General features: G+C 43.6%; 4 protein-coding genes across 6 annotated transcripts in view; all 4 read left to right on the plus strand.

Annotated features, from left to right (window-relative positions):
- The first annotated feature begins 14233 nt into the window (after positions 1 to 14233).
- ERGIC1 (endoplasmic reticulum-golgi intermediate compartment 1) lies at positions 14234 to 104650 on the plus strand. 2 transcript variants are annotated; one of them, XM_066615888.1, is made up of 10 exons: positions 14234 to 14407; positions 41947 to 42008; positions 54038 to 54110; positions 71606 to 71700; positions 73984 to 74108; positions 80168 to 80272; positions 85577 to 85637; positions 89143 to 89243; positions 92317 to 92439; positions 101321 to 104650. In XM_066615888.1, exons 1-10 carry the CDS (start codon positions 14388 to 14390, stop codon positions 101426 to 101428), a joined length of 873 nt encoding a protein of 290 aa, XP_066471985.1. In that variant the 5' UTR covers positions 14234 to 14387; the 3' UTR covers positions 101429 to 104650. The 2 variants fall into 2 exon arrangements, with proteins under 2 accessions (XP_066471985.1, XP_066471986.1); XM_066615889.1 differs by lacking the exon at positions 80168 to 80272.
- Positions 104651 to 109213: 4563 nt separating this feature from the next.
- On the plus strand, positions 109214 to 120671 carry RPL26L1 (ribosomal protein L26 like 1). The gene is made up of 4 exons (XM_066616491.1): positions 109214 to 109306; positions 110984 to 111156; positions 112311 to 112451; positions 120501 to 120671. Exons 2-4 carry the CDS (start codon positions 110989 to 110991, stop codon positions 120627 to 120629), a joined length of 438 nt encoding a protein of 145 aa, XP_066472588.1. The 5' UTR covers positions 109214 to 109306; positions 110984 to 110988; the 3' UTR covers positions 120630 to 120671.
- A 3074-nt stretch (positions 120672 to 123745) lies between these two features.
- ATP6V0E1 (ATPase H+ transporting V0 subunit e1) lies at positions 123746 to 135514 on the plus strand. The gene is made up of 4 exons (XM_066616633.1): positions 123746 to 123930; positions 126824 to 126871; positions 133114 to 133240; positions 135105 to 135514. Exons 1-3 carry the CDS (start codon positions 123827 to 123829, stop codon positions 133205 to 133207), a joined length of 246 nt encoding a protein of 81 aa, XP_066472730.1. The 5' UTR covers positions 123746 to 123826; the 3' UTR covers positions 133208 to 133240; positions 135105 to 135514.
- A 2486-nt stretch (positions 135515 to 138000) lies between these two features.
- CREBRF (CREB3 regulatory factor) overlaps positions 138001 to 143788 on the plus strand; it is a 35702-nt gene continuing 29914 nt past the window's right edge. For both annotated transcript variants that reach the window (XM_066614200.1, XM_066614201.1), the window contains exon 1: positions 138001 to 138109. The gene's annotated coding sequence lies outside the window, so the exon portion shown is untranslated. The remainder of the gene's footprint in view (positions 138110 to 143788) is intronic.

The following is a 143788-nucleotide window of genomic DNA, read 5'->3' on the forward strand; positions in this document are numbered from 1 at the left end:
CCACATAATTCTGAATGTCAATTCTAACACCAACTGGTAAATCAAATGCTTGAATTATGGGGGAACCTAGAGGGGGTCCAACCCACTTACCTTTGGTGATGGCCCCCACAGCTACTAGTGTTTGAAGGCTACAGGGGGATATTATTTACTTAACCTGATGAAAGTCAGGTGGAAGGCACTTGTAGATTTTGTTTAGGGTTCCTCTACAATTATCCCCAAAGTATTGGGTATGTCTCAATAAGTTTACCTGATACCACATTTTTTTCAGTTTACCGGTATGTTGTTTATCTGCAATAGCATGGACAATGTTCAGAATTATTTGGACCTTTTCTAATCTGTTTTGGCAAATATACTCATTTAGTGGTAAATCACAGGAAAAAATGTCATGGCCAAGGACACTTAGCAGTTCTTGAGACTTACAATAAATATTAGGATTTTAAAATGTTTTAACATATTAAGATATTGCAAAGACCAAAATAGTTTTTAAAGAACCTGGTAAATGCCAACTTGTACAGATTTTCTAACTGTACTATAACTTATTTTTAATGGTCAAAATATGCACCTTGGAAATTAATTTGGTTGGACTGTGAAGCAAATGCCCCCTGGTTTTGTCCTCTTGCTATGAGATAGAGGTAACAGGTGGGTGTTTGTGTGTGGAGACCTCCTGGAGCAGAATACCTACAATAAGAATTCTGAGAAGATAAGTATTAACCAACTATCTGCGATACATGTTGTTAGGGACAAGAAGTTGTTTGTGCAAAGTATTGCCTCTGTGCTCCAAATGTCTTTTTACCATGGTTCCCATCAACACAGTTCCCCTTTGAGACTAGGGGCGCAACGCTATCAAAGCCAAGAGGCTTGCACTATATCCAGCGCAGGATAAGGGCCATAAGCAGCTCAGCCAGAAGCAAGGGGAAACATTTCCCTTTACCTCTGGGTAAGGGTCGTTGGCCCCTATGGGTCTCCTCAGACTTGCGTCATCTCTTGAGGTGGCGCAAGTCTGAGGAGAGCAGAGTGGCTTGGAGCCACTCCATTCTCCCCAGGAACAGGGGTTGGGATCCAGCATAACTGCTGGATTCCAGTCCCACCTCCTGCTCCCCGCCAGCCTGCCCTGGGGCCGCCCACCGCCCACCCTCCCCCTGCCCAGGAACGCCTCCCTCCTGCCTCCTCCCTACCCCCGCCTACCTCAGAGCCTTGTGTCAGAGCCGAGGAAGGAAGCCTTATGTCAGAGCCTTGTGTCAGAGCTTGGAGGAAGCTGGCGCGGAGGCTTCCTTCAGCCTCTGCAGGCCGGCACTTCTCTGAGTGCCGGCCTGGCTTCCTCCCGAGGCACATTTGCAACGCTCCTGGGTTGGCACAAGAGACTTGCACCAGCCCAAGTCAAGGGCTGGATTGTGCCCTAGAAAAGTTTAGCCCCATACCATACATCTGATAACCTGAGATGTAGCCTTCCCGGCAGGGGCTTTAGTACTGGGTGCAGTGTGATTGGCTCCCACATGCAGTTTGTAACCTATGCTCTGTTGTAGGAAAGCAGGCAAGGCGGGGGAGGGGGAGGGGACGGGACAGAATTTTCCAGGGATGTGCCAGAGTCACTTTGCCTGAGTCTCGAGTTGAGTCTCGGGTCAGCAACCCTATGACTCAACTTGTCCATGAGTCGTAGTACGCGCCTGTTGTGACTCACCATGAGACACTTACTGAATAATTTTGACCTAAGCCTAAGTCATTTTGAGAAACGAGTCACAAAAGTGGCAAAAAAGCAAGCAAGCACAAACACACAAAACAAAGTCGCAGGTCCAAAAGTGAGTCTTGACTCAAGTCTCTTGGAGTCACAACTCTTTTGCAAGTCACTGCCACGAGTCATGAGTCAGCCCTGAGTCATTGGCACATGTGACTCGAGTTAGCCATGAGTCATGAAAAACCCATTTTTTCACAACTCTTAATCTCCATCTCTGGAATTTTCTGCTCTTTTCCTGATTCCCATTATTTGTCCTACTTATGCTAGCTCCATCAATAGTATTTTTTCTGGTATCAAGGGCGAGTCTGATTAGGTTAGGAGTGCTGATACTCCTTGTCTCTCCCATGTCACACTCCAATCTTCTCCTTGTTTTTGGTCCCTCTGCTGGTGGAGTTGTGCTGAAATCTGAGTGACATCCAAGCCACATCAGCGCAGTGTTTTCCTGATGTTGGGTTGGTGTCAACTGCATGTCTGTTCGCAGGCAGGCTTCTACATTGTCATTGTGCCTGCAGGCGTGAAGACACACTGACTTATCTTGAGGACAGAAATGGGCCTTTAATCTAAAAACATGAGTTATTACATAGTTTGTGACAGTTATATTTTGAGGAGCTTTATTGTGCCAAAATATGCAAAATAGTGATAGTATTTCCATTCTGCTGCATCTGGAGTATTTCTTCGTAAGCTTTCTTACAGTTTGATGCTACCTGAGAAATTCCAGAGAGAAGAGTTTAAGGAAGAAAGGAAGGACATTCTCCTAATTTCCCACAAAAGGAGGCAGAGTAGTTTGAGGGGTTTGTTTCATCTGGAAAGTTTAACCAGGTTTAACAAGTGGACTTAGGTAGTACTATAGGGCAAGTATTGCATCTGAGAGCCTGGGAGTAACCAGGAAGTGAGGAAGCTGTAGGAGTCAGCTTCCGCGATGATAAAGGACAGTAAGTCTGTGCCGGCTGAGGTCGGTTGGTGTTGGCGCGGGGGACTGGAGGGGCATGGGGAGGGTGGGGAGGAGGCATTTTGAGGCAGGGGGGAGGGCGAACGGCAGGCAGGTCAATGGGCAGGCAGGTCAATGGGCAGACAGGGAGCGGGAGGCAGGGCCAGGATCCGGCAGTTATGCCAGATCCGAGCCCTGTTTCTGAGCAGCATGGAGAGTCTCCAGGCTGCTCTATTCTGTGCCACCTCTTTAGGTGGCACAGATCTGAGTAGACCCATTGGAGCTGTTGCGGCTTTACTCGGGGTAAGGGGAATTTTTTCCCCTTGCCTTTGTCCAAGCTTCAGTCAGCCTTAAACTTGCACTGGATACAGCACAAACCCACTGACCTGTCCCACAAGTTAGGATTGCACTGTTAAGTGGTTTTGGAACATTCAGAGCCCAAACCTATACCTGAGATCTGCTTTCCAACAGGCAAAAACTGTGATCTGGAAGTGTCAGTGGCTGTGTGGTTCTGGACCTCTGCCAGAAAGGCTGCAGAGGCCTCATATGCGGTGGCTAGAAGAGGAAGGTTCACCAACAGATATAAGGTGCGGAGGTGGACGAAATGGAAGGACGGCCATGGGCATGTCAGGGGTGGGAGGGGGTGGCAGCGGATGCTATCCCCTCCAGTGCCAACCAACACACCCCCTTTGCCTCCTCCTTTGCCAGCTAAAGAGGTGGTGAAAGTTTAAGGAGAGCCATCTTATGGATGGATAATATTTTCCCTTTCCCCTCCCACGGCTCTTGACCCCCCCCCCCCCCACATAGCATGCAGCACACAGTTTTGGCACATCTGTATGCTATAGCAGGGAAAACTCTAGGATTCGGCTGTAAGCTTAACTACTTGCCCAAAAATAATTAAACTGCAATGCCTTAGGTGCTGAACCATCCAACTTGTACTTTATTTCTGTTATCAGTTAAGAATAAATAAATGTAATATGTGTTTATGCCAACACCAGAGAGGTGTTGCTTAAACATGTTTACAGTCATTGGTTGTATACATCCATGAATACATTGATTCATGTTTGTTCTAAAATCCACATACAGCCTATCTCTTTTGATCTGTTTTCTTCTAATGATTCATTACCCATGTAGTATACATGTCATTGAGGATGTGACAGTGCAATGTATGCATTATTGAATGATTGCTCCATTTCCTGATGTTCATTTTACACCCCATTGGCATGACTGTGTATTAAATATTTAATACATCATTAAATATTCCTTCATTCACTTCCATCTCAGATGTATTTAGCTACACAAAGGATAAATTCTGAACCTCTAAGGGCGCAATTCTATCTTGCGCTGAAACAGGCAAGCCAGGAGGCTTGTGCTGTATCCAGCACAAGATAGAGCTCCACAGTAGCTCAGCTGAAGTAGCTCAGCCGAACTCTTCCCTTTACCCCTGGGTAAACCACTGCAGCCCTTATGGGTCTCCTCAGACTTGTGCCATCTCCTGAGGTGGCCAAAAATGTGAACCTGTCAGGGCCAAAAATGCAAAGACATGAACCTCAGATCATACATCTGAGAAAATCAAATGCACCTCTTCCTCTCAGGGGATATTTTACACAAGCTGAGTTCAGAATTGCTTGGGGTTGTTGTTGTTTACACAAGCAAGGATTTATTTTATTTTTTTTAAGGCAGAAAGAGGCTATGGCCCTCTTGATTCAATTACACATCATTGTGACTGGTTTTGCATGGTATGTGGAAGAGTCAAAAGAGAGAAAGAATAATGATTTCAGAGGGGGAATCTAGTCCCATTGGGATAACTGACTCACATAACTCATCATCAGTTTGCAAAGGTGAGTATGCCTGATTTTACATTTTGGTTCACAGACTTTAATTTTTTTTCCTAGAATGTAATTGTCGTGAAATACAGACTGCGGTGGTGTACCGAATGCAATGCAAGAAGTGAACCAACACATCTGCAAAGCAGTGTGATCACTTAAAGATCTCCTGGACAATATTCCCTGCCTGGCACACAACTTTCAAGTCAAAACAGTGCTGTTAAGAAAGCTGCAAAAGAAGATTAAGTGGTACATGTCTGGCAAATGAGTCAATGCATGCTCTAGTTCTTCTGGAGTGGGATGTGCGCAGTGTCAAATCCGCCCACACCCACTCTCAGAAATGTTGCTTCTCCTCTCCCCTGCGTTGGGGCACATTCATTCGCCTGTGAACAAAACCAAACTGATGTACAGCGTAGGGTTGCCATAAAACAATGGGGAAATCTTCATCACTGAGAGCTGCGCTGCATATTCATTGGGGACTGTCCCTGTTTTCTGGTACCACAGGAAGCTGGCTTGTCAGGTCAGACTGATAGTCTACCTACGTCAGTATTGTCTGCTGTGCTATGAAGACTGGCAACAGCTCACTAAGGTTTCAGAGGTGTGTGTGTGTTTCCTTACCCTATGTGGAGATTCCAGGAACTGAACATGGGATCATCTCATGCAGAGCCTGTGTTCAACTATCAAACACATGCACTACAGCTTCAGTTTTGCGAGGGGAAACTTCATTAGCAGTTCTTGTTGTGAAGATTTATTTGTTATAAGTGCACAAGTCTCTCTACTTTTATCTGTGAAATGCTGAAGGGTAGGCTGGTGTGGTATAGTGGCCAACAGTACAATCCCTGGCATATCTACTCAGAAGTAAGCCCCATTGCATTACATGGCACTTACTCCCAGGAAACTATGCATAGAATAGGATTGCAGCCAAAGTATGGGAGCTGTGAGTCAAGAAGGCTCCAGCTGAAAGCTTAACTTTGCCACAAACTCACTAGGGCAGGGGTGGTGAATCTATGGCACGCTTGCACACGGTGGCATATGGAAAAATTTCACTGGCATGTGGCGGTGCTACTCACTAAATGTAAGCAGGAATTGGATCATCCTCTTCCCTCCCTGTTGCTCCGTTCTTGCACAGGGTTTAAAGTTAAAAGGAAACATGCCCGTTTAAACTTTAAATGCTGAGCAGAGAAGGGGCACTTCACTACCTTTGCTCCACACTTGCACAGCATTTACAGTTTAAAGAAATAGGTTCCCTTTTAATTTCAAATCCCTTGTGAGGACAGAGCACAGTGAGGAGGTAAGGCCCCCCCCCCATTCTTCCAATATTGCAAGAAAGGAGGGGAGTCTGCTGTGTTCCAGTTCATGTCTCCCAGCCTACAAATAGATAGGGACAGGCAATTTGGAGCACACCCCCTTCCGTTTAATTTTTCCATGAGGAATATGATCTGAGGCCTGCCTGGTCTGTGTCACTTCTGTTTGATATCAGCATTAGCAGAGCAGGCTGGGAGCCCAAACTGCACCACTTCCATTTCAAATGGAAGTAGCATGAAGCAGGCAAGCTGCAGATCACTCTCCTAGTATGTAAAAGGATGGGAGTGTGTAAATGTTATATTAAGCACGCTTTCAAGCATTTTGTTCTTTCTCAATTAAAAAGTTGCAAAATACAAATATAATAATAAAAGTTGATAATCTGCTGCCCAAAATTACCATTCGCATTTGAATTTTTTTATCGCCAATTGGGCACATACTCTCAAAATGGTCTGCCATCCCTGTGCTAGGGGGACTTAAAGAAGCCAAGGTCTCTCATCCTTAGAACCCCATCTCCAAGTTGGGGCGTAATCCAGAGTGCCCCTTGGGTCAACACAAGTCCCTTGTGCTGGCCCATGACTGTCACAAAACTGCTGTTAAGCACTTTCATGCTGTCTCTGGAAGAGGGAGGTCGACATGAGCCCCGCTTGGCCAGCCTGAAACGTAAACCTGCGCTGGCTGAGCTCAGCTAGTGTGGGGGTCAGGGGGCATGGGGAGGGTGGGAGGGAGGCATATTAGGGCAGGGAGAGAGCAGGCAGTGGGCAGGCACATGGGCAGGCGGGGGGGGGTAAGCGGAGGCGGGGCCAGGTTCCCAGGCAGCCCAGGGCAGCTTGGATCTGTGCCACTTCTTTAGGTGGCACAGATCTGAGTAGCCCCATTGGGGCTGTTGCAGCAAGACATGGGGTAAGGGGAACAATTCTCCTTGCCCCAGGCTGTGTTACTTTTAGCCCCAATCCTTTCTTGGATGCAGAGCAGAACCACTGGGTTGCCTGGAATAATAAAAGGCAAATTTGTAGGGTGTGCTAAATGACAATACAGTAACAACCCCTCCAAACACAGTGTGGGCGCAGTCCTAACCCCTTATGTCAGTGCTTTCCAGCACTGACATAAGGGCAATGAAGCTCCGAGGTAAGGGAGTAAGCATTCCCTTACTTTGAGGAGGCCTCTGTGAGTGACACCCAAAATGAAAGTCTGTGAAGCAAAATGTAAAATCAGGATGCAGGACGCAGCACATGTCCCATTGGCACTGCTATGCCAGTGCTGGAAAGCACTGACATAAGGGGTTAGGATTGCACCCTATATCTATTAATCTGTTGCTGCTGTTTTTCCATTGCTCATCACAGCTTCTTAAACCTGTCTTCCATTTCTTCCTTTATAACACACCCATACCATGTGCTGTCTTTTTGATCCCCCAATTTTTTCTCAAGGTTAGTATATGATGATAATGATGAAAGATATATGAAATAGCTGCCATCAAATAGTCATGAGAAAAAGAGAACTTCATAAAATTATTATGGCCCAATGGGACATGCTAAATTGGATAGGATTGGGCCATGAGGTAATAGAATTTAGGACTCTACCACCCCAGATGGGCTATGATTTGTCAGTGTTCTTCCACTTGAAAAGCAACTATCACTACCAGCTGGCAAGTAGAAAACCAGCTCATAAAGGGAAGAATTTTCTCTCCAAAATGTTCATTTGCTACATGCAGGGAGCTGGTCATATGAGGGAGCATTTAAAAATGCAGCAACCCCCATCTGCAATCTAACATCCATAATTAGATCACCTAATTCTGTGTAATCTATAGATCAGTTATAACGTTCTGAATGCTTGATTGAGTAAGAGGAAAGTAACAGGAAATAAATAAAGCCAGTGCCTTGAGAGTAGAGAAGGTAGTAATTGGACCTTAGTCATACATATTAGCTTATGGTATTTCTGAGTCTTTCAAACATGAGACATACGTTCAGAATCTACGCATAGTCACCAATCATCTAGTATTTAAATTTAGAAAGTGATCAGGAATGTGAAGTGCTGTTTTTCATGAAAGGATGAGAAAAATACAAGGAAACTCCTCATAACTAATCATCATTTTGAAACTTTGCCCCTTAGTGTCTTAGGATGATTCACTTCACTTGCCTGCCTTATAGTCTCCATCTGTTAAATGACACTTTCAAAGTCACATTCTGAGAGTCTTTGGATAATATGGTTTGAACAGACTCTTCTGTGTTACTGATTACTGCCTGCAGTATATTGTGTTACTTAAAAGTGAAAAATGTGTACTTGATTTCCACTTCAATCTTCATAAAGTCATTCACAACATACAGTACTGACTGTTACATTCACCTCGTTTAAACTCTTGCTTTGAGTTCTCATTCTGGAACACTCTGTAATGATCTAAGGAACTGCACCCAATTGGAATGCAGTCAAATTCCTGTTTCTTATCTCATACTTTCTAGAAGACTCATGTTTTTAAACAATGTCATGGAGGGTCACATCTCAGGATATTAACATCTTAATGCTTTGACAAGATAAAATGTCCACCAGGGTAGTGTTCCGGAAGCCCTTTTGTGAGTTCCTGTTTTGGGAGCCTGTGAGCTTTTTCATAATTCTTTTACAAAAAAAAATAATGTATCACTGATCACTCAACATATGGGTATAATTAATTTAGGTCACAGCCCAACCACTAGTAAGAACTTTCAAGTATTATTGATTGAAAATGGGAGATATTACAGGACAATCCTATCATTAAATTAAGCATCAACCTAGCTACGCTGCCTTAATTGTAGTCTATATCTTAAACTAGTCCACAGTAATGGGGGGGACGGACGACACGAACAAAGAAGGGTTTAAAATATTCCAGAGAGGTGCAGCTTTCCCAAGTACACCACTAACATGTACCAATTACAGGGAGACATGTCAATATCCACGTGGGGGTGTGTGCACAGAAGAAGCACAGCAACAGAGAGACACCCCCATCATATCAGCACAGTCCACCTGACAAACGTGTTAGCAGATGTGATATGTGGAACATGTGCACATGGGGGCACTCTATTGCATGTGCAAAGATCCAATGTAGTATCCAATGGCACAACTCAGTGAAACAGTATACAAGAACAAGGGAGATGATATTAAAGATGTAACAATATATACATTTTATTGTGGGGATAGTACAATAATGAGGAGGCGGAATGAATAACAAAAGGTAATGCAATTTATTCAGGAAACATACATCTAACCCTAAATGTAAGTCATTTCTAGGTAAAAAGGAGAACACAGACTAATGCCCCAATCCTATGGGCCTGTTATCACAGCAGATGTTCCCTTCCACTGTCATAACTGCAGCAGTGACACTGCAAAATGTGCGCTGCAGCAGGGAGCCCTGGAACTGATAGCAGAAACTGCCAGCTTCTCCCAGCACTCACCAACACATTGTTGGGACCCTACCAAGGTAAAAACAATGGTGGGGGGCTCAATGGGCATGGAGGGGGCATTCCTGGGTGGACTGGGGGGAGGAAAGGATGTGTGTTGGGGAGGAAGGAATGGTGGGAAGAAGAGAAACAGGGAAATCAGTCACTCCACCACAATGGAGGGTTTGTCCTCCAGTCCATTTAAATAGGATGTTTTCTGAGCTCAAAGAAGCATACATATAGATGAAGAAAGATATATGAAATAGCTGCCATCAAATAGTCATGAGAAAAAGAGAACTTCATAAAAAAGGGGTAGACTTGGAGCCTGACAGATCTCATGTATCAGGGAATTCCACATTCTAGAGGTTATCACAGGCAAGATATGCAGTAGGCTGTCTCTAGCCAATCTTAATTAGCAGGCAGGTTCACGTCTGGGGAGATGGTTGTTAAGCAGATTGTGGTTTAATGGTTAGCCATCAAAGCTTGGGGATAAAACTCCACAGATACATAGGGGTGTGTGTGTGTGTGTGGCTGCAATCCTATTCATGCTTTCCTGAGAGTAAGCCTCATTGGCTATAATGGGACTTACTTCTGAGAAGACATGCATAGGATTGAACTCTGTGTGTGTGTGTGTGTGTATGTAAAAATTAGTTTATGAATTGGGATATAAATTGGGGTGAAAGGTCTCTCTCTGGGAATCTGATGTGGGGTGATGAATCTAGTGCCTCATAGGAGTATCTCTTTATCTCCATTTATGCTTTACCTGTATATCTGCAAGCAAAGCAAATATTACAAAGATGCTTCAGTGCTATCTCATTAAATGGAAACCAAAATTTGGTAGCACTGTCCCCAAACATCTCACTGCTTAGGGAAAGACCCAGTGTTGGGAACTGGGAACTGAGTCAGGTGACTTGGACTTGAGTCATGAAAATGCATGATTTTTGCTGACTCAGTGACTCATAAATCATGTGGGTGGAAGACTGAAAAAGACTCAGGGCCCCCCTGACTCGTCACTTGTCCCCATGCATGCTGACTCGAGTCTGCCTGTGTCTGGGCATACTTGCTTACTCTTTTCGCCATGTGGAAAACCTTTTGGGGCCAGCATTCCGATGGCAAGCAGCAGGGAGGTTCTAGCTGGGAGGCAGGGAAGGGTTAATGAATCAAGCAGGAGGAGGGAGGCAGGAGTGAGCTCTTTTTCCCCCCATCTCTGATAGGAAGGAAAGAATGGATGATCATTGGACAAAGGATGGGCATTCAGATATTTTTATTGACTGAGGGAGAGAAGGAGGAGGAGCCCAAGGGGTTTCTTGTCTTACAATTGGCTGCAAAAGCCCAAGGAGGTGGGAGAAAACTCATTTGTTCTATGCTGTTTTCCAGATTTATGGCTTCTCTTGGCTATGTTTTTACTTGGGGAAGTCAGCCCCACTGAATGACTGGCTACAGTGGGACTACTTCTGAGTAGGGCTGCAAAGGACGGAGTCATCCTGGTAAGCCTCCCAACTGCTGCTCATGACCATCCTCCCTCTTGCAGCTTCTGTCCCAGCTCTCACTCAGTCCCTCCCACCTCTCCTGTCTTGTTTATACATGGGTGGGGGGGAGTAAGTAAAGAGAACTCTGGCACACACACACACACTCGTGGGCAGCAGCCCTGTTTTTTCCACAGTGGGCTTTTTAAAGTTGAGGGGAGGGCAACTTGAGTCCATTGGAAAGGGGGAGACTTGGAAAGTGCCCCTGTTATGACTCTTTTCGAGTTGAGTCACAGGGGGGTGGGGCAATAACTCGGTGACTGGACTCAAGTCAAGCCCTGCTAGGTTTTTCCAACACTAGAAGGAACACCTAACAATAGCATACTTTTCCTTTTTCCTGTTTGCAGCCTACAGTTAATTCTGCACCTATTTTTGGTGCAGTGGACCTGGTAAAGGGGAAACACCAACACACATAGTACCCACATGATCTGGCCTACCCATATGATATATTGCAAACATGCCTACATTATTGGTGCAACATGGGAACAAACCGCAAGAGAGTGAGGGCCCAATCCTATCTAATTTTTCAGTGCCAGTGCAGCCGTGCCAATGGGGCATGCACTGCATCCTTTGGTGGGGAGGCAGTCATAGAGGCCTCCTTAAGGTATGGGAACATTTGTTGCCTTACCTTGCAGCAGCATTGTGGCTGCACTGGTGCTGGAAAGTTTGATAGGATTGGGCCCTGGCTTTTTTTACATATGAATTGACCTTGATCAATTGACTTATATTCAGTAACAGAAGTGTTGTTGAAAAGATGTTTCTTTTGACTGTGTGATTGCAAGGTCTTATCATAAATTTTAACTATTCATATGGTTGACTGATTATAGACAGTTCCTTTTTGCATGCCCTGTTCCTAACTTGTTTCTGCAAGTGTATTTCCTCTTATGATGACCTATGGTCAAATGAAATAAAGAATTATATAACCTTATTATAGGGTGAAGTAGGGCCACACAATGTAATACACAATGTATTTCGATGCTGGTGAATATCTCCCACTGTGATCCAGTCCATTATTGGATATTCCATTGTGTTCCAGTCAATGCATTGATTATTAGTGTGTACGTGAGTGAAGCAGACCCCAGTTGAAATCTCACCTCAGCCCAAATGTGTGGTAGCAGCCCAAATTGATTATGTGCAGGATTTTAGGCTGAGTGGTCTTACCAACTCTCAGACTTTCCATTCACAATATGGGGATAATAACACTGATACATTACAGAACTATTGTAAAGACTAGGATAATGCATGTATAGTATTTTGAGAGTTCTAACGGTAATAATAAAAATTTATTTATGTATTTATTTGAGACATTTATATCCTGCCTTTCCCATGCTGAAGCAAATGCCCAAGGTGGCTTACAAAGCTCCATAATAAGTGTACAATGTATCACAACAATAAGAAAAAACCCAAAACGCATCAAAACAAAGCATTAAAACATTAATTTTAGCATTAAACACTAAAACATAAAAACATAAAAAACAAATCAAGAACCCAACACACATTGTTGAATCTTTGGGGGGGGGGGAAATAAAACAATCTAGGGAAGCAGTCAATCCACAGCACTACTGTAGAGGTTCAAAGGGCAAACACCCACCCATCAACCAAATGTCAGCCAAAACAGGTATGTTTTGACACCTCACTGAAAAGCCATGAGGGAGTACTTAATTCCCCTGGAAGGGCATTCCATAAGTGTGGTGCCACTACAGAGAAGGCTTGCCCCTGAGCTGCCACCCCTCTCACTTGGGAAAGAGATGGTACTTAACCCCTTTCAGATGATCAAAGAGGGCATGCTGGAGTGTATGGGAGAAGGTGGTCCCTCCGATAGCCTGGACCCAAATCATGAAGGGCCTTAGAGGTCAGTACCAGTATCTTGGACCATCTTGAATCAGGACGAATGGAAAAATAATATATAGTGTAGTGATTCAGGGCCCAAACCTATTCAACTTTCCAGCTCTGATGTAGCCACAATATAGCCCCATGGCAAAGGAACACATGTTCCCATACCTTGAGAAGGCCCCAGTGACTGTCCCTTCACCACAGGATGCAGCACAAACCCCACTGGTACACCTGCAGCAGCACTGGAAAATTGGATAGGATTGGTCCCTTAGCCATAGGGCAAGTTTCCTTGGTTACACCTAAATATAGTGGTTTACCTCAAGCCTAGTGATGTACACAGCCTACCAGGGTAGTAAAGAGAGGTAAAAAGGAAGTATTCCCCCCCCCATTCTCTTAGTACATACATTTAGATGTGTATGTGTGTAGGAGCTGTGATTAACCATTCCAGATTAACCTACAGAGGCTGGATAGCCATCTGGTCAGGGATGCTGTAGCAGTCATCTGCACTGAGCAGCGGCCAGACTACATGAGCTTCCAACTCTAACTTTCTATGATCCGATGTCACTAAAGCTGCAATCCTGTACCCACTTATCTGGGAGTAAGGCTGCAATCCTATGCTCACTTACCTGAGAGAAAGTCTTGTTGAGCAGAATGGTTCTTACTTCTGAGTAATCATGCATAAGATTGTTCTGTGTGGCCCCATTCAACTTCTTGAGTTCTACTTCTGAGTAAACATGCATGGGATTTATGCTGTTAATGTGCATCCCAAGCCTGTGCATATTGTCTGGAAAGCAAATCCCACTGAGTTCAGTACACTGGGCATACTCCAGTTCCAAGAACTGTGTCTAGGACACATACACATTATTGCCCTCTACAGACGCAGCCATCAGTTAAAAGACAACTTTCCATAACAGTATCACGCATACAGACCTGTGTGGGTGCACATACACAAGGGATATAGGGCCCCATCCTATCCAATTTTCTAGCTCCAGTGCAGCCATGCCAATGGGGTGTGTGCTGCATCCTTCGGTGGGGAGGAAGTCACAGAGGCCTCCCCATGGTTAGGAAACATTTGCTCCCTTACCTCGGAACAAGGTAAGGGAGGTAACCTTGTGCATTGTGGCTGCACCGGTGCTGGAAAGTTGGATAGGATTGGGCCCTAAGGCTACAATCTCATCCACCCTTTCCTGGGAGTAAGCCCCACTGACTATAATGAGACTGACTTCTGAGTAGACATGCACAGACTTGGGCAATTGGAGCCCAATTTATGCTTGTCTGTCTACTCAGAAGATAGCCCCACTGAGGTCAATGGCGCTGACTCCCAAGAAAGCACGCACAGCATTGCAACCTAAGAGTCCAAGCCTATGCAGGTCTACTCAGAAGTCAGTTCTAGTGTGATCAGTGCGGCTTACTCCCAGGAAAGTGTCCATAGGTTTGCAGGCTGCAAAGGCTGCATTCCTATGCACGCTTTCCTGGGAGTAAGCCCCACTGGACACACTAGGACTGACTTCTGAGTAGACGTGCAGACGCTCGTGCCTGGGACAGCTCTGCAGTTCCTCTCCCTGGCCAAGCCCCCGCGCAACCCGCTGCCCCTTCGCCGCCGCTCCCTCCTCCTCCCGGCTGCTCCCCTCCCGCGCCCGCCGGCCTGTCCCCTTTAACTCGGCGGCGGAAGCGGCGCGGCGGCCGGTCTGCGGCGCCCAATCGCTGGGTGCTGCGCGCCTCCTGGCCTGGCCGGACTCGGCCCGTCATTTCCTGCCCCGGTCGCCGGCACGAGAGAGGCTGACGGAGCCCGGGGGCGGGGGTGGGAAGCTGCTGCGTCCGCCCGCCACCAACATGCCCTTTGATTTCAGGAGGTGAGTGGGGGGGAGGAGACTTCGCTGTGGTGGGGGTCCTGGCAGAGGCGGGGGGGATGTTGGGCTTAGCGTGAGGGGCTGCCACCCATCAGTGTGTTGGGGATGGGGGCAAGCAGCACATCGCCTCGGTGCAGCCTTCCCCCTCTGCAGGGGACTGTGCAAAGGCAGCTGTGGGGTACCAGCCATCAGTGTGTGGGAGGAGCAGCACATCCCCTGAATGCAACCTGCAGGGGCCTGTGGCAAAGAAGTGGGCGAGCAAAGTAGCTTATGGGTAAAGGCAGGTGGTTTTATTGTAGCTCCTAAGGCACGAAAGACACAGGCACAGCTTGTAAGGGGGAGCCCCCATTTTGGGTTTGTTTCTGTTTTTACATCTTCCTAATGAATGGTGGTTTCCCTTCCTGCAGTACTTCTCATGAGATAGGAGTCAGCAGCTGTCAGTGGATGACTCAAAATCTGGCCATAAGAAGAGTGCCGCCTGGATCCCAGTTGCCAACCTAGATATTAAAAAAGGATGTGTAGGGAAGCAGCAGTGCCTGTGGAAGAAAAGGATGGGGCTTGGCTACTTTTGGAACTGTAAGGGGTGGTACATCATTCTTCATCTCAAAGTTGCTCTTTAACAAAACTAGTTTTGCTGACAGGGGTCATATAAAGAATGTGCTGAGAGAAGCAACAGTACAATCCTATGCATCTGTTCAGAAGTAAGTCCTGTTTAGTGTAATGGAACTTACTGTATACTATGATTGCTGTCAGAATTATTGAAAAATAAGAAAAGTGAAAGGAAATGTGGGGAGGGAAGCTTCTTTGAAGATAGATGTATACTGGCTCAAGGGGGAAGTGCTCAGGTAGGACATATCTGATAAGGCTGAAGAAGGAAATGAGAAGGTTAAGAGCAAGTCTAGTGAGAGCACCACACCTTTTTGGGATGGAAGCTAGAATAAGGGCACATGAATGCCCACAATAAGCCCTATGAATGACATGCTGACATCCCAGCCCAAATGGTCCTTGCTGTTGTACCTGCTGCTCTACACTGGTATAACACCTGTGATACTGAAGGGGTGCTAGCTACATATGTTTTGGCCCTATTTCGTCATTCTTGTCCCCAAAGAGTGATATGTTGTTTCAGTCTTTTCTGTATCTGTCTTTTTGTCCTTGTTCCATTTTATCTTTTACATGCAGCTTTGCCATGTCTTTGTATTTTTAAATACTGGTTGGAGGCCAGGAAGCAGAGAGTGGGTGTCAATGGGCAATTTTCACAATGGAGAGAGGTGAAAAGCGGTGTGCCCCAAGGATCTGTCCTGGGACCGGTGCTTTTCAACCTCTTCATAAATGACCTGGAGACAGGGTTGAGCAGTGAAGTGGCTAAGTTTGCAGACGACACCAAACTTTTCCGAGTGGTGAAGACCAGAAGTGATTGTGAGGAGCTCCAGAAGGATCTCTCCAAACTGGCAGAATGGGCAGCAAAATGGCAGATGCGCTTCAATGTCAGTAAGTGTAAAGTCATACACATTGGGGCAAAAAATCAAAACTTTAGATATAGGCTGATGGGTTCTGAGCTGTCTGTGACAGATCAGGAGAGAGATCTTGGGGTGGTGGTGGACAGGTCGATGAAAGTGTCGACCCAATGTGCGGCGGCAGTGAAGAAGGCCAATTCTATGCTTGGGATCATTAGGAAGGGTATTGAGAACAAAACGGCTAGTATTATAATGCCGTTGTACAAATCTATGGTAAGGCCACACCTGGAGTATTGTGCCCAGTTCTGGTCGCCGCATCTCAAAAAAGACATAGTGAAAATGGAAAAGGTGCAAAAGAGAGCGACTAAGATGATTACGGGGCTGGGACACCTTCCTTATGAGGAAAGGCTACAGCGTTTGGGCCTTTTCAGCCTAGAAAAGAGACGCCTGAGGGGGGACATGATTGAGACATACAAAATTATGCAGGGGATGGACAGAGTGGATAGGGAGATGCTCTTTACACTCTCACATAATACCAGAACCAGGGGACATCCACTAAAATTGAGTGTTGGGCAGGTTAGGACAGACAAAAGAAAATATTTCTTTACTCAGCGTGTGGTCGGTCTGTGGAACTCCTTGCCACAGGATGTGGTGATGGCGTCTAGCCTAGACGCCTTTAAAAGGGGATTGGACAAGTTTCTGGAGGAAAAATCCATTATGGGGTACAAGCCATAATGTGTATGCACAACCTCCTGATTTTAGAAATGGGTTATGTCAGAATGCCAGATGCAAGGGAGGGCACCAGGATGAGGTCTCTTGTTATCTGGTGTGCTCCCTGGGGCATTTGGTGGGCTGCTGTGAGATACAGGAAGCTGGACTAGATGGGCCTATGGCCTGATCCAGTGGGGCTGTTCTTATGTTCTTATGTTCTTACTATTGTATATTTTCTGTCATTTCCTGTGTTCCTTCTTCCTCTCTTCATCTCATACATTTTGTAATGCATGAAATACTTGCAGTTTTTTTTTTTTTTACTGATTATGGCTAAAAAGCATTTTCTTTCACTATCATTTTTCAGTGGTTGGTCCATTTTCTGAGCAAGCTGTGTAGGGTCCTTAGCTTTTTGCTTGGGCAGAATTGTTATTCATAGCATTGGGTCCATTTCTGGTATATGGTTATTGTCCTAAGATTATGTATTAAGGGCAGAAATGGTTGGCGCTTATCAGATTCCTAGCAAAAGCAGGACCATCTCAAAGAAAAGTAGTTGTTATGTTCTTGGAGGTCTCCCTAGCTATGCAGAAGTATGAACATTTGTAAATTAAAAGAAAAACTTGTCGTCGTCCCCAGTTGAGCAGATTCAGTGGCCCCCTGAAGCCCTGGAATGTTGAGGTGACCAAGGAGGCCCAAAACACAGCAAAACCTGAGGAGTGGCTTGGAGAACTTGCCCATTAAACCTAAGCAGGCCATCAGAGTTGGAGAGTTGGTATATTTTGTTGTATAGTCTTCTTATATTCATGAGTAGTGAACTCAAGTGGTTGAGTGGTTATCATTTATGCAGAATGGGGCCATTCGAAGACAAGTTGGTGGTTTCTTGGGAGGAGGGTAGACACTTACCCAGGAGTTGATAAATTTGTAAATGTAAACACCCCTCCCAGCAATCTGATGCAGCCTGAGCATGCTCGGCAACTCACTGCAACCACTGAATGTTGAGGTGTCCGTTGGGGAAAAAAAATAACAGGATCAACAGGGGGATGGGACAGGCAGAAGAAATTGCCCTATTTCAACCAAATGGTAAATTAAATTTAGGAAGATGAACTATTTTGTTCCAGGTTCCACCTGCTCAGTTTCTGCCTAGTGAAACGAAAGGGACTCAGGTTCCCTGAATGTTCCAGTGATAGTCGGTTTTACGTACATAAAAAGCGCTCCAGTGAATCAGAGGTGAACCAAAGGCCTATTTTTTTAAAAGTGTATGTCTCTTCTTTCCTCTTAATTTTAAGGTGCCCACTGTGGCTAACAATACAATTTTACTGACTACATTTTTATTATTAATAAAATACAATAAAGATGACAGGAGCATGCGCATCATAAAAGTATTTTTTAAATGCCTATGTAGTCCAGCATCATGGTTCCCCACAGTCACTAACCAGATGCCTCTGAGAAACCCTGGACCAAGCAGAAGATGTAGATGGTATCCCTTTTCTTGCTGTTGCTCCACAGCAAAGAGTGGTTTCTGACTACCTCTCTCATAACTGCTTACTGCAAAAGGTTCCACAGCCAAGCTCTGAAACCTCATTGCCCTTCTGTCATTAGACAGTCCAATGAACTTGCACTGTGTGGGTTTGCTTGGGGTGTTGGTCTCTCTCCCTGAGGGAGGAAAACCCAGATGGGGATGTTGTCCTCATGAAAGAAAACATGCTGCTATTATTATATAACACCTTGGATGTACCTGGTGCCCTGTGAGGTCTCTGCCCCAGGAGTTTATGACATAACTTGCATCAAAGTGAACCCACAAGTAACAGGCCTAGAGGGAGGGTGTGGTTGACTGGCTAGTGAATGGGGGGTGGTGGCATAGAAGGTGTAGTTTTGGAGGAGCGGGTAGGTGTGTAGAAATTCACAACCCTTCCAGACCTATAATTAGGATTATATAATATTCTCCATCCAATACTTGAGGGTGTTTGGGTGTGTTGGGGAAGGAAATTGGAAGGTTCAGTTTAATAATGCATGTCACCTTAAATAAATTGGAGAGGAGAGAACACTGCATTCTTTTTTTACAAGACAAACAATTACAAGGAGAAACTGGATAATAGGAGGAGGTGTGCTTTTCTTCTCAATTGGCAGAAAATTGCACAATGTATAGTGTCTGCATCATTTGCTCACCAAATACTTATTTAGCCGGCTGTCCATATACAGTATGCCCATGTGTTGCTTATGAAGTGTAGTAGCTGTGGTTTTGCAGTTTCCTTTGAGCAGGAAGCAGTGTTGAGTGATCTGAATTTTTTTGTTGCTCTTGTAAAACAGGTACACTAGGGAGCATCCCTGTGGAACATGATTACATTATATTCAGTTTAAAGGTGCATTATTTTGAAACTGATGGGCAGCTAGGATTGTAGATGTAATTTTATTGCTTTTTCTGAACATGCAACAACTCCTGAAACTCAAATCATCCCAACAGAGTCATGGGTAGCAAATGTGAGAGTATCCGCCTTCACTGGTATGATTCTTACTTAGAAGTCTTCTGAGTTGGATCTAGAAGCTAACGAATAATCCATGCAGTTACAGCAGTACCAGTTCCAATATAAAGCTGGTAATGCCACTCAACTCCTGACATTGCAGTGTGTGAGACTTCGAAGTACTATTTAAGCCAGGGGTTCCCAAACTGTGTGCCACAGCACCACAGGGCTCCATGGTTCACAAACAGGGGCACAACACAGCTTCTTGCTTCAGCTCACCAGGCCGAGATTGTGTGACAATCAGATGAGAATTGTTTGGTGGCATTGCCATGAAGGTACTATGGGCGAAGGGTGCCACAGTAGTTGGGAACCACTGGAAGGGCTTTTGCTTCCCTATGAGAAGTATATTGCAGTCATGAAGCACATTAGGTTGTTTACATAGGCAGCTTGCCTCTTAAACCATTTTTGGTGCTGGGCTAAAGAGGGATAAAAATTAGTTGATTTTTTTTTCCTGCACCAGTCTTGTTCATGTTATCAATATTTGTATAATCTCTTTTAGAAAGAGGTTTTTGTTTTCTTGCTTAAATACACCTTTTCAGGTCACAAAAGGAAGCCTTTCTGTTCTCAGCTACATGGTATGTTAAGCTATCGCAGAGATCCTGTTGCTGTGTTTTTTGTCCGGTGTTGCCTCGGATGATAAAAACTAGCAACTGCCTGACTTTCTTTTAAGTCAACCTTTTGAAACTGGTAATATAATAATCTATGAAATTTTAAGAGACAAGGAGGAAGAAGAAATGTGGAGGGGAGGAAAGTGCTGATCTAAAACATTGGTGAGGGGAAGGAACAGAGTCTGGTGCATATTTGGGGTAAGGGGGACAGCATTTGGCATGCCTTCTCAGGAGGTCTTGGACCTGCTCTGAGCAATTATGAGAAAGAGAGCACCAAACTAGAGAGGAAGACTACAGCTGACTGTTTGAGTACAGCAGGGCTTTTCAAACTGGGGCGTTGTGACGCCCCAGCCTATGGACCCTGGCCTCTGCCCCATTAAGGGGCGGGGGCAACCAAGAGGCAGGGAGGAGGCAGCGGTATGATCCCCAGGATCGCACCACTCAGGGTGCTGCAAGAGCTTGGGTGCACTTACCAGAGCCTCCTGCAGCCTCCCGGGGGTGTGGGGAGCCCAGCGTGACCATCTGCAGGGCTCCCTGATAGTTTAGAAGTGAAAGTGGAGCGATTGTGCTCCACTTTCGCTAAACTGGAAGTGGAGCGCAATCGCTCTACTTTTGCAGCTTAGGGAAGCCCTGCAGACAGTGGGGACAGAGCCCTGAGGATTGTGCTGCTGCCGCCTTCCCCTGCCCCCACTGCCTCCCCCCTGCCAGGACTTACAGCGGTTTTCAAACTCCCTGAGAGTTTGAAAACTGCTGGAGTACGGAATAGCAGAGAAGCTCAGGCACCTAGTCCCCAAACATCTCGGGGGGGGGGGTGTGAGTGGGAGACGGGCAGGGAGGCAGGAGACAGTCATTTTGGTGCTGATTAGCAGAGATGCTGCCTAGTTCTGAAACAATCCCCTGCTTCCTGCCCCCCTGTTCCATGAGGGTGAGCATCATTTCTGCAGCTGTTCTGGGTTTTCACTGTTCTCTGAAATCCAGTGCAAGTTCATCCATGCCCCTTTCTGACTCCAAATTTGACTTTACCTGACTTACACTGTGTTTCCATGTGAGGTCAGTGGCTCAGGCTATGATCTTGTATCATACTTACTTGGATGTTAGTTCCATTAAACATCAGGACTTACTTCCAAGTAAACAAAATTTTGGTTTGGCTAAGGACAGCCAAAATGTACAGGCTCCTGCCTATAATATAAATTGCACATATGTTCTACAGCAACAAGATAGACAATGAGCATGCAATATAGACTTCTTACATATAGGCCACGATCCTATCCTATCCCATCCATCCCTCGTACACTCTTCAATCCGCATATGTCAAGTAAAGCTGCTTTGGGGTGACATATGTTGGGGTGATATAAATCTGTGCACGAAGTAATATGAAATAAAGGGACTTGCTTCACAAACATGAGGAATAGTCTGTACACGGACAACATAGCAGCAAAGATATGAATCATAAGTTCTACATGGGTGATGACCCATGTAGAACTTATGATTCATTTCTTTGTGCTTGTGCTTGCAGTTGCTATATTCTTCAAATGCATATACAGAAGTTTCCCTTCCTACCGATTATTAATATAAGTTGGTGACGGTAGATTCCAGGGAGACCATGTTTAAAAATACTCATGTAGTTGTGTGTGCTAGTTATCTGGATCCGAGTCAAAACTTTTCTTACCCAGACTTTCTTATGCCTGGCATTTCTTATCTGCAAGAATAGATTGGAGCAGAATAATCTGTCAATGCATTTAGAACTTATATTAATGGCTAATGGAAAAATACATATTTGAAAGAAGGTTTGACTTCAAATATAAGACCTTTTGTGGAGAACTGAATGTGTCTGCCAGATTGGTACGTTGGTACAGCACAAGTTATTGGTTTGTTCTTTCCTTGTTTTTTTCATTGGCCACATTAATGCAGGAATAGTTAGCTTTTGCTAATGATGTATTAAAACTGATTGTACAAATGAGCTCTTGGAGAAATGCAGAGCATTTTTATGCAGAGCATTAATGATGGGCCTGAGGCTAGGTGGCAGTGGGTTTGGCTTTTGAGGCAAAACAGCCAGTACTAACTTTTCTGACATAGTCTTGCTTATCAGTTGAGATTAGTTGTACTTAATTCTTTGCTGTAGTATTGTCTAATTAAGCTATTTCAGCATATATGCAACAGGGATCAAATGTGTACACCTTTGGGCTGGGAAGAAATGGGTTAATGCTGCTTACAGATTCCCTTCAAACTCAGCAATATTTGCCAGACATCTTTCCTTTAGAAACTGACAGACCTTGGTGTGGCTTTTCCCATCTCAAAAAAGGGTACTGTAGAATTAGAAAAGGGCAGCCACAAACATCAAGAAGTTGATTCCTTACAAGGAAAGACTAAAGCTGGGGTGGGGTGGGGGATTTGGTTGGAGAAAGATGACCAAAGAGAGGGACATGGTAGAAGTTTATAAAATTAAGCATGTTGTAAAAGAGGTAAACAATAACTTCCAATAACATTACAGCTTGGAGTTGCCCAATGAAATGGATAGACTTTAGATTCAGGACAGACAAGAAATATTTCTTACATCATACATTTAAGTTCACTGCCATAAGATGTGGTGATGTCTATTGGGTAAGGTAACTTTAAAAGGGAATTAGACAAATTCATGGAGGAAGAGAGGACTGTCTGATCATGATGACTGTATGGAACCTCTGGTTCTAAATGTACTATACCCATGAATGCCAGATGTGTGTGAGGAGCAACAGTGGCAGAGGTTGCTGCCTTCATGCTTTGCTCATGGACTTCCTAGAAGCCTCTGTGGAAATAGGATGCTGGACTTGATTTCCTTTAATATGTCCCAGAAATTCTTCCCATATGTTCTTGTAAGCATTTTGCTTACTCTCTGCATTGAATTTATATCTGTGTAGGTATCAGTTCTGTACCATTGTTCAGACCCAGCACAAGCCCCTTGCTACTTGAGGCAGAGTAAAGATTTGTTGTCCCACCATTTCACCCCCCCCAATAACAGAGCATGTTGTGGGCTATTGTTTCAGCAGTTTCTTCCTCCCCCCACCCCCCACAGCTTTCCTTCACCCTACCCCATCCACCCATGGGGATGTACCCCCTTATCCCCTTCTTGCTCTCTTCACTACCACCACCACCACCACAACTACTTCTTTGTTGCTGCTCCTCCTCCACGTTAGCAACATTCCACGTTGCTGCTCCACATTTAGCAACACGTTCCATGTTGCTGCTCCTCCAGTAGCTGCTTTGTTTGATGCTGCCACTTTTGAGAAGAGTAGCAGTGATATTAACAGTGGTGGAGTGCCACTTCTATGTCCACTACTGGAGGCAGCTGCCTCATTGTGGAGTTTCACCCTGCCATTGTTCCATAATTGGCTGGAGAAAATAGTTGTGTATTCATGTACTAAGGAAATGATGACTGATCATATGAAGTTGTGGTGTAATGGTGGGAACTGTATGAACATCTTATAAAATTACAATTGCATCTCCACTGAAATTATTATTAAGAATATTTAAATGCTGCTTTTCAACAAAATCAGTGAAATAAGACTCATATTCACTAATGCATATCACTGTATAGGGCAGTGGTTCCCAAAGTGTGGGTTGCAGCCCATCATTGGGAATAAAATCTGGGCCATTCTGAGATCAGAATGGAACTCATTGCAGCTGGAGCCCCTGGGAGGCTGCAGGACACTGCAGGACAGGCTGCAGGACACCAGGTATGTGGGAATGTCCAAGGGTCCTCACAACATCGCGACTGCTGTGATGCTGTTGGGGCCACCCTCCTGCTCTCACCCTGCCCCACAAGTACTCACAGCAGTCCCAACGTCTGAGTAGGACTTTGGGAACCGCTGGTATAGGACTAATTTGGAGGATGCTTCAATGTTCAGCCCCTCTTTGCGCATGTATGAAGTGTGTGCATAGAATTTAAATTGGGTGTGTGTAGAGCATGTGGTTTGCTCATGGAAAAAAGCAAAATGTCAAATGACTATTAATGATGATATTATCCAATGTGTTGTAATGCATTAGGATCATGTTGCAGTGACTACCCTGCTAATTTTATTTTGCTTCTAAAATAGTTTTCTCAGTGCAGGCGTTCCCCTATTTATGAACATGTGAGATTCCAGGATCCGTTCATAAGTCATTTTATTTGAAAGTAAACCAATACCCTTGTCTTTGTTGCTGTGGTTGTCATTTTCACTAGAGATACTATCAGTTTCACTTGAAGTGTTGTTGGGTTTACTGCGGAGCCTTTGGAAAGCTCCCGAGCAGGTTTCGAACTCAGCACGATCAGCTACAAATCTAAAATCAGGTTTGAAAGTGTTGTTCATAAGTTGAATGTTCTTAAGTTGGGGAGCTTCTTAGTCACTTTGTGGTTGGTGACCAGTACTGATAAATTGGTGAGCAAGCTGGTGACCCAAGAGAGTTTGTCTGTAAAATACATAATTTCTTTACGTAGGTATCTATTTGAATGACAACATGATGAATCTTTGTTTAATCTGATTGTACTGTTACTGAACTGTACACAGAAAGGTTTCTTAAATTAAGTACATGCTAAAAAAAAAGACAGGAAGTAGTGTAATAGATGATAAACTTATTTGACTCTATGATTAGATTCCCTAATTGCTTATATATTTGTGTTCGCCTAACAGAGTTGCCGTCACTCATAACAAATAGTGCCCTTCTCATAGTTTGTCTCTGTTTGCTTAAAAAAGAAACCCTTATTAGATCTTTTGATGTTCTCTTTCCCATAAGGCCCAAGAGAGCTCTTTTGACTTTAGATTTAGATACCCCTGATAAAGTGTTTAATTGAGGAGTATAACTATGATGTTAACCGTGTTTCATGAACAGCCTTAATTTTTAGGACCTGATTCTCTGCTTGGGCTGATATAAATTTGGTAGAAACCTCTGTTCAGAGTACAGAAATCCAGATTCGGTAAGGGAGGTTTTAGCATTTGTTCTTATTAGTTGGCAAAGACTGAAAAGTGTAGCTGTCTCCACTCTACTGGCTCAACAAAATATTGTTGATGCCACCTTGAAAAATGGGGGCATAGCGGTTCGCAAACTCTCTGGGAGGTTGGGAACTTCTGTAAGTCTTGACAGGGGTGTGGGATGGCGGATGTGATTGCCACAATCATGCAGCCACTAGAGACAGAATTGTTTGTATGTTTGTTTTAAATTTATCACAGCCGGCATTGGTCTTGGGAGGGGGGTTGCTAAAAAATAGCAATCACCACCCACTTCCGGTTTGCGATCATGAAACTGGAAGAAGGTCGCGATAGTTATTTTTCGCTTTTCTGAGGCGCAGGGAGGCCTGCAGAGGGGTCTGCTGGTCTCTCTGCACTCCTTGAAAGCCAGTGCTGACTGTGATAAGTAAAAAAAAAAAAAAAGCACCCTTCTGTTCCTGGTTGTGGCACAAACATGGCAATTGCATTGCTGCCATCTCCTTCCCTGCCCTGTCTCTTAAGGGGGGAGAGTCAGGGCTTCTCTGGCTGGGGTGTCTCCCCAGTTTGCGAACCCCTGACCCAAGGTATGTATGTAAGATATTTAAGGCTATCAGTTCTCCAATCACATACCATAGGAACTACATTAGTGCTGGTACTGATTGTGCAATGTACATAGGTAGCATAATGCTTTAACTCAGTGTTTCTCAAACTGTGGGTTGGGACCCAATCCAACCGATGGGACTAGGATAATTAGAAAAGGTATTAAGAACAAAACGGCTAATATAATGCCATTGTACAAATTAATGGTAATGCCACACCTGGAGTATTGTGTCCAGTTCCGGTCACCATACCTCAAAAAGGACATAGTGGAAATGGAAAAGGTGCAAAAGAGAGCGACTAAGTTGATTACTGGGCTGGGGCACCTTCCTTATGAGGAAAGGCTACAGTGTTTGGGCCTCTTCAGCCTGGAAAAGAAGCACCCGAGGGGGGACATGATTGAGACATACAAAATTATGCATGGGAAGGATAGAGTGGATAAAGAGATGCTCTTTATACTCTCACATAACACCAGAACCAGGGGACAGCCACTGCAGACAAAAGAAAATATTTCTTTACTCAGCGCATCGGTAAAGCAGCTACCACGTTTTCCAGACTCACAAAGAGAGTCTGGTCCAACAAGAAGCTGACGGAACATACCAAGATCCAGGTCTACAGAGCTTGCGTCCTGAGTACACTTCTGTACTGCAGCAAGTCATGGACTCTTCGCTTACAACAGGAGAGGAAAATTAACGCTTTCCACATGTGCTGCCTCCGATGCATCCTCGGCATCACCTGGCAGGACAAAGTTCCAAACAACACAGTCCTGGAACGAGCTGGAATCCCTAGCACGTATGCACTGCTGAAACAGAGACGCCTGCGTTGGCTCAGTCATGTTGTGAGAATGGATGATGGCCGGATCTCAAAGGATCTCCTCTATGGAGAACTCGTGCAAGAAAAGCGCCCTACAGGTAGACCACAGCTGCGATACAAGGACATCTGCAAGAGGGATCTGAAGGCCTTAGGACCTCAACAGGTGGGAAACCCTGGCCTCTGAGCGGCCCGCTTGGAGGCAGGCTGTGCAGCATGGCCTTTCCCAGTTTGAAGAGACACTTGGCCAACAGACTGAGGCAAAGAGGCAAAGAAGGAAGGCCCATAGCCAGGGAGACAGACCAGGGACAGACTGCACTTGCTCCCGGTGTGGAAGGGACTGTCGCTCCCGAATTGGCCTTTTCAGCCACACTAGACGCTGTTCCAGAACCACCTTTCAGAGCGCGATACCATAGTCTTTCGAGACTGAAGGTTGCCAACATGATGTAAGAATGCCAGATGCAGGGGAGGGCACCAGGATGCAGGTCTCTTGTGGTCTTTCTTGTGTGCTCCCTGGGGCTTTTGATGGGCCAGTGTGAGATACAGGAAGCTGGATTAGAAGGGCCTATGGCCTGATCCAGCGGGGCTGTTCCTATGTTCTTAGGTGGGTCACAAGCCAATGCAGGTGGATCCTCATTCATTTCAATGTGTATTTTATTTTTAATAGACTTGATGCTACCATGAGGTGTGACTGCATTGGGGTAAATGTTATAGATCTGTACTTTTAACCAGTTACTATGTATATGCTTTTAACAATGATAATCAATGGGGTGTACTACAGGGTAAGTGTGGATAGGATTGCAGCCTTTGGGATGTTTGGGGAATTTTTTTAACAGATCAGCATCTGCTTGGGAAGGTTAGGAGGGTTCTTCTGTATTCTAAATAAATTTTTAAATTTATACTTATTGTAAACTTTTAATTTACTTACCTACTTATTTGATTTAACTTCATTGTATGGGGTGTGTTAAAAATTTCCCTACTTGATAATGTCGCTTCTGGCGTGACATTACCTCCAGGTTAATGGCATCACTTCTGGTGGATCCTGGCAGATTTTCATTCTAAAAAGTGAGTCCCAGTGCTAAAAGGTTTGAGAACCTTCTTTAACTAGATCTTTTGAGAAACATCTGCCCGTGATATAGAGTTAGAATGTTTGTATATCTGTTCTTTCTCCTTTGGTATATCAAAGAATTCTATTGTGTTATTTAGAATTCCTCAGTTATCCTATCCTTACTACATAAGAACATAAGAACATAAGAACAGCCCCACTGGATCAGGCCATAGGCCCATCCAGTCCAGCTTCCCGTATCTCACAGCGGCCCACCAAATGCCCCAGGGAGCACACCAGACAACAAGAGACCCCATCCCGGTGCCCTCCCCTACATCTGGCACTCTGACTTAACCCATTCCCAAAATCAGGAGGTTGCGCATACACATCATGGCTTGTACCCCATAATGGATTTTTCCTCCAGAAACTTGTCCAATCCCCTTTTAAAGGCGTCTAGGCTAGACGCCAGCACCACATCCTGTGGCAAGGAGTTCCACAGACTGACCACGCGCTGAGTAAAGAAATATTTTCTTTTGTCTGTCCTAACCCGCCCAACACTCAATTTTAGTGGATGTCCCCTGGTTCTGGTATTATGTGAGAGTGTAAAGAGCATCTCCCTATCCACTCTGTCCATCCCCTGCATAATTTTGTATGTCTCAATCATGTCCCCCCTCAAGCGTCTCTTTTCTAGGCTGAAGAGGCCCAAACGCCGTAGCCTTTCCTCATAAGGAAGGTGCCCCAGCCCCGTAATCATCTTAGTCACTCTCTTTTGCACCTTTTCCATTTCCACTATGTCTTTTTTGAGATGCGGCGACCAGAACTGGACACAATACTCCAGGTGTGGCCTTACCATCGATTTGTACAACGGCATTATAATACTAACCGTTTTGTTCTCAATACCCTTCCTAATGATCCCAAGCATAGAATTGGCCTTCTTCACTGCCGCCGCACATTGGGTCGACACTTTCATCGACCTGTCCACCACCACCCCAAGATCTCTCTCCTGATCTGTCACAGACAGCTCAGAACCCATCAGCCTATATCTAAAGTTTTGATTTTTTGCCCCAATGTGCATGACTTTACACTTACTGACATTGAAGCGCATCTGCCATTTTGCTGCCCATTCTGCCAGTCTGGAGAGATCCTTCTGGAGCTCCTCACAATCACTTCTGGTCTTTACCACTCGGAAAAGTTTGGTGTCGTCTGCAAACTTAGCCACTTCACTGCTCAACCCTGTCTCCAGGTCATTTATGAAGAGGTTGAAAAGCACCGGTCCCAGGACAGATCCTTGGGGCACACCGCTTTTCACCTCTCTCCATTGTGAAAATTGCCCATTGACACCCACTCTCTGCTTCCTGGCCTCCAACCAGTTCTCAATCCATGAGAGGACCTGTCCTCTAATTCCCTGACTGTGGAGTTTTTTCAGTAGCCTTTGGTGAGGGACCGTGTCAAACGCCTTCTGAAAGTCCAGATATATAATGTCCACGGGTTCTCCCGCATCCACATGCCTGTTGACCTTTTCAAAGAATTCTATAAGGTTCGTGAGGCAAGACTTACCCTTACAGAAGCCATGCTGACTCTCCCTCAGCAAGGCCTGTTCGTCTATGTGTTTTGAGATCCTATCTTTGATGAGGCATTCCACCATCTTACCCGGTATGGATGTTAGGCTGACCGGCCTATAGTTTCCCGGGTCCCCCCTCTTTCCCTTTTTAAAAATAGGCGTGACATTTGCTATTCTCCAATCTTCTGGTACCGTGGCCGTTTTGAGGGACAAGTTGCATACCTTAGTCAAGAGATCTGCAACTTCATTCTTCAATTCCTTAATAACCCTTGGGTGGATGCCATCAGGGCCCGGTGACTTATTGATCTTAAATTTATCAATGAGGTCTGAAACATCTTCTCTTTTAACCTCTATCTGACTTAACTCCTCGGTTAGGAGGGGCCGTTCGGGCAGTGGTATCTGCCCGAGGTCTTCTGCCGTGAAGACAGATGCAAAGAACTCATTTAATTTCTCTGCCATCTCTAAGTCTCCTTTTATCTCCCCTTTCCCTCCCTCACCATCCAGAGGGCCAACCGCTTCTCTGGCAGGTTTCCTGCTTCTAACATATTTGAAGAAGCTTTTATTATTCCCCTTAATGTTGCTGGCCATGCGTTCCTCATAGTCTCGCTTGGCCTCCCCTATCACCTTCTTACATTTCTTTTGCCACAGTTTATGTTCCTTTTTATACTAGAATATACACAGTGCTAAATTTCTGAAGAAATACCACTTTAAGCGTTAATTGTATCCATATATGGAAGAGGAAATGTCATAGTTAGAGGAAATGTCAGTTGCAATATACAGTTGCAGTATTTTAATTGTGTTAGTAAGCATGCTCCTTCCAGGAAATGTATGACTTACTAAATGGTAATTTAATTAAATCTTTCCTTTTTTCTAGCACTTTTGCCTTTATTGTGGCTCCTCTTCTGTAGTAGAGCTTTTGTCTTGAAATAGATTTTGGAAATATCCTAGTATATAATCAAGTAACTGTTGTCTTTCCACATCCCTTGCTGCCCTCAAGCAATACTAGAGGTATAGTACATCTTATACGCTATAGTTACAACCTAGTGGTTCTCAAACTGGGGTGTTGCAACGCCCCAGCCAGAGAGCCCTGGCCTCTTCTCCCTTAAGGGATGGGGAGAGAGGCAGCTATGCGATCGCCAGGATTGTGTTGCTTTGTGTTTGCAATTGTGAAACCAGAAGTGGTTTGCGATCGTTATTTTTACGGTATTTTAAATGTATTTTAAAATTATTTTTATGTATTTTATGTTTATTATAGTTGTTTATTGTTCTTTCTTCAATGTAAATGTGTCATGTTTGACAAACTAAATAAAAAAAGAAAGAGAACTGTCTAGAAACCACTTCAAACATAGTATTTGCACTTAAATTATATTATCCCACTGGAAAAATAGACATCCCTGGAAAGTGGTTTGTTTATTACTTCCATTTATTGTATAAAACTCTGAGAGAGCATCCTTGCAAAGCTTCTCGTGGTCGTATATTCTGTGGCATACCTGATAGGGGGAAAAGGGGCCAAATGCCCCAGGCGCCAGGCTTGAGGGGTGGCACTGTGCCACCATCCACTCCCCGTGACACTTAGTCGACTGATGCATGGATCTCAGGGCCACCCTGGATGCGACCTCCCTGACCCTCCAAAGTCCTTGTAAAGCCCTCGGAGGGCCCCAAAAAAATCACTCGTGTTTTCACGGAGGGAAATGGAAGTGTCATTTTTATGCCCTTAGAAGACCTTTTGAGGACCAGGACTCACCTTGTCCTGAGCAGTGCTTACCATTCTGCTGCACCACCACATTTCTTTTAAGCTGAACTGGGCACAGGGATGCAAAATGGTAAGTGTGATTTGTGGGGGGAGGAGGCCTTTTTCCAAACCATGGATCCTTCCCATGGGCCAGGGTTTGGAGAACCCTGCTTTAGAGGGAGTTATTTTGCCCCACCATAACCCTACTTGCCTTGGGTATCCTCTGTGCTTCCCTACCTGCACTTTGAAACATTTCTGGGCTGGGCTCTAGGATTTTGGGCAGCCTGAAGGTGGTTGAGGTTGCCCTTGGCCAGGGTCTAAGCCACAGTCTTTTAGCCCAAGGATCAGCTGTAGCCTAGCAGGAACTCTTTCTCCTGCACCACTTCCCTCCTCACCTTTTCAGGTAACTTCATCCCACTGACCCTTGTCTCTTCCTCTCCTTGTTTGGCTTGCCCCGTTGGCACCCTCCTTGCTCCCTACTCTCTTGTCACCTTCTGTCATCTCCACTGTTTCCTTTTGCTAGCCCTCCTGGTTTTCAGTGGCATCACTTTTCCTTGCCCTCTCTTCTTCCTCTCGTTGGCCCACCTCTTTCTCCTTGCTCCTCCTCTCTGCCTCTTTCAGGTATCTTGCTCTTTCATTGTAGCCCCTTCTCATCTCTTCATTCCATTTGCCCTTCCTCCACCTCTCTCTCTGCTGCCTTCTTTCTCCCCTAAATCCCCTGAATTGTAAATAATTTAATATTTTCTTTGTAACCATTAACAAGAAATGTTGTGTGTCTGTGGGGGGGGGGGAGGTGACATGACTCTAGGCTCCCTCACTTCTTTCTATGGGAGGCAGTGGCCTATTATCACACAGAGTTTTGGCAGCAGGCATGTTAGAACAGTGATAAAAACAAATGGCATCATGGCTTTAAGCAACCACACAGGGAAATAGCTCCTGGAGCCCCCAAGCAAATGTGAGCTTGATTCACAACCTGTTCAGTGACATGTGTCATTGCTGCACATCTGGCCTAAATCAGGTTTGGCCTCCTCAGTCCCAAGACGAAATAAGATTTAAATTGATCCCAGTTACTCAAAGGGATGTTCTGAGCCTTGAAAAACCTGGCAGCTGGTTTTTACAGCTACAGGTAAACCTGCATGCAGTACATACAGCTGGTTTTTACAGCTACAGGTAAACCTGCATGCAGTACATACAGCTGGTTTTTACAGCTACAGGTAAACCTGTATGCAGTACATACAGCCACATAGGGAGCTGGTGGTTTGTAGCATCCAGTTGTGTGAGGAAGCAAGTCTTACGATGGAGTTTCATACTTCACGCTATAAGTGTACCAGCAGCTGCCACATAAGCAAGGGCTTACGTATTCCTGTTCTTAGAATAGCAAAGATCAGGTAGTTACAGTAGTGTGCATGAAGGACCATTTATTAGTTTTGTGTTAAGCCTGGGTGATCTAAGCTGTTTCCTTGATAGAACATGGTGGTCATGTTAAACCCTTGATAGTTTCTGACTGCCCTGACTGTTCAGGATTTGATTGCTGTTGACCCAGCATCACTAGGAAAGCAAAGACAAACTGTTTCAGAGCCAGAGCAATGATCCAAGAAAAAGTTGGAGCTTGTTGGTTATTAAATAAACTGCTTCTCAGTTTGCTTGATGTGATGTGTGATTAAATATTCTCCTTTCCTGAAGCTACTGAAAGGTTCTTAAGGCTTAATGTGTGCAACCCTGGAACTTGTTAGTATCAGAGTATCAGTGGCGCGCACACTGGGCCTCTGAGCATGTGCAGAAGGTCTTTCCAGTCTGTTAGAATGATACAGGCTGTCGCTCTCTTATTTGGGATTAAGGGGAAAGGCTTGCAGATCAGAAAGCATGTATAGGCCATCTAATGTTTTAGAAATAAGCATTTGTGCATGTTCCATATCATCTTCATAACCCTAGTGTGTAGATTTATCTCCCTTTCCAGTGGATTTTTGTGCTTGTCAAAATAGACAGCAGTGAGGCCTAACACACAAGACATTTGGCATTTATGTGTATTCTGTGGGGTTTTACACCCTGACAACTTTATTTTGCTGTCTCTTATAGCTAAATACATTGGCAGAAGAAAGTTTGCAAGTACCTCCCAATATCAGTCTTCCAAGAGCAATGACACCAGGACAAGTGTCTCTTTTGAAGGAATTTTGAAATTGGGGCAAAGCATTTGCCTTTTGCTGACAAAAGATAGTTCTGTAATATGGCTATAGCCTCTTTGCTGTGTTGTGTTTGTCTTTGTGCCTTATCTGTTGTGAAAAATGAGTGTAGAGCTTCAGTTTTAGCATGTTTGATTTGCCTTTCAGTGATTTTTCTTTGTTAGCTTAAATTAACCATTTTTGAAAGGCTCTCATACAAAATAGAAAGCTTCAAACTGGAAATGTCCAAAAATCACGCTACCACCCATGGAGGGCACAACAGAGGGCCACTCGCCCAACATCTTCCTCTGTATCAGCCCACACAATCCGGACCACATTCACTGCAGAGTAGGTGTGCTGTTGAAAGGTATCTGCAGAGCAAATAGCTCTGGGTGACTCAGCTCCTGTGTCTGACTCAGGAGCTGACAAAACTGTATTTTTTTCCTGAAGCAAAGCTTGGCGTGTGTTAAATATTACCATGCCAATTGTTCAGGGAGCAGAAAAACAGACATAAATAACTGTGTTCTACATTTTTAATAAGCCATTTAAAAATAGCAAATCAATCTGTTTTGTGCTCATGTAGCACGATCTACTGTGATATTTTGAGGCTCTGCACGAGTCTAGCACCGTCCCTGACAGCTGTTTCCCAGCACACTTGGAACAAACGTAGCTCTGTTTGTTGTGGACAAAGGCCTGTAGCCAAACCTGCAGTTCTGAACAACCTTTTAACCAATATATGCCCCTTGCTCCCACCACACTAGCAGGAGAAACATGTTTGACTGAAACTGAAAAGTCTCTGAAAGTCACCATTGTGACTTTGGTGCACATTTTGAAGCATTTCACTTAAACATGCAGTAATAACTGATTTGCCAAGCTTTACAATTGGGCTTTCTGTGTATCTAACTAGCTTTAATATTATGGTCAGCCTTTTCTGGAAATGCAGTTGTCTTATAGTCTCTACCATCCAGCTGCTTGTGAGTGAACTGCTTCTCCCTCAAAGGCGGCACTCCTGCCAGAAGAGCACATTAAGGCATGCAAGAGGAGACCATACGCAAGGTTTCCCTCCCCCCTTTTCTTCCATCAAGGCAAGGACTTTTTGCATTGGGGGGGGGGGTCAACTTCTGCTGAGCATGCAAAATTCATTGTTTTGGCTGTTGCCCTCCCATGCTTACAGCTGTCAGTTACATGATGGTGTGCGGGAGGAATGACATCTGTGCCCACTGGACAACATGTTAAGTTGAAGCTGCCCTCTCAGGCTGTTTTGCCCCTACCATACTGCTGTCTGCACATCCCTGACTTCCTCTGTTAGACCTGGCCAACCCCCAGCTTTGGATTGCTGAGGAGCAGCAGCAACAGGCGTGTTCTGTGATACTGGCTATGCAGATGCCAGATACTGGCTACGCAGGACCAGCAAGGAGACTGGGGAGCATTCAGAAAATGGGAAGGAAAATATTATCCAATAGATGGAGAGAAGGGGGAGGAATGGAAGATGATGATGATGATTATTATTAACAGTATTTATATACCGCTTTTCAACTAAAAGTTCACAAAGCAGTTTACAGAGAAAAATCAAATAACTAAATGGCTCCCTGTCCCAAAAGGGCTCACAATCTAAAAAGATGCAAAGGAATACCAGCAGACAGCCACTAGAACAGACAGTGCTGGGGTGAGGTGGGCCAGTTACTCTCCCCCTGCTAAAAAAAGGAGCACCCACTTGAAAAAGTGCCTCTTACCCAATTAGCAGGGCCTGCTAATTGGCCCTGCATGAGCCAATTCACTGCATGATTCACTGCATGAGCCCTCTCTTTTTTGCTTCTAGCCCTCAGCAGCATTTTGTTGCAGGTCCCACTTTTCTTTACATAATAGACACTGCAAAAAAGGGGGGGAAATAAAGCTTTTCTTTAGCAAAAATGCTTGAGGCCAGAGCTCTGACTCTATATTGAAAAGCTCGGTTGGATCAGATTGTAATGGCTTTCAAGTGTGTAAGCTTTGGTATTTCTCTCTTGGTTCCTTTTCATCTACACGTAACAATGCAAAGAGGCTTTCAGTTTTTCACCAGTCTCTGTTCTTCAGTGAATTTTCTCCCAAGTTCAAACATAAGTTTTCTGACCAGATCTCCAAATACTCCCAGATCTTCCAAGTATTTCCATACTTCTGCCAGAGACAGTGTACAGTTTTAAAGTTCTGCCTTATTCTGACTGCCCCATTTTTATAGTTTTTATCTTGCCTTCCCATGCTAAAACAAGCACAACGCAGCATACATTGAGCAAATGCTAAAATTCAGGATAAAAAAACACAATAAAACTAATATAAAAGCTGCATCAGGATCAATATTTTATTTTTTCTTGGTGTCAGACAACCTTTCTCTTAGTAATAACCCCTTATGAAGCAGTCATCTGACTATGAAAAGGTCTCTAGTGTCTAATTCATTCAAGGTGGGATGGATATTCCTGATATGAGCAGCATGGAATGGATCAGGATCCTCTTGGTGTGTCAGCTGTACTGCTACATGACTAATTTCTTTACTGGGCTTAGTGAGTTTGCCTTGGAAATGGTGAATGCAGACTTCATAATATCAAAGTCAAATGTGAGACGACTGACTTTGGTATGTGTGAAGGGGCAGGATGAGTTAGGTACTTTATGGTGGCCTATTAATTTACCATGTTGAAAACATATAAATGACAAAAAGCCCAATATTGCATAACTTGACATTTTTGTAATAAATGTATACTTTGAACACCTATTTTGAACTCCTGTGGAGGTCAAGCTTGTGGCACATGCCCCTGTTGTCTCACTCCTATTATGGTTCACTTACTAAGAACATAGGATGCCAATGGTTTAAGGCTAGTTGTGGCTCTCCATGATCTTCCTTCCAATTGCAGTTTAAGATGCTGGTGTTGGCCCTGAGCAACCTGCGCCCTATGTACTCAGAAACCTGCCACTGGCGCTATGGATGCTTCAGAATTTGTCTTTCTACAACTTGTTCTGTATGACTGGCATGCAGACATGCCAGGGGCCTGAAAGCCAAGCATCAATTCTGCTGACTTCTGTGCTGATTGCTGCTAGTGGGTGATGTGCGTGGGCAACTATTATAAGAAAAACAGGGATAATTGCTTCAAATCTGCTCTAATGTATGAGAGTTCTATTTAGCTTTTTCCGTCTCTGTGGCTACAGTATCTCTGGGGTGTTTATCTGAAAGTAGTCTAGGTGTCAGAGGTTGTCCTTGCATTTACTATGCAATTTACTACAGTTGGGGACATGACTGAGTGTTCTTCCATGCAGAAGAATTCCCTGAACACAGAAAAGTAGATGTCTGGCACAAGAGTACTAGCCTGGCCTACTTCTGGCCCTTCTACCCTCTTTGTGTAGGGATATTTTTTTTGGGAGGAACTTCAGTCAAGGTTGACCATGTCATCTGCTGAGAGCTATGCCCTAGTGACAGATGGTAGATGGGTACTGGCTATTGATGTATCTGTGTGTACTTTTTCTGTTTTGGCATTGTACCCTCAGCTTGGGTATACAATTTTACTGCTACTTCATCTTGCAGGTATGTATTGTACTGAGGTAGCTCTGTGGTAGAGCACATGCTTTTCATACAGAAGGTCCCGGGTTCAATTCCCGGCATCTCCAAGTGGGGCAGAGGAAAAGAAAGAAAGGGATAAAGGTGAAACTGAGGCTTAAGATAAGTTCTGTCTTCCTTCCCTCCAAATGAAGCTTATGGAAAAATGAACCCAAAGTTTGAATTCTTAACTTTTTTCTGTGGTTCAAAGCAAAATGGGTGCAAATTGTTCTGCCTCTTTTCATCTTTTTGGCATAGTGTTTGCTGGTGCTTAAAGGTTTTCTTGATACTTTGTAACAAAAAACCCAAATACAAAATTTAAAAAAAACAAAACTGCACATACATGTACTATGAGATACAAGGTGGGGAAAAACTGTGGGCTCAAAACAGGAGTCTTCTTAACTTATTCCATTGAACAATCTTTTTCTCCCCTCCCCCACAATGCATCAAACAAGAGCACATTTCTGTAGACGTGTGTTTAAAACCTTTCCTGCCTCCCCGTCCACCACACATGCACCTCAGTTTTGTCTGAGATCTTGCTGAGTGTAGGTGGCTAAGGAATTCCATGTCTCCGCAATGACTGACTAGGATGATTCAGTTGAATGTAGAGAGAAAAAATGACTCTGAGAGGCAGTGAAGTGCTGTGTTGTGTTCAGAATGCTTACTCCACGTCCTTTAATTCCTGAAAGCTGCTGCTAACCCTTGCTCACCTTCTTGCACAACTCCACTTTGAGATGGAGGGAGGTCCCAGCAAGCAGGCTATAAAGTTACACTACTGCATTCATCAACAGGAGGAGGTCAAAGACGCGAAATGGATGATGGAGAGTAAACTGTGGAAGTATTTGTTCTTAGCCCAGCCCAGGCTTGAGGACCCTGTTCTTCACTGTCATCAGCTAAGGGCGCAATCCTGGATTGCATTTGGGCTTGTGCAATTACCTTGCGTCAGCTTGGGAGCTAGGCATGTTGCGCTAAGGTATGTTTGTGCCTCCTTGAGAGTCAGGGAGGCCAGTGCAAAGACTTGTGCCAGCCTCCCTGCACTGCTTTCCTGGAGTTGTTGTAAAGCAGTATATAAATACTGTTAATAATAGCCACTGAGAGATATGCAATGTTGGCATGATTAGAAATAGTTGCTTTCCCTCTGCTAAATATAAAAGAGCCACTTTAAAAGGTGCCTCTTTGCCCATTTAGCAAAATTTTAAGATAAACAGTTATGACCAGCAGATAAATACTATAAATCCGCTAGTTGTGTGCCCTACTTTTTTTGGTGCTTATCTTTTTTTTTTTTAAATAGCCCTTTCTGTGTAAATAGTTTATCATGTGCACGTCTGTACTTTTTTCATTGGAACCAGTTGGTTTCCCAATGGCATTCCACAGATGCTAGCCATCAGATGATTTAAGTGAAAAGAAACCGTTGTGTTCCCAGAGAAGGAGTCATCTTTCTTTTTAAACCAGCCCATCTCTCCCCTCCACTCTTATTTCCTAATGTTGATGGCATATTTAAAAGTCTTGCAATGGGTTGTCTTGCCCTCCAAGAACACACTTCCTTTTATAGTATCCACATGGTGTTATTTTTACTGCTTTCAGCTTAGTGCTATTTCCTGTTTCCAATTATTTAGTTACATGCCAAAGCCCCTCTTTTTCTCCTCCTTGCTTCCTTACTAGTTTTGCCAAGGCATTATTGTCATTTCAGTGGGACGCTGCCAGTGCTGAGGTTTTAATGGGCTGTGAGCAGGAAGTTTAGCTATTTCCTCTGCCTGTGAGGCCATGATGTCATAAGCTGCTATGGGCCTCTTTATCATATGCTGCTGTTGCTGAGGTCTATGTGGAAAGAATGTAAACAGTGCTTTCCAGATGTTCCCAGGGAAGCTGCGGGTCCATAAATGGGCCATTTTGTTCAGTAACATTATTATAAATTTGTGTGGGGTGGAAAATGAATCAGACTGTAAAAAAACATATAGCTCGGAGAACATCAAGTGCTACAGTCTTGGTTGGAGTGGTACAATTTTCATGCAAGGATCTCAGGGTTTTTTGTGTGTGATTTGTTTGTAAGCACCCCTGCATGAAAACTGTACCACATCGAAGGCTGAAAGCTAGCTTTCTCTTGGATCTGTAAGGTCTTCCTTCACACAGAGGGGATTTTGAATGCTGAACTCTTTACATCTTGGAAAGGGGTCCTGTGTTTGAAACCACCTTCTGTGAAAAGCTTCAAGTTGTCATCCTAATTATGTGTTTCTGTGATAACTGTGAATGGCCTCCGGGCATCTTATTGTACATCATAAACTGGGAAATTCTCTAAAACTATTCACTCTGCTTCCGTATTGTCTGCCTGCGATATTTATAGGTTGCCTGTCCCCAGATTCAGAGCAGCTTGCAGTGGATAGAATACCACTAAAACAAGGGGTGTAAAACTCATTTAATACAAATTAGCATTCATGATGCCTACTAAGGACTGGAAGTGATGTCATTAAGCAGGTCATGGCCAGAAATAAGCACTTTTTTATCACTTAGGAACTCATATGCTGCAAATGACAGAAGAGAAAATATAAAATCTTGACTGTATTTTCAAGACATGGGACAGCCCAATTATCAAGCAGGATGCCCATTTAGCAGTGACAGCACAGCTCAGCAGCTGAGAGCAGCTGACAGTGGTGCCTGGAGAGTGTGAGGGCTGGATAGAGAACTTACGGAGACAGCATCTGACCCCTGGGCCTTATGTTTGACATCCCTGATTTAAAAAGTATAACAGACACTAAAAACATACACAGCCTATTAGTCAGTCAGAATAGCAGCATCTTTCACCTCTTCCTAAAATCAACCAAAGAGCTGGACCTTCATGCTTTCCTGGGAGGGGAAGATTCCATATACTGAATAAGATGTGATCTCAGTGATCCGAGCTAAGCATGGGTACTGACTTAGTAAGAGACTGTCTCTGAGGGGTGTGGATCCCAGTGGTAGCCAGTGCAGATAATGTAACACAGGTTCATATCTCTCAGTACATATAAAGAGGTGAGCAGCTGTATTTTAAACTTGCTAAAATGTCTAGGTTACATTGGAGGACATTAGCATAGTCAAAATTTATCATTGCAAAAACATGAGTCAGTATAGCAAGATCACTTCTGTACAAGAAAGAGTAGTTCCTTCCTACACAATAAATGCATTATAAAGCACCTCTGTCTGCCACAACCACTTGCTTATCAAAATGTTGTGCTGGGTCTAGAACTGCACACCAGTTCAAGTAGGAACATATCAACCCTATCAGTCATAGACAAGCCAGCCCCCTTCTTAGTCCTGCAGGTGACTCACAGAATCCCCTTTGGTGTCTGAATTGAGCTTCAGCCTGTTTGCCTTGAGATCGTCGGCTCTTATTTGGGAAAGAAGTAGCAGCCCCGGGATGTGTATAAAACCAGCTGCCATCCGCATACCGATGACCCCTCCTAGAAAATACTGATGACACTGCACTCCAAAGCTATAGATTGTCTTTCCCAGTGGCTTCATATAGATATTAAATAGCATTTGTGGTAGCACCAGTGCATGCTACTTCTCCTGTCACTAATTTCCCCAAGGATCTACTTGTGTGGGTCCTTGGGCAGGAACGAATTGGAGAACCAGTTCCAATACCCTAATGCAGTGGTTCTGAAACTTACCACCCTTTGTCCACTGTGCCCTGTTGTGGCGGTGCCATTGTGCAAGTCGTTGCACAATCTCAGCCTAGTACACCAGGAAGACGAGACAAGACAAGGCCAAGGTGTCCTGAAGTACCACAGTGCAGTCTGGGAACCACTGCCCTAAGCAGATGGTCAAAACAAGTTCTAAGAGTTGTGTCATCCACTGTATTAAAAGTCATGGGAGTGGGTAAGGTGGTTGATTTTTTTTTTCTCTTTATCCATCTCCTTTGTCTGCTCATGCCTGGCCTTTGGGGCTGCTTTGTACATTAGTTTTCCTTCACAGTGATGAAGATGCCCTGCTCACCTTAACCAACCTCCTAGGAAAAAAAACCCTCAAAAAACTGCTGTGTGAGAGTTGATCTCCTTTGACATGGAATGTCTGGGTCACTAATATCTGCAGGTACCAGCTTTTCCCACATTATATTAACATCACAAAATGCAGAGCGATTATGTTTCTGTAGTAGTTAAGGACATGAAAAAAGCAATGATGTGAGATTGCTGAAGATGGAATTTCTGAATTGTTTATGTGATGATGATCATAGCATACTACATAGTAAACCAAAATTACAGTGATGATTCTCTGTGATCTGTTCATATGCTAACTTTTTTTCCTGAAACCATCTTCTTTTGATTAACCCTATTTCATAAAGAGAGTCCCCTGCAGTAATATGGGAGGTAAAAAGTTAAAAAGTAGGATGTAGTAGATCTTTAAGCTAAGCGAAGGTACAGTACTCTGTATGAAGAACAGTTACATTTTAAAACCACCTTGCAAAGAACAATTCTGGGGTTGTTCCCATGTTAGTGGGCTGACCTGCCCTCCTGTGCACTTCTTTCAGCACTGCCCCCCTTGTGTCAAGAGGCAAGGAGGGAAGGAACTGAGATATGTGTCATTAGTGTTGCAGCTGCTGTTCTCTGTGCTCTGGAGGATTCACTTGGAACGCTTTCTTTCCAAACTTGGATCTATGAGTTCTAAGTCTAGAAAAATAGCAATCTCTTATGTGGCTTCCGGTTCACAGTTTAAAAGGATGTTATGGAGAACTTCATTCTTCCACTCACCTTTGGAGGCGGTAGCTCTGAAAGGAAAGAGAATTTTCATGTTCATAGTTTGGTCCCTAGGTCTGCTTTCCAGAGGCAGCATGTGGCTGTTTGCTTCCCCTTCCAGGAAGGAGGAGAGAAGTAGCTTGTTACGTAGCTTTCCAAATCTGTCTTTGTATTCAGCAGAGTGTGTCAGAGGCTGTCTTAGTACCCCTTTTTGGAAGAAGGAAGAGGCCATCAGCTGAGTGTCATCTTTGCATGCCATAGGTGACTGACCAGTGGCCACCCACAATCCTGGTTCAGAAGGGCTGCTGATGGTGGTGGAGCTCAGTTTAGCACCTGTGTTAAAATTGCAAGATTTGCAAGGTTTTTTCTGGCCTGGAAAAAACCCCCAAACTTACTTGTTTCATGACTGGTAGTCTTCCATTTTTTTAAAAAGTAACTGCAGCTGCTCCTTAAGGACACATTGGTCACCTTTTTATAAAGATCTTATCTGGAATAGAGTGAGCTCTGTTTTTTTAAGTGAACAACTTGACCTAATAAATGAAATGATGCCTTTTCTGCTGCAATATTTAACAACCTTCTAGGACCCTGACAAGCTGGTCTTCTGTTTACAGAGAATTCTTTAGTTTGGGGGGGGGGGCGGCGTGATTTGTCATGTGAACTGCTCGCATGCAGTCTTAAAGTGGTACAACCGAGACACAGGCTTGCCTCTTCATGTATTGCTTGGGAAAGCCAGCTATCAGAAATGGGATCCAAGTTGAGACTGTGCAGATGGAAGCTAAGTTTGCATTGGTTCCTATTGAATTATGTGAAGTAAAGAGAATGAATGTCCATCTTGAGCAGGGTTACAAGGGATCAGGTCTGTTTCATGAGTGGGAATTAGAGATAGGAGAAAAAGCTAGAATCCTCCATCCCTCCATTTTCTTTCCCCTGCCCCACCAATCAGACTTTACTGACCTTTAGCTAGTAGTAATCATAAAAAGTAGTTCACTTATATAACTGTATAAAGAGAATTATTTTGTACTCCAGTGTAAAATGAAAAATGATGTTTTTGGAAATCTTAATGGAAAATTTCTCAGCATTATTTAGCACTCTGTTCTCAGAATACGTCACATGTTTTATAGCATTTGTTCTTGTTTTCTTTCAGGTTTGACATCTACAGAAAGGTGCCAAAAGACCTTACACAACCTACCTTTACAGGTGCCATTAGTAAGTACCTATCTGTATCTCTGTGTATCTCAATCTAAAGTTAGAATTCCAGCATTTAAAATGGCATGATTCCTATCCCAGAGGGCAATGAACTTTGCAATTTGTAGCACTAACAGCTTGCTGTGGCTTTGTACTGAATGGCTCTCCCAGTTAGCTTGCAGGCCAATGTGAGCAATCAGGTAGCACATGGAATTAAGATCTAAGAGACCTTGCTAAGTTATGAAAACTGGATAGCCGGTGGCAAGTCTTTTCTTGCAGGTGAGTGGCACTGGATTCTTGGCTGAAAGCAAAGAAGCTGCTCCCCGGAGATTAAACTGAAGGAAGAAGATAGCTTAATATGATCATTTTGCCACGCTTTCTTTTTTTTTTTTCTGAAAAGTGACTATCACTGGCCATCTCTTTCCCCAGTTTACTTTGTTGGCACATGGTTTTGTATTAACATCATCTTCTCACTTGTGACCTCATCTCTCTTCCTTCCTTCTGAACAAGATTGAAACATCTTGGCTGAGTAATGTAATTTCACACCATAATGACAAGTGACTGTGCTGCACAGTGTGGTAAACCCACATCAGTTTGATTCTGCCAAGTCCGTAATTAGATGCCTGCAGTTGCTCTACTGTCTTGTTGTACATCTGTTTTCTTGATCAAGTAACTGTGCCCCAGTTCACTTGCTCTTATAATTTGGGTTACTGGTCCTATACATCCTTGCTCATGCAAACAGTATCTCATCCCTTGGTGGTTATAGGTAAATAGAACTAAGTCAGTGATGCTGAATCGTACAGGGCACAATATGAAGTAACAGCAAAGAAACATTTGACCACATCTGAGATGCCTTACCACAGATTTCGTGGTGGTAAGCCATTTCACTTAAGAATATCAGTGCCTACTCCCTTTCTTCACTTTGCTCATCTAGCCATTAAATTACTGTTTTCACTATACTGTAACTGTTCATATTGGTTCTGAGCAGTAGGGACTACTTCCCTTTTCAACTGTCCATTCTGTGGTTTTGAAAGCAAACGCAAGAACAATTGTCTGAATCTTTGTGCCAGTTTCAGATTAATTGATGAGGAAATCCTCCAGATGTATTAGATCAGTAGTTCTCAAATTGTGAATCTGTGTCCCAGTGAGTTGCAATTCAATTTTTGGTGGTTCATAAAACTAACAGGGTAGATTAGGCTATGTGCATAAAGCGTTAGACAACTTGATACTTGGGAGGGAGCACTACTGCCCAATCACTGTTATAGCAACAGAGGCTTGAGTGACTGGTAAAGTGAAACTTTATATGGGTCTCGATGCTAAAGAGTTTGAGAACTACTGTACCTGTATTAGATTGTTCTGAGTTTTTTTTGGGGGGGAGGGGGAAGCAATTCCCTATATTTCTCCATGATGTTAGGGAATTCTGCAGAACCTTTTAGACTCATCTGACTGGTATTTCACAAAGAGCGCCAAGCCTTATACTGTTGAGAAAGTTTTAGAAATTGTGTGGCCGTTGTGAACTTCTGTAGGAAAGATTGGCAAGAGATGCAGTGATATTCAGCAATATCTTGGGTATGGAGGTGGTCAGGATTCTGGATGAGAGTGTAGACAAATTTTGAGTTTGATAGAAATGGGAAGGTAGTGCTAGGACTCTAAAGGATAGACTAATCATTCAAAATTCAAAAGAACTAGGGAGATTTTTTTTTTTTTTTTGCAGTCAACAAGGGCAAATGTGAATTATTGCACCTAGGAAACAAGTGCAAAGGTATAAGATTCAGGGGCAGAGATTTGACTAAGAAGCAGAGCTTGCTCAAGAGGCTTATAGGGTTTGCAGTGGCCAACAAATTGAACGTGAGTCAACAATGGCTAGTGCAGATATAGGTTGTTGGCAACAGCACAGTTTCTAAGGCTTTGAAATCACAAGTTCTACTTGGCTCAGCACAGATTAGACTGATCATGTGTAGAGTACTGTATTCAGTTCTATCAGCACCATGATTCAAGGGAGACAAAAGCATAATGATTCAGAGGAGAGCCACAATTATGATAAACCATCTAAAAGACCAGTTCTATGAGGAAAGGTCCTGCATGCTCATGGTTTTTCAAATATGGAAAAGGATTTTAGACAGAGGGAGAATGGCAATTGTTCACTTGTTCTTTTTTTTTTTTTTTGAAGAGTGAGCTAGAAGTCTTAGCTTTTAAAGTACAGGAGACTAGGTTTAGTTTAAATGTTAGGAGGGGCTTCTTAATGTTCAGTACAGTTCCACAAAGGCGCAAGCAGCTTAGGGGCGCTGAGGAATCTCTTTCCTTCCTTGTAAACTGAGAATTGGAGGATCTCAAAAAGCTGTTGGGGATAATTTTAGGTATAAGCAACCTAGGGTGGGGGGAAGGGGGTTGACTTATATGTTCCACTGAAACCTTCCCAACTCCATGATCCTTAACCATATGCTCTTAGCAGGTAATCCAGAGACTGAATTTGAGGAAAACTGAATTTGGGGAAGAATGAGACTTTGGTTGTGATCGAGAATAAAAGGTAGAGGAAGATCATAAAACACTTTTGCAGATATGAACTTTCTAAAGTATGAGTCTGTTTGAATTCACTCTTTAGACAGTGTATGCATTCACCATACTGAATGCATTAAAGTGTGAAAGAGAGACATGTGCCACCTCTGCTCTGTAGTGCATGTTGTTCATTTATAGGCCTATGTCTTCCCTTTATAATGCTTGCCAGAGCAAACGTGTCTGCTGTGTGAACATTAATGACCTGCCAGCTCCTTAAAGCTGGCTCTGTTCAATAGGTTTTCTGTCCCATGGTGATTGTGGAGTCCAAGCTACCTTTTCCTGCTTAACCCATTTTTTGCACACGAACTCAACCTTCAGCAGGCTGAGGGAACTCTCTCACCGTCTATTAGGAAGGTGATGTAAACCTTGTTGCTAGAGAGACCTTAGAGGTACATAATGTCACCGATCAAGTTTCACATAGCCTTCAAAGTGATATTGATCAGTTGGGGCCAATTTTCAGTTATAATCCTTTACATAATGCCTTTGGCATATTTTGCGCGAGGAAAACAATTGCACACCATCTCTTTTGCATCAATCAACTGCTGAGTGCCCTGCTCATATTGCATTCTACTGTATGATGCCTGCCAGTTGCTTTTCCAAGAGTACAGTGTATCATTATGCTGGACTGCCCATGTTTGGAAACGAAGGTTGCAGAGACATATACCCTGGCACGTGACCATAAGCATCCCAATGGTGTGAGCTGTCTTCACATCTTGACAGGGGTAAGCAATCTGGGCAGCTGTTCCATCAATCCCTTGGCTTAATAGTTACAGTGGGCACATAGTTCATATGGATGTGTTTATGCGTATGCATGACAACATTGTGCAAAAATACAGTACTGTAATGCTGCATAGGCATCGTGTTTTTAAATAAGCACTACAGAATTTATTATTTATTTACGTACATTTATGGACTGACTTTCAGCTATAACGGCTCCGAGATGGCTGGCAATTAAAACAATTCAGAATTAAAATACTACCCATGTGTCTTTTGCGATAAAACCTTGTTCCTCTCACCGGGTTGTGCTATTGCATTGTCTAATGTAGTGTTTCTCAAACTGTGGGCTGGGGCCCACTAGGTGGGTCGCGAGCCAATTTCAGCTGGGTCCCCATTCATTTCAATATTATATTTTTAATATATTAGACTTGATGCTATCATGGTATGTGACTGCATTTGGAGAAATGTTACAGACCTGTACTTTTAACAAGCTACTATGTATATTCTTTTAACAATGATAGTAAATGGGACTTACTCCTGGGTACCTGTGGGCAGGGTTGCAGCCTAGGATTGTTAAAAATGTTCCTGCTTAATGATGTCACTTCTGGTCATGACGTCACTTCCAGTGGGTCCTGACAGATTCTCTTTCTAAAAAGTGGGTCCCGGTGCTAAATGTGTGAGAACCACTGGTCTAATGTGTTACATGCATCTGGAACAGGATTGAAGGAGTCCTTTAGGCAGCTGAGCCCTTCTATGTTGCAGCAGAGCTACCTGTGCTTAATTTTTCTTTTTCTGTCCTGACTGTGCTGAGTCAGACTCTAATTCCTAAGTTTCACAAATTTTAGGAACGGATTTCTGGATGTCACAGGAGACTTTGATCGAAGAAGGGGATATGGAGGTGCTGGTTTGCAAAGGAAACTTGCTACATGACTTTTTCAATCTCAGATCATCATATTATGCACAAAGTAGCATGCATGTATCTTAATCAAATTTATACTTTACATTGATTTCTGCCTCCCCTTGTACCCTGCCTTTTGTGAAAGGGAGAGTTGGTTGTGCAAAAGTTATCATACTTTCTACCCTCTTATCTCTTCCTTTCCATTCATTAAAAGGTCCTTGCAGGTATAGGCCTGGATACTTAAAAAGTAAGTAATTTCAGCAATGCTACTTAATGTGGAAGCAGTGCACTTTGTCACCTTGCTGGGCATTTTTTTTGTTTTTGTCCTTCCCTTGAGTTCCAACAGCCCAGAGGAGTTACTTCCTGTTCACTGTCCTGAAGTCAGGCTTTGGTCAATATTTGCGTTCCTGCCGGCTAAGCATTTTTTTCAAAGTCAGTTAGAGAAATGGCTCTGCACCCCTTCAGTACTTCTTCCAGGGACTATAGGCACTTGAGGGCAAATTATTTTGCTCCACTAGCCACCTTGCCCCATTACAGAAACATTTGTGACACATGTGAGAGAAGGACTGGCTTTCAGCTCATAATGAAAAGTTGCTAAGCAAGTTCTGTGTCCTTTGGAGCCCTCTGCCAGTGATGACATATATGGTAATATCCGTCAGATGTGCCATATTGATAAAGAGTTGCATGAACATAATTCTGACAGACTGGTCTATGTAATCCTTGTGGGGGAACTGCAGCATGCTTGCTCCTACAGCTGAATTGCGCTTTGCAATAGAGTGATTATCTCCATAATTTGCATCCTGTTTAACTCTTACTCCAGAGCAAAATGCCAATGTGTGTGGCTGAAGGAACTGCGTGTTCATTTACACAGAAGCAGATAATACTGTATATGTACTTGCAAGATAACCAGTCAAAGGGGTTGTGCGGTCATTCTTTCCTTATGTATGTGTGTTAAGGGCCTGTAGTAGCATGATTTGTTCTATTCTCAAAACTGAACCACAAGGAAGAAACATTTGTGTATACATGGAACATTTTTGGAGGATTTGTCTTAGAAAACTCATGTATGCTGTGTTGATGTGCTCTTTGTTCTAAGGCGAAGAAAGCTGTAATCTTGCATCAGATAACCAAAATCATTTTTCTAACAATTATTCCATTTTAAATTTCCCCCCCTTTGCCTGGCTTTTTACCTTGTGACACTTTAATAGTGCTGATTTATTAGAGAGCACCAGGTTCAGTGCTTCCATCTTTAAAGTTTGATCTAATTGTCTGAGTGATTTCATTGTTTAGATTGGTATAATTTAACTCTAGTCAAATTATAGAGTTAGATATAAAGTTGTAAATAATTTAACTTTAATTTTGATTACTCAAGATGTGGTGATATTTAAGTCAAAAGTGACTGGGCAGCTATATGTATCTTATTCACATTGCTTTGTTTTTATAAAGGGAGGGGTGTGTGTGTGTGTGTGTGTGTGTGTGTGTGTGTGTGTGTGTCCTATACATGAAAAGGAGCATGTGCAAGAGAAGAACAAAAACCTATCATATGCTCCACTGCTTTAAGCAATTCTCTCCTGGCCCAGGTCTGACACTGGGAGTTAGATAGTCTGGGAGAAAGTTGATGAACATAATGGGGCAAGGTAGGGGAAGGGAGAATGAGGCTTCATTTCCTTCCCACATCTGCTCATTTTCATTAGCTTATTTTTGCACACACATTCACGTATAAATTGTGAATGAGACAGACATATGAACAGCTACTTCATCACATCTGGTCCCTAGAGAAGATAGACCAATAGGAGATATTTGTTTTAGTATGTGAGGAGAAAGTGGAGGTTAGATTTCCAGATGTTCTTTTCCTCAGAAACATGTCACCTGATCTGCATAGGCAACAGGAGAAGGTGGTAGGATGGACTGTGCCACTTCAGATTTGCAGATATTTGTCATTTTTTAAAAAACACTTGCCCAATACAACAAACTCCTGTAAGTTTGTAAAACAAAATTCAGGTTCTGTTCCAGCTTGCTCCCTGTTGTACTTGTTTCCACTTGCAGGGAATCTTTTCTTTTTTCTTCTTGGTCTCTGTACAGTCATACATAGTCAAATTCTGTGAATGTGCAGAGCTGAACCTGGAAGCTTCTAGGGTTTCATTGGTGTTTCTGTCCCTGCTTTTGAGTGAGGGAAGCCCCATGAACCCTTTGTGCCTCATGGCCAGGGCGAATGCCCAGTCCTCAATTCCATTCTGACTGAGGAGAAATAAGTAGTTTTTTTTCTTTTGTTCCTTGTAACATTTTAAGAGATTTTAACCTCAGTTGTCATTGTTATTCTTAGTAGTTGTTAGCTGTTACTATCTCCCCCCCCCCAGCATAACTCTTGTTTCCTTTGTTTGGGAAACAGCCATCCACTGTACAATACTGGCATTCACTGTACAAAGATTTCCAGGCAGAAAAGGAAGAACAGGAAGCTTTGCTTCAAGTTCGGTCTCTGAAAGCCAACCTTTACTCCCACTCCGAGTCATCCCTTAGGCAGGGCAACTGGGGCACTTACCTTCTTGACCTATATATGGATAATGGGAGGGCTCACACTGGCTGAATTGTCTCGGGCCCACACTTTGCCTGCACCCTTCTGGAGACAGCTCTGCTCCCACTACAGTGGCTCCTGTGAATCTGCTTTTGTTTCCACCATTGACAGTAGGTTCTTAGAAGCAAGAGAGTCAGATGGCGCACAAACTCTCCTCAAAGACTCACTGGGATCAAGACAGTGTCCATAAGGAGTGTGGCATATGCCATAAGTCTTGCTTGGGGAGACTTGTCCATATTCTGGTTCCCATAAAAACAAGGTGAAGTCAATGCTGCAGAAAAGCTTTCTTGGGCCCCAACATTAATGCTTTCCACCTCAGTGTCTCACATGTTAACACCAACCAAAGACTCTTGTTTAATAGGTTGTCGCTGTCAGTGATCCAGTGTTGAAACAATCTCATTCTCCACTGAAATAAATTCTGTATACACCATATTGGTGGGCTCCTTCCCTGGACTGGACATTGTCATAATCTATGCTAACTTTGGGGGGGAAAATTGTCAAAACATTGTTATCTTTGTCCTGTTATAGAGGCCCCAGCTGGTGTTGATGTGGCCAATTTTGAAACCCAGGTTGCCACCAGGCCTGTAAATCTCCACACTGATGACTTTACCAATAGCTCAAGTGCTTTCACATTATTACTCTGATTGGGATTAGTTTTGAGATATTTGGAGTTAACTGGACTCCTCTTATCTATATCATCAATGTGGACCAAGCCGGCTTGATATGGAGACAGTGATTATCGCTGCTGTGACCCCAGTCATTGGTCCCTGCTGCCAGTGCATGACCTAAGAAAACTACCATTGGCTATGACATCTGTACAACCTGTGGTGATGGAAACAATAATTCTGTTTCACATGGTTCCCACTCCACACCAACTCAAGCTCTGGTGTTGAGCATATTTTTGGTTGCTGTTCTGCTACCTTCCACCAACTTCAACTACACTAGACTCTTTGGTTCCAATAGTACTTAAATGTTACCAAGTCTCCCATCTATGCTGGCTGCTCCTCTTACTCTTCCTTCTTCTGAATTGACCGTGGAACCAGAATCTGAAACATCCCAACCCCATCATGTTTTTGGAATTTTCAGTGGACCAGCAGGTGGAAAGTGGGGAAGTCAGTTTCTCCAATGAATGACCTGAAATTGTATAAGGAGAAGATCATTAGGATGGCCTTCGCACCAAGCATGGAAGTATCAGTGTCTGGTGGAGCATACCGATGAACTTTGTGCAAATGGGTGCTTATATGTGAGTAATTTTACCAGTGCTTCTTGTCCTCCTTAAGGTGGCGAAAGAAGCTTGGGAGAAGCCATCCTCAGTACCACCCACTTCACAGAGGTTTGAAATAATGTACAAATTTCAAGAGGAATCTTTTCAATTATTTGAAGTCAAATCCCCCTTAGTCTCAACCAACAGGACAAACACTCATTTGGCTCTCGTGGACTCTGAGAGTTAAAAGTTAGGTGCTATGATAATAAAGTTCTATTCTACTGCTGTCATAAATATTGAAATCACCAACTTCATCTCTTGTGTGAGCTATCATTAGACACTTTGACAGTTTAACAATTGAACAGTTTGTTCCAAGCGGAGATGCTCTTCCCAAAATCGAAAATGTATGAAAACGACAATGTTGTTGAAGCTAAGCAGTCCTGAGCCTGGATGGGAGACTGGTGTGCTTCCTTGAATTTCATGAACTAAAGGCAGGATATTGGTGTAATAAATAAAATACTCATGATTATTATTCATTTAAGTGCTCAGGGGTATAAGTATGCAGTCAGAATTTCTGATATGTCTGTGATGACTGTTTTTGGCACCACTTTTTCTGGTCATTCACTGAAATCCATTTAAAAAGATACTCATGTAGAAGTAGGTTTCTGCATCTATATCACTTGGTGGGTCAGGCAACATGGTCATAAATTAGTTCTGCATTCAAATGCTCATCGGAATGTGCATTCAAGTGTGGGCGCTGTCTGTTGATATATCTTTGCTTTTGGCTGAATGTGTATTTTAGTACATTAAATACACATTCTCATTTGTGTTCTGTCATTTTGACTTGCCAAGGTCTTGTGCTGCTATGATCTCTCTCTCTCTCTCTCTCTCTCTCTCTCTCTCTCTCTGACCGCAGAACTAGGGTTTCAGGTAGATCAGAGTAGTTATAAGCCAGGTGATAGTGGAAAAGGAAAAACATTACCATAATCAGTATGGTTACTCTTGCTGTGTTCTCCCTCAGATTCCCAGGGAAAGATGAGCACCACAAGCATGAGTCCCACTAGGAGACTGAATCAAATGGCAGCAGAAGAGGGCAAAACAGAGAGCTGAAAAAACTGCCCTTCCAATTGGCTCCTGTCCCCAGCTATTCCTGGTCTTATTTTTGAGTATCCAGATCACAGTATGCTTCAGAGATTTTCAGTTACCAATCCTTCCATATGAAAAACAAGCAGGAGGTCCTCTTAATCCTCTGCATCTTTCAGGAAGATGGTACCTCCTCCTGACTGATGTAACTAGGAAAAAACCCTTTTGTACATTTGGATAAGTACCTGTATGCCCAATGCTTCTATGACTTTTTGCAGACTTTTTATTACAACATTAACAATGCTATGTTCCAGGGTCCCAGTTATGGTGGTATGTTGGAATGCACCGTCACTGTGACAGTCATTTGGACTGAGGAGCAAACAGATAGGGTCACTCACCCTTCAGGCCCCCCCAGCACTGTTACTTTGCGGTTTGTGGCAATGCTTGCCTTCTTGTTCCATGGTGATTCAGCATGGAATCAAAGGGTAGAGAATGTTTGCTTTAATTCGTCAGTAAATGCCAATCTGCCCCTTACTTACTGCAACTCTTTTACAGTTCATGACACACCCTCAGTGTTTTCATTTCACTCTGCTTCCTTGACCCCACAGCAAGCCACTACTTTGGTGACAAATCACTGCTTTGGTGACAAGCCTGCCAAAGGCAGTCAGAACCAAAGGATTACAGTTTCCTTCTCAGTAAAACTTGGATTAAATCAAGTTTGGAGACAGGATTTCACAAGAGAGTTTTAAATGATAACTGGCCTGTGATGAGCTGCTGTATAGGAAACAGGCCTGGAGAGCTGTCATGGATGCTTCTAGTAAATTTGAGATTGGTTAGTTGCTGAGGCAGATTTGTTTAATGAATGTATACCCCACCTTTCTCCTGTTAATTGAACTCCAGCCAGCTTACAAGGTTAAAAACATACAGTGGTCATAAAACATTAAAAACAAGACAAAACACCCAGTGGATTGCATATGACTAAGCAAATTAAAATTACATTCAGTTAAAATTAAAAGTTAAAAAGCCAGTCCATCATTTCAGCCATCAAAAACGCTCTTAAACAAAAAGGTCTTAAGTACTGCTGAAAGGTTTTCAAAGAGAACAGTTCTTCAAGGGGAGAAAATTCCACAGTTGGGGAGCTACCACCAAGAAGGTCCTATTCCTCACTACAATCCCCCTCATCTCCATCAATGGCAGCATGGTTAAAAGGGCCACATCATGCACCAAGTTCATGCACCAAGCAAAAAAAAGGGGGGGGATTTAATCTGAATAAGAATGCTTTCATAGTGGCCTCTTTCTTAGTTGCTGATATAAAGCAACCAAGAAAAAGGCTACCATAGCAGCACTTTTTTTTTGGAGGGGGGGGCTAATAAAAGCCAATTTCTTGCAGCCTGTTGCATCCCCATGTTTTCCTGGTTGTGCTGGTTGACCATGATTAAAAAAAGAAATATGTGACAGTTCAGCACAGGCCTCTTGCGGTGTGAGCTGGCTAGTGCAGAGAAGTTATCTCTGGTTGACGTGTGATGGTGTGTTACCTGTCTTTCTTCATTATCTTCACTATCCCCTCCCTCTGTCAAAACTGTCAAGATGAGTGTCAAGATGACTTGCCTGCTCCACTGCTGCCTTTGTATTTTTAAAAGCTAGAGAGTGTACTTTGTTCTCTGCTGATGATATGTGCACAAGCTCTTGTGGGGAAAAAAGACACCCTCTCTTGGAGTGGTAGCGACAATGAAGAATGGAGGTGGAGGGCTGCTTGATCTTTCCTCCCCCAGCCTAAGATAGGTCTCTGCTGGCTATGTTCTTGTTCTTTATATGCCTTTTTCCACTGCTATTGTAGCCTTAGGGCCCAATCCTATCCAACTTTCCAGCATCGGTATAGCCACAATGCAGCCCTGAGGTAAGGGAACAAATGTACCCATACCTTGAGGAGGCCTCTGTGACTACCTCTTCAACACAGGAAGCAGTGCGTACCCCATTGGCACAGTGGCATTGGCGCTGGAAAATTGGATAGGATTGGGCCCTTAGTGAGTGGCCAGCAGCCAAATGGACTTCTGCTACTCAAGGAGGCAGAAGATGTCGTAGGGGGAGCTCCTTTCTTGTTTACTCCTTGACTAAGTAGCCTTATGGGGATAAAACTACTCACCTTATGGGTTGGTTATAAGGATTACAAGATAATGCATCTGAAATCCTTTAAGCTCTCTCAAGCATTATGCAAATGCTAAGTATTGGTATTGCAGTCCCTTTGTTTGACCATTTTGCCTCTTTCCTCTCTGACACTAGTGAAAAGGAGGCCTCTGCTTCTCCCCTCCATTTAGTTCTTTCTTTGAGGTTTCTTGCCTGTCCTTCCCTGAAGGTGAGAGCGGCTTCTAGATAGTGGCAGAAAAAAAAGTTTTTGTTTGGTGTTTTTTGGGGGCATTAATGTTTGGAAACTAGATCATACACAGTTGTCACAAAATTAGTGTCATTAGCATAGTGAACAAGAAAATGAGGCTTTTGTTATTGTCTGGAAATACCTGAAATGAATAAAATTATATGTGAAATTGTGAAATTATATGTGAATTGTGAAATTGGAATAGTCAGTGAGCATGAAGGATGAACAAGACCTAGCTTCAAATCAATCCCACTTTGCTTGTCATTAATTATAAATGGGTTGTTCTGGGCAAATCACCATCTTTCTGCCTAACCTATCCTATGAAATTGTAAGGTATGATACCATCTATGCTATCCCAAGGACTATGGTGGACCACCGAGAATGGTGGAAAATGATTCTTGATTGAAGAATGAACATAGCACATGGCTGGATGTATTTAAAAAGGTTATGGACAGTTTATGGAGGAAATGTCCATCGAAATTTAGGAGAGAAGTGTTTCAGAGTAGGATCTCCAGCAACTTTACTCAGAACACCTAGAAGCAGTTGTGGTAGATGGATAGTTGTGGAGCGGGGCGGCGTAAGGGGATTAAATACAGTCAAACCTTTGCCAAACATTTTGAAACTAACTTCTATCCACCTGTGTCTTTTCTAGTCTCTGTCTGCTGCTGTTTCTTCATACTGTTTCTCTTCCTGTCTGAACTTACTGGATTCATAGCCACGGAAATGTAAGTAAAAATCAATGTCAGTAATTTTCCTTATTTCAAAATGATTTATTTATTCAGTTTCTTTTTAGCTTGGACATCTCTAATTCCAGTTCGTGAATTCCTTTTGGTGGTCAGTTTTTGTGTGGAAGAAAGGAATGCTTTGGTGTGTTATATCTATGGGGAAGCTGAACTTGAGCACATGCTTTTGTATGGCAGATTGGGAGCGTTTTACCCACCTCCAGTGAGTAATGGGAACAAGGAAGCAGATAAAAAACTGACCACATACAGATCCAACCCAGTTACAGTTTATATGTTACAGCCTCTAGCCTGAGTACGAAGAACAACCAATGTTATATATTTTTTCTTACCCCAGACTTGCCTATTGTGTGGCATCCAAGTACAATGCAGGGGACGCATTCAGATTCTGTATAATTTCTCTCATATAAAACTATATGTTGCATTTCCCACAGCTTAGAAGCTAAGTAAATGAAGTGCTTCAATTCAGTTCCTCATTCCCCATAAACAAGTGAGGGACCCTATTTCCTCATCTGCAATGTGTGGGTAATCTATGCATCTGTAAAGAGTTTGAAATGCAGTTTTTAGTGAGAAAGGGGCTTGGTGAATGCAGGTATTTCTGCAAGTGAGGAGTATGAAATTCGTACAGTATTGAACTTGGGTTCCCCTATGTATAATTTACATAAGGTGTGGTTGTTGGATAGTAAATTTGTCAAGAAGGTTGTCTTGGTCCATCTTTGAAGAAGAAGAAGAAGAAAGGCTGTAATTATGAAGGTTTTTATTCAGCTTAATGTTAATGATATCCTACAAATCTTGAGCTCTTGTTCTTCGTCGGAACTACACTCTAAACCTAGATTTTAAAAAAACTAGTGGTTTCCAAACTGTGAGCCATGTTCCCCAGGAAGCTGCAGAAATCAGCCAGGGGAGCTGCAGAATCCTCATGAAAAGCCCACCACCCCACACTATACAATCTATAGGATTGTAGCACTCATGGGGAGCCGCAGCCAATGGCTCAGTAAGTCACGGGAGCCGCCAGTCAAAACAGTTTGGGAACCACTGCTATTATTGATCAAAATATTTCAGTGCTTCTTCATCCATGGCTCTGGATATAGTGAAGAGCGAGATCTTGAAATGCATAAGATTCTGCACCAGTTGCAGTTTCTGAAGCTCATTAGGAACATCTCCACAAAGAGCACACATCATTTGTACAATGTCGAAGTTATGGAGACATGAAGGGCTGTTACTAAGTGTGATGGCCAAACTAGACAACTGATTAATTGCTTCATTGAGTCCTGACTCCGGTGTGTTTTTTTTTTTTTTTAATGCTATAGCAATCATTGGGGGACTTGATCAGGACTCCCACAGATGGGACTTTCATCTTTTACTTGTGTTTCTAGTTAAGATCATGGCTGCTATTTCACCTGGGAGGGAAACTTCCACTGGTGACAGCGGGAGCTTCTTTCTCTGGGTAAGTAGCATGGGTGAGAATATAACACTGAGACAGATTGTAATGGCTTCTCAGTGCTAGAGCTACTGTTCTGAGGATTCAAGACTTCCCCCAATTATAGTACTTAAAAATTGAGATTTAAATGTTTTTACTTTCTTGTTACAATATCCAGCTGTGCTTCTTCACTTGAGATGGGGTTAAAGTTGCCTACAAATGAAGTTGCATAGTGTAGTATTGCAGAGTGTAGTATAATAGATACTGTCACATCCAGAGCCAGTTCCAGGTTTGCACAGGCCCTGGACAAAGTGCCCTTAGGGAGCCCCCTCCTATGTTGGTGAAATATACTTCCCAGGCAACAAGAAGGAGGTAGCCAGCAATAGCGGTAGGGAAGGGAAATGGGCAGCAAAAGTGGAAGCCTCAGAAGATCGGCGCTGTCACATGCAAGAGCTCTAGCCTCCTGTCACTTTTGCTGCTACCACTTTGATCACTTGCTGGAGCAGAAGGAGAGTAAAGGGCTGCGGTGAAACCAGATGGGACAGTGTGTACCAGCTTACGTTCATGACCACTCTCCTCCTCTTCCTCCCCCACCAGAATCCTCCCTCCAACCCAATTGACACATTACATGGTGTGAGGTCATAAGCTGAGGTGGTAGAATTCTGGACTCTCTCACTTCAGGATGCTGGTGGGAGGTCATATTTTTGAATCCTTCCCCCTTGCAAAAAACACTCTGTGTAAAGTAAACGTACAAATCAGAGAGAGGTATGCACAAAACATTTCCTTCAGTGTGTTACACCTTAAGCTGTGATTTTTGTGTGTCTCAGGAAGCATTCTAGCATGTGGTCCCCACTTGTAGTTTGAAGTGGAATAGTCCAATGTTGACATCCATGGGAGGAGTGGTGGAAAAATTGGAGCTCTCTCTTGCATGCGCCACATAAATTTTCCTAATGCTTGCCCCCCCTGCAGTGTCATCCTAATTGGCCTTGGGCAATGGCATGGGAGAAAGAGAGGTCCAGCCTTCTGATGCTTAGAACTGGGAAAAATTGGGATTGGCAAAAGCACTGTACTCTTGGCGTTTGCCCAAGTGTGCCACATACTGACATCAGGCCTGACTATGGGTATCTGAAGTTAGGCTAGGGCTTTCTCAGTGGTGGCATCTGTCCTGTCCAGGGAGGATGTTCTCAGGAAGAATCATCAGACTGGCTTGTGGCTGGCTTTTCAACAATTGATTAAACTTTTCCTGTTTGTAGATACACTTGGGTGATCTGTGGCTTATAGCAGTTTTCGTTTTGTACTTGTTCTTGACTACTGTCAATCATCCCACCATGACTTTAGAATGGATTCAAAAACATATTCAAGATGTGGGAATATTATGATATTTAGCAATTTTTTTGTGACCCACTCTGTGTCTTAGTACAGAGGTGGAGCAGAAATGAATTATAGACAAGACTGTGTGCTGTTATTTAGGACAGACAGACGGACAGAGAAATAATTAAAAACAACAACAAATCCAAATCCCCAGGCATTATTTCGTATTACTCCTAGAAATCCACTTCCTATTAAACAGAAATTGGCTTCAATTAATGACACTTACCCAGGAAGCATTGTTCATGTTAATGAGAGTTACTCACTGGCATCCGGTTTATATCATGATGAACTCAGTGTGTTGCCCATGACATAGTTTGCTGGGAATTAGGCCTGAATGAACTTCTTTAGATGAGAGTACTAAACCAATAAGCTGCAATGTCATGTCATTGACAGTGCAGTCCTTTGCTTGTCTACTCAGCAGTAAGCTCCAGTGAGACTTACTCCGCTATGTTTACAGGATTTCAGCCTAAGAGATCCAGCTCATCTAGGATCTGAACTAAATGCTAAACTAAATGAACTAGTTGGTATCCTAACTAGAGGAAGAAAGAAGCCTCTGCTGCCTGTGTCACATGGCTCTCAAATAAGTACAGACATGCTTCCATACTTGCGGTGTTCCGTTCCAGAACCCCCTGCGGATAGCTGAAACGGCGGATACAGGCAAACACCTGTCCCCACAGTCCAGGGGCCTTCTGGTCTTCTCTGTGAAACCGGAAGTCATGTTATTTTAGCCATATAAGGCATTGAATACATCACTTCCGGTCTCTCCGTGAAACTAGAAGTCATGTTATTTGAGCTGCTGAATTCAGACTGATCCATGAGAGGCCGGAGACAGAAGTCCTCTGCTGGGCTCAGACTTCTCTCCGGAGGCAAGGGGAGCTCTGCCCCCTCACCTTTGCAGGGGGTGCCTGGGACCCCATCCATGGTTAAGTGAATCAGCGAATAAGGAATCCATGGATAGGGGGGCCCCCTGGTACTGTGTTTTCACATTTCTGTGAGTTTGTATGCTCCAGAGATTCATACTCCTTTGGCTTTTACTCACTTTTTTCCAGATCATCATGATGTCTGATGACCTGATTTTTAAAACCTTCAGTATTCCTCTTACTAGGAGGTTCTAGGAATATTCAGTAAATTCTAGCTCTCCTTTGTGGTTTCTGCACATGCTTAGAGCTGACCCCAGAAGCATCTACTGCTTTGGCAAGAGTTCTGTAGCTGACCTTGTGTAGAGAAGTACCATGCATGGTTGTGTGCCTCAAGCATGGATAGAACATCCAGTCCTTCCGTTTCTTTTGACCGCTGCTAAAGCAGCATCAGGAGGAAGGCCTTTTTTGTCTCTTCATCTCTCTCTCAAAAAACTAAGGGTTCAATCCTATCCAACTTTTCTAGCACCAATGCAGCCTCAAGGTAAGGGAACAAACTTATTTTTACCTTGAGGAGGTCTCCTTGTCTGCCACCCCACTGCAGGGTGCTGCACATGCCCTGTTGTTACAGCTGAATCAACACTGGAAAGTTGGATAGGATTGGGTAGTAAGACTTTTACCCCGTTTACACCTTTAGAATCTGACCGCCTGTGTAATCAATTTTTAAAAAGCAAGAAAAGAGTGCTCTGCATCCTTGAAGGATACTCAAGCTCTTAATGCTAAGATTATCTAAATAAGTGGTTGACCAAATAAGAGAGTTAATGTTAAATGTTTCAGCTTCCACCTTCATCAGTGACACACATTATTTAAATACAAGCCAAGGTACTGTTAATAGTTATGAGAATGTTAAAGGTGTAGAATTCTCAACAGGCGAGTTTCCAACAATACACAGACCATTGCCTTCAAATAGGTCTCAAATAAAGTGGGTTCTCTGATTTTCTGCTCCCTCTCCCATTTTTTTCCCTTCCTTTTTTTCTGTTCACAGGTATGCTTCACTGTTGCCTCCTTCTAGCCTGCCTGAGTATTTAAAGCAGGATGGTCAAGGAGAAGGGAGTGCCGTGCAGTGCTCCCAGAATGCTTGCCTTATTTTTGGCTCCACTGGTGGGTGGACCATGTTGGGAGCAAAAGAGAACTTCACTGTCCAACCTATGCCTTTGACTCTCAGTACTAGGGTTTGATGGTTTCTCAATGGGAAATATCTCTAAGAGAGACCATGGTAATCAGAATAAAAATGTTTAGTAACAGCTCTTTAAGCTTCTTTGTTGCTGCTGCCAACTCTGTCTATGTTTATGGACAGGAAGATCTTTTAAATAAATAAATTTACCAGAGACCCCACAAAGGCAAAAGTATTTCCAACCACTGTTTGCTCAGTGTGTATTTTTCAAGCTACTCCCTGACTGAGAAAGAGCTACTAGCTTAATTGAGAGCAAACTCCACCAGAGTGGCTTGATCTACTGCCACAAATCTGAGAGGTATTTCAATCCCAGAGGTTTTCAGAGTAGCAGTGTGTTCTGCACTATGCCCTGGATACAAAATAAAGATCTGGTTCCTTGTTTTAGCTTACTGTTGTGCAGAACGTCCTCTCATGACCAGCTGGAACCCACTCCTAAGTAAAGGGGAAAAACAAACTTGTTTCCACTGCTTGTGACTGCACAGAGACCATGAAGGAGAAGGACAGTTTGTTTACCTGTAAATGTAGTAGTGAATAAGAACTGGAGCAGACCTACAGAGGGGACTGTCAAGTCTTTGAATGGTTGTCTGCAAACACATGACCCACCTGACAGTCCCCTCTGTAAGGTCTGCTCCAGTTGTCGGCGCACATCTTAAATAGGGTATTTGAAGCAGACCATTGAAGATGGTTGTCTTCAAAGAAACTGAAGGATTGGGCCATCTCCCAGGACTTGAGGCACATAACTGTGCATAGGGTATCCCAACTTCAGCACAGTAGCTCAACAAAGCTCTGGAAACTTCTGAAGTTGGGTTCTGCCACCTGCCCAAAATTCCTCTGTGTGTCTCTGCACAGATAACTACTTGAAGAAGCAAACTGTCTTTACTGAAAAGGACCGGATAGGATTTATTCTGAATTCTGCTTCACATTTTTACAAAATGTGTCAAAAAAATAAACATATGAAATATGATAATGTTTTTACAACTTCAAGAAATACTGTTCTTCAACATAAGTTCTGGGAAATTTTTTATTTAAATTTATTTATATTTTTAATTTTATCAGCTAAATTTTTAAAATCCAGACCTCATTCTTAATGCATTTTTGTTAGTTGTGTCCATATTTTTACTTTGTGCATGAGTAGAAAAAAATAAAATGTAAAGGTCTCATTCACTTTCATGTTTTTCCTTGATATGTGTAGTATAAAAAAGTCATCCCATTTGTGCGATATGTGTAGTATAAAAAAGTCATCCCATCAGTCTTGGGAGGAGAAGGTACCCATTTGTACAAAGAGCATAATAAGCCAATGTCACAGGAGTGCTGCAAGGCTTAGTTTAGACACTTAAAAATAATATGTGAGGAGTAAATTCCCAAATAGTCTTCTATTTAGGCACTGGCCAGACCTAAACGTTCTTAGCTTCTGCCAGGTGTCCTTATCAGGATCTGAGTGGTTTTGCTCAGAGAATTGTTAGCTACAGCTTATGAGAGTAGAAAATGGGTAGTATTTCCTGTTAAATGGGTTTGGGGTATTGGTATATGTTTGTTTTTTCTCCCCATTCCAAAATTGAGATGAACTATCCAGGTGTTTGTTTGTTTGGCGGGAGGGAGTAAATTTAGTATCAAAAAGAAAACTTTCAGGTTTCAAAGCATATTGATGAGTATGTTCAAAAGCAAACTGTTCATCCATCAGAGAACTTATTTTCTGTTTTTAAATTTAAAAGAGTACATGAAGGGGGTGGAGAGAGTTGACTCCAAGACTGTCAGATGGATAAAGGAAATGAGGTCAGTGTTCCATATTTGGATTTCTGTGAAGCTGACAGAAACAAACAGGTACCCTGTCCCACTAAGTGAATGACTCAAATGGTTAGGAAAATACAGCTGGAAGTGTAAATGCCTTTGGTATTTCCTGGGCAGGATTGGTGGCAGAAGACACTCATTGTAATTTTTAACGGCCTTCCTACCTCATCTTGCTGATGCATCATAAATAACCTCCTTCATAGTTAACCCAGATTTGTAGCCTAACAGGTGGCGGTTATTATTGTAATAGTCTAACTGATGTGATAATAATCATGTACCTGCTGACCTGATTAATACTCTGTATAAATGACAAGAGTCTTTCAGTATATTCCACAATTAAAGAAGAATGAAATAATTAGCCTTGGTGGTGCCACAGCCATTGTATATCTACATAGTGAGAATGTGGCTACGTTTACAGAGTTTGCATGAATGGGGCAAATAGCAAAGCAGAGCCTCAATTATTTTCTGTGTCATGGTGAAAATCTTTTATTTTTTTCCCTATTTCCCCACCTATTTTGGCCACTCCTGGAACCTCAGAGACTTCAGTGGTGCTTCAGTATCCTGAAGAGGCTGCTGAGTCATCCAGATGCAGTTGCCATTAGCTTTTGTGGTTGGTTTGAGCATCTCCTTCTTTTCCCACTGAGCAGTAAAGAAAGGATTTGACTCTTGGCCAGCTAATTGGATGGTAAAGCCCTCTTGACCCCTCTCCCCATACCCAAACTTCAGGTGAAACCTGATTAATACCCCCCCCCCCACACACACACACAACCCATGCCTTGGCTCAGGGCCCATTTGGAAGCATCTGATGCGGGGGTTGATACACTCACCTTGCTGCAAAGTATGGGTGCCAGTTCCCTGAAGCAACATGAGAAAGCAGGGTAGGGATCACACCCAATTAGTTGAATGAGGGTTTTTGTATTATTTTTAGCTTGCCTTTTAGCATCCTTGACTTTTAGTGCCCACCCCCCTTTTCTTCTTTTCCTAGTTGAACAGTGCCTTGTTTTCATCCTTTGCATAGTTTCCTCTGTTATTTTGATTTTACAGTCTTTTAATAACCCCCCCCCCCATTACTTTTACCCTTTACCTATTTGCTCTCCATTCACTTATGAGGGAGTGGGTTGCCCTGTCGTGGTTTCCATGGCCTTGCTCACAGCTTGGAGAAAAGCCACAGAGGTGGCAAGATCTCACATAAGCGAGATGGGACCTGCAATAGATGCTGAGTGTCCAGCAGCTGCGGGAAATTGGGAATGGGGACAGTGGGAAGGTAGGAAGATACAAAAAGATCTGGGATAATATAAAATGGAGTGGCGATGGGGGGAGACAGAAGGAGGGAAGAAGGGAAGGGACTCAGGGAGGAAAAGGAAAAGGAAAATGGAGGAAAGGGGAGGTTGTGCAAAGGAGACAAGTGAGCGAGCAAGCAAGAGAGAGAGAGAGCACAAAAAGGGGTCCCAGGAAGAGAGAGGCTTTTAGTACAGAGTTAAAAGGTACTCACTGTGAGAGATGTGGTAAACCACAATCATGCACTTCAAAATGATAACTTGGACGTAGGGAGCATTCAATGATTGTCTTGCCAGTTCATCATTCAGATGGTGAAAGCAGAGAAGGATATAACACACATTGTCTTTGTATATCAAAGTTTTTGTGTTTACTATATACTTTATAAGAAATAGTATGTATGGTATGGTTTGCATTAGTCTACCGTGGAGGATGCATGAAGATATACAACTTCATTTTTGTGTGAAATGAATCGATGGGACAGAACTGCTAACTCATGCAATAAGATGGATGGTGTGTCAAGATAAATGTTCATCTTATTGCTTATAATTTCACCCTTGTTCTTTTCTGTCTGTGTACTGATCTTTGCACTTCACAAATATATTTACTGCTTTCTAGAATTGTGTGCTTGGGGAATTGTTTTGTTCAGTAAAAACAGGTGCAAAGCCCTTCCACTTTGCAGGAGGTGCTTTGTGCCTGCTTTTACTTAACATTGCAAGCCTTAGAGGAGCCCTGCGGAGGTCTGCGCAGGGCTTCCTGCTCTTCTTGCAGCCACCAGCAGCCCTACCTAGTTACAAGTAAGTGGAAAGCACCCCCTAGTCCCCCACTTAGTTACGTGATCCTAGGGATCGAATCACTGCCCCAACACCTCCCTGGAAAGACTTTCTAAGGAAGTAAAGCCTCCTCAGAGTTTGAGAAACAGAATTAGAAAGCTACTGCTATAGAGCAGGTGTTAAATGCTCCAGGAGAAGGACTGTGATCTAATGACTTCAATGGAACGATGCATTTGTCTCCTGGATTGCCTTCCTAATTTTATGACTGGTAGACCTTGGCCAAAAAAAAACCTATCCTCTTGGCATAAACCTAAAGACCTTGGCAGCTCATGGATCGTTTTAGCAAGGCCTGCCAAGATTTTGGACTGACGATCAGCCTGAAGAAAACACAGGTCATGGTTCAGGATGTGGACTCACCTCCCTGCATTACAATCTCTGCACATGAACTGGAGGTTGTCCATGACTTTGTGTACCTTGGCTCAACGATCTCCGACATTCTTTCTCTCGATACCGAGCTAAACAAATGCATTGGTAAAGCAGCTACCACGTTTTCCAGACTCTCAAAGAGAGTCTGGTCCAACAAGAAGCTGATGGAACATACCAAGATCCAGGTCTACAGAGCTTGCGTCCTGAGTACACTTCTGTACTGCAGCAAGTCATGGACTCTTCGCTCACAACAGGAGAGGAAACTGAGCGCTTTCCACATGTGCTGCCTCTGACGCATTCTCGGCATCACCTGGCAGGACAAAGTTCCAAACAACACAGTCCTGGAACGTGCTGGAATCCCTAGCATGTATGCACTACTGAAACAGAGACGCCTGCGTTGGCACGGTCATGTTGTGAGAATGGATGATGGCCGGATCCCAAAGGATCTCCTCTATGGAGAACTCGTGCAAGGAAAGCGCCCTACAGGTAGACCACAGCTGCAATACATCTGCAAGAGGGATCTGAAGGCCTTAGGAGTGGACCTCAACAAGTGGGAAACCCTGGCCTCTGAGCGGCCCGCTTGGAGGCAGGCTGTGCAGCATGGCCTTTCCCAGTTTGAAGAGACACTTGGCCAACAGTCTGTGGCAAAGAAGGAAGGCCCATAGCCAGGGAGACAGACGAGGGACAGACTGCACTTGCTCCCAGTGTGGAAGGGATTGTCACTCCCGAATTGGCCTTTTCAGCCACACTAGACGCTGTTCCAGAACCACTATTCAGAGCGCGATACCATAGTCTTTTAGACTGAAGGTTGCCAACAACCAGACCTTGGCCAAATAACTTCCCTTTTGTTCCTTATTATGCTGTGCTTTAAAATGAGGATAACAGTATTTGACTGTCTACTTCCTCAGCTTAATTAATGCTTGCTCAACACTTTGAGATACTTTAATGAATGGTGTTGTAGGGATGTGGAGTAGTAGTGATACACCATTTGCCCTTGTGTTCGTGTGTGGGTTAACAGGAAGCAGAAGTCCATGCTCCATGGTGCCAATTACAGTTCTGACTCAAGTGAACATTGGCATCTCTAACCTCCATTTTCTTCTGTACTGATCTGGAGACCTTAGTTCCTTTCTTTGTAGGTCAGTCTGTTTTGTACTTTCTTGATCCGAAGCAGTGAGCAAGAGTACAATGATAGTCTTTTAAGTGAGGAAATTACCAAGATGCTGGGCACAGAATAAACCTTAAATTGGCAAAGTAACATTGAATCTTTCATTTATGTGCATTTTACTTACCTTTCCAAGCATATGTCTAAAGTCTAGCAGTGGTCTTCAACCTTTATCATGCCACGACCCCAATATATAAATAAAATATGAAACAGGGGACCCCACTGTCGATCCTGCCCCCCTCCCAGGACCTTATCTACCCACCCTGTCGCCACCCATTCTCCATTCCCATAATGCCCTCCCAGTTCTGTTTACTGTAACCAAATATTTGTACACGTGAGAACAGAAAAAGCAGCCATGAAGCCTGGCGTTAGTGAAAGGTATTTTAGCACAATTGCTAAAAACCTGAGCAGGACTAGGACACAATCTGGTACCTGAAGGGGTACACCAAATGCCTCCCACTTATGTGGTGGTGGTCCAGTGTTCTTCAATCTTTTTAATTCCCATAAGTTGCTGCAACCCCACATCTGAGGCTTTGCGACCCCATTGGGGTTTCAACCCCAGGTCTGAAGAGCACTGCTCTAGAGACTAGCCCCCCCTGAGTAAATATTCAGTCATACTCTGATCTTAGTGAATGAGAAGTAGAGGTTCAGGGAGCTATAGTGGCACAGAACTATGAAGGGTGAGAATGAACAGTGGATAATGTATCTGTTATACTAATGCAGGGGTATCAAACATAAAGCCTGTGGGCTGGATGTGGCCCCTGGAAGTTCTTTATCTAGCCCCTGCTTATACTTCGGATCTCCCAGGGCTGCCATTTCAGCAGTGCCACTTCTGCAGAGGCTCTGGGAGGGAAGAGGTGAAGGAGGCCTGAGAAGGCAAGGAATGCCATGGGGGAAGGGGCAGACCAAAAGAGGTGAGATAGGGAGCTGCTGCCAAGGTCCTAGGAGAGCCTAATTATCACATGGGCTGCCCTTTCAGCAGTGCCACTGCTGTGTGGCTCACTATTTGCAATGTTTGACACCCCTGCACAAATGCATCTGAACCTAAATCCACATGTTGAAAATGGTATTTCATGTCAATTTTTTCCAGAGATTTATTTCTGTTTAAAGGAGTTGGGGAAAATGCCTCACAAAAGCATATTAAATCAGTCATTGCTTTAATAATGACTTGTAGGAGTCTTGTGGGAAGATACTTGGACTTGCAAGCACTTTGAGACATGGGACATATATCCAGTTGCAGCGCAGCAGTTCATTGCAGAGGTTGAGTTATGTGGGAGAGTCAAACAAAGTAAAGGACTTGCGCTGTGGAGAAACATATGAAGCAGGTTTGAGGCCGAGTCTGGAGTCTCTTTTCTTTGTTGTAATGGCTGAAGAGTCTAGATTCTGAAGTAGGTTGAAGAGAAAACTCTAAATTCAAAATAAATGTGCCATGTGGAAAAACCTTGTGCTAGCTTTTTGTACCATGTCAGTCATTTTAAGTATTGATAATGTCAAAACAGAATTCTAATGGTTCCTTTGAGAACTCAAACCCACCCACTGCTCTCCCTCTCTGCCAGTGAGCTGTTAAGAACATGATTGGACACATTTACACCCAAGGTCTGGTTTTGATGATGGTGTGGGAAAAAGTAGCAGTTAAGAGGAGATGTTCAATGTTTGTTGGTGAGGAAGGCATTATTCTGGCTTTTTCTTTCCTGGGATGTTGAAGGATGGTGTTGTTTTAGATGTGCTGCAATGTTTTAATGTGACTGATAAGAAAAACTATGTGGAAATAAATTGTGCTTGATTGAATGCCTCACTTCAGACACTAGCTTCTCCTTCTTGGGGCAAACCCATAAGAGACATTGAACTCCTCTTACCTAATCCCCTTCTCTGCAACTTCTAATTACGTAATCTGTAAGATCTGGCCAGATTGTCCCTGAAAGCTCCTTCTGCAGTACAAGCTGAGTGAGTGAGCAAGGCAGGGAATGGGGGGTGACAAGTATGCCTTGGAATCTTAAGTATTTAAAACCAACTTTTTCTAGAAGCTTGTGCCACAGGGATAAGACCTATTTAGGTTGGGTCTGCAAGCTCAGAAGAGAGAGGCTCCGTCTTCCCCCTTGTGTCCATAGCCTCTTCCTTCTTTTGTAGCTCTGATGTTGGTTTATAATGAAAATGGCCAGTCTTCTTTCTGTTTTGATTGCTTTGAATTGGTTTATTACTATGGTTTTGCCTGGGGTCACAGGGATGGGGGTGGGGTGGGTCAGATCAGGGATTTAAGAAAATAACCCTGTCATGATTGGGATGCTTTCTTGATAGTTGGGAGATCTGTTCCTGCCTTTGGAGTTTGAGGGAACATGACATTTCTGAGAGAGAGAGTTTCTAACTGGGGTTAGCTGAAAAGAGATATACTCTCAATGGGAGGGATGAATCAGGAACCTGCTGCAGCATTAGTGACTGTACTGCCTGCCTATAGAGGTATATTTACCTCAGTTATCCTCTGCTTGTACATGTTGGGGGGGGGGAACAAATTCTGTATTGCAAAGACACCCTAAGTCTCTGGTGCTTTCTCACTGAAAGGAAACTATACTCTTTGGTACTATTCCTGGAATTTTTCCCAGCTCAGTAAGTGGGGTGAGCACAAAATAGTAGAGAAAGCCTAGCAAGCAGTGATGTTCGTCTGCTGCAATTTTCTAATTAATTACTGATAGATTAGTTTTTCCTTAATCGCAACTGGATCAGCTCCCCTTTCCTGGTACCAATCTGGATGCTATTTATCCTTCCTTCCCAAAAACATCTTCCCATGGTCACCACAAGAGTTATTTTCTTGGGCAAATAGCTGTCAGATTGGGGGCCAAAATAGTTTAGAACTGTGGCAGCTGCAAGGCTTTAAGACACACCCCCCCATCCTAATCTCCAGGAACTCCAATTCAGGGGCTATTGATTAAAAGAAAACTAAGCCCGTCTGGGCTAATAATATTTTTAATGTCATAGCTCTTTAGCTATTCCTGTTTTGTCCTTGGAATTAACATGAACTGCAAGGAGTTTGATGACATGCAGAGAAGAAAATTGGGTTGGGGTGAAGGATTACCACATCTTTGACTCCTTGACGTTCCATAAGTCTAGCTGTAAGCACATAGGTGAAGCAGAATGATAAGGAGCTAAATAGACCTGGCCATCTGGGCAGAAAATGTTTTAAGGGAAGGATGATAAAAGTGTGTACCCTGTAGCTTCCTCCAGGGAGTGTGTGGAGCTCTACTGTGGCTACGCAGGACTCTTCCAGAGCATTACCATCTTTGCCAAACTCTGAGATGCCAAGAGAAGGTGCCTGGCACCTCAGTTGCAGCTGTGTGGCTGCACAGCCTACAGGGAACAGTGGTGTTGAGTGGTTTTAAGAAGTGGCTCTTAAAGGACCTGGGCCTGCAGCCCACCTACCCACCCCCCAAATCCCAGAACCAAAATAGTACATAGCAAAGGATGTCTTGTTACCCCCATGGACTTTGAAGAGATTTATAAAGCTGGAAAAAAATCTCATCATAGAACAGATGCATTAAGAGCACCTCAAGGCTGATTGGTGTCTTTACTCCCAAGGCGGGTCTGGCCACCTGTGTGTGTTGGTAGTGTAGATGTAAAACCTGCAGTGCTAGACTGCTGAGAAGTGAGTTTTGACAACTTTGTTTTTTTTACAGAATATAACTGACAGGATGGGTGTGTGTCTGATCTCATAGATCCGGAAGAGATGGGAAGGAGGTAACCAGCATTGTTATGAAATAGGCTGTCTGGCAAACTGGCATCAAGCAGGAAGCACTGCTTGGGTGCATTATAGGTACATTGCTAATGAAGATTAGTGCTTCTCCTGGCTGAGGTCATTCATGGGAACTGGGAGGACCGTATTACTTAATCCATGGGTCTATATAATAAGCCAGTGGTAAATGAGAGAGACCGTATTAAGCCTTCTATGAGGAAGAAACAGCTGCATCAAACCAGGTCATCCATGAGTAGGCATGCTCCTCCCCTCTGTGTCATATTTATTAATCACTTAAAATATGTTGAGTAATGCTTACCAATTGGTCCTCGGGCTAATTTGAAAAGAGATGGGGATGGGGCAAAGGTCAGCCAGGGAAACTGCATGTGCATCTGAGTACCAGTTGCGAAGGGAGCAGCAGTGGGAGAGAAGTGCACCTTCTCTCCTGCTTGTGAATTTGGTTTCCCAAAGGCAACTGGGGAGCCACTGTGGGAAAAAGAATGCTGGATGAGATGGGCCTTTGGCCCGATCCAGAAGGGCTTCTCTTAGGAATAAGGCTAACATATCGATTTGAAATAAGCACCAAGCAGACTTGCTGTCTTGACAGTAATGATCTTCCTGGCACACCTTGAAACTGCTTATGCGACTCCAAAGAATTTTGTCCTTCCTCTGGGCCAGGGGTGTCCAAAGTTTTTGGCAGGAGGGCCACATCATTTCTCTGACACTGTGTTGGGGGCCGGGGAAAAAACAAATCAATTTACATTTAAAATTTGAATAAATTTACATAAGTTTACATGAGTGAATATATTAAAGATGAACTTATATGAATGAATGAAGGTCTTGCAATAGCTCAAGGCCTATATAAGGTCTTGCACAAAGCAAGGCTGGCCTTTCCTTTGCTGCAGCTACTGTATCACAGACGTGAAACGGCAAGCAGTGGAGGAAGCCCTCATCCCACAGCTCATGCGAGAGGTCAAACAGTCGCCCTCACGCTGAGAGCAGTTGTGTCAGTCCAGTGCGGGCTCCAACAAATCTCCAGAGGGCCGGAGGCTCATTGGAGACTGGGGGCTCCCTGAGGACCGCATTGAGAGGCCTCGAGGGCCGCATATGGCCCCAGGGCCGGGGTTTGGGCACCCCTGCTCTGGACTAAGGGGAACATCCCATCCTGAAGAGACTTGATCTGGGCCCTTCCAGCATTTGGACAAGGATGTACATTTTGCCTGCCCTATGCCATTGTTTTCCATTATGTGGCACACTTGCTTCAGTTACTTGTTAAACACTTTTTGAGTACTTCTTAATAATAAGGTTTGATAATAAGGTTTCAGTGTGGGAGGTGATACTTCCTGGAATGTGAGGTTTGACCTTCTTGGCAGGTAAGGAAAATGACCAGAGAACTATGAGGTTCTTCCTGATTCTTCCAAGTGAGAGCATTTGATGGATCAAAAGTGCAGCACAGTAATCTTCCTAGTGCTCAGTCAGCTCTGGAAATCATGTAATAGTGCTATGTTTCATCCTGGTTTCTGTGTTTTTCATGAATTCATGTCTGACCTTACTTTCCTCCATTTTAAATGAGAATTTGTCTTCATGTAACTGTGAATTACTCTCAAGGTGGGTTCAGTGGCTTGTTTCCTTGATTTATTAAGGTTCTCTGAATCAGTTCAGGGAAAACCCCTATTGTTACAAGCACACACTATCATCAGGGAAGAAACAGGGCAAGAGGGCAAAGCTGTCTGAAGAAGTGAAAAAATATATAATTGTCATGAGGACAAATGGAGAAGCAGCAATCTGTAGAAGTGAAATGGGTAAGGAATTCCTGGGAAGAAAGTGTGGCCAGGATGATCGAGGGAACTGAGCTTCATCACTGAGATCTTGACTCATTCAAGTGGGGCCTGACAAGATTGGAGCTTAGTTCATGTATGCAATAAAGGAGACACTTGCATGGCATTGATCCTTGGAAATTTATGAAAGTACAGGAGCTCTGTTCCTGTAACCTATCCAGTGATTTGATTATTGCATCCCCTGGCCTCCCCCCTCCCCATGCACTGATTTTCTTCAAAGCTTCAGATTACCACATGAACAAGAGAGCAGGGCAAATGGGTGTCATCTAGCAATTTCAACTCCTACGTATATGGTCCTATCACTGGATGTTAAGAAGGCCACTGTAGAAAATGATCAGGAGTACCTCTTCCCTACCAGTTTTCAATCAGGGGGACAATTTCTAGGGCTGTTCTCTTTCCATGTGTAAAACCAACTGACTGAAACCTACAGGAAGCAAACTTCTCTTTAAAGATGCCCAAACTGCAGCGGATGAGTCATGCAGGCTAGGTCTTACCATGCAGTAATGTGGCATTCTTTTCAAACACCAGATTTCAGAGAAGGTCCAATTTTTCTGCTTTTACTTTTCAACCTTGTTTAATTTTTAAGAGTGAGCCAGAGAGAGGGTGTCATTTTTTCCTTTTTTTTGCTCAGTTCTGAAAACATGTATGGCTGGTACTGATAGGTTTTTGAACCAATTTTCTGTGTACTCTTACCTCTGAGGTGCTATTGTGATTTAGTTGATGCTATTACAATTTAGTTGTAGTCATGCTGTTTATTTAAAACATTTGCATCTCACTTTTCTGACTATCAAAGCAAAGTGATTTACAGAAAAACGTAACACAATGTAAATATCAACATCTAAGGATGGCCTTTTTCATATTTCAATTTATAAATAAAAAGCAGTCAAGTAGCAGGACCCCACAAGAGACCAAATATAATTCAACCCAGGCAGGCCACAGGCCTTCTTAAAGAGCCAGGTCTACCTAGGCATCTGGCATGTTGGTGTCCGGAAGAGTATCTCATAAGGCTGTGGCACAATTGAGAAGGCCCTGCTCCTAGTAGACATTTGTCAAGCCCATTTGGCAGACAGGGCCCCAGATGTTGAGCAGAACACAAGAAGGAATATTTGCAAGTCAGTATATACAGGGTGCAGGTGTTATGTAAGGTACTTGGGTCCCAAGCTCTTGGTGGTTTTAAAGATAAGAACCAATACCTTGTACTGATTCTGGAAGCAAAATGGTCAGCCAAAGCAGTTCTCAGAAGTTTGGAATAATATGCTCAAGTACCAGTTGGTTTCTGAGTGCTTTTCTGAAGGACCTAATTTGTCTTGGATTTGTAGGGGGGCTATAGTCTTGGACTATAGTTGAAGTGTTTTTTCTGCCCAGTGTAAACAAGAATGAGAAACCTTTTAAGCTGCTGTGATATCTTCAGTTCTGCATTATGTGCATCTTCTGGAGAGCTTGTTAGCATCTCTTTTCAAACACGAAGTGATTTTTTTTTCTTATGTGAATAACGTTACAGCAAAACGTCCCTTTGTTCCCTCTCTGTGGAAGTTTCCCCCTCCTGCCTTTCTCTAATAGTGATTTAGTGCCTTTCTTTCCAACATGAAGCCTCCTGTCTTCCTCTCCCCTGCAGTGTTAACGAGCTCTACGTGGATGACCCAGACAAAGACAGTGGTGGTAAAATAGAAGTAAATTTGAACATCAGCTTGCCAAATCTGAACTGTGAATGTGAGTACTTCCTTGCAATTGTGGTTGAGTAATCAATATGTTCTTGAGTTGGCTTAATATTTCTCATTCAGATTGCTATGAGTAATTTTCCATTCTTTTCTAGGAAAAAAAGAAAGTGTTCTGTTAAGAATGTGTTCTTTTTTCATGAATCACCCCTTTCCGCCCTCTTACCAAACATTTTTTATTATTAAGTATATGTATATAACAGTTTTTAACAAAAATATTCAGAAAGTATTTTACATAGAAAAATAAATGTGGTTTCTGAAAAGGGCTCCCAATCCAAAATGATGCAGAAGGCGTATCAGTCAATAACTTCTACAAAAGAAGTTCTGCTGCGGTGAAGAGAGCCAGTTTTCCTCTTGCAAAACACAAAGAGGAGCACTGTTTTAAAAAGTGCCTCTATGACAATAGTGTACTAGTCACTACTAACCATAGAAGGGACACAGTCCCTACTGTAGACTATAAGCTCACCTCCACTGCAGCGATACTGTTCATTTCATAGGGACTTGTGCGAGAGACCTACAGAAGTCCTATTGACCATCATGCAAGCAACTGTGTTTGCTGGCTGGCCTTCATATTACTGGGACGTTTTGTGATGTGCTTATTTTTAGTCACTGAGATGCAATCACTGAGGGTTGACACAACTAATATGTAGGAGATACTCCCCTCGCGCACTCTGTCATTTGTGTGTGGTGTAGGGATGCTGTGTGAGGGGGGAAGTTGCTTGCTCCCCCCTGACCCTGCATAAATAGACCAGGAGAATCAGGCAGGTTATTTCAGATCATGAGTACATTTGAAGTTCCCCAGGAAAAGCAATGAGGTTGTGACTTTGGGTGATTCATTCTGCTGCCTCCACAAGTACCTATGAAGAAAATATCTGTGCACATAGCCCAGTGTTAGTCTTCTCTGATTAGCAGTGGCTCTCGAGGACCTCAGATCTTTCCTAGGCAGGCCTTAAATTGTAAATGTTAGGTATTGAACCAGGGTCTTTTTCATATAAGGCTCATAGCTCTGTCACTGAGTTTAATAGTAGAGAGAATAATAGTAGAACTGCAAGTCAGCATCGCTTTGGCAGGGAGCTGTAGCCCAGTGGTAGAGCACCTGCTCTTCATGAAGACCATCCAGAGACCGAGCCTGGGATGATCTTCATGTGGAGCAGGTGCTTTACCACTGAGCTATAGCTCCCTGCCAAACCCACCAGTAGGTCCTGCCCCCCAGTTTTGGAACCACTGAGCTAGAGGGATCAGTGGTCTGGTGTAATGCAGCTTTGTATGTGTGTCCAGTTATGGCCCTTTCATAGCCAACGTCAGTAAAATGTAAATGCAATTATGACCTTGGTCTGTTCTCATAGAAATCTTAGGGATATATTATCTCTGCATGCTTGAGGATAGGAAGGTGTTTACACTTTGTGATGTAGATATTGTGTGTCCCACTATACTGCCCACCAGCCAATTCACTTAGTAGCCAAAATTTTATCTTTGTAGAGGGATGCCTTTGTTTCCTTGAGAATTTTCCTGGAAGAAGAGAGCAATTGTATTCTTGTTGTTCTCATGAGGTAACATGTTCAAAAATCCAAGCGCTGTTGCTGTCTTGGCTTTCTCTGTCACTTGCTGTGATGTTGGAGTTGGAGGGGAGGGATTAATCTGCATTATGATATTCACTAAATACTCGAAAGTAAATTCAAAAGAACACTTAAAGATCAATAAGATCACACCAGTGTAAGAGGGTCAGTCAGACCACCTAGAGGCCATAGAGCTTAATTTATTATTTGAAAACCCAGCGTGTAATTAGTTTGTGAAACTCTTTGCCACAGGAAGTAGTGATGGCATCTTGCCTGGATGCCTTTAATAGGGGATTGGACAAATTTCTGGAGGAAAAGTTCATTATGGGTTACAAGTAATAATAGGTGTGTGCAAGCTCTTGGTTTTAGAGGCAAGTTGCCTCTGATTGCAGAAGCAGGGGAGGACACTGGGACACAGATTGTGTCTGTTGTCTTGTGTGCTCCCTGGGGCATTTGGTGTGCCACTGTGAGGTACAGGAAGCTGGACTAGATGGGCCTTTGGCCTGATCCAGCAGGGCTCTTCTTAAAATGAGTAACGGGTTGAGGATTATTCCTTCTGATGACTTTTACCACTGAATTGTTAAATTTTGAATATAAAAAATTGATTTATTTGTATTGCAAGCAAAAAATTTGTATCTGGAGTAGAATTGTGCCATAATCCGTTGTATTGGTTAACTTTTAACTCTTTTTTGCCTTTTTCCCCCTGATTCCTAAATTTGTAGTGATTGGATTGGATATCCAAGATGAAATGGGAAGGCATGAAGTTGGCCATATTGACAACTCAATGAAAATTCCTCTGAGTAATAAGGATGGATGCAGGTTTGAGGGCCGTTTCAGCATCAACAAGGCAAGTTGGAATCATGTGCTCGTCCTGGGGAAGCACTGTCAGGTTTTGACAAAAAACTGTTTTGAGTCTTTTGGATGAAACATCCTACCAGAACAAGGTTTTGCTCCACTGCTGTGGAAAGCGGAAGGGTTACATAGTTGCGGAAGAAAAAAATAAGGAGAAAAAATATATCATTTAAAAAATGAACCAGGATCTGAAACCACAGTTCAATCCTGGTTTGTGTTTTCTTTACTATGATTTCAACTAAACTACAGTTCCTCAAATTTGCATATAACTCAGAAGTGTTATTTAGCTAAAACCAAAAGTAAAAGTTTTCCCTCTTGTGTGAAAAAGAAGGGTGCATGTATTTATGGTCTTGGACCTCACTCATGTGGCAGGAAACCATGGTTTCCTGTTGCATCAGAAATGGGCCTGTGTGTTACAGAGGTGCCATCTTATAAGAAGCAATTATCTCTTGTGAGAGAGATGGTAAGATGTCTCTTTTAAAATGCCAGCTGCAGTTTATATAAGGACTTGTATGAAATTGTTAACAATTTCAAATTTATTGCCTGATTAATTAGGTGTCCCCTTGATGGAAAGGGCTTTAACTGATTAATTCAGACCCAGTAATTGACTAAATATTGTATCATTAGTCAAAGAGAGGTGGTGATTTTCAGAGACACGTACCAAGATGGCAAAAGTAATACCACAATATAGTGCTCCTTGAGGGACAAATGCTAGGAGTGTGGGCAAATACGAATCTGGATGCTCTTCAAGAGTTCTTTGTAGCTTGTTGATGAGCACAGCATGTCTGTGTGTTTGCTTTTTTTCTTTCTTCCCAAATCACTACACCTTCTGTGCATGAGTCACTGCAGCATAATGGGCTGTGCCCAGCTCTTCACAAAACTGCCTTCTGCTCCAGGAGCTGCTCAGCCGTTAAGGGATGCTGGCTTGGCAAGAGGGAAACATCTTACTGTTGAAGAGGAGTATCTTCACTTCTCATTGTAGCAGAGTCCAAGTTTCTCTCCTAACAGCTGTAGAAAACCAGGCCTGGGGGAGGCCACTTTGCTGGATGGGTGTGTCTGGCATTGGGTAATCTAACCATATAAGGCAGTCCTATGATTCCACAGGGTGGAAAGAGGGAGTGCTGTTAAGCTGCAAGTGTAATGAGGATGTAATCCTAATTCACCCATTTTACACCACAGGCTATGAATTCTGCTGCTGCTTCCTCCTCCCACTAATTTATCTTAGATCACACTGAAAAATTACAAGCAGGACCCACCCATGAATGCTGCAATATAAAAATATATAGGGACGTTGTCTTGTGTTGTTCCATAAAGTTTGATGGCTTTTTCCTTTGCAGCTGTTCTTCATGTCAGCTAGGGTGGCTGGTGACTAACTGCAGTACAGAGACAAGTGAAAAGACAGTGCAGTTTGATCGATATACTTGTATTAATATAAAAAGTGTGCTTGAAGCTCCTGTGTGGGGTTATATGCCATACTGCGTGCTGTCAAGGGTGACTTTCTCTGTACTGTTTTGAGGAAGACATGTTCCTTATGCTGTTTATTTACTCTGACTCTATTATTTTGTGGGGAATTTGTAGTTAGAAGACCTGGATTTCAGCTCCACTGGTTCAATCAGAAGATAGCTAAGTAACCTTCCTCCTCCCATCCCTTCCCCATACAAGCCTTACGCTGACTCTCTTACTACATGGGCCAAACTACATGTGACAGTTAAAGCAACCCTGATGAGCTTAATTGTTATTTAGCCAAAAGCAATTGGATCAGGCCTCCTGTGGTTTGGGGCTAGGCAGGGGAGGGTTAAACCCCCCCCCCAACCCCAGTAGCAGTCCTGATTCAGCTGTTGGCAAATTCAGCTGTTGGCTGTTGAGGGGGTGGGATCCACAGCAGCAGTGCACACCACATTCTAATTCCTGTTCCTGGGCCCTATATGGGCTTCCCAGATATTGGAATAAGTATATGAAATGTGTTGTATCCAGAAGAAAGTCAAGACTAAGTCCCATTGAAATTGATGGGACTTGAGATAGTAATTTCAGCAGGACTTAGTCCTGACTTAACTTTTCTTTTTGAATAAAATCCAATAAGTTTTATTTCAAAGCTAATATCCACCCCCCCACACACACACATAAACACACCTTCCCCTTCCACATGGATAAACTGATTTCACTGAAATGCTGTGTGATGCAGTTCCACTTGTAACATTGTCCCTAAACACCTGCTGATTCCAGAGTGGTCCAATCGCAAATAACATCAGAGCTTTAACTGCTCAACATTGTCATAGCAACTGGAGTCCTTTGGTGAAATCTATGTATTGAGAATTGCATGTACCTGCACCTTTATAAGCATGTTTTGGAAGGTGTTGCTGTAAATGTTGGAGCCCAATTGTTATTTAACAAATACCTGTAAATAAAAATCTGTCATTTTTTAATAATCTGTTTCAACTGGACAGTACTCTTGGCATGTGCCACGGTATCCGATGATAGTGCATTGGCAGCCTCTCAGTCTCTGGTCTTGAGGGCAAAATTTCATGGCAGTTGCAGCCAAAAGCTTGCCTGCGCTCACTTCTAGGTACTTCACCCCACGCCCAGCTGGTCATATGCATGCACAACAGCTTGAGTCGAAGTTTTGGCATGTGGGTATGGGGTAGCATGCCAAATATGGCGTGGTCTTTTCCTGCAGCTGTTGCAGATTGCAATGGTCATATTAAACTGTGCCAAATGAGGAAGAGAAATCAGTGACAAAGCATCTTGAAATGAGGGATGTAACAAAGGACATAAATAGTAGTTTAAGGAGAGCCATAACCTTGTGTTAGATGAGGGTCTGACTCTAAAGAATTTCAGATGTCCCAAGAATTGGGCTGTGACAGTATTTTACCGCCCTGTTAACAAATGTGACTGTTTTAAAGATGAAATGTGGGTGCATCTGCATGTTTGTTGTCATTTGTTGTGCAGGTGAGAGCAGTCCACAGGTCTGATGTGAGAAGCATGGTCTTCACAAATCCAGGAATACTGCTGACATTAGGCATTCTGTGTCTTTGCTGATTGTGTGAGCGAGTGCCATGAATGCTGAACCAGGAGCTCAGGGCTAGGTCCATGCAGATCCACCCTATGTGGCAGGAGACAATTTTGAATTGGCACCACTCCTGAGAGTGCAGCAACTGACATACAGTTGCAGCCATATGTAGTTCATATTGTAGAAGGTTGTAATACTTCAAGGGGTCCTTGGGAGATGTGGGAAGAGATTGATAATAATGTATCCCTTGTACAAAAATATCTCATTGTGGGGGTATTAGAGCATTTTAGACCTCAGCAATCTTTGATGAGTGATTTATTACAGTTTTATAAAATAAGAGAATAGGTATTTACTGGTATGTTGACAAGCATATTCAAGACTTGTACTGAGTCTGACCGCAAAGAGGCCAGAGTCCGTCTCAGAGTCTATTCCAGGGCGGTGGTGGCAGCGAAAAAATCATATTTTTCTGCTGCCATCACGTCTGCGAAGAACCGTCCAGCTGAGCTCTTCCGTGTGGTTTGTGGCCTACTCCATCTCGCGCCCCCCACCAATGGGGAGGAGCACACGGAAGCTCGCTGTGATTAGTTTGCTAAGCACTTCGCAGACAAAGTCGATCAGATCCAGCATGACTTGGACGCCACATTAGCAGTACCTAGTGATGTCCCTGGGGCATCTGTCTATCCTGTCTTGTGGGGTTCTTTCCAGCTTGTGGAACCTGAGAATGTGAGCAGGATTCTCTGGAGTGTGAGACCATCTTTTTGCCCGCTCGACCCTTGCCCAGCACGGCTAATTAGATCCGCCCCCCGGGGGGGGCTGGCCAATTCTCCTCTGAGGGAGGGAGTACTACCTCTGACCTTGAAGCAGGCGGTGGTTCGCCCCCTCCTGAAGAAACCCTCCTTGGATCCTACTAACTTGAACAACTTCCGGCCAGTCTCTAATATTCCATTTCTGGGCAAGGTGATTGAACAGGTGGTGGCATCCCAGTTCCAGAGGGTCTTGGATGAAGCTGATTATCTGGATCCTTTTCAGTCGGGCTTCAGGCCAGGGTTTGGGACAGAGACTGCCTTGGTTGCCTTGGTGGATGACCTGCGTCAGGGATTGGACGGGGGGGGGGGGCTGCATTCCTATTAGTCCTGCTGGACCTCTCAGTGGCCTTTGACACCATAGACCATGGTGTCCTTCTGGGTCGGTTGGCTGAGTCGGGGCTTGGAGGCACTGTCTTGTAGTGGTTCCGCTCTTTCCTGGCTGACAGATCCCAGAAGGTGGTGCTAGGGGATGCTTGTTTTGCATCCTGGCCTCTTAGGTGTGGGGTGCCGCAAGGCTCCATTCTGTCCCCCGTGCTGTTCAACATCTACATGAAGCCGCTGGGAGAGGTCATCTGGAGATTCAGGGTAGGGTGCCATCAATATGCTGATGACACCCAGCTCTTTCTCTCCTTTCCTCCTGATTCCAAGGAGGCAGTCAAAGTTCTGGACCGCTGTCTGGAGGCTGTTAGGAGCTGGATGTGGGCAAACAAGCTGAAATTGAATCTTGATAAGACAGAGGTTGTTCTGGTCCAGAAGTCCAAGACTCTGGTATTGGACTATTATCCTGTTCTAAATGGGGTTGCACTCCCTCTGAAGGAGCAGGTTCACAGCTTGGGTGTGATCCTGGATCCGCAGCTGCTTCTGGATTCCCAAGTAGCGGCTCTGGTCAGGGGAGCCTTTGCTCAACTTCGGCTGATTCGCCAGTTGCAACCATACCTGAGTCACTCAGACCTGGCCACGGTGACCCATGCCCTAGTGACATCCAGATTAGACTACTGCAACGTGCTTTACATGGGGTTGCCTCTGAAGACAGTCCGGAAACTGCAATGAGTGCAGAACGCGGCCGCCTTTGTGGTTGCTGGGGCTCGTCGTTTCGATTCAGTCGGGCCACTGCTTCGGCGGCTACACTGGCTGCCAGTTCGTTTCCGGGCTGAATTCAAAGTGCTAGTTTTGACATTTAAAGCCCTATGCAGCTCGGGTCCAGGGTATTTGAGGGACCACCGCCTTCCATACAATCCGACCCGTCTCTCAGGTCATCAGAGGGGGCCCTTCTGAATGGGCCGTCACCAATGGAGGTGAAGGGGATGGCGGCAAGAAAGAGGGCTTTCTCGGTGGTGGCTCCCCGTTTGTGGAACTCCCCCTAGAGCTGGAACAGTTCCCTCTCTAAAGTCCTTTAGGCGGAGGCTTAAGACCTTTTTATTTACACAAACCTTTTAATGCTGACACAAGGGAGCACAGCCTTTTCTTCCTTTTTAGGGGGGGAACCAATTGTTTTGTTTGTGTTTGTTTTTAAATGTTTGATTTTTATACTTATTTATATTTTTCATGGTTTTCATATCTTATTTGTTAGCTGCCTTGAGTGCTCCTTTCTGGAATAGAAAGATGGGATATAAATTCTACTATTAAATAAATAAATAATATTCTATCTTTTAGATGGAAGTGTAGGGTATAAATGATTAGAAGTAAATAAATACACTCTGAAAGGGGTAGATGAAGTACAGATGAATCCATATTTGCTCTCTTATTCCTAAAGGCATTACAAAGGTGTTCAGTCCTTGACTTCAACATCATGCCTTCATTAGTACTGCATGTAGGAAGACAAATTACATAAGTCCCCTCCGTAGTGGGTGGCTCAGGCTTGAAGTACATATGCAGCAGAATGAGATAGTAAAGTTCTCAAGTGGTTGAAAGCAAAGCACCTCTTAACACTGCAGGTGTTTTTGAAATCTCCCTTATGTGAACAACTCCCTGTAAATAGAAAGCAGCATAACAGAGAATGATGTGAGCTAGACCCAATCTACCTAATGTGCAATCTTTTCTTGCATGGAGGGATTGTTTTTACATGAGGTACCTTTCAAAACTGATGTTCCTTCCTGTGTTCCGAAATGGTGGGCTGCTCTACCACCTGAGGTTTCCTACCACCTCATTCTGCTGCATGTGTAGACTCTCTAGGAGCCTGTGTAGGCTCTCTGTCACTGTTGAGAACTGAGAGTAATAAATGTATTGTTGCTCGCTTTTTAGGTTCCAGGTAACTTTCATGTATCAACACACAGTGCTACTGCACAGCCTCAGAATCCTGACATGACACACATCATCCATAAACTCAGCTTTGGAGACAAGTTACAGGTGAGTTGTGGGAGACTCGGCTCCCAGGAGGCTCAGAGAGAAGCCATACTTACAACAAAGTTGAACACACAGTATGTTCTTGAACAGTCATGTATAACTAGTGGCAGTTATGGCAGAAAAGATTACATTGGTAAGCAAGGTTATATTGCTGGTCCAATAGGGTATTTTAGTTTACCCCTGCTAACTGGATAAGAGGCACTTTTTAAGTGGGTGCTCTTCTTTTATTTCGTGGGGGGAGGGTAACTGGCCCTCCTCACCCCAGCACTGTCTTTCCTAGTGGCTGTTTGCTGGTGTTCTTTTGCATCCTTTTAGATTGTGAGCAGGAAGATTGGGACAGGAAGCCATTAGTTGTTTGTTTGATTTTCTCTGTAAACCGCTTTGTGAACTTCCTGTTGAAAAGTGGTGTTTAAATACTGTTAATAATGAAAACTAAACAAGTTGCTTCAGTGAGGAGGAGTGTTATTTCATCTGGGGTCAGTATACATTGTCTGAAAAACAATACACACTCCAACACTTCAAAGAATATAGAATTTTCTCGTGTGCAGGACTTTGCTATCCATTAATCTGTTAAAACTCTTCCAACTAATTCAGTGGTCTAATGGGCCTTTTGATTGTTAGAATTTGCTGGTAGAGTTCCCTTCTTTGAACTCTTTAGAAGACTGGTCCCAATATTCCTGGGTCATTGGAAGAGGGCTGTAGCATGTACTTTCAGATTATGGACTAGCTTTGTACTATTTGTAGGCTGTATTCATTTCTGTAACATGGGAATGGGAAACAAGTTTCCTGAGCAAATTAACACTTCTGGAGCTAGTAGAGGAGCTTAGTCTTTGCTAAGCAGGGTAGCTATAGTAGCACTGTGAATTATGTGTTCCCAGGATCTTAAGGAAGCCCTTTTGTCTGTTGGTTTTTTGCAGGATGGCTCCCCAAGTCTGCATTATTTGTTCCTCCTTCTATGGTGTTGGTCAAGTGGGGGGGGGGGGAGGAAGAGAGTTGAGACAGGTGTGATGCTGTGTGCTGTAACTTAGTAACAACAGTGCCCCCATATGTTCCCATTCTGTGTTCATTCCTGCAGTCCCTGTCTACCTGATAGTTGGGTGATACTGGTGTGTGCCTTCTGTGTGAGTGGTATCCTTGGGAATGTGAGCCCAACTCGGAGAAAAAACACCTGTCTTCCTGGAGCGTGTAGGAGAAAATTTTCAACTCATTGTTCCAGCAATGAGTTGGATGCAGCAGAATAGCTAAATTCATCATCATCTTCTCCACACTCTCCAAAACTAGACATTATCAGAAGTGGAAGTTTGGGTAACGAGGATTCAGCTGTAGACAGCTGTATCATATCACTCTCATTCCTGTTCCTCTTAGGGAGAACATGGACTTCATTTCACAGCCCTTCTTTCTGAGATCTGTATGAGTTCTTGTAGCTAGTTTCTGATGGAAGAGTTATGCAATGTTGCCTAATTCAGTTTCTTAATAGAGATAGCTCATTACTCTCACCGCTTGTAACCTACTTTCAAAAGGTCTTAGTTCACAGAGTTGCGCTAGTGTTGTCCCCACGCAGCTACTCACCGCATGTACCAACAATACTTTTGACTCTAATCTCCTTACAATCTTGGGTCCTTCATACTAGTGTTTCATTCCACTTGCTTTATGCACACACCCACTTCTTGACAACCATTTTAGCAGCTAGCTGGATGGCTTTGTATTTTACTCTTTCATTTTGCCTCTGACTTCTTTCTGGAGCACTGAAATTTTAGCATATTTGTTAGGTTTTTAATGCTTCTTCAGCGTACTGTACTTCAGAGTACTGTTAAAGCAGTGGCTTGTGAAGAAGGCCAATTCCATGCTTGAGATGGTTTAAAAAGGGATTGATAATAAAATGGCCTGTTTAATTATGCCATTGTACATTATAAAAATGTCGCTGTAAGGCCATATCTCAAAAAGGAAGGAAAGAAAGGGAGAGGTTCTTTTCCCTCTCCCACAACACCAGAACGAGGGGACATCCACCAAAATTAAGTGACAGGAGAGTTACAAGTAAGAGAAATATTTCTTTTCCCAGTGTGTAATTAGTCTGCAGAATTCCTTGCCACAGGATATGGTGATATCACCTCATTACATGTCTTTAAAAGGGGATTGGACAGATTTATAGTAGAAAAGTCCATCAGGGTTGCAAACCATGATGATTATGTGCAATTTCTGGTTTTTTAGAGCAGCGGTTCCAAATTCTTCTGATTTTGGGAACACTGTGAGTTGTTGTGGGGGCAGGGCGGAAGTGGGGTGTGTGTGGCCCCAACGGTGTCACAGCAGTTGCGGCACCATGGAGACCCAGGGGCATTTTACAATACCTGGGGGCATCTTGAAGCCTCCTGGAGGGTCCATCCCCCTCTGTGAGCCTCTACATAGTTTCACTGGACCCTCCAGGAGAGTTCAGGACGCCCCCGGGTACTGGATGAATGCAAACAAGCTGAAATTAAATCCAGACAAGGCAGAGATTCTCCTGATTTGAAAATCCATGATGCAGGTGCTAGATATTGGCCTGCATTGAATGGGATTGCAGTCCCCCTGAATGAGGAGGTCCACAGCTTGGGGGTTCGCCTGGACTTGCAGCTGCTCCTGGATTTCCACGTGGCAGCTGTTGCCAGGGTGACCTTTGCTCATCTTTGGCTGGTGCACCAGCTGTGACTGTACTTGGATCATGCAGACCTGGTCATGGTGATCCATGCCATAGTGACATCAGGACTAGTAATGTGCTCTACATGAGCTGTGAACTGCTTGCAGACCTTCCGGCATGGTCTGAAGACTTTTTTATTCAGGAAAACCTTCTGAGTCTTGGCCTTTTTAATTAATATCTGGCTTTTACAAGCTTGTCCTTTTTATGTGTTGCTGTTGCTCTTCATATGTAAATTATGTTTTGTGGTTGTTTAAAGTTTTTTGGATTTTTAGGGCAGAGTACAGTTGTTTGAATTGCTTTTTTACTTTTTTACCTGCCCTTTTTTAAGCTGCCTTGAGTACCCTTGGGGAGAAAGGTAAGGTAAAAATGCCAATAAATGAATTAGGATTGGGCTCTTAATCTCAAACCCAGCAGTATTATCCAAAAGTTTTTCAGAGAGACTGTAACTCAGTGGAGAGCGCATGTTTTGCATGTAGAAAATCCCAGATTCCACCCTTGGTATCCCCAGGCAGAGCTGGGAAAGATACCTAAGCACGAAACCCTGGAGAAGCTGCTGCTGGTCAGCCTTGAAAATACTGAGCTAGGTGGACACATTATAAGGTAGCTTCCTAAGACTGGATGAGATTTCATTTCTTTCCAGTGCCTAGTTAGTAACCATGATGCATGCCATTGTATAATGCTCAGCCACACCTCTACACCAGATCTCTAAATTGGTTTCAGAGGTCACCGGCTGCCTATGCGCACATTCTGAATCTGAAGAAAGCTGGAGTTGGATGCACAGGTCCACCTACGTATAACCACAGTACCAGCTGCTTCGCTCTTTTCATCGCTACTGTCATTTTGCAATGGCAGATCTTGTTTTGGTTTGGGTAATTGCTGGTGGTGGAGCCAGAAGATTTTGTAACAAGTGAACCTGAATGTCTCCCCCTCCGTGATGTGTGCTTCTGGGTTGTATGTTATCACTCTGAAAGCCCATTAAGGAGCTGGCTTTCCTGAGGTCAGAAAAGGGTGAAATGAAGAATTTAAATTTATAAATGTTGGAGTAAGGAAGCAGCCTTCAAGCTTTCTCAAGAAGAAGCCTTTCAAATTTTGACATGCTCTGTTCTCAGGCTTACATAGACCTGGATCTAAGATCGGAACCAGAATATCTAGAGGTCCCTCTCTTCCTATATGAATCTACCCACCCACTTTGTTTGACAACTGGGACCCTGCCCCATGTCCCTCCTTTTACTGAAATCTGCTTTTTGGGGGCGAGGGGGAGGAATACTCATGATAAGGCCTTTTTAGTTGTATCTCCCAGGCTATGGAACTCCCTTCCCCTGGAGGCCCATTTTGCTTCCTCCTTGATAATTTTAAAGTTTAAAACCATTTTTAAATGGTTTTTAAAACTTTTTCATTTAGGCAGGTGTTTTATAACTTTTCAGTTCATTTGGCCTGCTTTTTTCTGCTTTCTTTTTTTTAATCTCTTTGGCTGATTTACTGGGTTGGTCAGTATTTGTTTTTAATTTGTGTTTTTTACATTGTATTACTGTTTTTAATTGTGTTGTGAGCTGCCTTCAGAACCTCTTTGGAAGCTAAAAGGTGAGATATAAGTCTATGGATAATAAAAATAAAAGCATTGCAGATGATGGCCACCCTCGTTCATAGAAGATTTCTTTTTCCCCTGACTACAGTGCTGAGATTAGCCTTGTTTTAAAATAAATGATGATACAATATATGTATAGCACTTTTTGAAAGTGCATTAAACATCATGTGTAGTATCTTCATGTTGTCCTTATAAGAACCCTGTAAGGTAAGTATTATCGCTATGTTGTATAAGGTTGAGGCTGAGAGAGAGTGATTTCCCTGGAACTACCTAGTGAGAATTCATGGCAGAGGGGAGGTTTGAATTGGGAAAGTCCTGATTTGCAGCTGTATCTCAATAAGCTGTTCTGATTTTTCATCTGTCAATGTGCTTCTGTTGAGTACAGAGCTTTAGTCATATCTCTGTGTAATCCTGCAGTTGGTGCTGTGCCACTTAGTACAGGGTGAAGCTTCTTGAGATGCTAATAATTTGAATTGCACCATAGAAAACCCAGATGTGCCATGCATTTATATTTTGTCTTCCTTGTGTCACTTTCCCTTTTGGTGTAATTGTGTGAGACTTTTGTGAGATACAAAAAAGTCAAATTGTGAGTGAGATTAGTCCCATTAACTAAGATTATGATGAGACTCTGAATATTAATATATTTTTATGTAATACACTTATATAATGCAATAGATTTTTTAAATTTTCAATTCCACTTAAGGTCTGTAATGTTCTTAGCTTGATAGTTTGAATGTTTACAACTTATCTTTATTATTTTTATATGAGTTTTATGAGGAGGATGAGAGAAAAATCTAGCAACTTGCAAAGTCCTGTACTTGTACTGGTATTGAGGGGCTGCCAAGTAGTGTATTTCTTGTGAAGATCTCTGATCCCACATGAGGCTGAGCGATAACATGAAAACTAAACTGCACACAGTGTAGTGAATCTAGAAGGAATTTCCTTCTTCCTCTTCCCTATTTCTGCTTGCAAAATTGAGGTATTTCACATTTCAGCTAGGTTGTCTTAAGGAAGTGTAAAAGCACAAATTCTGTGCTCTTTCCTTGTCCAGGTCCAGAACGTACATGGAGCATTCAATGCATTGGAGGGGGCAGACAAGCTCAGCTCAAACCGTATGTATTGTTGTATATTGCACACAAACCATTTGTGTCATTTTCAGGGCCTTTTCTGGTATGAGTAAAGAATCCGTGTATTTCCTTAGGGCCCAATCCCATCCAACTTTCCAGTGCTGAGGGAGCAGCAATGGAACCCCAAGATAAGTGAACGAATGTTGCCTTACCTTGAGGAGGCTTCCATCTCCATGACTGCCCCACCACCACAGAAGGTAGCGGATGCCTCATTGACACGGCCTCATCAGGCTGGAAAGTTGGATAGGATCTGGCCCACAATGTGTTTTGGATTGATTGTAAAATGGCTTCTGTCCAACTGCTTTAGCATCAGTGAGCTGTGAATAGTGCAGTCCTGGAATCTAGTTTTATGAAGCATTCATTCAACTGTTAGAGGAAAACATATCATAATGAGATTTATTTCCAAGTGAACAGCTTGATAGATTGAAATGTATATGTAAATAGCTGATAGATATTTGGACCTAATAATAGTTTGCTGCATCTAACTGGTCTGAGGCAGTCAGGGAGAGTAGTATGCTATAATACATAAGCTACGTAACTAAAATAAATATTATCAAGTAATATTACAGTAATCACAGGGACAAGAGATATTAGGTGAAACCTTTCCCTGGCCAGAGCAGAGGGTCGAATATTGGTGAATTTTGAACATATCTGATTGAGATGTGCAGAGTCCCACAATTTTGGGGAAAAGTGGCTTGTATGATACAATTGAAGTAGGAGTATACAGTTTTCTTAAGCCCATTTGTGGTATTGCTAGATTACTTAAAAGGAACTGTAGAAGCAAGGTATTAAGAACTGTTGTGGAATCTTTTAGAAAGCTGCAAAACTACTAATTGCAAAATATTGGATTGCAAAATATGATTTCACTAAAACCATGGCTAACTAAAATACTGTAATATCTCCTACAATTCAGGGGATATAGCCCTACAAAACCAAGTGCTGTATGAAACAAAACTATAGGAGATAGTGCTGAGAATATGATGGGAAACAGGTGCTGATTGGTCTGTGCGCTAACCAGAATACTCTGCTCCCATTGGCTGTAGTAGCTAACAATTGCATCTGTGACAAAGAGTACTATAATGAAACAGTGCAAAGGGAGCAGCATTTTGAGAGGTATTACTGTATGTAAAAAAAACTGAAATGGCTGTTAACTGAATATCTTGAGGAGAGAGTGGATAATATAGTAAAAATCTGGGGGAAAATGGTTGCCATTATTATTTAATTTTGTGAGTCAAAGATATAATAAGGATATTAATCCTTACTGGATCTTTTATTTTACATAGGCTATAGTGTACCATGCATCTGTGTGAAGTTCTGAAATCTGAATACGTGATTAACTGTAATTTTGTTAAATGATGATACACACACATACTTCATAAACAAAGCCAAAAGAGACATCACCATTTTGTGTGGCGGACAATTGGCAAAATTATTAGGTGTAGTGATGAGTGCTGGTGTCAAAGCTTCTAAATAAGTTGTAAAAAGCACACATTTTAAGAGCTTATGAAATGATGTAGACATACAATGGGAAATGTGCACTCATCACCATGTGCCACAGGTTTCAGGCGGTAGCCAAACCCATGTAAGTGACATTTGCTAAACCACATTCTAGAAAACACTCATGATGCTACAGAACTGGGGTTGGCACTAGGAATCATATTTTCCCTGCAGAAAGGAATTCTGGTTTATGTACTGTCCACATCTATCTTCAACTTTGGAGAGTCACAGACAGCATATTGAGCTAGATGGACCAAGGGTCGGATTCAATAGAAGGCAGCTTCATTAGTGTTTGTATAATACTTCCAGGTGTTCACAGCACTTTGCATACATTATTCTCCCTGACCTGGCATGTTCTCCTTCCCCCCCCCACACTGTTTTTCCTTCCCTTGCTATCCTTCTCTCTTGCTTTTTTCCCTATTTCCCTTCTTTCCTCTCTCTCTCTGTATGTATGATGTGTGTGTGTGATTCAACTTCCTCCCTTTTCTCTCTCCCCTCCCCAGCTTTCCCCTCATTTTCTTCCTGGGTTCCCCCTTCTCCCAATGGCCTAGGTTTTCCTTTCTGCTGGCTTTTGCTGTTCCAGCTGGGCTGTAATGCACTCCTTCCTTCTGGCATCTTACTTTGGATGACAAAGAGACAGACCTTTCTTTTCTTTCCTCCCTTCCTGGCCTGGCTTCTTAGGATAATGGCTGCAACCCCTGCAGGCAGTTTCCCTGCAGTTTCCCATGATATGGGGTTGTCTAACTCCTCCTGCTTCCTATGTTCTGTACCTTTTGAAAAGGCAAGGCAGGCATAGGAAGGAAACTGGCTAGAGCAATAGAGACCGGACTGGGGGGGGCAAGAGTGCCCCCTAACTTGAGTCTGTACTCTGATTTGCCTCTTCTTGATTGCCTGAGACCAGCTTCTGCCTTTTTAAAAGATGGAGACAGAATGGAGCAGAAGTTGGAACTGGAGCCCTAGACTTGATACTTCTTACCCTGGACACTGGTGTCTTCATACGGACACAGTGCTAACCCCTGAACTATTATACCCATTATAGCAGCTCTCAATCTACCTTGTAGATTTGTGTCCCTGCTAGGTGATTTGACTGCTGAAGCTGCCTTTATACATGGGTTCTTAAAGGACTGCTTTCTCCTATATGACTTGGCCTATTCTTTAAGACCAGTTTCAGAGGACCTCCTCAAGGTACTCCCACTGTTTGAAGTTTCAGTGGTGGTGCCCTCTCTTTGGAATATGCTCCCAACTCAGTGTGTGGTTGTTTAGCTGCCAGGTTAAGGCCCCTTTGTATCTCAAGACTTTAACTTAATGTATACTTTTGCTGTTTTGTTGGTTTTACTGCCTGCTGCTCTTTAACATCCCATTTCGTTTCTAATAAGTGGCTTTATTCTTTCAAATCAGAGGTGTCCAAAGTTTTTGCCAGGAGAGCCACATCAGCTCTATGACACTGTGTTGGGGGGCTGGGGAAAAAAAGAATTAATTTACATTTAAAATTTGAATAAATTTACATAAGTTTACATAAATGAATATATTAAAGATGAACTTGTGTGAATGAATGAAGGTCTTGCGATAGCTCAAGGCCTATAAAAGGCCTTGCACAAAGCAAGGCTGGCCTTTCCTTTGCTGCCACTGCTGCATCACAGACATGAAACAACAAGCAGTGGAGGGAGCCCTCATCCCACAGCTCACATGAGAGGTCAAACAGTTGCCCTCATACTGAGATCAGTTGTGTTGGGCCAGAGTGGGCTCCAACAAATCTCTGGAGGGCCAGAGGCTCACTGGAGACCGGCGGCTCCCTGAGGGCCGCATTGAGAGGCCTCGAGGGCCGCAAGTGGCCCCAGGGCCGGGGTTTGGGCACCCCTGTTTTAAACTCTTACTTATTCTTGTAATTTTGGCTTAATTCTCAGGACATTATTTCCCAGCAAACATCTATACAGCAATTTTTTGCCCCCGTTTCTGAACATGGGCTCATTTCATTTTTTTTCTGTCTATACAGCCCTTGCCTCCCATGATTATATACTGAAGATTGTCCCCACTGTGTATGAAGACATGAGTGGCAAACAGCGGTACTCATACCAATATACTGTAGCCAATAAGGTAAGCATGCATCAGGTGCCAGAAAGGCTTCGTTTAATGCAAGAGACCCTAGTGGGCCTTCAGTTTCAAATCCCATTTCTGGTGGTGTTCTCACTTTCATTGTGCTTTGTGTTTGTGAAGTGAATGCAATAGCAGCACCTGCTGGAGAAGTGAAGAACTGAAAAAAAGAGAGGCTTCTGCTTATTTTGCTAGTGCCAATCCATAGCATGAAAATAGAAGTTTGGAATTGTTTTTTGTTCCCATAACTTGCTCCTTCTCCTGCTCCTTCCAAGCGGAAATTCAGGGCAATGACTAGTATCTGGAGCAGAATGGCAGTTTCCCATGGTTGTAGCAATATATTCTGGTATGGTCATTCAGTGCCTTAACTTTTGTCACTGAACAACTTGAGAAAGATGCGCCTGATGTTCATAAATTGTTTCTTTTAGGTTCAGATCGTTTTTAAAGTACTCTGAGAAATTAAACTAATAATTTTAAAACATGCCTTCTGAATGTGGATTGTCATGTCATCTGAACATATATTTGAACGACTGATGACCAGGGTGCACATAGAATTGCATGTGGAATTGCCACTAGAGATCATGGGGACCAAAATGGTTGCTTGAATCCATCCTAATTGGACGGGAGCAATTTTTCAAGGGATTCAGGAAAGAAAATCACATACAGTGAACTTTCTATTTAATGAACCTCAATTGGCAGCACCAATGGAGCTCTGTAAGGCAGCTAAGTATGGAAGGGGGCTTAGGATCAGGCTGAACAGTCTTCCAGGGATCCCTCGGCACTGGCGCTCTCCTTTTCACCTTTGAACAGGGCGCTCTATGAACAGGGCTGTAATTCGCTATTCCTGAGGCAAATGTGAGAATGGAGAGGTGCTTCCTGAGGAGCCCTCCATCCCTAGAGCATGTTCAGGAATAGAGAAACCTCATCCCCATTTCTAGAACACCCTGTTTGAGGGTGAAAAGAAGAGCTGCAGTGCCAGCGCCAGGCTGAGGGAGCCATGGAACAGGATGTGGTGATGGCGTCTGGCCTGGACGCCTTTAAAAGGGGATTGGACAAGTTTCTGGAGGCAAAATCCATTACGGGTTACAAGCCATGATGTGTATGTGCAACCTCCTGATTTTAGAAATGGGGTATGTCAGAATGCCAGATGCAAGGGAGGGCACCAGAATGAGGTCTCTTGTTATCTGGTGTGCTCCCTGGGGCATTTGGTGGGCCGCTGTGACATACAGGAAGCTGGACTAGATGGGCCTATAGCCTGATCCAGTGGGGCTGTTCTTATGGAAAGTAAATAAGCCTGTCCCGAGCCTCTCCCACACCTTTCTAACTACCTTAAAGAGCTCTGTTGGCACTTCCTCTCTCCACCAAGGCACTCTAGGAATGACAGTTTTTCTCCATTCCCAGAGCACCCTGATGGAGAGTAGAGCAGCAGCATCAAGGGAGCTTTCTAAGATCAGGGTTTAACAGAATAATGGAAGGAAGTGGTGTCCAAAATTAATAGGCTTTCAGCATTAATGGACATCACTTCTCTCCCCTTTAATCCTTTAAACAGAGGGTTCACTGTAGTTCCCACCTTCCACATCTGCCAAGTTTCTTCTAATGAGCAAGCAGCCCTTTTCTGCTGTCTGTACCTAATCCAACACCCTTTTTCAAATGAGTGCTACACATTCAGTGTAAGATGAAGATCATACTGTGATATTCTTGAACATTATGAATTGTCACTTGTACAGACATTTCAAGATGTATCTTGTCCTGACAATTGTCTCAGCACTACTTTATTAATTGCCAGTGTAGTATAGCATGTAAGAGATTGAGCTGTGACCCATAAACTTACCAGATAGTCTTTAGTCAAGCCACAGTCTCGTCCCCAGTTTTCCTACCTGCGAGCACCACTGTCGGCACATGGGGAAGATAATAAAGATCAGTCTTACAGGGTTGTTGTAAGAATCATTGGAGTATGGTGTGTTAAAGCGCTTTGAACTCTCTAAAGTGATACATAAACATTAGCTGCTGCTATTATTACTCCTAACTTAATTGGTGGTGTTCACATTTTCTTTTACGTACTCCTATCAATTCATCAGCACCCACTAGAAACCCTGTTTGTAATCTTCTGTCCTTCCTCCACCATGTACAACCCCTAGCTAAGGAAAAGGGAAGCTGCCCCTATCTTTTTTCATTTCATCGGTGCTAGCAGAGTTTTATGCTAAAACTATTTTATGTACAGCATTGGTGTTGGAAGTCTACAGATAATGCACATGTCTAATGAATAGTTGTGACATGGTGACAAAGAGAAAGAAAGCAAAAAGTTAAGCCATATAATGTTCAGCTTATACCGAAAGGCACCCTGTGATTTTTTTAAAGCACCCTGTTTTCCCTGACTAACACATTGCTAACAGTCCACCACACAAATCTGGAGAGAAAATTTGGAAAAGCAGTATGGTCAGCCTCCACTCTTGGTATTTCACAGCATAGGGTTATAATTGGAGTTGTTCAGATGAGCCAAGACTCAAATGTCTTAGGAAGGAAAGTATGACCTCAGAATCTCAAAAATGGTCCTTTTTCAAACTGCAACGCAGGAAAAGTTTCCTTCTTCTTAAAAAAAAAAAATTAAGAGAGGAAAGTTGGCATCATTGGAATGTCCTGGTGCAGTTCTCATAGCACAAGACTAACCATGGCTGCGCACATTCTCCCCCTAGTCCTCTCCCATTCAGTATTTCTTCAGACCTCTTTCAAGAACACCCCAGTATGCCTGGCTCTGATAACATTCTGCTTACGTTCTAGTCATGGAGTGCTGTGCCAGTTCACATCACTGGAACTTCAAAAAGAATGGAAAGTTGATGCTACTGTGAGCATTCATAGAACAGGATTGAATGGGGCTTTCTTTATATCTTTGTCCTTTCTGCAGATGTTTGTGATATTTTGGTGGATATGAGCTAAAAGTTTTACTTCATCAGTAATTGGGTCTAATTGTCATAGAAGTAACTAACTGGGATGAGGACAAAGAGTATCTAGAACACAATGTTGTCAGAGTGGTTATACTTTATGCCTTTCATTCTTTTGTCATACTTCTTTTTTTCAGGAGTATGTGGCATACAGCCACACAGGGCGCATCATTCCAGCCATCTGGTTTCGCTATGACTTGAGTCCCATCACAGTGAAATACACAGAAAGGCGGCAACCCTTGTACAGATTTATCACAACAGTGAGTTGCCATCGTAATCTTCCTCTCAATTTTGAGCTGTTCCCTTATTTTCCAGATGTTCAGGTGGAACTCATGAGAAGGAGGTGGGAGGGCTATAAAGCTGAATACAACCCACTTGCAACCAAGGGAAACTAAAGTATCTGCTAGGAAAGTAGGATAGCTTTTGATGCTTTCATGTGATTGTTGAAGCATGTCTTGGGGAAGTATCTACCGCTGGGGTGCCCAAGCAGTGAGCATACTGTGATGGTTTTCTTTCAAAAATATCTTGATCAAGCTGTGGATATGGGCACACAGTGCCTGGATTTATCAACCCCTTCACAATGAGTTTGCATGGAAATGCCGTACATCCACATGTAAGGAAAAGCAGAAAAAGGAAAATCAACGCTATAGCAAACAACCCTGTCCCCCAGAAGAACTGTGCAGTTGCAGTAGAGGAAAACCTGACATGTTCATTGTGAGGCCACTGCTAGTTCTGTTGAGAGTACCATGTTACTTGCAGGACTTAAAGCAATCCCAACATGTATATATATGCATTGTAAATATCAGTCTGTAGCCATCCCAACAACTTGCATTTAAATGAATTTCTTGACAGTGTTCATATCACATTGGCCTTGTTTTCCTAGGAGAGCCAAGAGTTATGTGAACATCCTTCACTTGCTATTTTTGTCACTTTCCTTGTTTAAGGGTGTTATATAGCTGTATCGACTACTATGCTACTCTTTAGAAACCAGGAGAGGGAGAGCAAAAATACTGCTAGGTGATTAAAAGGATGCTGCTTTGATGGTTTATTTCTGCTAACTTCACAGGAGATGTATATCCCTCCTACCAGGATTTCCCAAGTCTATTGCAGCATGTCTTTCATCTGCATCCTTGCTCCACAGATCTTCTACCCCTTTATACAGAGCTCCTTCAAGGGTTAACTTGGTGTGCCATATTGTTGGGGCTGGCTCAGATGAGCTCCAGATCCTTTTTCCCCACTAACTGCCCGCAACGTGGTTCTGCCCCATGGGGGGGGGGGGAGTCTGCAGCCCTGCTGAGTCTCTGCCGGTGGGTCAGCAGAGGCCACACTCCAACATAATAAGTAATTGGAACCCAGTAGTGTTTCAACTTTGGGATCAAGTTCTTCATCCATGCAAAAAGTTATTGCACAATCTGAGCTCTAGTAGTAAGTGCCTGGTATGGACGACCCAGACGTTCTTCATTTATCCACGAAATGTCCACCAAAATCCACTCCTGTCTTGCGTATACCGTCTCTTCACCGCCACCATATTAAGGCACAGTCCAACTTGCTATGGCTGAGCCTAGAATGGACTGAATAGAGCTGCTGTACGTTGGGATGTATCGTTCTCAAATTGTTTCATCCCAATTCAGTGACTCTGTGGTCTGTCATCGTTCCTGCCTTTGCTAACATTACCAGCTTCCTCTCCTGCATCTTGGTTGCCCTGGAGATTGGCTTGTCGTCATTGCTGTGGTGAAGCTGCAACCTTCTGGCCCAGCCAGAGATTATCTGCTGGTGGCAGCTGGAGTTATTGTCAAGTTGGGCAGTTCTCAAACACCCCAGACCTTGATAAGCTGCAGATGCTTAGTTAAAAATGACAAAGGAGGCTCAGGGAAGAAGAACCTGCTGCTCCTTTTGTTTGAGTCTGTTTACCGGGCTACACTCACGCAACTGTCACATAAACGCTGCAGTATTTTAAATGTATATTTTAATTCACATAGATAGAAAAAGACTTTACTGGGGCATGAGGGAATTTATCCAAGTTTGGAACTGTAAAATTTCCTATTATTACCTCCAGAGGAAGTGGAACTTTTTACAGCCTTTGTCTGTGGATGCTTTAAACATGGCAGTTGAGAAAAATAGTATTGAGATGAGTGTATGACTGGTTAGTGGGAGGAATTTTGTTGCTAAAGGAGGAAGAACATGAATATATGAATTGTCTATCCTGAATGCAGTTTACCTTGGGAGGGTGCGCGTATGTGTGTTGATGAAGTAAAATATTTTTACTCCGCTTTTCCACGGGAAAATGTTCAAAGCAGCTTACTGAAAGAAAATTTAACAACCAATCAATCAATACTAACACAACAGAATAACAAGCAAAAATAATCACAAGAGCAAAAGATTTATAATTTGGGCAATAATTATACCAGCAAGCTTCTGGCTTACCAAAAAAAGCCAAGTGTTGTCTTCACACTGGAAAGTCAACTGTCAGGTTATCGTACAAACTTCTTTGGGGAGGGATTTCTGAAATCCAGGCACTTAGTCCAGCTGGCTCCACCTCTCATTGCTGTAACTCAAATGAGCAGGGCCTCTGCTGTTGTTCATTGTCATTATGGTTCTAAAGTGCGTCAAGAGCTTGTTTGTGAAATAATAGGGAAAGGAATGCTGTCATCAATAAACATCGCTTTATCCACTTCTATAAAACATTCAGCAATATTATATTAATGTTATTATTAATAAATAATTGTATACCGCTTTTCAACAAAAAGTGGTTCGCAAAGTGGACCACATAGCAAAGCAAATCAGTAAATGGCTCCCTGTCTTCAAAGGGCTCACGATCTAAAAAAGATGCAGAACAGACATTAGCAGCAACCAGTGGAAAAGACGCAATGAAGCAGTCTTTTGACAGGGTTAACAGGGATGACAGGGTTGAGCAGTGAAGTGGCTAAGTTTGCAGATGACACCAAACTTTTCCGAGTGGTGAAGACCAGAAGTGATTGTGAGGAGCTCCAGAAGGATCTTTCCAGACTGGCAGAATGGGCAGCAAAATGGCAGATGCGCTTCAATGTCAGTAAGTGTAAAGTCATGCACATTGGGGCAAAAAATCAAAACTTTAGATATAGGCTGATGGGTTCTGAGCTGTCTGTGACAGATAAGGAGAGAGATCTTGGGGTGGTGGTGGACAGGTCGATGAAAGTGTCGACCCAATGTGCGGCGGCAGTGAAGAAGGCCAATTCTATGCTTGGGATCATTAGGAAGGGTATTGAGAACAAAACGGCTAGTATTATAATGCCGTTGTACAAATCTATGGTAAGGCCACGCCTGGAGTATTGTGTCCAGTTCTGGTCGCCGCATCTCAAAAAAGACATAGTGGAAATGGAAAAGGTGCAAAAGAGAGCGACTAAGATGATTACGAGGCTGGGGCACCTTCCTTATGAGGAAAGGCTACGGCGTTTGGGCCTCTTCAGCCTAGAAAAGAGACGCCTGAGGGGGGACATGATTGAGACATACAAAATTATGCAGGGGATGGACAGAGTGGATAGGGAGATGCTCTTTACACTCTCACATAATACCAGAACCAGGGGACATCCACTAAAATTGAGTGTTGGGCGGGTTAGGACAGACAAAAGAAAATATTTCTTTACTCAGCGTGTGGTCGGTCTGTGGAACTCCTTGCCACAGGATGTGGTGATGGCGTCTAGCCTAGACGCCTTTAAAAGGGGATTGGACAAGTTTCTGGAGGAAAAATCCATTATGGGGTACAAGCCATGATGTGTATGCGCAACCTCCTGATTTTAGAAATGGGTTATGTCAGAATGCCAGATGCAAGGGAGGGCACCAGGATGAGGTCTCTTGTTATCTGGTGTGCTCCCTGGGGCATTTGGTGGGCCGCTGTGAGATACAGGAAGCTGGACTAGATGGGCCTATGGCCTGATCCAGTGGGGCTGTTCTTATGTTCTTATGATGCTGGAGTGAAGAGAGACAGTTATGTAACAGAGGAATGAGAATTATTTTAATTTCATTGATTTATATCCAGTAACAGACCTGCCCCTGGATGCGTCCCTGGATGGGGTGAAGGTTCGCAGTGCTGCCCCCCCCCCATACTTCCCCAGCACAACAGAGCCTCGCGCAGTGTTTGGGACAACTGAATGAGTGTTCTGAGGCTTCCCCACAGTCTTAAACAGTTCTTCTGTTTAAGAAACTGGAAGTACTGTTTGAGTCTCAGAAGGCTTCCTGTGTGGTCTGGAATGCTGCACTAATGCAATGCTCACGGCATTTGCCCCCCTGCCCCTCCTCCAAGCCCACCATTGTTTATATCTTGCCCTTCTTACAAGGAGCTCAGCATGGTTTAAATGGGCACTTCTTCTCTTCCCCTCCCAAACCACTGTGTGATGTAGGTTAGGGTGAGAGAAAACCCAAATTTGCCCAGTAAGCTTCAAAGCTATGCAGGGTGTTGGGCATCAGGTGGTGGTGAAGGTCTCCTCCCCCATCTGATCAGGCTTTGGGGTCTCCCGACAGCAGGTGGGCCTCTCTCTGGGGCACTCCTGAGGCCTCAGACTGGCTCAGGGGAAGGGGGTTGTGTCACCTGTGTCCTCCTCCCTGGCTCCACCATCTTGTGGGATCACAGGTGGGTGGCTGTTGACAACACAGCCCCCACACTTCACCAACCACCTTCCCATCATCATAGGCCTCCTTTTTGAAGAGCTTCCCTAGCTCCACCCTGCCCCACCTCTTCCCCTCAATGGGTTTCAAAAGCCTCACCTTGGGCACCTCCAGCCCTCCTACCTGGGATCCAGCAGACGACGCTGCAGGGGCTGTTGTGCCAGACCGCCCATTGTGCGGGTTTATCCCCACACCTCCCATCGGGAGTCCTACTGGTGCCTGGAACTACCCCCTCTCCTTGTAGCTGGCCCCGGCTTGTTGGAGGCTGAGTAGGGAGAGGTGTGCATCACAACCGCCCAGTCTCCCCTGCCCTCTGCGGCATGTGTGCTGTTGCTATCCGCATCTCCTGTAGCTCAGCATGCCCACGGACAAGCAGTGAGCCACGGGGCAATGTCCGCAGTCACCGCGAGGCCACGGGCCCTGGCAGTGCGCCATCAGGAGCTCCACACCTTGTCTTGCCCCTGTTTGGGCGTGTCAGTGCCTAGTGAAGCACACTGGCTTTCTATCTGCTCTCCTGGACTTCTCCTTACATTTATGTCCTGCTCTTCCTACAAAATGTTCAGAGCAGCATTTTGGCCTAACCCTACCTTATGAGATCGCTGAGAGGTAGTGGTTGCTAGGTTCTCCCAGTGTGCTTCTTAACTGAGGAAGGATTTAATGATGGGCTTGCTACATCTACACTGACAAGACTTCAGTTATGTCCTTGCCTAAAATATGCATGTGGCAAAATACAAAGCAGGTAAGTTGATGCAGTGTGTAGTAGTAGTTTAAAAAATAAAAAAACCAAAGTGAAACCCCAGTCAGGGTGAAGAGAATCATTTTCTTATTCCTTTGCTGTGCAAACTGCTTGGAGAACTAATTGTTAAGCATTAAATAATATTCTTAATGTTAAATAATGGTGAGCTTATAGCACCAATTAGTAAATCAACAATACTGTCTATTTTCTGGCACCAACATGGCAACAGACGCGTACACAAAGAGGTTTCCCTGGTAGAAAGATATACTTGTACAGACTAGAATCTCATTGCCTGCCTCTTGGGCAAGAACTTATTTATTTCCCTTTAAAAAGTCTTTCTCCTTCCCCTCCTGCTTGCTTCTACTTTTTGCTTTTTTGATTACACAAAACTCAAAAGGCTTTAAGTGCTTGCAGGGGAGGCAGAGACTAAGCAGATGCCAGGTACATGTGAGTCATAAGCAGTCATTGGTAACGGAGCTTTGCAGTGAATGTGTTTTTCTCGCTGTTTTTTCTCCTCATATTTGCTGCTCTGAAGTCATATTTTCCTGTCCTGTGCTCTAGAATACACTCTCTCCGTTCCCCTTGCCATTTTGTGGTATCAAACCTCCTGTGGTATAAAAACTGATCCCTCGTGGTCTAAAAATATCCAACTCATTTTTCTGCCATTTCTCCAACACTGTATTGGAAGAAGGGAGGCTAGCTGGGGAGGAGTGACTAGGAGAGCCAGGCCCATCTCTAAACAACGTTAATTGTATGAGGGTTGATTGCTCTACTTTTTTCTGGCCTTTCCTTTGCTTAGAATGTCAGCTGTGCTTTGAAGAGTACCTTCACCCAGGCTTTGTGCCACTGAAGCATCTTCCCATTTCACTGACCTCATTGGACACAAATGTCTGAGTTATAAATACACGCAGAAATGAACACTTCTTTTTGTTCTTCCTGCTGCTGCCATTTGTTATTCAAAGCCTGTTCACTCATTTTATTGCCTAATTCCCTGTCAGCTAGTGGTTTAGTCCAATGGCTGTTATCTCTATTTTACTTCCTTATGAATGCTTTGGTAAGAACGAGGTTTGGGGTTTTCTTTCATGGAAGGTTACAGCTCGACATGGGAGAATAAAGTGATAATGAAATAAAAATACACAACACCACTTTTTTAAAGAAAAAAAGAAAAACCTGAAATGGACATAAAACAAAAAAACCCCCAATTTTATTTGATCTTTATTTAATGGGGGGTGCGTGGGTAATGACTGTAGCTGCATCTGCTGACACTATACTACCTGTATCACCTACCCAATACACATTTAAAGTGATTATAATTTATAGTTATAATATAAATGTTGAATAGAAACACATACCACTTTCTGCACTTATAATTTTTAGAAAACACTGAAATCTGTAAAAATTAAAACTGTTTTCTGCCACTTCTGCTTTACAGTTCATTTTCTTGAGCTGCCTTAACCCGCCCACAGGTGTACATATTTGATCCCTGTTGTGTATATATATTGTTGGGCAGAAATGGCTTAAAGCCTTGAATCCTTATTATGTGTTTCATGTCTCTTTAAATGTTTTGTTTCTCTTCAATTTGAATGTCTCTAGGATACCACCATTATCTCATTGTTCTTTATCAGACGTTGAGAATCTTCTTGTTTCCTGGATTAAACAAAACTCTCTTTTGCTCCTTATCCACTTGAACCTCTCTGTTCAACATATCGATAAGCTTTTATCATCCAGTATTTGAAATACTGGATGTGCCCAGGTACCAATATCATCATTTCACCATTAAATGATGAAACTCCCAGCCTTACTAGGATATGAAGTTGAGATAAGGATCCCATGGTGTCATGTGCTCTAGGACCACTTTGATAAATGATAAACAAGATGTGATGTGGATACAGTAGGCAAAAGCAGTCATAGAGTAGTTAAACTCCAGAGCTTGTCCTCTTGAGAGCAAAATGAAACGAAGATATTTCCAGTGACAACTGTTTACCTTGACTACCGTGTTAGTCCTGAACCAACTGTTGGTCTTATGCTCCTGTGTACACACTGGACTGGCTATGTTTGTTAACAGTGAGTGTGGCTACAATATGATACACACCTTCCTGGGAATAAACCTTACTGAACTCAGTGAGACTTGCTTGAGAGTAAATACGTATAAGATTGCACTCTGTGTATGTATTTTCCCAAAGAGGTTGGGCTGGTTTTGGACAATATGGCCACATCTCCACTGTGTTGTGTGGAGGAGGAGCTTTGAATGCGTACAACATGAAAGGTTAATGGCACAACTGTACAAGTAGGAATTCACCCTAGTAAGGTGGCAATTGGTGCAAAGGAAAACTCTTTTTTTCAAGGAGGCATTCTCACATATTTCTGCAAAGCGGTCTGTTAAAGTGGAGTGGATCCTAATATCTGTACAAATCAGAACAGCATGCTTAAATTCTATACAGCTAAGGAGGAACATTCAGTCCTCTAGCCTGCCCACCCCCACCTGCAGTCATTAAATGGATACAGTCCAGGATTAGTTTTACCAGCTTATCTGCCACTGTTTATTTGAAGTAGACTTCCTAGTCTAAGAGAGAAGCTAGTAAAGAAAGAGGAGATTAGGGCTCAGTATTGAAAGTACGACAGCAGTTGGTATTATCGTGACCATTGATTTAACCCCCAGTCTGCTTGATGCTGGACAGAATAAAAGAAGTAATATTATACACTACATAATGCAGAAGAGATATTGCCTCTGCCTAGAGGACTTTCAGTCTACTCTAAAGCACTGTCATGGCCTCCCTCATGCACAGTGGCTGACCCTGGTCTGACTTCATGACACCAAGCTCAGCGGCAGTGCCATTACTGGGTGCTGCATCTGAAAAAGGACGTTGGCCCTTGTCGGACTGTTGGCTAAGTGGGGCCCATAGTTTGGGGCTAGGAATAAAAGACAGGACTGGAAGGCACTTTGAGGAGGAAGGTGGGAGTGAGAATACAAAGAGGAATTTGAGTGGGGAAATTGGGTCCACATGAGACTGGTGGAAAGGAGGGGAAAAGAAAGAACATAAAGGTGAAGAACTGAGGTAAAAGAAGCAGGATGAACAATTCAGGAAGGAAGGCTACAGGAGGAACAATACAAGGAAGGAAGGCTGAAGGAAGATCAGGAAGGGAATAAGGCCACCAGAAGTAGGCAGAAGAAGCAAAGGGGAGGGAACAAAAAAAAAACAGGAAGAGCCTCAGTGAGGAAGGGAGGGAGGGTCAAGCTTGTGTCTTGTGAGGGAAGAAGCATCTGGCCACTGTAGTTGATCACGAGCTCAACTAAATGAATAAAATAAATGCATAGTCAAATTCGTACATGTTGTGTGAAACCTTGAATAGGCAGTGTGCCATACAGAGATCTGTATAGCACTGACCTGCCTCCCTGAAGGGGCTAGAGGTTCCCAAAGAGATGACAAGCACATCAGAGGACAAAGATGGAGAGAACTTGATCAGGATCTAGAAGGAATTAGTTTAGAAATGTGTTAACTGTAGCAGAAAGTGCAGTAAATCTATTTTGCTGTGATGATTAAGAAAAGGCTTTGCATGAAGCAGAGTAGAGTTGTTGGGAGTGACATGGGGAAACCAAGATCAAATTTCCATTAAGTCATGATGCTTACCTTGCTCTCAGCCTTAGGTACATGCATCTAAAAATACACTGTAGCTAAATGGAAATCAATCACAGCATCTGTATATGTAGGATGGTCACTCCTGAAAAATCATTAATCATCTTTTCCTCTCTTCCCGCATCCCAGATTTGTGCCATCATTGGAGGAACATTCACTGTGGCTGGGATTCTCGACTCCTGCATTTTCACTGCCTCTGAAGCCTGGAAAAAGATCCAACTAGGAAAGATGCAATAGCAAAGCATTTCTCATCCAGGTCCCATAGGACAGAAGCAAAGAGTGAAAAACCCACTGCTATCCATTTTTCTCCTTTATATTAAATTGAATTGGTCTAATGTCTCTTTAGTTAGTTCATTGAAGACTTTTTAAAGGTGCAAAAAACCAAACAAGTCTAGGTTTTGGAAAGTTGGCAGCATTAACAAGGAGACTGACTTGTAGTTCTCAACTTTCCACCTTCTGAAAGTGGTTCTTGAGGTTAGTTATCTTTTATGACTTAAAACCAAATCCTATGGATCTGACTAGTATAATTATTTTAAGAAACTCAGAGGTGCTGAAGTTAAGGCAAAAGCTTAGTTGCAACTTATTATGCAAATCAGATTATTTCACTCAAAATTCTGTAACTAGACAATCACTTTGTCTTATGCTAAAATTGTGCATTAAAACAAAACAAACCCTAGCCCTGGATATTCAGAACAGTGAGAGGTAACTTTATATCTGTTATAAAGAATTAGTTCACAAAGTGAACATAAACAGGTTGGGGGAATCTTTTTGGGGGTTCCTGAAAAACTTCCCTTTCTCACTGGATGACACTATTAAATAGGATGAAATGTTACTAGTACCTGATTCTGTGGTATAACTATAATTAGAGGACGGGACAAGCTATTTCTGTTACTCTTCCAGAATGTTAAAATAGTCTTACTCCTCTCCAGAAACTGACTATCCAGTCTGAGTGTTTACAGATGGCACAAAGTTACAGGAAAAAATTAGATCCAATGTCGTAAAATTAATATGTGGCCTTTGTATATAAATGGGCATATCAATCTGTTGCTGCATTTCTTTGTGAACTTTCTCTTGCCTTTTGACACCAAGATCACCAGCAGTCCAGGTTAGAACCATTGATTTTTAAAGGAAGAAGGGTGGAAAGAGGGAGGAAGTGGGGTACTCAGACACTACTCTGGATGGATAAGCATAATTTTAAAAGGCATGCATTATATTGTGCAAATTTAGAGAACACTGGAAGTAGCTGTCAGTATGAAGAATCCAAAAGCCTGGCACTGCATCTTCAGAGGTTTGCTCATCTTTAAAAGAATTTAGAGAGCAAATGTTTGCCAAACTGACAGCATCAAAAGAAGGTATCATAGGAGAGAGATACAGGGCTGTGGTAAAACAAGATAAGGTTGCAACACAGATATTTTCCTGCTGTTATATTTCAACTTTAAGTATGAAGGAATAGTTCATTCAATAACTCAGTGTATTGGAGAGAAGGTAGAGTTACTGTGCAGTGTGGGTTTTAATACACTGTTGACATTGGTTCATTAGGAACTAGACCAGTATCTGTTGGTTAATTTCCATAGATCTCACAGAGCTCTTTCATAAATGAACCATCAAAATTATTGCATGCTTTGTACATTTTGTATAACCTCAGATTGCACACCTTTCAGGTGTGCGTTACCTGGAATTTGGCTAATATAAATGCTAAGCATGTCCATGTAATAATTCGGAGAAAGAAGATATGATTTTGCTGTTGTTGAACTGTGTGGTCCTTTTAAGGGTTACTTTTTTAAAATTTGCAAGTGTTATATCAATACACAGTGACTAAATAAATTTTGCCCAGAAGTATTTCTGCCCAGTAGGTCTACTGACATAATTTTCACTGTGTTATGATGTAGAGAAGGTAGTAGTTTCAATACTTTCTTTTATTAAAATTTTAGCTGGTTTTCTCTCCAGCCCTTTCAGTGCTGATTTCCTCTCTGTCCTTTTACAATGATATCTGTAAAACATCTTTAGAATTTCCCCCTATTTTTCTTATGAAATGATTTATCTTTGTGTAAAACTGGATCTTGTAACTTCCTGTATCTTGTTTAATATTTGGATGGATTTTATACATTTTTTCATTTGCAAAAATCAAATTTAAAATACATATGTGTTCAATTCTGTGTGTCTTTCTTAAATGAAAATGCAGTTAAGTCCTACTTCAGATATTGAATTTTGAGCTTTGCAATGTTGTCATATATCTTTTTCAAGTGGGTGCTCCTTTTTTTAGCAGGGGGAGAGTAACCGGCCCACCTCACCCCAGCAGTGTCTGTTCTAGTGGCTGTCTGCTGGTATTCATTTGCATCTTTTTAGATTGTGAGCCCTTTTGGGACAGGGAGCCATTTAGTTATTTGATTTTTTCTCTGTAAGCCGCTTTGTGAACTTTTAGTTGAAAAGCGGTATATAAATACTGTTAATAATATATCTTAAAAATTGCTTTCTAGCAGTTTAAGCTATTTTAGCCTTCTATTTAAGAAAAAGACAAATTGACCACATCATTGAAACTGGCAATGGCCACAGAAGGGCCTCCCAGATTATCCTGATGGGCTGATTCATATGGAAGAAAGCAGTTGCTACCCCTGCCTAAAGGTGAATTGAATTGTGCTTGGAAATTAATCAGCAGCCAATGCATTAGAAGCTGTCTGATGCTTCTGAAACACTGGCCCAAGTGGCATAGGATATGGTGTGTGCCCTTGGATGCTGACATAATGATAGCTAAACCAGTGCAGGAACAGTCCTGCCATCATAGCTCCAGTGTTGCCAACATATGCCAAGCTTTCAAACAGGAGCAAACATTCAAACAGGATGGAGGTGTGGGAGGGACACAGGAAGGACATGGAGGAGTTGACATACACCATGTCAGTCATCCCAGGTCCCTTCCAGAAATGCCCCAAACATCAGGAAAATGCTACACTGATATCACAGGTGGTGTAATTTTAAAACCCAGATGAAACAATGGGGAAGGGAAAATCTCAACTTCCCTCTGCCCAGTCCACTTTTCCTACAATGGAGCATAGGATACAGTCTACACTTGGCAGCTAATCACAGTACACCAATCCCAGTACGAAAACCCAAGCAAGGGGGACCAGAACTCAGATGGTAGAGTGCCTGGCATGGAGCTCTACCTCTCTGCTTTCATGTCATCCATACTTTGAACACACATGAGCTATGGACAATGGACACTTTCCACACAAATGGGGTACTTTTTTTACCCCACTTTTTACTAATTACCCCTGCTAATTGGGTAACAGGCACTTTTTCAAGTGGGTGCTCCTTTTTTTTAGCAGGGGGAGAGTAACTGGCCCACCTCACCCCAGCACTGTCTGTTCTAGTGGCTGTCTGCTGGTATTCATTTGCATTTTTTTAGATTGTGAGCCCTTGGGACAGGGAGCCATTTAGTTATTTGATTTTTCTCTGTAAACCGCTTTGTGAACTTTTAGTTGAAAAGTGGTATATAAATACTGTTAATAATACTTGGTGTCGTAGACTTCGTACATTCCCAGGGTTTTGGGGTGCTCAGAGTTCTTGGTTCTAGAACCCTAGAACCCTCAAGGACCCCTGTTCGGTAGTACTGCCACCACCCTGTATGTGCCAGTGTCTCAGTCCAGGGACACTGAGACCCTCTAGGCTTAATTCTATCCCTTGCAGGCACTGAGCACTTTCTTTAGTAGTCCTCAATGAGTATTAGTAACTTGAGTAACTTAGTAACTCAAGTTCAGTAGCTTGCTGAACAGCTAGGCAGGATTCTGAACCTTTGTCCCCAACAGACAATGTAACAACTTAGTAAAAGGATTTTTACTTTATTAAGTACATAGGGTTACATAAAGTTACAAAAGGCAGCAAATGCTAGAGGCATAAAACTTCTAGGAAACATATCAGCCTTAAAATAACAGCTAACTGGCTATCTCTATTATTCCCTAACTCTCACCTGGGTAAGCTTTCTTTTGTAGATCTTTCCTCCAAGTTACCTATGAGGCCACATGGCCCTGGCAGGGAAATTTTACCACATTATTCCAAAACTTTTTGAGCATAAATTAAGTTTTGAAATTAAACAAGCACATTTTTCCATAAATGACTAAAGGAGGGGTAGGTATACTTTGTTAACACTTGCCTTCTCAGAACTCTTATTGTATGGACTGGACTGTGCCTCAGGACTCCACGCACACACACCCCTCAAGTGGAACCTCCACCAAGTGGAACCTCAAGTGTCACAACCCCACCAGGGGGAGAAAGGACAATGCACCCACACAGGTAAGCAATGGAGGGGAGGGAATCCCAGGCTGCCACACATATTGTATCCCCACCCCACACACTAACCCTTTAGTCTGTGGTTTGATTTATAAGGGCATTTGCTGCTGCCCTTGAAAATGGATGTTCTTTGCTGTGCTACACAGTTGCACACTGGGTGGTTGCTATATGCCTGTCTCCTTTAAGAACATAACATAAGAACAGCCCCATACCCCATCTACTCCAGCTTCCTGTATTTCACAGCGGCCCACCAAATGCCCCAGGGAGCACACCAGATAACAAGAGACCTCATCCTGGTACCCTCCCTTGCATCTGGCATTCTGACATAACCCATTTCTAAAATCAGGAGGTTGCACATACACATCATGGCTTGTACCCCATAATGGATTTTTCCTCCAGAAACTTGTCCAATCCCCTTTTAAAGGCGTCTAGGCCAGACGCCATCACCACATCCTGTGGCAAGGAGTTCCACAGACCGACCACACGCTGAGTAAAGAAATATTTTCTTTTGTCCTAACCCGCCCAACACTCAATTTTAATGGATGTCCCCTGGTTCTGGTATTATGTGAGAGTGTAAAGAGCATCTCCCTATCCACTCTGTCCATCCCCTGCATAATTTTGTATGTCTCAATCATGTCCCCCCTCTTTTCTAGGCTGAAGAGGCCCAAACGCCGTAGCCTTTCCTCATAAGGAAGGTGCCCCAGCCCTGTAATCATCTTAGTCGCTCTCTTTTGCACCTTTTCCATTTCCACTATGTCTTTTTTGAGATTCGGCGACCAGAACTGGACACAATACTCCAGGTGTGGCCTTACCATAGATTTATACAATGGCATTATAATACTAGCCGTTTTGTTCTCAATACCCTTCCTAATGATCCCAAGCATAGAATTGGCCTTCTTCACTGCCGCCACACATTGGGTCGACACTTTCATCGACCTGTCCACCACCACCCCAAGATCTCTCTCCTGATCTGTCACAGACAGCTCAGAACCCATCAGCCTATATCTAAAGTTTTGATTTTTTGCCCCAATGTACATGACTTTACACTTACTGACATTGAAGCGCATCTGCCATTTTGCTGCCCATTCTGCCAGTCTGGCGAGATCCTTCTGGAGCTCCTCACAATCACTTCTGGTCTTCACCACTCGGAAAAGTTTGGTGTCGTCTGCAAACTTAGCCACTTCACTGCTCAACCCTGTCTCCAGGTCATTTATGAAGAGGTTGAAAAGCACTGGTCCCAGGACAGATCCTTGGGGCACACCGCTTTTCACCTCTCTCCATTGTGAAAATTGCCCATTGACACCCACTCTCTGCTTCCTGGCCTCCAACCAGTTTTCAATCCATGAGAGGACCTGTCCTCTAATTCCCTGACTGTGGAGTTTATTCAGTAGCCTTTGGTGAGGGACCGTGTCGAACGCCTTCTGAAAGTCCAGATATATAATGTCCATGGGTTCTCCCACATCCACATGCCTGTTGACCTTTTCAAAGAATTCTATAAGGTTCATGAGGCAAGACTTACCCTTACAGAAGCCATGCTGACTCTCCCTCAGCAAGGCCTGTTCGTCTATGTGTTTTGAGATCCTATCTTTGATGAGGCATTCCACCATCTTACCCGGTATGGATGTTAGGCTGACCGGCCTATAGTTTCCCGGGTCCCCCCTCTTTCCCTTTTTAAAAATAGGCGTGACATTTGCTATCCTCCAATCTTCTGGCACCGTGGCCGTTTTGAGGGACAAGCTGCATACCTTAGTCAAGAGATCTGCAACTTCATTCTTCAATTCCTTAATAACTCTTGGGTGGATGCCATCAGGGCCCGGTGACTTATTGATCTTTAATTTATCAATGAGGTCTGAAACATCTTCTCTTTTAACCTCCATGACTTAACTCCTTAGTCAGGAGGGGCCGTTCGGGCAGCGGTATCTGCCCGAGGTCTTTTGCCGTGAAGAAGTGCTTTGGTAAGCACTTGTGTATAATATTTAGAACTTGGCTCTTCATCTCTGTGATGGAACTGTAAAGGTGGAGTAGAGTGCAGTGGAGTGAGGTGGGTGCTTCGTATATGAAGGTGATAGAAACACATAGGAAATCAACAAAAACTCATCAGGTGTGAGGAAGGAACCACATATACTAGAAGGAGCCAGGCCTTTGTTGCTGATCAGAACCAAAATGTAACTTCCTGCCAGCCCAAGGCAGGGCCTAGGAGAGGGGGATAAAGGGGGTAATTTGTGCCCAGGGTCAAAAGGGGGACCCAGGAACCAAAAAAGGGGACCCAGAAATTTACTGGGATCTGACATTTTCCTATCAGGCGTGTTGCTCATATAGGATGCCAGGGACACTACTGATGGATGCCACATGGGTAGGTAGACCTGGGCTCCAAAGGCTTTTCCAGCTGTCTCTACCTTCCCTTCACCCTGTTTTGCCCCTCCATCACCACCCTCCCTTGTTCTATTTCACCCCTCCCTCTTTGGAAAGGGGCCCAAAAGAAACTTTGTACCCCCTGATAAAATTCCTCTCAGAGGCCTGGGCCCAATGCACATGGTCTCCTTTTTTTGAATGAGAGGGAGCAGCGCACTTGTCCTTGGCCACAGCAGTGAACGTTTTCTGAAGTCATTGCCACACCAGCTCTCGCAAGCAAGTTCTGAAACTTGAATGTTTTGTTAACATGTTTTGTCATGAATGTTTTGTTAACAAAGCGCTTGCAGATATGTGTGTATGTGGGATAAGGACTGTAGACCTATCCAGTTTTCCAGTGCTGGTGCAGCCAAGCCAACAGGGCCAGTGCTGCATCCTGCAGTAGCGGCACAATCATGGAGGCCTCAAGGTGAGGGAATGTTTGTTCCTTTTCCTCACAGCTGCATTGCAGCTGCACTGGCATTAGAAAGTTGGATAGCATCGGGACCTCAATCTCTCCTCATTGATCATGACACAAGAACTGGGACGGAGTCTAAGCATTCTGTAAACTGATCTGAGCCTGTTCTACTGCAGTCTGCAGGGAGAGAGTAATTCCCCCCCCCCTTCTAATCTGCCCCATGCAAAACATTCTGTAGGTAGTAAACCAGCAAGTGAGGGAGAGGTCTGTGCCCATACACTGTGCTCATTTCCTAGTGTAGTTAAGAGTTGTGGGGCTTTTTTCTTACTGCACAGCATTTAAACATCTCTGTACTGTGCCACTTCAGGTTGCAAGTAAAGGTTCATTTTAGAAAATGAACCTTTACCTGCAGTCTGACAGCCCAAGCCTATGCCCATCTAATCTACATCTACATTGTACATCTACATCTACATTGTAGACTACAATGGGTCTACATTGACCCATTAGAGTCAATGGGGCTTACTCCCAGGAAAGTGTGGATAGGACTGCAGCCTCAGAGCCCAAGCCTGTGCCTGTCAACTCAGAAGTAAGCCCCATAGTACTCAATGGGGCTTACTCTCAGGAAAGTGTGGATAGGACTGCAGCCTCAGAGCCCAAGCCTGTGCCTGTCTACTCAGAAGTAAGTCTCATTACAGTCAATGGGGCTTACTCCCAGGAAAGTGTACATAGGAGTGAACTGTGAAGTGGCGCAGTACAGAGTTTGTTTTACCACCTCTCCCTGCCGAGGGTGCATAAGGGCTTCTGTCTCTCCTCTGGCAGCAAGCTAGTGATGCTCGTTCGAACCTGCGCTGTAGGAACAGCGTCCTGCTGCAGTTTCCCGAACTGGACACGTGGCGGCACTGTGGCTGCCTAGTCATTTCGCAGTCCCCGAGACGAAGTCGCTTCTCGCGAGAGCTGAAGTCTCACGAGCGCCGGTGGAAGTCGAAGCGATCTCTCTTTCCGGGCGGCCATAGTTGAACTTGCAGCGGGTAAGGCTCGCTAGGGGCAGAGCTGTTGGTAATCTGTTGGCATCCGCTTGGCGGGGCTCGGCGGTAGGTCGCCGACTGTGGGGGGATCCAGAGAGCGGAGGGGCGGATTTAATGGCGCTTGTATTTGTGGTGCGGAAGGCTCTGAAGACACCTTCTGGAGCCTTCCTCCTCTTCCTCCTCCCCTGGCTGGTGTGAGGCCTGGCGGCGGCACCCCCTTAACCTGTCATGCCTTTCAATGGCTGGAGCCACATGAGTAGATAAAAGACTCTGGAAAAACATAGAGCCACCTTTGCGTGGGAGTGTGACACTGCCTGAGTGCTTTCCCTTCCTTTCTATTGACTGGTTTGCAGGACCAGCTGTAGGCTCATTCACGTGTCCGGCTGTGCTGCCCTGTTGAGGCTCTTCTGTACATTTTGCACATGAATGTGCTGCTTATGTTTCTGTACTGCTGCTTATGTTCCTTGAGGCTGTCTGCGTGTATTAGCCATGCAACTATTTTCAACCACTGTGCCCTGGTACACTGATGTGCCGCAGATGGTCTGCAGGTGTGCCATGGGAGTTTGGGGTGGGTCATTTATTAGTAGGGTAATAGGGGGATTTGAGCCCTGTACCAGCAGCATGGTGTGCCTTGTCAGTGGTCAAAAAACCAATGCTGTGCCTTGACAATTTAGCACCTTGTGCCATGAGATGAAAATCACTAGCTGTTTTAATTTGCCACCTTTTCTTTCTCTTGGTATCGGAAAGAGCAACAGATAATAGGGTTACTGTTTCCATTGGGGCAGTTTTAATTGTCGTTTGTGGTGTTGACTTAGAAGTGCTGTGTGTCGCTTTAGAACTTGGGTTTGTAAACTGAGCAGTGTGCACAGGAAATCATAGAGTGCATATAAGTGGCAGGGACCCATTTATTGTGGCCAAAAATTTGATTTACCTGGCTAAACTCAAAAACTTCAGTGCAGTTTAACTACTAATGTGAGTCTTTAGGAATAGAGCATTGAAAGTTGCTCTATGTCCCATGAGAGTGGTGCAGTAGTTGGGGTGTTGGAATTTGGATCTGGAAGAACCAGGTTTAAATCCCCACTTGGCCATGAAGCTTACTGGGTGATCTCTCAGGCCGACCTACTTCATGGGATTGTTTTGAGGATAGTAGGAGGGGGAAGAGCCATGTACCCTACACTGAACTTCTATAAGAACAGCCCCACTTTTACCAGGCCATAGGCCCATCTAGTCCAGCTTCCTGTATCTCACACCAGCCCACCAAATGCCCCAGGGAGCACAGCAAGAGACCAGCATCCTGGTGCCCTCCCTTGCATCTGGCAAGGGAGGGTGAAAGGTGGATACAGAAATACGAAAAATGTGGGGATAGTAACCAATCCTGGCAATCACCTAGGCTGTTTCATTTTTGTTATGAGAGGAAAACACTGCTGCTGTGCCTCCATTAGCCTCAGTATCTTTTTGCGAAATAACATCAAACAGGGATGTTTGCAGTACTGTATTTTTCTTTGCTAGTCTTCAGTGTGTAAACTGCTTTTTGAGATTTGAAAGAGTACAGTGGGTGAATTATCTAGTCTTCTGAGGGATTCTGTAAATGATCCTTTTGGAAGGCTGGTTAAGGCATTGCTGTTGAAAGTGTGTTTTTGTTTATCAAATGCCCATAAGTTCTTGTTTTGTCTTGTGCAGCCAAAATGAAGTTCAATCCATTTGTGACCTCAGACCGCAGCAAGAATCGCAAACGGCACTTCAATGCGCCATCACACATTCGCAGGAAGATCATGTCTTCTCCTCTTTCCAAGGAATTGAGGCAGAAATACAACGTCCGTTCTATGCCTATCCGAAAGGATGACGAAGTCCAAGTATGTGTGTTATCTGTTTATTCTATTGAAGAGTGAATGGATTTTATTTTCCGCTTATAACTGACCCTTGAAAGTTTATCCATTGTAAATCTGTTAGTAGTGCTGCAGGGCTCTTTGAGTGAAGTAGCATTCCATGTAGTATAGCTGGTTCTAGTCATGCCAATGTAACCCTGTGTTTTTGGTGTGTCTGTGACTTGTAGTTGAAAATGCCTGTACTGTGAAGTTGTGTTGCAAGCAACTTTCTCTACTGCTTTTCTTCTTTGTCCCTTTCCAGGTTTTCAATAACTATATCTGCTGAAACAAGTTAAGCAAGAATAAGACAAATAAGGAATTATTGTTCTTCCAGACTAGAATCTGAAACCCCATTTTGAAATGGGTTTGCAAACCATGTTTTGGAGACTGTTGTGTTTTGTCCTGTCCAGAGTTAGCTTGGAGAGGATGTCACGGCAGACTCTGGTTATCACAAGCTGCAAAATGAAGGGGGGGATTGGCATGTGAAGGGAGGAAGGAACGCCTGTCTTTATAACGTTTTTCCAGGCCATGGTTTGAAGAATTAGAAATGTAATTACTGAAAAGTCTTAAGTTAGCAAGGAAAAAAGAGAAAAGCTACTGTTAGCATTATGCTATAAGAAACACAGCACAAATGGAATCTTACTATCCCAGCACTCTCTCTGCCCTCAGGAAGGAGATTGTTTAAGACAGGAAGGGGACAATGGCATGGAAACACAAGTGAGAAGACTGTGCAACCACCCTCTGACTTTTTTTTTGAAATGAGATTCCACCTTGTGTGTGGTGGGAAAGTGATGGTACCATGATGTGCAAGTTAATCCCTGTTTGGACCTGAATGAATAAACATTTTCAGTTCTTAGATAATGTGCTGTAGTTATTTCCAAGAAAACTACTTTTTGCTCAGTAAATACTGTTTGAATATGCCAATCAAGTTTCTCTGAATCTAGTTTGCCACATGAATTGTTCAGAATCCACAGGTTTTCATGTAACATCATGCTTGTTATGATATTGCTTAGTTCACAATCCTCAGATGCCTTGTGTTCAGACATAATGTTGCTCTTCAGCTTAAACTCCCTACTGTGGAAGGATGAGATAATATTGCAAATGTGATACCTGAGAATGCTAAATGTTTCCTGTTTTCTTAGGTCGTCCGGGGCCATTACAAAGGGCAGCAGATTGGCAAGGTAGTCCAGGTATACAGAAAGAAGTATGTTATCTACATTGAACGTGTGCAACGGGAGAAAGCCAATGGCACAACTGTACATGTGGGCATTCACCCTAGCAAGGTAATGATGGCACAGCAGGAATCTTTTGAGGGAGCATTCTTATGTATTTCTGAAAGTAGTCTGTTAAAGTGGAGTGAAATCCTGGTGACTATGGTGACTGGGTCAATTTGTGTTCTGGTCACGATAAGGAAACCGGATTTCTTGACGTGCTAAATGACTGTGGCTTAGATCAGCTAGTCACGGAGCCCACCAGAGGACAGGTGACTCTGGATTTAATTTTGTGCGGTACGCAGGACCTGGTTAGAGATGTAAACGTTACTGAGCCATTGGGGAACAGTGATCATGCTGCGATCCGTTTTGACGTGCACGTTGGGGGAAGAATACCAGGCAAATCTCTAACAAAAACCCTTGACTTCCGACGGGCGGACTTCCCTCAAATGAGGAGGCTGGTTAGAAGGAGGTTGAAAGGGAGGGTAAAAAGAGTCCAGTCTCTCCAGAGTGCATGGAGGCTGCTTAAAACAACAGTAATAGAGGCCCAGCAGAGGTGTATACCGCAAAGAAAGAAGGGTTCCACTAAATCCAGGAGAGTGCCCGCATGGCTAACCAGCCAAGTTAGAGAGGCTGTGAAGGGCAAGGAAGCTTCCTTCCGTAAATGGAAGTCTTGCCCTAATGAAGAGAATAAAAAGGAACATAAACTGTGGCAAAAGAAATGTAAGAAGGTGATAGGGGAGGCCAAGCGAGACTATGAGGAACGCATGGCCAGCAACATTAAGGGGAATAATAAAAGCTTCTTCAAATACGTTAGAAGCAGGAAACCCGCCAGAGAAGCGGTTGGCCCTCTGGATGGTGAGGGAGGGAAAGGGGAGATAAAAGGAGACTTAGAGATGGCAGAGAAATTAAATGAGTTCTTTGCATCTGTCTTCACGGCAGAAGACCTCAGGCAGATACCGCTGCCCGAACGGCCCCTCCTAACTGAGGAGTTAAGTCAGATAGAGGTTAAAAGAGAAGATGTTTCAGATCTCATTGATAAATTAAAGATCAATAAGTCACCAGGCCCTGATGGCATACACCCAAGGGTTATTAAGGAATTGAAGAATGAAGTTGCAGATCTCTTGACTAAGGTATGTAACTTGTCCCTCAAAACGGCCACAGTGCCAGAAGATTGGAGGATAGCAAATGTCACGCCTATTTTTAAAAAGGGAAAGAGGGGGGACCCGGGAAACTATAGGCCGGTCAGCCTAACATCCATACCGGGTAAGATGGTGGAATGCCTCATCAAAGATAGGATCTCAAAACACATAGACGAACAGGCCTTGCTGAGAGAGAGTCAGCATGGCTTCTGTAAGGGTAAGTCTTGCCTCACGAACCTTTTAGAATTCTTTGAAAAGGTCAACAGGCATGTGGATGCGGGAGAACCCGTGGACATTATATATCTGGACTTTCAGAAGGCGTTTGACACGGTCCCTCACCAAAGGCTACTGAAAAAACTCCACAGTCAGGGAATTAGAGGACAGGTCCTCTCGTGGATTGAGAACTGGTTGGAGGCCAGGAAGCAGAGAGTGGGTGTCAATGGGCAATTTTCACAATGGAGAAAGGTGAAAAGCGGTGTGCCCCAAGGATCTGTCCTGGGACCGGTGCTTTTCAACCTCTTCATAAATGACCTGGAGACAGGGTTGAGCAGTGAAGTGGCTAAGTTTGCAGACGACACCAAACTTTTCCGAGTGGTAAAGACCAGAAGTGATTGTGAGGAGCTCCAGAAGGATCTCTCCAGACTGGCAGAATGGGCAGCAAAATGGCAGATGCGCTTCAATGTCAGTAAATGTAAAGTAATGCACATTGGGGCAAAAAATCAAAACTTTAGATATAGGCTGATGGGTTCTGAGCTGTCTGTGACAGATCAGGAGAGAGATCTTGGGGTGGTGGTGGACAGGTCGATGAAAGTGTCGACCCAATGTGCGGCGGCAGTGAAGAAGGCCAATTCTATGCTTGGGATCATTAGGAAGGGTATTGAGAACAAAACGGTTAGTATTATAATGCCGTTGTACAAATCGATGGTAAGGCCACACCTGGAGTATTGTGTCCAGTTCTGGTCACCGCATCTCAAAAAAGACATAGTGGAAATGGAAAAGGTGCAAAAGAGAGCGACTAAGATGATTACGAGCCTGGGGCACCTTCCTTATGAGGAAAGGCTACGGCGTTTGGGTCTCTTCAGCCTAGAAAAGAGACGCTTGAGGGGGGACATGATTGAGACATACAAAATTATGCAGGGGATGGACAGAGTGGATAGGGAGATGCTCTTTACACTCTCACATAATACCAGAACCAGGGGACATCCACTAAAATTGAGTGTTGGGCGGGTTAGGACAGACAAAAGAAAATATTTCTTTACTCAGCGCGTGGTCGGTCTGTGGAACTCCTTGCCACAGGATGTGGTGCTGGCGTCTAGCCTAGACGCCTTTAAAAGGGGATTGGACGAGTTTCTGGAGGAAAAATCCATTATGGGGTACAAGCCATGATGTGTATGCGCAACCTCCTGATTTTAGGAATGGGTTAAGTCAGAATGCCAGATGTAGGGGAGAGCACCAGGATGAGGTCTCTTGTTATCTGGTGTGCTCCCTGGGGCATTTGGTGGGCCGCTGTGAGATACAGGAAGCTGGACTAGATGGGCCTATGGCCTGATCCAGTGGGGCTGTTCTTATGTTCTTATGTTCTTATGTTAAATCAATATTGACAGAGCTTAATTCTACACTGGTTATATTACGAGGATTATTGAATTGTTTCCAGCCTTGGTTGTTGAATACTTTAAAAAAAGATGACACATAGCAAATACTACAACAGAATGCCAATCCAAGAATTTTTTTCAGAAGCATAAATTTGTTCCTGTGTAAAGGAATGCTGGTGATAGAAACGCAGGAAAAGACACTGGGGATAAATAAGACTGGAGTCTTCATTGGACAGAGTGAGTGAGAAGAATGTGATTGAATAGACCTATTGTGTTGGTGGGGACTACTATAATCCCTCAGATACTACTGCCTGCTGTAATCTGATGGAATGGGCCCTGATACAATGGCGGGTTTCAGAACCCGCGGATTTGATAATCCATAAGTTCTGAGCCCACTGGAGCCTCTGAACCTGACTGGAGGGTGATCTTTGAGTCGAGAAGGCCTAGTGCAGCCACCTTGACTCTGAGAATGCCTGTTTCAGGCAAAAAAGCGTGATTTTGATTTCTTTGGGAAACCAGAAGTGACCAGAAGTTTTAATGCCCATATAAGTTGGGCATTAAATGTCCAGGGAGGCTGGGCAGCTCTTGTTGCATTTGGAAGGTTTGGAGTGCCCAGATTTGCGGATTTCAGTATTTGAGGGTGTTCTGGGAATGGAACCCCCACGGATAACTAGGTCTCCCTGTATTAATGAATAAAGGTTCTGTACATCAGTTTCTTCTGGGGGAAAATATGCTATGTTACCTAAAGGTTATTTGATTTTGTGAAAAAGAAGGTAGATGCACCTGGGTTTACATAGCCTAACCTTCACCAGTGCAGTGGGTTTGGAATTCAAACTTGCTGTTTCTTCAGCTTCACTTTCATTGGTCTGTTGGGTGTGTTTGGGGCACAGCTGAAGTATTTTAATTGCCCTGCTTAAATTCTGGGAAACTGTTTGGTAATTACTTAATATTGCTTAGTTAAGACTACTGATTTGTTCCAAGAGAGAATAATGTTGGTGAAAAACAAGAAGAAATTGCAACTGGGACTGAAGTTTTGCAGTGGTGGCACTGCCTGTCTAGTCTCCTCTTGTTTCTACATGATGGAAAGCCTTCTGGCTCTTACATTCATACACTAGGGTTGCAATGGGTTTCACTTACATGAAAGTGCATTCCATTGAATTTAATGGGGCATACTTCTGAATATAGACGCACATAGGGTTGTGCTGTAGTTTTTCCCTTATTGATTCTTCCTTTCCATATTTTTTCATAGAAGTGGGATGAACCATAATTTTCTGTCTGTTCTGCCAAAGTGTTAAATAGTAGTGATGCTGAACCTCTGTTCCTTATATCTAATCTCATGGATGTTCTTGAGCCAATTGAGACTGAATTCAGACAAGACTTGAGAAGGTGATGGTTGGCAGGCTGGGAAAAGGGTGGGTGACAGTTGTCTCATATTTCTTGTTCTTTTGATTGAATGACTGGTGAGGAGAGAGGAACTTACATCAGTGCTCCAGGGTTTAAGTTGGCTTACTGTTGCCTTTTAATATTCAATGTGCTGGTTTTGACCTATAAAGTTGTTTGGATTTCATGTACCTTGAAAATCTGCCTCTCTTCCTGTGTCTGTAGTTAGTGAAGATCAGTTTCAATGAACCTTCCCCATAGGCCAGATTGAGATAACAGAGAATTGTTCATGCTGCATGTGTTCCACTTCTGGAGCTTCCTTAATTTGTAGATCAGTTGATTCCAGATTTGAATGCAGGCATGCCCTGGTGTCTGTGGAAGTTCTGTTCCAGAACCCCCTGCAGTGAAGTGAAACCATGGATACCAGGGAACCCCCCCCCCCATCTCCAGAGAGTCTTTGGAGCCCATCAGAGGCTACACACATTTGCCCACGGCATTTGCCAGGCTCAGAATGACTGTTAGAGGCTGAAAAACACTACTTTCAGCCAAAAACTAGAAGTAGCATTTTTCAGCCTATCATTCTGAGCCTGGCAGAGTCTGTGGACAGACATGAGTGGCCTCTGCAAAACTCAGAAGACCCTCCTGAGGCGAGGGGAACAAAGCGAGGCAAAGGCGAGGGGAGCACCCCCTGCAGAGGGGATGTGTGTGGGGTGGTTAACCCAGATCTGCGGTTAACTGAAACTGTGGATACAAGATCCTTGAATACCTGGACCCCCTTATGTCTTGATTTATCTTTGTTTTTCATATAAACAGTACACTGTAAAACAAAAAGTAAATTAAGAACACTTTTCTTGGAAATGATTATAATTTTGCCTTCTGTATTCAATTGCAGTCGTGCGCCACTTAACAATGGGGATCGGGACTACAGACCTTTTGCAGGGAAGGGCATGCTCTGCTCCCCTTCCCTCCAGAGGGTTGTCTGAGCCTCCCAGAGGAAGCACACATCCAAGCATTGCCTCTACAATGCTCAGACTGAGAGAAATTGTGTGTCTTGAACAATTTCCAGTTTCCTCCATGAAACAGGAAGTTGTGTGAGAGATGCAATTACCCTCAGTCTGAGCTTTGTAGAGGCAGCACTTGGATGTATACTGCCTCTGGGAGGCTCAGATGACCCTCCGGAGACAAGGGGTGTGGGGGTATGCTCCCCCGACAACCATGTAACTACACATGGTCGTCGGATATGCAGTCCCAGGGTAAGCCGGTACATTGCAAAGGGGCACACATCTATACTGATCCACATTGGAATGTGGTTAAATCTTTTCAGTTACCAGAAATATGATGATCAAGAATGACTGCTGGATAGGCATAAAATTATCTTTTAAGGAGACATTGCTCTTCAACTCATACCTGTTAGCACGGTGAACTGAGTATGAGCTGTTCAGCTGTAGAGTACTCAGATGTGCATGTTTGAGACTTGCAATATGTAATGACCCAATTCAGCCTTAACACTAGTGGCATAGAAGCTTCTTCTCCATGGTGAGGTTCCATGCTGTTATCGTTAGTGTTTTGGATATAAGAACCATGTGACTTGAATAAATTGGGGAGAGCACATATGATTATCCTGACCATGATTCTTATGTTCTAAACTGACTTGAACTCTGGGAAGGTTAGGTTTATGTTCCTTTTTACTCGGTGACCAGAAGAAATAAAACACCCTTCTACAGTTGTGATAGTTCAACCAAAAGCCTGTTGTTCTAAGCAGTCCCTCTCTCTTCACTGAAGAATTCTAGGCATGGTTAGAGCCTGCATTACTGAGCATGGAAAGTATAGTTATAACCCTCTGAGTTGAGAGAGAAAATTCTTGGGTTTCTGTGTACAGTGGAAGGCTTGCATATACTCTGAAGCCTTCATTACAAAACTTGAAATATAGAGAGAGACTAGCTTTTGCAAGCTGTTTCTGAAGCTTGCAACACCACCTCCCCACACTACTTAAATGTGAGGAAGATGGAAACTGGAGATGTGTGTGTGGGGGGGGGGGGGAACCAGGGTTTTCTAGATATTTTATGGTAGTAGTGTTTGAATTATTTTCTGAATATATGCTGTGTTTGACAGCAGTGTTTGCATTATTGATGCTTTGTTCTTTATTTCCTGCTTAGCTACCAGTAATATAGTGATGTTACTTAGATAGGTGCAGAAATAAATTCTGGATGTTATTGATACAGTAAGGTTCACCACCAAAGCACTTTTAGGCTATTAATATATAATTTCTGAAAGTTACCAAGGAGCTATCTTGTTCCTATTGCTTGCATGAATTTCTGTTGCTGCTGCCTGAAGTTGTCGGAGCAGAGTGCTTGTAGAGGTGCAATCTATTGCTTGCTTAGCCCTTCCTGGGTGAGTGATCAACCAGTTGGGTCCATGAGATGGTCATACATATTTCAGAGAGGTGTCCTTTCCACCTTGTAGGAGAAGAAACCCTGTTTGGATCCTGGTGATTGAGCTAACTGTTGACTGGTTGCGAACCTTCCTGATTGGGGCAGTTTTCTTGGGTGGAAGATAATGGCTTAACTTCAGGCCTTTCTGGGTGAAACAGAGAATCTGGCCCAATGTCAATCTGGCTACCATATCAAATTTGGATTGAAACTGCCTAATCATCCTGGTGGATGATCTCTGCTGAGAGAGACTGAGAAGATGAATGACCCTGCTAATTTTCCTGGACCTCAGAAATCAGGGTTCTAAGAAACACTTGCTCTACCTTTTAACACTTGTGCTGTGAGGTGCAACATGGTTCTATCTCCTATTCATTTTGCTATTTGACATCTACGTGAAGCTGGTGGGAGTGTTCAGCTGGAAATTTGGGATATGGTAATAACATTAAACTCAGTGTCAGATTCACGTATGGAAGTTCTGAGCAGGTATCTGGAATCTGTATGGGTTGGATATTGGTTAGTAAATCAAAGCTCATTCCAGATATGACTTGGACACTGTTGGTGGGTGGTTACACTGACCAGCGGCAGTGGTGTTCAACCAGACTTCACAAACTTGCTTTGAGTTTAGGAACCAGCCCCAAAATTTTAAGAGCCAGACACATTTTTTTTCAGGGTTTTATTTTTTAAGGCTGGCCCTCCAGAAATCTCACATGCCACCAGTTAATGATAAAAAAAATTAGATTTTGCATATTAACAGATAGTAAAAGGCCCACTGTCGACCCTGTAGTGGTAGGAAACCCTTGACAAATGTCAGTATAACAGCAAAAATCTTAATGCTTTGATCCAAAATAGTTACATCAAGAATTTTTTAAGTTAAGATACATGACACTAAACTCTGTAATCACTTACCTTTGGTAAGGGCTCAAAACATACCTATTTCATCTGGTGTTTGGCTGCTGAGTGAATATTTGTCCTCTGTGCCTCTGAAATACTGCTGTGACCTGACTGCCTCCCTGAACTTGTTCCTCATTGAACCAATGATATTTGTTAGTTTTTACTCTGTTTTGGTTATGTTCCAGTGTGTAATGTTAAAATTAATGTTTTAATGCCTTGTTTGTTCTTTTACCTGTGGAACTTGGTTATAAAGCTTTGTCAGCCGCCTTGGGCATTTGTTTTGGCATGGGAAAGGTGGGATATAGATAATGTCACTGTTATCCTTTAGATCAGTTGTGAATGGTCCGCTGGGGTGCCACGGGAGTTTGGGGGACATCTATTAGTAGGGCTGTTGGGAGGTGTGAGCCCCCTCCTGGCAGTGTGGTGTGCCTTGTCAATTGTCCAAAAACTGGTGGTGGGCCTTGACAATGTTAGCTCCTTGTCAGTGTGCCATGAGATGAAAAAAGTTGAAAATATCTTTAGATTTAAAAAAAGTCTCCTGACCAATTGATATCCTGGTCAGTTCTATTTTAATGTACATAATTTCTGAGGGTTTTGGTGCAATTTAGTTTTGATGTTTTTATTCTTTGTGAGCTTCTTTTTATAAGTCAAAAGTGGCATATAAATAAATATATTTTGTTTTCATAGGTGGTGATCACAAGACTAAAGCTGGACAAGGATCGTAAAAAGATCTTGGAACGTAAAGCAAAGTCTCGCCAAGTTGGCAAGGAGAAGGGGAAGTACAAGGAAGAAACTATTGAAAAGATGCAGGAATAAAACAGACTTTGTACAATCCATTAAAACATTGCTAAAATGAGAGCTGGATGTGTTCTGTTTTTATTAACAGAAGAGCATGAATGGGATAAAAAATGGACCTGACAAATTGACAGTCAAGGAACTGGGAAAGACTAATAAATAAGTATAAAGAGGTCTTCAGCAGATCTTCTGCAACACAGTTTCGCTGCATAACTTCTGTGAAGGAATTCCTGAAAATCACCACAGAAAAGACCCAGTTCTCCTTATTTGTTGCCCTCCAGTGGTCCAGCACAGATATGGATCACTGTTGAGCAAACAATTAGAAGGAAAACTCATGGTGAGAATTTTCCAGTGGTCCTTGATTCTGTGTTGGGCCATTGCTGGGGAACCAGTAGAATGATAATTCATGGAAAGGAAATTCTCTGCTCTTTGTCCAACGTGGTCCTCTGTAAATAGAAATCTGTAGAAGATGTTGAAGCACCTCTGCTTGGATCGCTCTTTTCAGGGAGGACATGTCGGAGGTGGCAAGAGATGAAGTTGTACTGCTAACTGACAAATTAAGAATTCCTGCAAGTTCTTAAGGAATTCAATTGATACATGCTGCCTTCTAATGAAAATATGCAACTAGGGCCAAAATCAGCCTTTTTACCTCTAAAGAGAAGGATCACTTAAGGCCAGCGTAATGATCTAGAAGGGTATCCAGACAATTTGGTTTCCTTAGTCTTAACATTTTGCCTCAGATAAATTGCTGGAAAGTAATACTAAAGTTAGAATGAACAACATGAGACTTCTTGATTCTGTACCAGCTAAAGAGCTGCCACAGTTGAGTAGCCCCATTGTGGGGCTACTTCCCTTATGCGGGGGGAGGTGACAAATGTCCCCTTCTCCTGAGGAGCTGCTGGCAGCTGCCTGGTGTGAACAGAATGCCATGGCAGCCCTGCACACCAGGCAGTTCAGGATTGGGCAGTTAATCTGTTGCCTGACTGGTGAGAATCAAATGTGATCTCATCAATTTAGCCCAGGGGTGTCAAACATAAGGCCTGGAGGCCGGATGTGACCCATGGCATCTTTTTATCTGGCCCTCAGGCTCTCAGCTGCTGAGTAGTGCTGAGGTATTACTGCTAAAAGGGCAGCCTCCATGAAAATTGGGCTCTCCAATATCTTGAAATATGATCAAGATTCATGTGTTTTCCTAAGTGAGAAAAATGTTTATTTTTGGTTATGACCTGTTTCATGACATCACTTCCTGCCTAATGACATCACTTCCGGCCCTTAGGAGGCATCATGAATGCTATTCAGCCCTTGGTATGAAACGAGTTTGACATCCCTGATTTAGCCCTTCCTCTTTGTGTACTGCTGTCTTTGTTTCTATGTCTTGATTACTTTAAACTGAAGGACTGTTGGGAACTGGCTTTCATTAGGAAAGTGGTTTGCCTTGGATGGTAGTAAGCAAAGCCCAGAGTTGATTGAAAGCAACAAAATAAATGTTCCTCAGATTGAAATGAAAAATCTAGGTTCCTTGGACTAAAATTAACAAATATGTAGAATGGTCTACCCCAGGAGGAAACAAAGCAACCAGTACTTGTTAATTTAAGCCTACCAATATTAAATTGGTAGGCTTAAATTAACAAGTACTGGTTGCTTTGTTTCCTCCTGGGGTAGACCAAAGTTCCAAACAACACAGTCCTGGAACGAGCTGGAATTCCTAACATGTATGCACTGCTGAAACAGAGACGCCTGCGTTGGCTTGGTCATGTTGTGAGAATGGATGATGGCCGGATCCCAAAGGATCTCCTCTATGGAGAACTCGTGCAAGGAAAGCGCCCTACAGGTAGACCACAGCTGTGATATAAGGACATCTGCAAGAGGGATCTGAAGGCCTTAGGAGTAGACCTCAACAGGTGGGAAACCCTGGCCTCTGAGCGGCCCGCTTGGCAGGCTGTGCAGCATGGCCTTTCCCAGTTTGAAGAGACACTTGGCCAACAGTCTGAGGCGAAGAGGCAAAGAAGGAAGGCTCATAGCCAGGGTGACAGACCAGGGACACACTACACTTGCTCCCAGTGTGGAAGGGATTGTCACTCCCCAATCGGCCTTTTCAGCCACACTAGACGCTGTGCCAGAACCACCATCCAGAGCGCGATACCATAGTGTTTCGAGACTGAAGGTTGCCAACAGAATAACAATATTAAATGTTCTTTAAATGGGACATGACTAAAATTGTTTTGTTTTCCTCTTGCCCTTTAAAATTTATTTTATCAGTCCCTTCACTGGATAGGCTGCCTCCCTTGCCAGCTCGTGGAAGGCCGTTCCCTATTCTTCATAGAGCCAGACTGATTTGCCATCACCAAGCCAAGGTAGCCAAACAGGGCTACCTAGCCACAAGTATTTGTCTGATTGGTGGTTGCCAAGCATAGGATTAAAATGTGCTGATTGTTCTTTTAAAAAAAGATATGACTGATCAGTCCCAGTGATGGGTCACAGTTCCGGGGACTGAGCCAGCCCGTCATGCGGGTGCGAAGAGAGTTTTCCCATCATGGAGGACAGCCATTGTTCGGAACTGCATTTGTTGACATGAGAGCCCTGCCTCAGGCAGCCTTCTGTATTGCACAGTGTCCCACCAAGTGCCCCAGTGAGCACACAAGAGATGTGCATCCTGGTGCCCTCCCTTGCACCTGGCATTCTGAGGTAGCCCATTTCTAAGACCAGGAAGCTGTATGTACACAGCACCACTTGCAACCTGAGCTGGACTTCTCGAAATCTGTGCAGCCCCCTTCTAAAGGCACCTAGATGACGTCACCACTCCCAGTGGCAAGGAGTTCCGCAGACTAATCACACAGCGGGTGAAGAAATGTACTATTGAGCCTGTCCTACGCTCGGTGTCGGTGGCTGTCCCCTGGTGTTGGGCGAGAGGGAAAAGAACACCCCTCTGCCCACCCCCTGCCCACCCAGCCTGCAAGGGGAACGTGGCTTCGCAACCAGGACGGCTCAGCCTGCGCAGACATAAATTCAGGCTCAGTGGGAGAACTGCGCATGCGTCGCCCTGCGGGCTGCTCAGTTCCCTCGCGGTAGGGGGAGGGGCGGAAAGAACGCCTTGCATTCCGGAAGCCCTGATTGGCCGGTGCTTCCGGGGGAGGCGTGGCTTGTAGGGCGGCGTAGGGAATCGGACGCAGCAGAGGCTGGACTGGACGGTGGTGGCGGCGAGCGAGGAGGAAGCGGCCATGGCGTACGGCGGCCTTGCGGTGCCCATCATCGTCATGAGCGTTTTCTGGGGAGTGGTGGGCGGCGTCCTGCCGTGGCTGGTGCCCAAAGGCCCTAACCGGGGGTAAGTGAGCCGGGAGAGGCCCGCTCGGGGTCGGGGGGCTGTCCTCGCCCGCCAGCCCCATCTGCAGAGCTGCTGCTCGGCCCGCCTGGGCCTTCCTCTTCTGGGGCCCGTCTCCACTAACGGCCTCCTCCTCCTGTCCCCGGCGACGCGGGGCCTGCGCCTCTCCGCGCTTCGGCAGCACCCGGCCTTTTGTGAGCACCTGCTCTGCGGCGGCAGCCCTCGTGTGGCGTCGCTGGTGCTCGTCTTTCTTTCTCCTGAGAACTAGCCGTATGCTTTACCAAGGAGCTCGGGCTGCTGTGCCTGGCTGCCCCCTCCTCTGTCCTCGCAACAGCCCTGTGAGATGGGTCAGAGGCTTCCTTCCTCCCTCCCAGGAGCTCAGGGTGGTGCGAGGACAAAAGGAGGGGGGAACTTCGCACGCCAGCCTGAGCTCCTTGGAAGAAGGAAGCCTCCTATCTACCTCACAGGGTGCACAGGGTGCACAGTTCCCCCTCTTGTCGTCACAACAACCCTGTGAGGTAGATAGGAGGCTTCCTTCTTCCAAGGAGCTCAGGCTGGCGTGCATAGTTGCCCCCTCCTTTTGTCCTCACAACAACCCTGTGAGGTAGGTGAGGCTGGGAGATAGTGACTGGCCCAAGGCAGGGTGACCAGACACCCTCTTTTTCCAGAACATGCCCTCTTTTTTAGCCTTGTGTCCTGGAAAAGAACTTAAAAGTCCTCCCGCTCCCTGTGAGCAGCCCCCTGTAGGCAGTGCATAGCCTTCTTGTAATTAATAAATCATACGTAATATAGTTTAAATGTAATAATGTAATGTTTAAATTAAACACATGAAAACAAGATATGAGTGTTCAACTCTTATTTTGTCCTGTCCTACAGTTTTCTTGGATGTCCTGCATTTTGGGGTGCCTTGTCCTCTTCTGAGGTTGTGACATTTGGTCATCCTGGCCCTGGGTCTCCCAGGAAGCTTCATGGCTGAGCAGGGATTTTGAACCTGAATCACCCGGATCTCTCAAACCAGTACTACATTTTGGCTCTCCCTGTTTGGTACATGAGCTGTGTTTCAGATGAACAGCATTGGGTCAATGCTCTTGGTTACAAATCTAGAATTGAAGTACTGTTTGAGATACCCTTGGGGTTAATTGTCTTGTATACGAAAGACCAGATAGAAGCTATCTGTGTCATACTCTTGTGACAATTTATCTCTTGTCTGCTGAGTGTGTAACTCTTTCCACATAATCACAGAGCCACAAGTGGATAAACTAGACCAGTTTATAATCAATTCCATCCGCATTACTTGTTTGAATTTCCTCATTTGTGTTTTATGTGTGAGTCTTGTATACCATAGTCTTTCGAGACTGAAGGTTGCCAACTACTACATGTATGCAATTTTAAAGGAAAATGTGCCTGCGGTATTGTTCTAGAAAAACTTCCTCTTTATACTGTTGCCCTCACACTGTGAAATTCTTGTTCATTCTGCTTCTCCAATACTGGTGACAACTATTATTGGAATTATGATAGCTGTAAGATTACTGGAAGCACAAGTAAACTGCAGTAAAAGAATAAACTACATAACATTCTAGAAGCAGTTTTTTCATTTTAAATGTTTATATGCCTATTTAAACATTGGATCCAGGTGCCTTAGTTGTGGTTTATGTGCCCTCTATATCTGTAAAATATGTCTTCTAGTCCATCTTGTCCCTTGTCTTATATCTTTCAAACACTGGGAGTGCTATAGCTACACAAGTGTGCTGTGAATGAAACCTTATAACCAAGCTAATCGGCATTCAATGTGTTATCTTATTACAATAGTGATAGCAGGATAAACTCAATGAAGTGGGCCAGGATAATGTTTATATTTCCAGTGCAGGACATGAAACTGTTTTAAGCCTAAAATTAGCTTCCACAATTGACGATCACTGCAAATAACTTTTTCAAAATAACTCATTTCTGAATCCACTTTTCCACTCTGTATTACTGGTTTCACAAAACTGGAAAAACTAAACTGCTTGACATACTTAAAACTGTCTTTGCAGCTATAAGGGGTTAAAATGAGTTGATAAAGAAACAGAGGCTCTCAGAATTCTGAGTATTCTCAGCTCCAATACCAAATTCCGTACTTGGGGTCATAGAATAAACAAACCCCTGGAAACCAATTCTGAACAATGATTGTTGCTTTCTAAAAGATTATGGGTTTGCATGGGATAGGGAACTAATTTTGTTGTTTGAAATATCGTAGTGGCCAAGAGTCTGACTCACACAAGAATTTTGAAATCTTGCTTCTATCATGAAAGTACTAGATCAGAGTTTCAATTAGTGGTATGTGTACCACTAGTGGTACTTGGGGTACTAGTGGTACGTGGGACTCCTGGACACCTGTCAACCGGCAGTGAGGTCAGGAATGTGATTCGACAAACAGTGGCTCAACTCGACAGAGCTCCAAAGCATGCTTTTCCTTGCTCAGAAAAGCCCTCCTGTCCACCCTGAGCCTCTTACTAGTGTTTGTTGTGTTGGCTTTTCAATCCAGAAGTAACTGGTGATGATGTCAAATAGTGGTGGTGCTTCAAATAGGTGGACCATGTGAAGTGGTACAGCAGAGGACAAATGTTGAGAAACACTGTACTAGATGGTCTCTGGTAAACTTCTATCCTCGGTCCTCGCCCTTCCACCTGCAATCTTGTGGTATTGATCTACCTTAAAAAATAATGATAGGGATTACTGATATATATTCTTGAAGCTTTTTGAATACTCAAAATTGTTCAAAAGTGGTGTTTAAACAATTTACAAGGAATTACATCAACTTGCACCTGAAAAAATTGAGTTCTTTTCTTCTCTCCAATAGCAGTCCAGAAATATTGCTTCCATTTTGTCAATCATGCTTTCTTCCTCTTTTCTACAGTGTTATCAACACAATGCTGGTGACATGTGCTGTTTGCTGCTACCTCTTGTAAGTATCTGTGTGTCTCCTTTCCATCCATGGCCTTATCTGTGATGTCATGAAACAGGCCTTTTGTTTATCATAGCTTGTTCTGTGGGGAAGAGGTGGAAAGAAGACTATTACTTGACTTGATATCTAATAAATAATGTGAAAATACTGTACAACTTCAAAAGTGCTTGGACATGTGCTTCTTAGTGCAAATCAATTCCCTATATTACAATATTGTTAATGGATGAGGTGCTGTATGTATGTAGATCTGCAGCTTTAGTTTCTGCTGTTTGCAATTTCAGTCTATTTTCATGTAACTTCTGACTGCTTTAAATTGCTCTACTAAGATTTCTGCAGAACCGTTGGTTGTATGTGTATTCCCATTGTGATGCAGCGAGTGACATCATTGCATTCTTTGTGTCAACTTCTTTGTGACCAGTCTAATAGATCACACTGTCTGATTTTTTCAGAATTCAAAGTTTCCATGTAATTTCTAGATGAGGAAGAAGCCATTTGAGTTTCCTTCTTTAGTCAGTCTTTCAGAATACTGCATGTGATTATGTCATCTTGTAATGGTGATGATGATTATCAACTTTGTGCCTACTTTTACCATTTGCTTTATTGAACTGTCAGTTATTCATCTTGTCTGGTTTAGAATAAACTGACTTTCCCTGCTAATAGCAAGCTACAGCTACATACACTTCTGTATAGTGCCCTTTTCTAAGAGTTTTCCTGCACTATTGCCTACACAAAGTTTTGTGTTTTTTTTTTTTGGAACATCTTGCATAGCTTTCAGTTAGTGTGGTTTAAACAAGATCTGTCTAGCTGTAGGCTGGACTGACCTAGAACATAAGACTGTTTGACTTTGGTTTTAGTGCCAGGGTGAGCATGTTTTGTGCAAGCATATATTTGTTTGTGGTTCAACCAGTCAAAAAGTTATGAAAGTGCATCTGTGACCTGGATGACTTTTAAAACACACCCAACCAGGAGGTCTCTATTTCTTCTTTAATTCCAAACACAAATACAGTATATGTACCCAGTAAGCATTCTGACTGCTTAAAATTCTGTAGTCACTTCTAGGTATCAAAGTTTTTTCTTTCTGGCTAATGAGGTAGTGAGTGTAGGAAGCTGTATCATTCCATGTTCGTTGCTATCATTAAAAGCCTGTCAGACAGATGACATTAGAAGAGCTTTCTGCATAGGCATCTAGCCAAAAAATGTTCTGGAAGGCATTTGTTATGGTCTTGGAAATGAATAATTGACTGAGAAGGAAAATAAACTTGATAAATCAGAGTAGCAAAAGCAGTAACGATATTTAACTGTGTTCGCTTTCCATGAGAGCTTGATAGAGCTTGAGTCAATGACTTGGAAGTTCAGGAAGCAGAAAGTAGGTCTTTACGTGTCTTGTACAATATTCCTCTATATTGGGGGTGGCCAAATCACAGCTTGCTAGCCACATGCAGCTTTCTGACATATAATGTGGTGTTTGTGGGTATGTTGGCTGAGCTCCTTCTAGCATCACAGTTAATATAAAAGGTAAATACATTTTTTCAAGCTTTATAATTAACCAGGTATAAGCTGAGAGTCCACTGAATTAAAAAGGTAATTTAATGTTCATGGTGAGTAAATATAGTAAGAATATAACTGCTTATTAAATATTGTGGCTCTCAAATGTCTGAAGTTTATTGTCTGTGGCTCTTAGACGTTAAGCAAGTTTGGCCATCCCTGCTGTATATAAACTGTTAGTGGTAAGAGAAGTGTCAGCTGCAGAAATACAATATCTGTTTCTCTGTAAAACTGTTTATAAGACTGAGGGGCATGCTAGTGGAGGAAGCAGGGGTGGGATGGGAATAAGGAACCATGAAAGGAATACCAAGATGTGAGAACACAGTGAAGCTGGCAGCAGTGGAGGTGATCCTGTTTGCAGCAGTCCTCTGGACTTCAGCCAAGCTTTTGCTATAATTGCATCTTAGATGAGGCCCTCTTGTGAATGTAAGCAGAGCAGTGTATCCATTGCAGGTTGGGCAGTATTTTAACTGGGTCTCCATTTACAAGGCCAAAGAGGACTTTGCTCTATTTTATTAATGTGGCAATCTTGTAGAGATGTAATCTCTGTCATTTCAGAAGTGGGGATGTTTAAAAACAGTTCAGTTGCACCTTTTTCAGTACCTGAACAAGATAACATGCTATTTCAAATGCTTTTGGTTGTCACACTGGGCTGTGTGCATGAATGTCTGCATAACAAATTTATCTCTTCATTTGACTTTTCCTGCTAGCTTCAAAATCTACATGTTTAAAAAATATCATTCAGCTACATTGCACAAACAGCCTGTCAACCTAAATGGAATAGGGCAGAGTTTCTCAGTGGGTTGGGACCCACTTGGTGGGCCGCAGCCTGATTGTTGGTGGGTCACAAAGCTTTAGCTGATAAGTCGATAGCTGAGAAGACAAATGTTTGGAGTCCTCTAGAAAGTAAAACTGAACCATATCACATTTACTTGCAAGTAGGTAAACTTGCCTTAGTCTGTTGGAAAGGGCAGACTGAGAGGAATCCAATGACACCAAAATGGTCTCTATCTGAAGAACACAGTCCCCCAAAACACCTGTGAATGAAGTCCCTCCCTCCACGCTGATGAATGTATTGAGCCCTATGGAAAGCGAAACTAAGCCACACATTTGCATTTACTCATGAGTAAGCAAGCGTGCCTTGGCTCATGGTCAGGTCAGGCAAAGAGGAATGCAAGACCACTAGCATGGTCCCAATCTGATGAAAGTGGAGCTCCAGAAGGCGGGTCCCCCCCCCCAAAGAATAAAACAAAGACCCATAGGTGTACACATTTTGTCCCTGTTGCGTATGGCTTAATGGAGGAAGTGCAATGACCCCATAGTGGTTTTGTTCCCTCACAGAAGCTTTTCAAGATCTTCTGCTTAACTTTACTAGCTGAGTCTGTCAGTTTGTTTTATCTTCTGTTGAATTACTAATGGGGGGAGCGCACCAAATCTTTTCGCAAAACACATTCAGAGTACTAGTATGATAGAGGCATGATTATTAAACTCCCATAATCTTACATAATGAGACGATCACTTCTTTTCTGTACTAAATAATTGTAGTAGTTGCTGCAAGTGGGAAGTGTGGTATCCAGAAAGCTGTGGGTGGTTTTGCTTTAGGTAGCACCAGCCTAGTAAAAATGGAGGCTCTGAATTCTGAAAAATGGTTGTGTTACTGTTGTAGCTACCTCCCCCATCCACTGCACTGTGGTCTTATGTGTAGATGGGTGAAATCTTCAGCAGCAGTCTTGGTAAGAACACAACTCTCCTCTCCTTCTTCTGTTGTTAATCTTTGGGGTATTAGCCTTTTGTGGAAGAGGAAAAAAACAGAACCTAGGAACTGATGATGCTGTTTTTGTAACTTTTGTATTTAACAGCATTCCAGTAAGAGAGCTTTTGAAATAGCATCTACCCTGTACTTGTGGGTAGGCAAATTCGTATTCCAAATGCTCTTTTGTTTCAGTACAGTGCTGTGTCTGAAGTCTAGGAAGAATGATGAAAGGCTTGGGAGCACATTGACACAAGGATCTCTTCTTTGTATGTATCTCCTGATATTTGTTCCAAAAGCTGGTGTCGTTATTTAAATTGGAAAGGAGCTGTCAAATTGCCCAGTTATCTTAGAAGTTACTGTATACAATGAACACCATAAATAGAATAGTAATGCATAATGAGCTTACCTGAAACCTGCAAAAGGTGGCACTGTTATTGCTATGTTCTTGTAGCAAAAAACAGCTTTTTCTGGGCTGGGAGTGCTAACACTCCTAAGTGATGAAACAGAGGGAAGAAGTTTTTTCTTTATATTGAGAGTAGCATTGCCTCCACCTGCAGAAGAAGCTGTACCTCATGCTTGGGATTCATGGGAGCTTCATGGCTAATCTGGAAACAGGATAACCTGTACAATTGAGAGTTGGCCTTGTATAATTGAGAGTTGGCTGCATATTTATAGTGGTATTTCACTGTGGAGTTTCAACACAGAAGTGATGCCAATTGACCATGTGTTGCTGTCATTACAATTCACAAGTTAATTACTGCTTTTCAAAACATCTGATATTTTTGTAATACCTAAACAAAAGTGAACAGCTGATTTAATATTGTGGTGCTGGAATGGACCAAAGGGTGACTCCATCCTAATGAGGTAGTAGTAGTGGTGGTAGGTGGTTTTTATGCCGACTTTCAGGGAACCCTTTCCTTATTGATTTTTCTGCCATAGAACTCCATATGCATTGCAGAGAAGATGTTCCACATTCAGTCGTTTGGGATACTGTTAACTGGCAGGCAAGTTGGAGTTTGCCATCATCCTTAGTGAACTGAGTACATGCTCTAGAATGCAGTCAGAACTTCTTGCATCTACCAATTGTAGATGACTTAAAATGGTGAACCTTTTTAGGGAAACTTATTTGTCATCACTTATAGCTTTTGAGGAGCCCCATGGGTTCTCTGAGTCACAGTTTGAAACACACTGGCCCATAGGAAGCCATAAGTAGAAAACAATTGCACCAACTGGTGGTATTGCCTGAACAAATGATCAGCAGGCACACAAAATGCACTTTGGCTATAAGGAAAGACAAAAGTGTTCCTAAAATACAAATCATGTGATCTGCATGAGTATTGCTTTCTAGTCCCAAACATAGCAGTTGGACTCCAAATGTGAATATTGGATACCTCCCATAGAGTTGTTCCAGGGGAAGCTACGTTGGTGTCTGTGAGGATCTCTGACAGGTGCTTATGAAAATGCTACTTTGCATTGTAAATCCTATAAGCTATCAGTGCTGATTGTTTGCACTTGCTTTGCTTTAGGTATTACTCTGTATAATGTTTAAAATTAAGGCCTATAGTGAAATTTGACCCATAAATCTAAGATAATTAATTCTGTGTCTCTTGTCTGTGGCTGCCATGGCTGTTTTCAGCTGACCTGCGTTTCATTTTCTGGTCCAAGCATCCAGGTTTGTGTGGAATTTTCCATGACTGCCTAAGCACTCTGCATTTGTAGCAGCTCCCATTACAAACCCGCTTTGCTCTTTCTCCTCCCCCCAAAGCATTCTAGAAATAGCCGTTAGATATGCCTATGTGTTCACAAAATGTTTTGTGTAATGAGCACTTAGCTTTACTGTTCTGTTCAAATTAAAGATATTTTAAAGACCTACTAGCAGTTGCAATTAACAAACCAAGTACAGTACGTAAAACAAATAAATGTGTTTGCATTTTCCTGGGCATTTTGCAGTGTGCAAAATGTATTTTGTCCTAGCTGTAGTTTTTCTCTGTGTTAATGTGTCCATATATATACTTCTCAAAGCAGTGTGCTCTGTTATATTGCAATTCCTAGTTACTGTACACTGCCCTTTTGTATAAGGCTTTCAGGAAAAGATATGTGGACAGGAGGCTTATGCTTTTTCTGTATAAGATTGACATGTAACTGGTTAACTTTTTTAATGGCAAATTTCTTTTTCTGTACTGAGGTCTGAAACCAGTGACAATGTCAACATTAGAAAATATGCAAGTTGAACCTGCAACAAAAGATTGCATCTCCCCAAGTCTCATGTCCAACTGGCTGGAGCAGGCCACTTCCTCTCTTCCCCTCCTTGTTGGGTTTTTTCCCCTCAACTGAAACCTTAATATTATGTGGTTCTTGGATGCTAAGTTTGTATTAGGCTCTGGGGTAAGTTTTTACAGTGGGTTTAGACAAGTTTATACAGTAAATCTAGTATCAACCCTATAAAAACCAGTACAGTACTTGGTTTGTGGGTTGTCCTGTTTCATGTACAAACTGACAAGCATTCAGGCTCCTGAGTTTTTTGTTAGAACATGGTGATAAGGATGATGCATACTTCTCAAATAAGGCCATATTAATCCAGCACAACCTACAGGAAAAGATTGTGGTTGAAATGGGTAAGGCTGTAAAGATAAAGAAATGTCAATATATCTTGGACTTCTGGGTGAAAGCATTTCCACAGTACATCTAAGAAAAGCATAAAAGGCAAACAGGCTGTCTGCTTAAAATATGACAATTTCTTGAAACGAAGTAAGCCAGTTCCCAGGTCAAATATGACTTTGATTCTCATAGATGGATGCTAAAGCCTTTTTTGGCTGTCTCTTTTGAAAACTTAATTTTGGTTGAATGGTAGGTTTATCTAAATGTGATCATTCTTGCTTCCTCCCCTAAATATCCTGTTGCATACTAGCCATGAGTACATTAATAGTGTTCTCTTATCTTACAGCTGGCTGATCGCAATCCTGGCTCAGCTCAACCCTCTCTTTGGACCACAGTTAAAAAGTGATGTAATCATGTATCTAAAGAATCATTGGCCTTAACGATATCCTCTTTCACTGCAGTTTGAGAACTAGGTAAATATTGGTAACTTATAGAAGTATCACTTTTTGAATTTCAGACTATGCATTGGCAATTTTTGCTGTAGAGATTGTAACAATAAAAATATGTTGATTGCAATACACTGGATATTCAGTATAAATGCACAACTATTCAGGTATGTATGTACAAGCATATTAAAGCATTTGAAAAGTTGGGGCCAATGATGGAGATGTATAAGAAGAAACATGTAAGAGAAAGGAAAGGAATGAGGGCTAGATGGCAATTGAAACTGATATTCATACTGCCAATGCATGCAGTATTATGAGCCTTTTGGGACAGGGAGCCATTTGATTTTGTCTGTAAACCGCTTTGAATTTTTTATTGTAAAGTGATATATAAATCCTGTTAATAATAATGCATGTTTTGTCTCTATAACCATTTTTTCTGTAAAAGTAAACATCGCATTCTATTTGTTCTTTAGGATCTTATCACTCCCAGACATGTTCTGGGGCTATAGCAAAGTTTAAAACTTCTGATCAAGGGGTTGTAGTAGTTTTTTTTTAATATTAAGCTCACGTGCTCCTTCTCCTAATCTTTATCTTTTGCATTTTCCCCTTATAAACAAAAGCAAAATGGATACCCTTCTTTTAGAGTACCTGTATGGAGCCCCTTGTTCAGACTATTGAAGAGATCTGTCTCTACATTTTATACTTTACATTGGTATAGAATGTGTTTTTATGAGTGACTCCCCCCCCCCTCCAAATACGTTTGAGTGCATGGCATCAAAATAATGGCAAAAATGGGCACACTAGTCCACAAATGCAATTTGTCACTTTTATGTTTGCTGGGGGTGAATAGCCATTGCTCCTAGATAAATGGCATTGATTTCTCTTCCTCCTGACTGTTGCCTTAATATTTCATAGAGCTGAAAAAGCTTTTGCGATGGGTGGCACTAATTAACACTGTCATATTAGAGAAAATCGGTGTGCACCAAAGCCTTTTGTCCATGGAATGCATTTTATAAAGATGCATACAATATTCTAGCTTTGGACACTGCTAAAAGTTGACTAAAGCCTTACATGGTTTTGGGATGTTTAGAGGTATTTGACCCCAGTGAAAGGCTTCTCATACAAAGAATTACTGTAGGGGGACTCCATGAATTTAGTGTAATGTTGAAACTTGGCAATTCAGTGGTGTTGTACCTGTCTTTGTCTTGCAACTGTGATTTCTCCTTAACTATAAATTTCTCTGTTTGAAATGGTATGGTTTCATTGGCTGCTATTAGGCTTTCTTGAGACAGAGTTTCAAATCTGGCTTGAAATGACTTGAGTTAGTTGACAGGCTGCAGGGAGTAGTGTTGGGGGGGTCTTGCTTGCTTTTTTAGCTAAGTAGTAGCTATGTCCTTGCTGCAGAGAAAAGCCTCAAGGAGAACCAAAGTAGTGAACTTGGATATATTTAATTACAATGCACTGCTTCTTGCTAAGTAACAACCTTGACTTGGAAGTGGAAGGGCTTATGTGTCTTTAACAAATCAAGGGACTGAATTAACTTGGAGACAATTGTATTATTATTAGTCAGAAATGATATTCTGGTGCTAGATACCCAGTCTCAACTTTTCACACAACTTTTTAAAAATAACAAATGCCTCTTGTATTTTGATTTATTAACCATTTTAGAACAGTTTGACAACTTTTTGTGTGGTATGGTATTAAAGCAATTTTTTAAGATCAAAATGGATCTCCTGCATTTAATTTAAAACTTTATTTGGAACAGCTGTGATGTCTTGTATAGCAGCTCCTCCCTCCCCCCACCCTCAAATCTAACTAGAAGTATTCATAGCTAACATGCTGTGAATTGAATTTGCCTCTAAAAGAGAATAAATAGCTTTTTTCTTTACAGGGTATGAAGAGATTTTTGCTATGTAAAGCTCCGTTTATCCAAAGATGTACATGAATCCAAGTCATCTACTGTAATTTGTTACTACTTCGTTATGAGAAGTGTTTGCCTAAAACACGTCATTCTTTTTTACGCTTCTTAAAGTGCCCAATGCACAACTCGTACCTTTTCAGTACTGTTTTGTGCTTTAATCTCAAGTGTAATGAAGCTTTCAATCTCTTCTATTTTATGGCTAAATAGAATTGAAAACTTTCTATCAGTATTTGTCTTACATCTTTTCATACTAGACTGCTTATTAATTCAACTCACAAGCATGGTTTGAGTGCTGTCTGATTAAAAAATGACTCTTTAATGTTAAAGGAGACAGGATGTTTGTATTTTTCATCTCTAGAATAAAATTTTGTTCTATTTAATATTGTCTTCAGATTTTCTTTTGACTGTGTTAATCTTCCACAGTACAGCAAGAACTAGAAATTCTATGATGCGTTTGTGGCTTCTCTCTTGGAATGTTACTGATCTAAAGTCCAGCTAATTGGTCCCTGAACTGCTCCATGCAGAGGTGTTCAAATTGAGCAATTCAGGGACTACCTAGCTGAACATAAGTCTCACTGAAGTTGTCCTTCTGTTTTACAATGTGTACTGTGATGCCCAGTTTTTTCAACTTCTTTGAGTTTTAGACTTCCCTATTTTGCTGAGATGCCGATGCTTTTCTTGGCTAATATAATTTAAACAAAAGTATGGGAACTCACATATTTTCAGAGGGTTTGTATAGTATTGAGTACCAGTAGAAAAAAAACACTGCCTTAAACCACAATATCCAATTATGCTGTATTTGCAAATAAGTGAATTATTCTTCCCTCGAACACCTAATTAGTTCATACCAATTTTAATCTGTAAAAAGTGAACAAGAACATGAAATGTGGTTTCTGTCATTTCTGACATAATGTTGGGCACCTATGGATAGACTTTTAAAGCAATACGGAAAATGCCTTCATGTGGATAGAAGCCTCGGGCTAGTTCACATATCAAGTGATAAGTAAACATAACTTGCTGCTGAATGTAAACAGATGTCACTGAAAAAGCATTGCTTGAGCCGATATGAAAGTACTGTCTGGAGTACTTCATCTATGAATAAGAACATAAGAACAGCCCCGCTGGATCAGGCCATTGGCCCATCTAGTCCAGCTTCCTGTATCTCACAGCGGCCCACCAAATGCCCCAGGGAGCACACCAGATAACAGGAGACCTCATCCTGGTGCCCTCCCTTGTATCTGGCATTCTGACATAACCCATTTCTAAAATCAGGAGGTTGTACATACACATCATGGCTTGTACCCCGTAATGGATTTTTCCTCCAGAAACTTGTCCAATCCCCTTTTAAAGGCGTCCAGGCTAGACGCCATCACCACATCCTGTGGCAAGGAGTTCCACAGACCAACCGCATGCTAAGTAAAGAAATATTCCTTTTGTCTGTTCTAACTCTCCCAACACTCAATTTTAGTGGATGTCCCCTGGTTCTGGTGTTATGTGAGAGTGTAAAGAGCATCTCCCTATCCACTCTGTCCATCCCCTGCATAATTTGCTAATTTGCACACAGGAATTACATGCTGCACAGTGAAACAGCAGTGAGGCTGTCTCAATAGAGAAAGGGGTGTGAGTGACAAAGTCCCAGATTGACTAAGTGGGGGTGGGTGAGTGGATAAGGAAGCCCTGAGTTCAAACCTTTACATCAGATGTTGCCATGCCTTGTCTGCTCATGAAGGCCCGTTTTGCCTTGCCTCTCTAACCCCAAGAAGTTACGAGCTTTGGAGTTTAGGTGGTTTTATGTCAGGGGTGGCCAACTCACAGCATGCCATGTGCTTCTTTTTATGTACAGAATCTTGAACATGCCACTCCACCTTATTTTGTCCTGCTTTGTGCTGAAAGAAGTACTGTATGCTAGGGCCCGTGGAGCCCTGCATCAGCCAGCACAGTGGTGACACACAACTTTCAATGTGCTACTTGGGAAGTGTCTGTGTGCCACTAGTAGCACGTGCTGCAGGTTGACCACCCCGTTTTATGTAGAAAGTCACGGGGCCTCAAACAGTCATCACACAAGTGTCTTGTCAGTTGCTTAGTCCTGTCTAAACCTGCACTGCTAGAGTGCTAGCACTGCGCCCCTCATGCAGAAAAGTATGGCCAGGGGGAGGAGTGCTTGTACTTCCTCACAACATCCCCTCCTACTTCGTACACTGAATGTGTAACAGCATTTATGTACACGCTTACCCTGAAGTAAGTTCTACTGAATTAATTGGGGTCAGGAAAAAGCTCTTCTCAACCTTTTTCATCTTGTAGCATGCATGGTCAAGGCACACCATCAGGTTTTTGACCACTACCAAGGCACACCATGCTGCTGCCAGTGGGGGTCTCATCCCCTAGTGGCCCTACTACTCAATGAGCTTCCCCCCAATTCCTGTGACACACCTGTGGCCACCTGGTTGGAAATGGTTTTGCTCGTGGAACAAGCAGGGTATGCAAGCTGAGAACACTCCCTGCAGCCCAAGCACAGGGCAAAGTTAGCCCCCCCCCCTTCCTCCCCTGAGACTCCGGGGTGTATTGCCCTGAGGAGAGACAGCTGGGCTGCCCCTCGCTCCCCCATCAGCTGAGAAGAGAACATTCTCTCCGTTCCATCCTCCCCCGCCCTTCAAGCTGTCACATGATAGGGGAGCCTGGATTCGCGGGCGCCCGATTGGTCCTCCGTGCCGCGCTCTCTGATTGGCGGCCTCGCTCCCTCACTTTCGGCCGTCTCTTGGCCGCGCTCCTCGCTTCCTCTCCCCTCCCTCTCATTTTTTTTAAAGCCCACGTGATGGGGGCGAGTCACGCGATTTCCGGGAACCCGTCAGGAAGGGACATAAACAAAACAAACCCCAGAGCGGCATGGAGGGGCCGGGCCAGGGCTGTAGCCTCAGCAGGAGAGGAGCCCCCAACTGAGGTACCCCCCGCTCCCCCCCGCTGGGCCGGGGCGCCAGGTGGGAGGCGGCGGGAGCCCCCAAGCGAGGTGGGGGTCAGGAGCCGAGGGGTCACCGTGCCCCCCAACACAGAAGTGGGGGAGAAGGGCAGCCCCAGCGGTGCCTCCCTGCGTCGGGCTCGACCTATGGAGTCTGTGTTGAGTGCCGGGGTGGGGGACGACTACCCCCTGCCACCATGGGGTGGGGGAGCAGTGTGGGGTGGAGGCTGCTGGAGCTCGTGTTGAGAGAAGGGGGGAGAAAGTTCCTCCTGCTCTTGCTTGCAAAGGAAGGCACAGAGGACAGTAGCTCTTCCTTGCAAAGGGGGCGTGGAGGCAGCTGCAGTGCTTCCTACAGCAGGCTTTACATGGGATGCATTGAGGTTGGTGCAGCCCCTGTGAGTGGGAGCTGTGGGTGCTTCTTGTTCCCTACTTGTAGCAGTGGAAGTGCGGGCTTGGTCCCCCTGAAACTGGTCTGATCCCTTCCTGCTGCTCGCCCCTCCGTGGGATATGCGAGAAAGGGGTGTGTGCCTGCCTGCCTGAGATGCTTCCCTTTTTCCTGGCGCTGCAGAGGAGTGTGGGGGTGGGGAGCTTGGGGAAGCTTTTAAGAAATCATTTCCTCTTCCCAGTAACCTGTAGGAGGTAGCTGAGGCCACACTGTAGCTGTTCTCCCTGCTGTATGATCTCTGTGCACTTGGAGTACACTGACTCCTGCCCCATTTACACCTTGACAACTCCAGTCCCTCGGTGTTGAAAGATGGGGTTATGTATTCGCAAACGGGTGGGAGCCTGCATGGAAAAAGAACCAGCTGACTGCATGTGTCTTTGCTTACCTTTCACCACTCGCATTTTTGGAGGAAGGGTCTAAAATAGGACCAATAGTGGGGTCCTGTGTTCACAGCCGCGATGTCGATTCAAAGGTTTTCTCCACGGCGGGGAGGTTGGGACTTGTTGTGCATGGGTGAAAGCGTCGTGAGGCTCTCATTACATTGTCAAAAAAAGAATTGGGAGTGGTGAAACATGACTGTGAGCCCAATCCTATGTGTGACTACCTAGAAGTCCCATTATAGTCAATGGGGCTTATTCCCAGGAAGCTGTAAATAGGATTGTAACCTAAAAGCCTAATCCTATGCTTGTCTACTCAGAAGTAAGTCCCATTATAGTTACTGGGGCTTACTCTCGGGAAGGTGTGGCTAGGATTGCAGCCTAAGAGCACAATGGCTTTCTGCTCAGGAGTCCCATTATAGTCAGTGGGGCTTACTCCCAGGAAGGTGTGGAAAGGACTGTAGCCTCAGAGCCCAGTCCTATGCGTGTCTACTCAGAAGTAAGTCCTATTATAGTGAATGGGGCTTACTCCAGGAAAGTGTGGATAGGTTTGCAGCCTGAGTCGTTTGCAAACTTTGAAAGAGCTCTCTGCTGTTTCGAGTCCCCTGAAGGCTACACACGTGTTCGCATTTTTCGGACTGACAGAAAGGGGACATGGGGGGTGGGGGTGGCTGGTTGGGTCCTTGCGTGTGACCACTCAGGTGGGAGCGGAGTGAGTGGGTGGTCAGAGCTGGGTCTGGAGTAGACCAAGGAGCAGCTGGGTCGGAGGAGGAGGGTGGATGAGTCAGTCAGTCCAGTCTTGTGATGCTCTGGCTGGGAGGACTGTGAGGGGAAACCGGAGGTGCCTTCCTGCAGTGCCGGGACCTGGTGTGTCAGGTGGCGTCTGGGTCCAGCCTCCCACTACCCGGTTCCTCCACGCAGGGCAAGACAGGGCAGGCAGCCTCTGGGGGCTCCTTGAAGCCTCCCGCTCCCGGTCCCTTCCAGCCCACGCCACCCACAGAGGTAGCAGGGTGACAGCAGTCCCTTCCTCTTCTCTCCCCCCCTCCCCGTGACCAGCCCTGTGGGGCTACGGATGCCGCTGGGTGCGGTGCCCCTTCTCCGCCTGGGTCTTGGGGGCTGGGCGTCGGCCGGCGGAGCCCCGCTCTCTCCGGAACCTCCAGAAAGCGATTTGTTTACATGTCGCGTCACCCTAGCTTGAGAGGGGCCGCGGGGAGCGAGAGCGACGGCGGGCGAGTCCAATGGCGGCAGAGTTTGGGGTTGCGCGGACCAATAGGGCTGGGGAAGGGGAGGGACTGAGAGTGACGTTGGGTTCGCCTGTGGCTGTGTGCTGTCTGGTAGGGCGGCCATGTTGAATGGGAGGTGTGTTAGTGGGTCAGCCTAGTGGAGGGGGCTGCCTCGACCCAGGTTGGGGTGAGGCTGGAGTGGGGGGCTTGGGGGTCCTGGGAGACCCCTTCCATTTAGCAGGCAGGCACTGGGCTGGCTCCCTCTGGTTGGGTGAGGCTGGAGTGGGGGGCTTGGGGGTCCTGGGAGACCCTCTTCCCTTCTATTTAGCAGGCAGGCTCTCTCTGGTTGGGGTGAGGGGGCTGTCTCTACCTAGTGCACTTCTATGCTGGTAGGAAAAGTCATGCAAACTCTAGCCCTGCACACAGAAGTGTGTGCAAGGGCGGGCACTGGTGCTGGGATGAGAAGCAGGGGGGCCCCAGCTTGGGTTGCATTGCATCACACACACACACACACACACACACCCCAGGCCTGAGACAGCACATTTCCAGTGTGGCAGTCTTCCTGCCACCATCTGGATCAGGCAGGGTTTCTTCTCCTGTGACAGCTTCTGGTATCCATACCCATTGGAAGAATGCCATTCATATTTAGGGCATTGGAGAAAGTCTTTCTATTTCCACACTCTCTTGTCCAAGATGTTGCAATGGTTTCTCTTTCACTTTGGACTGATCTTGGTGCATCTCCTTGTTTTTGAATGTGTTTGCGGAGTGGTCATTAGTTGTTCTGTACAGGGACATCTGTACAGACGTACAGCCGTACTGCTCCATTTTGCTCCCCACCAGGAATGGCTTCGAAGGGAGGGGCCGCTTGCCCACCAGGCTGAGGCTCTCCGCCAGACTGGGTGCTCCGCCCCCTCCAGCTACACCACCAGTTAAGGGTAGTAATTGAGGCCAAAGTAAAGGTACTGCTCACAAAGCAGTAGGACTCTGCACTAGTTCCATACTTCTAGGATGGTTTTAGGAATATCTGAATGTGGACAGAATGACGGCTTTATTGTAGCAGGTTGCTTCCTCTCCAGTTCTCTCTCATGGCATTTCTTTACACAAGATGTGTTTTATTTTCCCTTTTCAGGCAAGAAGATAATTATCTTCTCTTCCTGATTTGCTTGTTTTGTCTTATAATTTCTCATGACACAGTTGCTGGTAGTTTTTATTATTAATAAACAGTATTTACAGTATTCTGTGAAAGTAAAGTAAAAGTAAAATTTTTTGTCCCGGCCATAAGTTGTTAAGAAAATTGAATAAACACATGACAAAGCAATCATCCATGGCAAATTGGGCTGACATAAATACAGAAATATATAGTTGGTTCCAAGGACTAAAATCAACAGTTATAATTTAGAAGAAGGGAAATGTTGCTTATGTATTTTGTTCCGTGGTTCTCAAAGTGTCACCTGGAGAGGTTAATTGCTCTTAAATGCCCTAGCAAGATGCAAAATGGCTACTTTTCATTGCTTTAAAAGTACAGTAATTGCCCTTGCAGTCAGTAGAGAGTACTATACAAAACATTACCTTACTGCTTATGTTGTTTATCCTCGTTGGGGGAGGGTGTGTGTGTGTGTGGAATCCTTTTGTTTTTCAGGGATTCTCTTTTGATCTCCTGTTGCATCTACCAACCTTTTTATTCAACATATAAGGCCCAGATATTCTCTTGTCTTAATGGGGTTTGTTAGGGCAGAAAATGAGAGCTGCTGCTCTAGTCTGCAGCAAGTTCTTAGATGCTGCTGTTCTGATTTTTTCCTTCCATCCTGCCACAGAAGATCTTGTTGCATGTGATATTTCATTTCTAAGTCTAAACAGAAGGTGTTCATGCTGTGGAGCCACTAGATTCTGGATTTCTGGCCTTCTTGCTCTGCGTCTTTAATATGCTTTTGCTCTTTTTTGTTGCAGAAATATGAGTATTGTTCAGCATGCATACACTGATTGCAGGATGTAAGGTGTGCTTGTTTTCAGGACTGGAGTATGGGTACCTGTCTCCCAGAGGCACAGGTGGGCCATTGTGAGCTAGAAGAAGCTGGACTAGACTGACTCTTGGCTTGATCCAGCATGGCTCTTTTGTGTTCTTAAACATGCCCCCCTCCCAGTGAATTGCATGCAACATTTTACTTCATTTCAGCTCTGTATCACTTAGCACCTATACTGTGATTTAAGATGTTGAAAGTACTTCATGTATTGCCTTAGTAAACTTTACATCACCCATGTCATAGTGTCCAGGGGTAGAGAGCTGAAAGTCAAGAGGTGCTTGTGACACTCCCAGAATATAATGTTATCTCTGAATGGAAATCAAGTGAACGCAGTAGATATTTCAAAAGAGATGCAACCCAGATCAGAGGAGCTGAGCTGGAGATGGCAAATCACACAAAGCCATTTTCTCCATTTGCATATATATGTACACAGATGCAGTAGCTCCTCTTCCCCCACCTGCTGTCTCGCACAGCTACAGTACTCATTCTGGCAATGGCCATTTTTATTGTGGCCAGGGTGCCCTGTCCAAAGCAAGAGTCAATCTGCTGAGTAACTTGTCCTTATGTTAATTAATAGTTTAAAAAGGAAATTTCAGAACCTCATAACTTTGGAAGTATATAATGGACTTTAATTTACCAGAAAAAGGGGGAGCAATTCCACTTGAATTTCTGACATAATTGGCCTCAAGAGAAATTTAAGGTGTTTTAGATGAACATGAAAATAGCAGAAGACATAGGGCAAATGAAAGCAAAGATTTCAAAACTCTTGTCCCCTTTCTGTACATACAATACTCTATTCACTTTAGAATCTCATCAGCCCTGGCAGCCCTGGACTACCATCTGTGACCAAAACATTCCTGGCTATTGCTGGAGTGCTCAATATTACTGAGGCTTCCTGTCACTAATATAATGCATTCGGGAAATTCTGCAAATGATACACTGTATAGTCAAAGTTTCAAGAGTTTAAAAAAAAAAATGAAACCTGGTTGTTCAGAGAAGAAATTTTGGGTTTAGTTTGCATAAAGAGCAGAAAAGGTGGCAATTTCTAAATGACTACAGCAGTGTGCAAGTGCAGGATCACATGACTGAATGTTCCTCCATAGGCCAAAATATTAATTACAGTATTTATATCATTCTTTTTGGGCCCTCGACAAGCCCCCAAGGCAGCTCACAAACATCAGTTAAAACCACATACAATTCAAAGTCTGCATTTGTTTTCAGCTTCCAGCGCTAGAATTTTTTAATCTCCTTCTAGCACACTCAGGTCACATTTGTTTCCAGATTCTAGCAGACTCACCATGCTGACCATTTTTCCCTTGAACTTGATGCTAGATAACATGGCCACCTCCATTCTCTGATTCCGTGTGTGGGACAGGATGGCGCTGCTCTAGCCATTGCATCTCTATGCTAAAAGCCCCATACACTTTTGAATTCAACATAATTTTTTGTCATTTGTTGTTTTTGAGCTAGAAGCATGCTAGAGATGAGGTCACTTCTTGCTATTTTCTAGTTGAAAAGCAAACATAACAATAGAACACTGCAATAACATTAAAAAATGTTGGAAAGCATGTTAAATGTTACATGTTTCCTTGCTTTTAAGTCCTCTACAGTTTGTGAATCTGGATGTTAAAAATT

Source organism: Tiliqua scincoides, chromosome 2, assembly GCF_035046505.1.
Source record: "Tiliqua scincoides isolate rTilSci1 chromosome 2, rTilSci1.hap2, whole genome shotgun sequence".
NCBI classification, from domain to species: Eukaryota; Metazoa; Chordata; class Lepidosauria; order Squamata; family Scincidae; genus Tiliqua; species Tiliqua scincoides.

What these genes read in the sequence shown, in the direction of transcription:
- ERGIC1 (XM_066615888.1), top strand. Translation starts at nt 14,388, where the DNA reads ATGCCCTTTGATTTCAGGAG. An exon ending in TACCTTTACAGGTGCCATTA is followed by an intron (nt 42,009 to 54,037) that starts GTAAGTACCTAT and finishes TGTCTTTTCTAG; the next exon opens with TCTCTGTCTGCTGCTGTTTC. An exon ending in GCTTTGGAGACAAGTTACAG is followed by an intron (nt 80,273 to 85,576) that starts GTGAGTTGTGGG and finishes TTCCTTGTCCAG; the next exon opens with GTCCAGAACGTACATGGAGC.
- RPL26L1 (XM_066616491.1), top strand. Translation starts at nt 110,989, where the DNA reads ATGAAGTTCAATCCATTTGTGACCTCAGACCGCAGCAAGAATCGCAAA. An exon ending in GAAAGGATGACGAAGTCCAA is followed by an intron (nt 111,157 to 112,310) that starts GTATGTGTGTTA and finishes CTGTTTTCTTAG; the next exon opens with GTCGTCCGGGGCCATTACAA. An exon ending in TGGGCATTCACCCTAGCAAG is followed by an intron (nt 112,452 to 120,500) that starts GTAATGATGGCA and finishes TTGTTTTCATAG; the next exon opens with GTGGTGATCACAAGACTAAA.
- ATP6V0E1 (XM_066616633.1), top strand. Translation starts at nt 123,827, where the DNA reads ATGGCGTACGGCGGCCTTGCGGTGCCCATCATCGTCATGAGCGTTTTC. An exon ending in CCCAAAGGCCCTAACCGGGG is followed by an intron (nt 123,931 to 126,823) that starts GTAAGTGAGCCG and finishes TCTTTTCTACAG; the next exon opens with TGTTATCAACACAATGCTGG. An exon ending in GCTGTTTGCTGCTACCTCTT is followed by an intron (nt 126,872 to 133,113) that starts GTAAGTATCTGT and finishes CTTATCTTACAG; the next exon opens with CTGGCTGATCGCAATCCTGG.